This window comes from Vicia villosa, linkage group LG4 (assembly GCF_029867415.1).
Source record: "Vicia villosa cultivar HV-30 ecotype Madison, WI linkage group LG4, Vvil1.0, whole genome shotgun sequence".
NCBI classification, from domain to species: domain Eukaryota; kingdom Viridiplantae; phylum Streptophyta; class Magnoliopsida; order Fabales; family Fabaceae; genus Vicia; species Vicia villosa.
In genome coordinates, this window is record NC_081183.1 from 178,788,569 (window position 1) to 178,932,747 (window position 144,179).

The 144,179-nt window shown below is 35.0% G+C and overlaps 5 protein-coding genes and 1 long non-coding RNA gene across 19 annotated transcripts in view; 1 reads left to right on the forward strand and 5 right to left on the reverse strand.

Annotated features, from left to right (window-relative positions):
* Window positions 1-6,317: 6,317 nt before the first annotated feature.
* On the reverse strand, window positions 6,318-41,187 carry LOC131596171 (uncharacterized). 2 transcript variants are annotated; one of them, XM_058868756.1, is made up of 4 exons: window positions 41,146-41,187; window positions 7,841-7,881; window positions 7,625-7,733; window positions 6,318-7,492 (listed from the first exon to the last, which is right to left on the reverse strand). In XM_058868756.1, exons 2-4 carry the CDS (start codon window positions 7,877-7,879, stop codon window positions 6,489-6,491), a joined length of 1,152 nt encoding a protein of 383 aa, XP_058724739.1. In that variant the 5' UTR covers window positions 7,880-7,881; window positions 41,146-41,187; the 3' UTR covers window positions 6,318-6,488. The 2 variants fall into 2 exon arrangements, with proteins under 2 accessions (XP_058724739.1, XP_058724738.1); XM_058868755.1 differs by lacking the exon at window positions 41,146-41,187 and having other exon boundaries at window positions 7,841-7,958.
* Window positions 12,560-16,057, reverse strand: LOC131598405 (uncharacterized). Its single transcript, XM_058871011.1, has 3 exons — window positions 15,173-16,057; window positions 13,551-13,886; window positions 12,560-13,225 (listed from the first exon to the last, which is right to left on the reverse strand). The coding sequence occupies exons 1-3, from the start codon at window positions 16,055-16,057 to the stop codon at window positions 12,560-12,562; spliced, it is 1,887 nt and encodes a 628-aa protein (XP_058726994.1).
* LOC131596168 (uncharacterized) lies at window positions 39,340-113,010 on the reverse strand. Of its 2 annotated transcripts, XM_058868753.1 has the most exons (5): window positions 112,880-113,010; window positions 112,642-112,750; window positions 112,244-112,293; window positions 111,184-112,042; window positions 39,340-40,506 (listed from the first exon to the last, which is right to left on the reverse strand). In XM_058868753.1, exons 1-5 carry the CDS (start codon window positions 112,916-112,918, stop codon window positions 39,458-39,460), a joined length of 2,106 nt encoding a protein of 701 aa, XP_058724736.1. In that variant the 5' UTR covers window positions 112,919-113,010; the 3' UTR covers window positions 39,340-39,457. The 2 variants fall into 2 exon arrangements, with proteins under 2 accessions (XP_058724736.1, XP_058724735.1); XM_058868752.1 differs by having other exon boundaries at window positions 111,184-112,293.
* On the forward strand, window positions 57,177-58,994 carry LOC131596173 (protein ANTI-SILENCING 1-like). Its single transcript, XM_058868760.1, has 4 exons — window positions 57,177-57,358; window positions 57,436-57,773; window positions 58,584-58,752; window positions 58,868-58,994. The coding sequence occupies exons 1-4, from the start codon at window positions 57,346-57,348 to the stop codon at window positions 58,894-58,896; spliced, it is 549 nt and encodes a 182-aa protein (XP_058724743.1). The 5' UTR covers window positions 57,177-57,345; the 3' UTR covers window positions 58,897-58,994.
* Window positions 113,011-128,677: 15,667 nt separating the features above from the next.
* LOC131596169 (spermidine hydroxycinnamoyl transferase-like) lies at window positions 128,678-130,194 on the reverse strand. The gene has a single exon (XM_058868754.1). It carries the CDS (start codon window positions 130,118-130,120, stop codon window positions 128,735-128,737), a length of 1,386 nt encoding a protein of 461 aa, XP_058724737.1. The 5' UTR covers window positions 130,121-130,194; the 3' UTR covers window positions 128,678-128,734.
* Window positions 130,195-143,095: 12,901 nt separating this feature from the next.
* The window catches only part of LOC131596175 (uncharacterized), a 3,518-nt gene continuing 2,434 nt past the window's right edge, over window positions 143,096-144,179 (reverse strand). For 5 of the 12 annotated variants that reach the window (XR_009282174.1, XR_009282172.1, XR_009282170.1 and 2 more), the window contains exons 3-4: window positions 144,135-144,179; window positions 143,101-143,853 (exon numbers count right to left, since the gene is read on the reverse strand). The exon at window positions 144,135-144,179 is cut by the window's right edge and continues 554 nt beyond it. This is a non-coding gene — a long non-coding RNA (uncharacterized LOC131596175). Of the gene's footprint in view, window positions 143,854-144,134 lie in introns of all 12 variants that reach the window. The other 7 variants (XR_009282173.1, XR_009282166.1, XR_009282171.1 and 4 more) reach the window with 5 other exon arrangements.

The window sequence follows — 144,179 nt, forward strand, 5'->3', positions numbered from 1 at the left end:
TTTAAAAAATATAATTTTAATTATAAAATTATACAATAGTTGGAATGTTCCGTGCTATAACTAAGTAATTGTCCTATATAGAATTCAAGTAAGATTGAAGGGGTCTATTTGAATTCACATTACACATCTATCAAACCATTAATTATAAAGTTTGTCTTCGTTTATTCAGTTAATTAACATTCACATGGATATAAATATAATGTAATAAGCATTCTTGTTTGGATACGCTTCACAGTCTACAATTGAGATCTCATAAGTACGCTTACATGTACCTGTGAAACTATGCCTACAAAGACCTTTATATAGTAAAAGAAGCATTCGAACTTAAGAGTTATCGGATTTATGCATTCGCACTTGTTATTAGAGGTGTCAATTTATGGGGCCAATTAATTTGAGCTCCAGCCCCATAATAATGGGGCCTAAAAAAATTCAAAAATAGTAGGCCCTTAAACACATAGGGCCCGAAATTAAAAGGCCTCAAAATTTAAAAGAGGGCCATCAGGCCCCAAATCAAATAAAATAAAAAACTTAATTTAAAAAATAAAATAATAAAAAATTCAAAAAAAAAACTTTTAAATAAAAAATGTTAAAAATTATAAATAAATTAAAACTTTTTAAAAAAAATTAAAAAACTACGTTAAATAAATTCTAAAACTAAAAAATAACTTTTTAGAAAAAACTAAAAAAAGTTTTTTCAACAAAAAAAATTAAAAAACTCGGTTAAAAAAATTCAAAAAGTAAAAACAACTTTTATGGAAAAATTATGTGACTGGTTAGTATAAGATATAAATGAAAAATTGAAGTTTGAGTTTGAAAGTTCTTTTCTCAAAACTTTTTTTGAATTTTTGTTTCGGTTAATTTTTGTTTCGGTTAATGTTTTCCAGCAAAATCTAATTAAATTTTTTAAGTAAATAATGCATATTTGTAAATCTAAACCTCAATAAATAAAAGACATCTAAATCTCACAGAAAATTAGCAAAATTAAAAACTTTGAACTTCAATGAATCAATAGGCCAAACAATAAATAAAGAAAGATAGAGCAAGTTTAATCAAGGCATATATTTTTGTGACATATTCAATAAAGAGTAAAAGAAAAAGGAATGAAGTCAAAACTGAAACAGTATTAACATTAGTAAAATATAAACTAAAATGTAATACTCAAAACCATTATATTTAGGAGATGGATAATAATCTCATATAAAATGGATTTTGTTTGGAAATTGCTACAGTACATATTAAATATTTGGAACAAAATAAGGGCCCTTTATTAGGGCCCAAAAATAATAGATTTATTGAGGGGCTCAAAATTATGGGGCCTAAAAATAATCTCATTACTAGAGGGCTTAATATACTAGGACTTTAATAGGGTCAAATAATAAAGGCTTTTAAATATTGAGCCTATTTGACAGCTCTATTTAAACCATTCATTAAGAAAATATCACTTGGAAGCGGCATGCCAAAGCTAAATAACAATAGTGGGTTGTCTCTAGCATGAATTCTAAAGGGAAGAAAATATCAATATTGGCATTTAAAGTAGCTAATAGCCTAATACGATAACCAAAGGTACCATTTTACTTAACTCACTTTATGAAGAAAACACCCAGTTCCTCAAGAAGAAAGTTTTACAATCCGAAAGGCATTCAACAGTTAGTCTCAAAAGATATGAAAAAGTTAATAAGTCTTGCTGAGGTGGACAAAAGGTTCTGGCTTCTATAAAGACATGTATGCAATTTTTTGCTATGACTTTCCTTTGTGTTTCATATCTCTTATCTTCTTCTTTTTTTTTTTTTTAATAATATTCAGAGAAGAATTAAATGTCTTCTCACGGGTGAGTTTCTTAAGGTGAGTTTCCTTATACATTGTTTATTTATGACAACTAAAAAAAATGTGCTGACTTATCATGATTCAATTCATAGATGATAAAACTAACAACCTTTTCATATTAAATCTTTGTCAAAAAAAAAACAAATTATCAGATTAGACATGGATGATCTTGGGCGACAAACAAAATCCGGAAGATACCGAAAAGATAATATAAGAGTTTGACAGCCTAGTTAATTATATTGTGGTACGTTTATTGACATTTCAAATAAATTTGTGCATATTTTATAACTTCTCACTGAACTGATGGCTGAGCAAAGCCATTGTCATTCTTTTAGTTTCTTGCATGTCTCCGGCATAACTTTCTTCGACACAATCCTCTGAAAATTCTAAAACAAAATTTATGAGGTCAATCATGTAATGGTTTGGAACTATTTTTAAGCATAAAAAAAAGTCATCAAGATCTTTCTTGGAACATGGTTTGATTTAATTTGGACAACATTAGCAGCAACAGTAAGACCTTCATTATATTGACACGGCCGTCAAACACGACACCTGCTACAATCATTTTGATATTGGTAAATGTATATCAAACATGCTTAAGTATAACAGTTATAAGAGCATAATACAGTATCTTGGTAAATGTATATCAAACATGCTTAAGTATAACAGTTATGAGAGCATAATATAGTATCTGCAGGCCTCTTGTGCAAACAGTGCCACAACACTGGGCCTCAAAAATTTACGGGCCTCAGTTTTTTTATATAAAATAAAGAATATGTTTCTATATGTTAATTTAGTTCCAAGTAATGATAATTGTCACAATGTATTTAGCGCAGTGGTGGAGGAGTAGTTTTGTGAAAAAGGCTTGTGGATTCTACCTCTTAAATAAATTTTTATTTGGTTATTTTGTTCACTTTACAAAGTTGAAAACAATTGATTTTTATATGTTATGTAATGAAAACAGTTTTTCGATATATTATATATATTTTTTTCAATAAACGTGATTATTCAATTTCTCTCATAATTATGAGAAGAAATGTTTAGCTATCCACCATTCTACATCTTTGAGAGTTGTTTTTTTCTGTATTTTTTTTTTTTAAATTGTCAATAATACTTTTTGAATTATCTTTAAATATTTAAAGATATATATTAAAATTAACTCATTTATTATATATTTTTTTATAAAAATATATATTATCTTTTCTAAAAATGTATTATTGATTTTTTTTAATAATATGTTTAAAAAATTTAAAAAGTATGATTACTTTTAACTAAATCATTATAATTAAATTATTCAATTTAAATGATTTTTTGACAATCTAATTTAATCTTGTCTAACATATTACAAATTATTTATAAAGTTTTATAACATTTTTCACTAACTTATCTTTCTTTCATATTATCATATTAACTCTATGAAATTTATTATTTTTTAATGAGAAATACTAATAATAAAAATATATATCAGAAGGAGTGATTATTAAAGTATGTATATACATGTTAGATTAAATTTTTAACATAGTGTTTTAAAATTTTGAAGGTCTCATAATTATGAATCTACTTTTAAAATGTAAAATTGTAAATATAAGTATTTATCTATTAGTGTGAGCTGACACGCATTACATTAATTTGGGACAAAAAATTTATAAATAAGACAAATTCAATAAAATAAATAAATACAACAATACTATTTATACATGTTAAAGTGTAATTGAAATATTTATAAGCACATGAATCATTTGAAAACAAAAATAGAAATTATTTCACATAAGTTATAAAATTCAAGGATAATATTATACGACAATTTCAAAGTGATAATGTAGAAGCTAAAATATAGAAAATTTTAAAATTATAAATTCAATCCACTGGTGTGATGTCAAAAACACTTAAATTGAAAACAAAAAGTCAATAAAATTGTAATTATTTGCTAGGATACATTAAGATATAATATATTTAGTAGCATTACTCTTCAAATATTGGACTATTTCTTCAAAATTCATAAATTTTTACTTATTTGGTAACTGGTAAGCATTAAATTGTCATCCAGCCACTAAATTATCTATATTGTTAAATACATATAAAAAAGTTCATATAATTCGCATGGCATTGGTCAATACCATCCACTTATCTAATGTAAATGATGATCAATTTTTATAACAATTATGTGAATCCCATGATCTGCAGGTTGCAACTATAATATAACTCTACTTGAAATACATGAACTGTTTAATTAAATATCCTACTCATAAATTTAATTTCACATATCCTAATTCTATACTTTCAAACAATGTTGAAATTGTTTCCAACCATGTAGCACTGGCTTCAATTATCATCATCATCATCATCTTTCAGTGTATCACTACCACTATCTTCACCATCATCATTAGTTGTGCTTTGAGACACATTGGATTGTGACTTTTCTGTTTTGCGTGGAGTTATGTTTCCCACAGAATATTAAAGTATAATAGTAATTTAAATTAAAAAAAGAAAAAATAAATGGAATAAAAAAATTTAAAAATGCATAAAAAACGTGGTTATGCCACATCAACTATAATAAATATCAAATGAATGTGGTTGCAACAAGGCTTTAAATAGTCATTTTTATTTCTGGATTTAGAAAAGTTTTAACTTAAAATCAAAAGGGTGTACTTGGTCTTTTCAGGTACTTAGATTTTTATAAATGTACAAATGTATATAAAAGATGCACGTAATGGAGAAATAAGTCAGAGTTATCGTTATAACAAATGTATGTTAAAACAAAATGTCTCTATTATTTGGGTATTACATTTACTTATGTCTTAAATAAATGTCTTTATTCTTCCTGTTAAAATCTCATTGATGACAAAATATACGCATTACTTTATATGTTTTAATGTTGAATGTCATTTGAAATAACTTTATTTATAATTATTACAATGTAATAATATTAGAGTGTAGACCCATTTTGGTCTCTCACAAAAACTACAAAATTCAAATTAGTCTTTCACAAAAAAAGGATCCGATTTAATCCCTTACAAAATATAACCGGGTCATATTAGTCTTTCTGTAAGTATTTTTTTCAAACCGGTTTTTTCTTCTACTTTTAAACCGTGACTGGACCGCTAAGTCGTAGTTTATTTTTTATTTTTCATTTTTTAAATACTTCCCTTACAAAATATAACCGGGTCATATTAGTCTTTCTGTAAGTATTTTTTCAAACCAGTTTTTTCTTGTACTTTTAAACCGTGACTCGACCACCAAGTCGTATTTTATTTTACATTTTTTTAATACTAAATTGATTTTTATTTTTAATTTTGATTTTATTTTTAAACAATTCAGATTTTAAAATATAAAAAAAGATAAGATTTGTTCTGAGAAGGAATCAAACTCAAGACATTAAGGTCACATCCTATGCCTTTATCACTATGTCAACATACATTGATGACAAATAATTGACATGATTTATAGTAATATTAAACAATTCCGAATTTTAAACAAAAAAATAAGAACAACATTATAACAATTAAATAGTAGTCACTTTATTGTAAATATAAGAAGTAATCTAAGAGGGGTTGCATGAATTAGATTAATTGATATTAGTGAATTTTTCTCGATAATGAATGTTAACAATGTTCTGATTTTTTTTGAAACTATTATAACAATTTCAAAAAAATAAGAACAACATTGCTAACATTCATAATCGAGAAAAGTCCACTAATACCGATTAAGCTAACTGATTCACCCGCTCTTATATCACTTTTCATATTTACAGTGAAGTGACTATCATTAAATTTGAAGGGACTTGAGTTTGAGACCTCATGGGTACAAATTTTATATTTTATATTTTAAATTTAGAATTGTTTAATATTACTATAAATCATGCGAATTATTTGTCACCGGTGTACGTTGGCATAGTGGTAAAGGCATAAGATATAGATTAAATGTCTCCAGTTCGATTCCTTCTCAATTAAAAATAAAATATGACTTGGCGATCTAGTCACGGTTTAAAAGTAGAAAATCAGATTTTTTTGTGGAGGACTAATTTGAGTTATGTAAATTTTGTGCGGGATCAAAATGGATCTTCACTCATAATATTATTATCATTTTTAGACTACACACATTTATTTTTATCTAACTTTAATTCTACTAATTTTATCTAAACAATATTATTTTTAATGAAATTTACACAAAAATCTATATTATGAGACTAAAAACGATACTATGAAATTTGTTGTGGTCGTCGTTGATATTATAGATTAGAGATAGTCGTGGTCATCAGAGTAAATTTTTTTTACTTTTATCCAAAGATCATAACAAACGGTGAAGGCTTGGAGAATGGTGCACGGGCACATGGTGCCAAGGTGCTAAGACATTGTTCGTATGTGGGGAGAGTGGGCGAAGCATCACTTGCATTTCTAAGATCATTTTCTGTCGATATTGTAGAAAATTTGTATTTCTTCTTCCAAAAAAAATTTGCAAGTCATTGCTAGTTTTTTAAGGTGGAACAAGTGGGGTGATAGATAAAGACAACATTTATTTATTTATGTTGCACTGAGACATAGCATCAGAGCAACTTTATTTAACACACATGCAATACATTATAGCAAATACATCAAAGTAAAACAAATAACATACTTGTAATAATACATCACAGCAAACACAACACACCTAAAATGGTTCTAGTTCTACTTAGCAGCATGATGGTAACCGAACCCATTGGATAATTCTCCAAAATTTATACCAGGCTCATTTGCAGCATGATCGTATCTAAACACATTAGGTAATTTTTTAGAACTTACATCAGCCTTACTTGTAGCGTGAGGGTATTGAAACACATTAGAAAATTCTCTGGAATTTACACTAGGCTCACTTGCATCATGATGGTAACCAAACCCATTAGATAATTCTCCTGAATTTATACCAGGCTCATTTGCAGCATGATCGTATCTAAATACATTAGGTAATTTTTTAGAACTTACATCAGCCTTACTTGTAGCGTGAGGGTATTGGAACACATTAGAAAATTCTCTGGAATTTACACCAGGCTCACTTGCATCATGATGGTAACCAAACCCATTAGATAATTCTCCTGAATTTATACCAGGCTCATTTGCAGCATGATCGTATCTAAACACATTAGGTAATTTTTTAGAACTTACATCAGCCTTATTTGCAGCGTGAGGGTATTGGAACACATTAGAAAATTCTCTGGAATTTACACTAGGCTCACTTGCATCATGATGGTAACCAAACCCATTAGATAATTCTCCTGAATTTACAGCAGTCTCTCTTGCAGAATGATGGTAACCGAACCCATTGGGTAATTCTCCAAAATTTATACCAGGCACATTTGCAGCATGATTGTATCTAAACACATTAGGTAATTCTTTAGAACTTACATCAGCCTCACTTGCAGCATGAGGATATTGGAAAACATTAGGAAATTCTCCGGATTTTACATCAATCTCACTTGCAGCATGAGGGTATTGGAATACATTAGGTAATTCTCCGGATTTTACATCAACCTCACTTGCTTCATTAGGATATTGGAATACATTAGGTAATCCTCCGGAATTTACCTCAACCTCACTCGCAGCATGAGGATATTGGAATACATTAGCTAATCCTTCAGAATTTTCATTAGCTTTACCTCCATGAGAGTAGCTCTTTTTGACTCCAACATCTATACCTAAGAGAGGAATTAAAGTCTTAAAAGTAAATAATTTTAAACATGCGAAAGCAAATTTTTGTCTATACATTTAAGTGTAGAGAGAGTTTACAGATATTATTATATAGACAAGTTTTAGAGTTTGATACTCACTAGGGGGTAGGAGATTAGAGATGGCTTTTGGCATTGGAGTGTTAGGGAGTACGGACTTCCAGTAAAGTTGAGGTGGTAATCTTGCAGCATTAGTTGCCACTGTCACAAGCTGCATTTCAGAATATATTAACATCAGCAATCATTTATTTAAAAGCAAAAATAGAGAGATAGAATATGGCAACAAGTATTTGAAGAAATGAAAGAAATGTTAGTCACCATGAGAAAGGTAATAAAGTGAAAGAAATGAAACTCCATATTGGATCAGTGACTGTGAAATTCTATAGAAGAAAGGATGGAATGAAAAAGAAAGACACATGCAGCCTTTATATAATGTGAATGGATGGTATTATGTAATTAATTATTAAAATTGCTTTGTTTCAAGGGGTGGTGGTGCCATGCAGATTTGCAAACGTGTAACTTGGTTAGGAAACGGTGCTGAATGGCATTATCTAATTTTATTTTATCATAAGTCATTTGATTTTAAAACATAGTAGGTGTGTTTGGAGTGAGTGAGGAAAATTGGACTTGCATGTGCAATAACTATATTTGAGGAAGTGTTATTGGAATGAAGACAAAATATGATATTGTCTCTAGAGGTATTAGGATAAAACAATAATTTTCATTTTAACTAGTCAGAGACCCGTGTTTCCGCACGGGTGAATTTATTTTAATATTAATGAAATAATTTTTTTAGATATACATATAAAAAACTCATATTTATTAGAAAAATACATTGAAAAATTATAAAATCAAAATATTACAACAAAAAATATAATTATACAAAATATAATGGTAAACTTGACAAATGATGTATTTAGATACACATGTGAATTTATATTGAATCACATAATAGTAAAATAAACAATTATTATATAAATTCAATCGTATTAAATAATTTTAAAAAACTTGTGATAAAGAAAAAAATTGACATTTGAAAATAATGGTAATAATTTGATAGTTACTCGTAAGATAAAAAATTAGTTGTGTGAATGACTATGTAGTATTATTCTGTTTGATAAAATTCATTTTTAATTTTAGTGAAGTTAAAAAATAGATTAATTAGTATTTTTTTTAATAGGCAATTGATTAATAAAGCTCGCACTAGGGGTGCAACCCTTACACAAAAAGGATTAGAGAATGGTTGAATCGGATAAAGGAAGTTTAAACCAATCATAGTAATTGGATCTAAACTTAGAATATCCGCTAGATAACCATCTCCAAGAAAGAAAAATAATATTAGAACAAATTACATCAAAACTAAACACCTTCCCCTCGAAAATAATTGCATTCCTCATAATCCAAAGACACCAAATCGTAGATAACCACACAACATTGATCTTGATTTTGCGATGACAATTAGACACCTTAACTTGTAAAGCCCCTAATTCAAGAAAATCTTCGATGTTACTAACCTCTGAAATTCCAAGCCAAACGAAAATGTGACTCCAAATCTCCAACGCCCCCCGACAATGAAAGAAAAGATGATGCGTAGTTTCTATGAACGCCACAAAACACACAATCCGGATTCAAAACATTTACTACTCCTCTTTTCAATAAAAGATCTTTGGACGGTAAACGCTCTATGAAGAATCTCCATGAAAACAACTTAATCTTAGGCGGGATTTTAAGGCTCCACATGACTTTCAACAAATTGTGCACTTGAATATCCCAAGCTAAAGACTTAGAAATGTTAACCGTCCAAGAAATGTTCGCTACCGAAAACTCCCTATCTGGATTGAGATACCAACCAAAAGAATCGCTTTCAAACTCACTAGGAATGAAACCAACCACTAGATCACGAAACCGGTTCCAACACGTAGTGGCGGCCACCACCGCCCCCATGGCTGTACCTGCTGCCCCCACGGCTGTACTGCGGCCACCACCATTGGAGAAAAGCGCAAGAACATTCCACCAATGAGTACCGTCGGTCCAAACCAAACTATCCGCCACCGAACACCATTTCATGGTTGATAAGTCATACAATTCCGGGAAAAGAAGACGAAGAGGTTGATCACCTAACCATAAACTATGCCAAAAAAGAATATCCTTCCCATTCTTGCAACAACAAGTAACACATCCGGAAAAACCGCCATCTACCAAACCATCTAACAACTTGTTCTTGCACAAGTCCCTCCACCAAATCGATTCATCACGCCCGTTCAATTCTCCACTAGAATCTTGAATCTTTAATTTTTGCCTAACATATCTCACTTTGAGAAATCTACTCCAAATAGCATTATCTTCATTTAAAATTCTCCACTTCCACTTCAATAGTAAAGCCTTATTCACCTCCCTCACATCTCTAACCCCCAAACCACCTTTCTCCTTTGATCTACACACAACTTCCCACTTCACCCAATGAATGCTCCTTTTCTCTAAATTACCACTCCAAAGGAACTCACTTTGAAGCCTTCTAATCTCTTTAGCAACATTCCCCGGAACTTTAAAGAAGGAAATGGTAAAAATGGGAATTGAGTTCAAAACCGAGTTTATAAGAGTTACCCTACCTCCCATAGAGATGTTCCTTCCCTTCCACGAAGAAAGACGCCTTTTAATTTTATTAACAACTTCCACCCAAACCTTCTTTTTTCTAGGATTTTCCCCCACCATGATGCCTAAAAATTTGAACGGGATCTCACCTTTCTTGCAATCGAGAAACTTCGTAGCGGCATTAAAGTACCAATCGCCCACATTAACTCCTAAGATGTTGCTCTTTGTAAAATTGATCTTCAAACCGGACACCAACTCAAAACCTCTCAATAAGACCTTCATATTCCAAATATTATCACAAGTGGCGTCCCCAAGGAGAATGGTGTCATCCGCAAATTGAAGAATATCCACATAGTCTCCATCCCCGTACTTGAAAGGTTTAAATTTATCCAATTCTACCGATCTTTTCACAAGAGTGGTAAGACCTTCCATGGCAAGGGCAAAAAGAAACGGAGACAAAGGATCACCTTGTCTTAAACCTTTATGCACCTTGAAATCTTTAGTTGCGCTTCCATTGACCAAGACGGACATATGATTGTTGAAAATGCAAGCTTCCATCCACCTCATCCACCTATCTCCGAACCCCATCATAACCATTGTATCTCTAAGGTATTGCCAAGAAACGGAGTCATAAGCCTTTTCGAAGTCCACCTTAAGCAAAAGACAACTTCTTTTCTTTCTCTTCGCCCAATCAATAATCTCATTGACTAAAAGAACCCCATCCATCATGTTTCTATCCAGGACAAAAGCGGTTTGGTTGGAAGAAACCAAAACACCTACAACCTCTTTCAATCTAGCCGCCAACATCTTCGAAATAATCTTGTACACACTTCCCACCAAACAAATGGGTCGATACTCGCCTAAAGTTTGAGGATTGACAACTTTTGGAATTAAAGCAAGGAAGGAAGATGTGACCGATTTCACAAGAGAGCATTTACTATGAAAATCATTGCACAAATTCAAAACATCTTCGCGAATCACTACCCAAAACCGCTTATAGAACTCTAAAGAGAAACCATCCGGCCCCGCACTTTTATTACCATCACACGACCAAATAGCTTCCTTAACTTCCACCTCGGTGAACGGTCGTTCTAAGATTAAAGCCTCACTCTCAAGAAGCTTCTTCATGCCCAATCCACCAAGCCTCAGCCTAACCTCTATCTCTTCTTCGAAGAAAGACTTAAAGAAGTCATGAATATGATTTTTCACCTCAACAACATCCTCCAACAAACCGCTACTAGTAGTAAGAGAACACAACGCATTTCGCCTTCTTCTCTCTTTAAGGGAATTATGAAAAAACTGAGTGTTGCAATCGCCATCGGATAACCATAATTGTCTCGATTTCAAACGGAGTAAACCTTCCTTCTTATATAGATTGTTCCAAAAGTCTATGGCTGCCTTAGACCTTTGAACAACTATCTCCTCCGGAACATTACCTGCAAAATGAGCAAACTTGTTATCTAAAAAGTGCATCTCCTTTCCCGCTACTTCAATGTTAAAATCAATCCAACCAAAAACCTCCTTATTCCAAATACGGATCTTGCTTTTAATAGCTTTTAACTTCTCCACAAGACAAAAATTCCCTCTCCCCTTCACTTCTAATTTTTCCCACTCCTCCTCCACAAAACCAAAAAACTCCTCATGATTAAACCGAAGATTATTGAATCTAAAAGGTTTTGGAATCCATTCCCTCTTATTATCTTTGATCCAAATGGGGGCATGATCCGATACGTCTCTTTCGCCTATAGATTGGCCTTCTACATTCCAATCATCGATAAAAGAATTCGATAAAAGGAATCTATCCAATCCACTCATCGCACTACCACTATTATTGGACCACGAGAACTTCCCTCCTATAGTAGGAGGGTCCACCAAATCCATCTCTCTAATGAACTCAAGAAAATATTCTATCTCCCTCTTGTAATTCTTCTTAGAGACTCCAACCCTCTCCTCCAAAGACGAAACAATGTTGTAGTCTCCTCCAACACACTAAGAACCATCCATACTCCTTCTTTTCAAATCCACTAACATCTTCCAAGAATTCAATCTAACCATGTGATCACAAGAAGCGTAAATGTTGACAAAATACATTCTTTTATTCTCCTTTTCCACGCAAACTCCTAAGAAACCCTCACCTCGGAAACTAAATAACAAAGTGAAGAAATCTTTCCTCCACATTGTTAAAATGCCACCCAAATCACCAATAGCCTCCATATGAGACCACTACACCATATCATTACCCCATAATTCCTCGGCTAATTTGTGATGAAAAACACCCAACTTTGTTTCTTGGATAAACGCTATGTCCGCCATACCTTTTTGAATGTTGAAACCAACTCTTCTCCTCTTCACTCTCTTACCACCTCCTCTAATATTTAGAGGGTAAATAATCATATCAACCTATTTTGAGTCACCTTGAGAGCCTCCCCCTCTTTGACACCTCTCTTATCCATCACCTTGAGAGCCTCCCCCTCTTTGACACCTCTCAAAACACACAGACGAGTTTGTAATCCCCAAATTATTCATTGATTTCCACAGACCCTCAGAATTATTTCCTAAAGTTCTTTTAATAACTCTGGCAATGCAATTCATCACATCAGAATTGGTGAGTGAGTCGATTGAAATAGACCTCCCCGCCGAGCAGCCTCCATGCAAATTTCTAGACTCATTGCCAGAATTCATCAAAAAAACCAAGTCTGCCGGATAGACAAAGTTATCAACACGTTCACCTAAGTCAAAAATCTCTCGCAACTGCTTTCGAACTTTTTTAGAATTTTTCAATTTCTTGCACTGTTCATCGAAGCTCAGGGGTTTATTTTCAACTCTGTCCCCAATATCTGCATGCATGGCGCCTTCTTTTACGACCTTAATATTCTCTTTTGTCTCCTGCCTGGGTCCCACTCCTTTTTCATCTAACTTTGAATTAAAAAAATCACCATGTGGTGAAACATAGTTATCCACCGTCCATAAAGGTTTAACCGCTGAATTGTCTTTAGCGTTAACTGGGTCCACCAAAGAATTAACTTTAGGCCCAATAACGGTGGGCCCATTTGGAGATCCATCCTTATTCTCATGATAAAAAACTCCCTTCTCTTTGCCATCCGTGATTGCCTCTTAAGAAATCTCAACCATCACCTTTTCATTTAATGCTCCATTGATAGAGCACTCAACCCTAGAGAAACTTTCATTGGAAATGCTCTCTGTTCTGCTCTGCTCACCGAACTCCTATCTGTTCCTTACCCCTTTAACCGCTACCGCCGAATCGCTTTTTCCATCTTCCTTGGCTAGCTGCAAATCAACCGATTTATCCCCTGCTTTTCTGACACACCTCGAAAACCCTCCATCCTCCTCACCTAGCCGCGCGTTAACAACAGACGCAACCGCTTCACCTCTTTCGCCCTCGTTCTCTCTCCGCCGTTGATTCATCATCACCCACCTCCTCCAATGAGAACTCAGATCCGGCCCACGACTCTTCCTTGTCTCCGACCTTAACCGTCACATCTTCCTTTACCAAAATATCGTACCAAACACCCTCTATTGAAACCGCAACCTTCCGATTAATGGTATCCAACAGATTTGTGAAAATCAACAAGCTTGTAACATCCAATCTGATTTGTTTCCCCTCCATACAGTCGCCTTTTGCCACCACCCCAATGTCTGAAAGCAGTGATTCACAAAATCTTCTGTTTCTAACAAAGCATGGTATACCGTAAATCGAAACCCAAACAGATCTGTAACACTCCACATCAGTTGGTTGCCATCTTCTGACCTCCTGATAAGTGCCAAAATGTTGTTATTTTGAGTATATAATTGTGGCACTTATCGATTCTATTCATTCCGTTTTTGTAATAAAATCCCCACTTTTGTGTATATATTCACATTATTTAGTTTTCATATATTTTATATACCGTTTAATAGTTTTTCCTTTGTTTTTATAGGTATTCATGCTTATTGGAGCCTCGAGGAATAAAGTGTCGAAGGCACGGCTCCGATTGCGCGATTTTGGATCAAATAAGCAAGTTTTGTGCAGAGAGCGCCGCTGAGCGGCGTCTAAGCGCGCTTTCCAGGGGCGAACCAAATTTCCTTGGCCGCTAAGCGGTGGGTCTGGCCGCTAAGCGGAGGCCTGTTTACTGTTCTTGATATTTTGTGAATACGTGTAGCCCGCTAAGCGAGATTTGGCCGCTAAGCGGCCGTAGCAGAAATTTTCTTTATATTTCTTCATTTGTAACATTTCTAGGTTATGGTTTTGGAGAGTTTTTGGTTCCAACTCCATCATTTTCATTCTTAGAGTAGGATTAGCTTAGAAAACAACACTGGGTCATGCACTTGGAAGATCGGAGGTGGATTTCTCATCAACCGGAGCTGACAACCCGCGAGATGTTTGGTTTATCTTCTCTATTCTCTGTGTATTTCTTTGTGTTGGGTTTTGTTTGTATAGTTACTCGAATCTTATGTATATTTACCGATTATAATGTTATATTTAACTTGCTTTACGAATCTGTGTTGATATTGTTCTGGATTTTTGCTCTGTGCTGAAGATTTGAGTTGCTTTAGAGATAAACTTCTTGAATCTTTATCTAGGATGATTATCTGTTGGTTCTGAACTCTAGAGATAGATTTAGAGCTAGCATTCACCGATTGTATCTGTACTTAATGCTTTCGTGTTTGAGCGGCGCGCGAGAGATCGCCGACGCGAGAATACGGATGTTCTCGTGACTTTGCGTTAGAGATAACCTTAGTTGTGAGATGATCTCGTTTGTGCTCCAGAGATGGACGCTTATGTGAGAGATACGTGATGACATAGATGAGTATCGTAGGTTGAATATAATGGGTTGGTAAGTGTATGTTTGTGAAGAGTGAATATATTTACATTCCTGATAAGTTATTTCTCTTCTAAGAATGTGTTTATTCTTTTCTTGTCCATATCTTTGTTTACTTTTTGCTCATTCAAACCCGAGCTCGAAACCGTAGAAACTGTTGAATGGCATCTTCCATCTCTGTGGACGATAAATCCCGGATCAATATTTCCAAATCTTTCTTTTGTTGCTTGCCCTATACTGCATTCAACACCTCCTTGAACCAACGCTCCTTCCACTCCTCATCCTTTGACAAAAACGTTGCAAGATCCCCTTCTTTGTCCTCTTCCAACAGGTAGAGGTTCGGACCCAATGGTGTTGCCGCGACGGAGAAGAAACCTTCAACCAATAAGCTGTCGCTCACGCCAAAAGCCATGCCTGGATATTTCGCTACGCCCACCCATGCCTTACGGTAACGGTCTTTTTCCTCTTCATTAGGCCTAAAGAAAAACGATTTATTGATGGTCTCCTTATAGCTAACTTCCTCTGGGGCTTTGTGAATTGATTCTGATTTTGAGGCTCCCCCTTGTTTTGCAATCGTCGGAAAGTTGTTTTTCAGGGTATCTGCATAAGAGTTGAACTTCACCTTATATTCTATGTTTTGTTCCCCACCTGTTGCCTGACTCCTTCTCTGATCTCCCTTATTTACTACGCCGTTTGCTCCATCCTTAGAGCCCCTGGTGAAAGGGTGATACGTAATAGCTTTTCCAGGCCACTCCTTCCTTTTGAACTTTGACACATTTGCATTCAGTTTTCTCCCTTCAAGCCACAAATTGTTCAGCTTTGTCTCCAGCACCCTGATGTTAACGACGTTGACAAACCTCACAAAACCGTATTTTTCGCCTCTCCAATCCCTCTTAGGTGGAATAACAATTTCATCCACCACGCCCAGATCCTTGAATTCAAAAAACAGGTCTCTTGCTCTCCATTTGTGATCGAAATCCGTTATAAAGAACGAAGTAACCTCCCCTATGCTTCCTTCAGACGCATTCTTCATGATGTCCCACTTGTTACTTGAAAAGGAGTGTTTCCCTTTCCTATTCACCTGATGCCACCCTCCTTGAAAGAATCTATTTTGTGCAGCCATGAAACCCAGACAGAAAAAAAACTAGCACCTAACGCTGTATCTCTCTCTAACTTTCTCTCTCATCATTAGTATTTTTAGTGATAATAAACAAATAGAATAGATAATATATATCCTAAATACAAAAAAAATCAATATATTTGGTAAGATGATGAATAATGGTGCATCATCTAAAATATATAATCTTAAATGAATATTGGTCTTATGATAATTATAGGATTCCATTTGAAAAGAAAGCATGAATTTTTATAGGATTTCATCTAATATTATAAATATTTACGAATATTACTAATAATTATAAATATTTATAAATATTTTATTAATTAAAATAAAAAATGTATAATGGTGAAAGTGACCCGTAAACATAGTAAATTTAAGTGATTCTAATTTTCTCATTCATCAAACTTTTGTTTTAATATAAGTCAAGATAACTTTTTGTCAAATTGTTTACATGAATTTATTCTATTTGTTTCTAATATTTATTTTAATTTAAAGTGATAATAATTTTTTATTGAATTTCTTTTAAAGTCAACAATTTGTAATTTTAGGATTTTATTAAATATTCTTTTATAAATATTCTATTGTAAATTATTTTAATTCAATTAACGACAAAAATTTTGATCACAAAATTTGTACCATATAATTAAAATGTGTTTTAATTATTTTTATCATATATATTTACATGTTTACGTGAAAGCTAAAGTAAATTTACTGAAAAAATTAATTGAAATAATAGGAACATAAAAAATGAAATATTGGATATATGTAAGGTGTACTGGAATAGGTAATAGGGATGACAACGGATCGGGTGCGAGTTTCACACTACTCAAATCCGCACCCGAAATATCGAGTGACACCCGAACCAAAACCCGATTAACTCGGGTTTTCACCCGTTGTCGGGCGAGGTGGGTCCTACAGATTTGTGTCTGCTTGGTAACCCTAATAGGTACAGGTTATGGTGAATTTGAAATTTGATGGTAGGAAAAAGTGCTTTTTAATTTGGATTAATAAACGGATGACAAGTGGTGCATCTAATTAGAAAAGATGATAAAATGAAGGGTGAATTTGTTAATTACATGTCCAAAGTATAGTTTAAATTTTTTAAAGGAAAGGGTATTTTTGGAAGTTTGTTCAATCTTTTATTAAAGGGTAAAAAATAAAAAATAGAGAAGTAGAGTAGATATGAAAAATGCTATTTGTACACCAAAGTGTACACCTACACCGTATGTACGAACGACACTGTTCACTGTCCGTACATGAACAGTGAATATTATATTAATATTTTTTAAAATTTTTTTTTTATGTTTTTTTAAAAAATATTTGACAAAACCTGCGGATTTACCTACATATTTGATAATACCTGCGAATTTTACTTGCGGATTTACCTACGGATTTGACAATACCTGCGGATTTACCTACGAATTTGACAATACCTGCGGATTTACTTGCGAATTTACCTACGAATTTAGGTAAATCTGCAGGTAATGTCAAATGCAGGTAAATCCAGAAGTAAATCTGCAGGTATTGTCAAATATTTTTTTAAAAAACATAAAAAAAATTTATTTTAAAAAAATTAATATTTAAAAAAATTTAAAAAAAATAAAAAAATATTAATATAATATTACACTGTTTATGTACGGACGAATAGTACCGCCCGTACATGAATAGTGTCGTCCGTACATAGGGTGTAGGTGTACCCTTTTTGGTGTTACAAATAGCATTGCTGGAGTAGATATATAATAGATAGATTATTTTTCTTTCTCTTTCCTCATGGTTCACGATCCTCTTTTTTTATTTCTTTCTCATTCCTCGCGTTTCACGATCTTCTTTCTCATATTTTTTATCCTTCCTTTCTTTTTATAACCAACACCAACTTTTCTTTTTTTAGGCTACACATTGTTCCGAATTGATGAAACTATGTGAAATGCAAATATGGGAATGCATGACCAGTAATCATAATCGAAAATGGTTAGTAATTTTGGGTGCAAAAACTAATTTTAATTGAGTTCAATGACTGCCTACACTTCATGTTGAAGATATATGTCTAACACATTTATTTACACTAAATTATCTCAAAATATTACATAAATCGAAGTGTTATAAGTTTTGAATACATCTCAATACTCAAGTGTTTCAACTTTTTTTCATTATTTCTGATAGTTATCTATGCTGCAGAGTTTCAAAAAAGAAGTCTATCTCGTGCACATATCTCAGTATGATATTATTTTTACTGAAACTCTGAATAAAGAAACAAATCCAGAATGGATGGTATTATGTAATTATTAAAATTGGTTTGTTTCAAGCGGTGGTTCAATGCAAACGTGTAACTTGGTTAAGAAACGGTGCTGATCTGTTGTCGTCTCCATATATAATTGTCTGCCATGAATGGGGTGAATGCCATTATTTAATACTATTCATTTGGAGTGAGTATGGGAAGTTGGAGTGATTTTATCCTTCCTTTCTTTCTCTTTTCAATGTGACATAAGAAGAAGTACTAGCATGGAGCAAAATACTATTTTGGTTCTATTGAAGACAGGGATGAATGTAGTATTGTAGCAAATACTCTTTTGTGACATAAGAAGAATTATTTAATATTTTAGAAATTATTTCAAAATCTCTTGTGTAAAATATTTTTGTTTTGGATTTACAAAATAAATTGTGTTAAAAATGATTAGTGCATATTTAGTAGGTTTGTTTTGGATATTTATTGCAGTGAAAACAACATGTGACGCTCTTTTTATTTTAGGCATGTTATTACTCTGTGAATATTTGTTATGAGGTTTAGAAAAGGGGTGTTATAAATACCTCTATGTCATGTACTCGTTCTTTTCACAAAGACATGTATTAATGAAAACCTAAAGCATCAAATATAAAGGATATATATATATATATATATATATATATATATATATATATATATATATATATATATATATATATATATATATATATATATATATATATATATATATATATATATATATATATATATATATATATATATATATATATATATATATATATATATATATATATATATATATATATAATAATGTTCACGGGTCTTCAACTTATCATGAAAGTGGCCCTATAAAATCAGTAATATTTCACCATTGAAGATTTTAGATTTTTTAGTTGCCCTTTAAGTCATGCACTCCTTTAGATTTTAGATTTTAGATTTTTTAATTGCCCTTTAAGTCATTGCTTATGCCTTGTTTTTTTTAATAAATTTTATTGGCCTTAAAAAAAAAAAATCATGCACTCCTTCTTTCACCCAGACGCGTATTGATAAAAGTCCAAGATATTGAATAATAAAATTATCCTTTATGTCATGTACTCCTTCTTTTAACAAAGACACATATTAATGAAATTCTAAAGCCTCAAATATAAAGGATATTGATGAATGTTCTCGGGTCTAGAATTCATTATGAAAGTGGCCCTATAAACCCAATAATATTTCAAAATTGAAGATTTTTGATTTTAGGGTCATGCTAACGAGTGCCTCAGGAACACTCTTTAAGCATTCCATATAAAAAATATATTCCTTAAATAAATTATTTATTTCAATTTCTAATGCATTGAATACAAGTAATTTCAATAAAACAAACTATGTTATTCCTTAAAAAGTCATTTATTACCATTTCTAACACATTAAATACAAGTATTGCTTACCTTTTTAAACTCTTAACCAGTGCCCATGGGGCACTCATTAGCATTTCCCTTGATTTTATAACTATCTTATAAGTCATTTACTCATTCTTTTCATAAAGACGCATATTGATAAAAGGCCAAATCATTCTTTTCACCACTAATTCTCTTATCATCAACCACTTCCTGTTTACCTTTACTACCTTTACTAGCTGGAGCATCATAAAGCTTGCCACAGTTCTTGTCTTTCTTCTCATTAACAATTTTGTGATAAGCATTGTTACTCTCTTCATAAATTCTACAACTATCAATGAGATCAGCAACGACTCGAAGCTTTTGGTAACCAACTGCCTTCTTGATCCAAATATTTTTGTAAATGATACCTAAACAAAAATAAATTTGTATACGGGAAAAAATATATTATTGACCTAAATATTTTTATATACGAGAAATGACATTTATGATCAAATATTTTTGATCCAAAAATAGTATACGGAAAAAATATATTATTGATCTAAATGTTTTTTTATACGAAAATTTAATATTGATCCAAACATTTTTATAAATGATACATAAATAAAAATGATATTTGTATTATTATTTAAGAAAAATGTTATTTATGATCCAAATATTTTTTTATTAAAAAATCGTATCCGTAAAGAAATCTACTATTGATGTAAATATTTTTATATACAAAATTTACTATTGATTCAAATATTTTTGTAAATGATACCTAAACAAAAATGATATCTGTATACGAAAAAAAGTATATTATTGACCTAAATATTTTTATATACGAGAAATGGTATTTATGATCCAAAAATGATATACAGGAAAAAATATATTATTGATCTAAATATTTTAATATACGAAAATTTAATATCGATCCAAATATTTTTATAAATGATACCTAAACAAAAATAATATTTGAATACACAAAAAATCTATTATTTACGAAAAATGGTATTTATGATCCAAATATTTTTTATTCAAAAATTTTATACGGGAAGAAATCTACTATTGATCTAAATATTTTTATATACGAAATTTACTATTGATCCAAATATTTTTGTAAATGATACTTAAACAAAAATGAAGTTTGTATAGGGAAAAAAAATCAATTATTGATCAAAATATTTTTATATACGAAAAATATTATTTATGATCCAAATATTATTTATTCAAAAATGGAATAGGCCAAAAAATCTAATATTGTTCTAAATATTTTTATATACGAAAATTTGATATTGATTCAAATATTTTTGTAAATGACACCAAAACAAAAATAATATTTGTATATGGAAAAACATTTATTATTTACGAAAAATGGTGTTTATGATCCAAATATATTTATTCCAAAATCGTATTCGGGAAAATAATCTACTATTGATCTAAATATTTTTATATACGAAATTTTTTTTGATCCAAATATTTTTGTAAATGAAACCTAAACAAAAATGAGGTCTGTATACGGAAAAAAAATTATTATTGGTTTAAATATTTTTATAAACGAGAAATGGTATTTATGATCAAATATTTTTTATCCAAAAATGGTATACGGAAAAAAATCTATTATTGATCTAAATATATTTTTATACGACAATTTAATATTGATCCAAATACTTTTGTAAATGATACCTAAATAAAAATAATATTTATATTATTATTTACGAAAAATGTTATTTATGATCCAAATATTTTTTATTTAAAAATAGTATACAGGAAACAATCTACTATTGATGTAAATATTTTTATATACGAAATTTAATATTGATCCAAATATTTTTGTAAATGATACCTAAAAAAAAATGAAATCTGTATACGAAAAAAATATATTATTGACCTAAATATTTTTATATACGAGAAATGACATTTATGATCAAATATTTTTGATCCCAAAGTGGTATACGGGAAAAAATTTATTATTGATCTAAATATTTTAATATACAAAAATTTAATATTGATCCAAATATTTTTGTAAATGATACATAAATAATAATGATATTTGTATTATTATTTACGAAAAATGTTATTTTTGATCCAAATATTTTTTATTCAAAAATGGTATCTGTAAAGAAATCTACTATTGATGTAAATATTTTTATATACAAAATTTACTATTGATCCAAATATTTTTATAAATGATACCTAAACAAAAATGAAATCTATATACGGGAAAAAATCTATTATTGACCTAAATATTTTTATATACGAGAAATAGTATTTATGATCCAAAAGTGGTATACGGGAAAAAAATATATTATTGATCTAAATATTTAATATACGAAAATTTAATATCGATCCAAATAGTTTTATAAATGATACCTAAATAAAAATAATATTTGTATACGGAAAAAATCTATTATTTACGAAAAATGGTAGTTATGATCCAATTATTTTTTGTCAAAAATTTTATACGGGGAGAAATCTACTATTGATCTAAATATTTTTATATACGAAATTTACTATTGATCCAAATATTTTTGTAAATGATACCTAAACAAAAAAGAATTTTGTATAGGGAAAAAATCTATTATTGATCAGAATATTTTTATATACAAAAAATATTATTTATTATCCATATATTTTTTATTCAAAAATGAAATAGGCCAAAAAATCTATTATCGTTCTAAATATTTTTATATACAAAAATTTGATATTGATTCAAATATTTTTGTAAATGACACCAAAACAAAAATAATATTTGTATATGGAAAAACATTTATTATTTACGAAAAATGGTGTTTATGATCCAAATATATTTATTTCAAAATCGTATACGGGAAAATAATCTACTATTGATCTAAATATTTTTATATACGAAATTTTTTCGATCCAAATATTTTTCTAAATGAAACATAAACAACAATGAGGTCTGTATACGGGAAAAAATTTATTATTGGTCTAAATATTTTTATAAACGAAAAATGGTATTTATGATCAAATATTTTTTTATCCAAAAATGGTATACGGAAAAAAATCTATTATTGATCTAAATATTTTTTTATACGACAATTTAATATTGATCCAAATATTTTTGTAAATGATACCTAAATAAAAATAATATTTGTATTATTATTTACGAAAAATGTTATTTATATATGATCCAAATATTTTTTATTTAAAAATGGTATACGGGAAAAAATCTACTATTGATATAAATATTTTTATATACAAAATTTAATATTGATCCAAATATTTTTGTAAATGATACCTAAACAAAAATGAAATCTGTATACGGAAAAAATGTATTATTGACCTAAATATTTTTATATACGAGAAATGGTATTTATGATCAAATATTTTTGATCCAAAAGTGGTATACGGAAAAAAAATATTATTGATTTAAATATTTTAATATACGAAAATTTAATATTGATCTAAATATTTTTGTAAATGATATATAAATAAAAATAATATTTGTATAAGGAAAAAAATTCTATTATTTACAAAAAAAATGGTATTTATGACCCAAATATTTTTTTATTCAATAATGGTATACGGGAAAAAAAAGATTACTATTGATGTAAATATTTTTATATACGAAATTTACTATTTATCCAAATATTTTTGTAAATGATACCTAAACAAAAATGAAGTCTGCATACGGTAAAAAAATCTATTATTGATCTAAATATTTTTATATACAAAAAATGATATTTATGATTAAATATTTTTAATCTAAAAATGGTATACGGGAAAAAATTAATTATTGATCTAAATATTTTTATATACGAAATAATTAATTTTTTTTAATATTTTTATTTAAAATAAATGATGTATCCAATTTCGCGTAACCGAACAGATCCGTATGTATGCACGGGTTTATTACTAGTTAAGATATATGATTGCTTTTTGTTCAATATAAATTACCACTATGATTTTTCTAGAAAAATATGTCACATATGAAACAATTAAGTCCAAGAAATCCATTTAAGTCTTGAGAATATCATCATAGACCACGGTATAACTTTTTAGGCCCCTAACAATTAAAGATAAATTAAATACATTGAAGGATAAACAACCAATTTCATCATTTTGCAAAGTCGACAAGTGTATTTATTTTTTAAAATATGTATAAAAAACTATTTTTTTTGCATTTTCATCATCATTTCACAAATACTTTTATTGTCTTTATTAAAACACGTCAAAGTCTAAAAATCTACTTTATAGGTTGCAGTTCCACAATGATAACAAATTAAACCGAACTTTAGAAAATGATAAAAACAGAAATAATAGCTTAAAGATGGATATTTATTTTTTTATTCATTTGCCGATATTTATCTATGAAATATTGTTTTTAGCAAGAATAACAATTTTACTATTAGTTCATCTCTGGAAATATATATATATATATATATATATATATATATATATATATATATATATATATATATATATATATATATATATATAAAGTCAATTGTCTTTTGTTTTTCATGTAATATTCGTAATAGAAAAATAAGTCAGAATTATTGTTATACCAAATGTATGTTAATATAAAATGTCTCTATTATTTGAATACTAGCGGGATACCCATGCATGCGTTCGCACGGGTATAGGTAAGGTATACGCATTTGTTTTTAAAATGCAATAAAAGAAAGTCAAATTTATTTAACCAACAAATTGTATTAATTTTTAAAAAAGATAATAAATTGGTGCCTATATATAAAATTTTTAAATGAACAATTTATTTATTTTTAGATATAAAGATAATTTTTGTTTTGCACTATTTACAAAAATATTGTTCAAGTTATTATTAACTATTATGACTCAACGAAAAAACTTTATATTTATTAACTACATAAATAATAGACAAACACATTTATATTGTTGATAGGTAGTTGTAGTCTAATATCATATCTATTTTATTAATAATATTAATTGTGATTTATATCTCGTTATATTAAATACATTGAAAAGATTTAATTTTTTCAACAAAAGAAAGATAATGGCATAACAAATATAGATGTTAGTAGGAATATCAATTGGTAGGGTATGAATAGGGTACTATAGTATCCGTTTCCATATCTGTAGTTTAAAAAATTTACGCACTCAAGCTTATATTCTCGTGGGCACCAACGTTTGAGCCTGTTATGTGTCCTATGGATATCTAAATACCGATACCCATACCTAGGGGTGGCAAAACGGGCCGCCTGCCGTCCGCCCCGCCTTATGCCCGCCAAAAAACGAGCGGGGCGGGCATGCCCGCCAAGTAAAATGGGCATCAAAGTCATGCCCGCCCCGCCAAGATGGCGGGTTGGCGGGCGGCGGACTTACCCGCCTATTTTTATTTATATTTTTTAATAGATTAATATGCTTTTTTTTTACCATTTAATTAAACTTTTCACTTATTTTTTAAAACAATTTTTTATAAAAGTAATTTTAAAACAAATTTACTCTAAAAAATATTACATATATTTATAAATAAATGTATAAAATAAACCATCAAAAATTACAATTACTAGAATTAACTAAATAAAGAGTGAGCTTTGGAGGAGGAGTGGGTTTTGGCGAGCGGCGGGCTTTGGCGGGGGCGGCGGGTTTTGGAGGGGCGGATTTTGGAGGCGCGGACTTTTGCGAGCGGCGAGCCTAAAATCCCAACCCAACTCGCCAATTGTTGGCGGGTGCGCGGGCGGCCCGGCGGGCCCCGACACGTTTTTGCCACCCCTACCCATACCCATACTCGTGTTCCATTAAAATGTTGAATATTATTTAACTGTAACCAATCCTAAAGTTAACATGTTTATTAAGAGTATATAAAGGTGATCCATATCCTATAACAACTACCATCAAATTTTACAATGAATTTAACTTTGTCAAAACACAAAAACACAAGAAAGTAAAAACAGAATTGTTAGGAGTAAATTAATGGTAAATTCATGTGTTAATAGAAGTGATTTAGTCTCCAAACCAATGCAAAATGTGATGAATCCATAGGTTTTTATGAAGAAGTGAACTGAATAAGTTTAGTTCATGTATAAAGCAAATCGAATCACTTGTGGGTGTTATTGTTGCAGGTTTTGAGCTGAATTGGAACTTAAGAAGAACATGAGGAGGATAGAGAGCTTGAAGTCTCAAAGGCAAAGGAAAAAGTTGGTTTCTGCAAAGGTCGCGCCGCGAGAGTTCTTCCTTGCGCCGCGAAAATACCTCTGTTTGAGGGGCGCGCCGCGCCAGCCCGTTGCCGCGCCGCGGTCTCGGCGTTAAAAGCCCAAAAATTCTGTTTAAAAGCCCTAGCTTCCAAGAGAAAAAGGGGTGGTTAGAGAACTTTGGCAAGAGCGAAATTAGGAGAGCAATCTGAAGGTGCAGCCACAATCATCAATAGAAGACCAATTCTCTATCAAGCGAAGACATTCCTTTGATGAAGATGAATTCTTCCATTAATCTTTGTGTGTTCTTCATGTCTATGGAGAGCTAAATCCCTCTTGTTGAGTCTAAGGTAGTAGTTAACCTATGAATATACAATACCATTGATTAATTCCTGTGAACAATTATTTGAATTCATTATCAATAAGAAACCTTGTTTTTATTCTTAAATTATCGTTGAATCTTTGATCGAAAGAAAGGATTTAACTTTTGCCCTAGGTTACTATATTGATTCAATTGCAATTTGCAGAGATGGAATTGTAATTGGATTTTCATAATTATCGTTCTTAATTACTATTATCGTTATTGATATTTGGAGAGATCGAATCTCATACCGGTAAAAGTTATCTAATTTGATTTGCAGACATGGAATCTTATTTGAGGATAAGTGAAGATAATGATTCAAAGGATTATTCTATTGTGAATAATTAATAATTGTATAGGATTAGGTTGATGAACCCTAAAGGCTCAACATCTTTCTTTAATTGTTAACACAAAGTCCTTTACTTGCTTTTATTTTATTATTTGCTTTTGATATTAGAAGTATAAAACAAACCAAACTCAATTTTCCTAACTCAAAATAAACAACTATAGAACGGCAGTGATATTAACCAATCCCTGTGGATACGATATATTACCGAAAATATTTACCCAAAAATACTTTCAACAAATTGGCGCCGTTGCCGGGGATTGGTGTCAATATTGCACGCATTGCAATAGTTCTTATTTTGAGTTTTAAGTTTTATTTTCTCTATTTGGTTGTTTCACGTGTTTGCTAGTTTTTGCAGAAGATCGTGTATGCGCAGCAAAGTTTCTAGCGATCAACTTCTTTTTGATCCCGAGATCGAAAGGACCGCTAGGAGGTTAAATAGCAAAGCACGAAGAAGAGCAAACATAGCAAAAGCAAGAGACAACGCAACCGCGACATCGTCACAACAACTTGAAACCATTGACGAGTCGCAAGAAGGATTCTTCTTTCACGAACTATTCACGGAGGAAGAACCGGAAGTTTTTATACAACCTACTGTTGTCAACATGGCTGCTAATGGTCCATGCGCTAATAGTCCAAGACTCAATCCTCAGTTCGCTAGAACTGCCGCCAACGGGCGACCGACAGAACTGAAGACCGGTATCATACAATTGATTTGTGCAAGTCCTTTCGCCGGATTGGACCATGAAGACCCGTACACGCATCTTACTCGATTCTATGAGTTAGCAGGTACTACGGGTGTCGCTCAAGCTGATGAGGAAGCATTATTTAAGAGGTTGTTCCCACACTCTTTGCTATCTAAGGCAAAAGATTGGTATCTGGATCAACCCGAAGCAGTGATGACTAATTGGAACACATTGGAAGAAAAATTTCTGGAAAGGTTTTACTCTCAAAACCGATTCTTCGAAGCAAAAACAGCAATAGCAGTATTTTCTCAAGGTAGTAATGAATCTTTAAATGAAGCATGGGAAAGGTATAAAGCTATGTTGAGAAAGTGCAAAGGACACGGCTTTACAGACGTTGATCAAATCCATATGTTCCGTAACGGTCTCACAGCCACAAACAAGACACTTTTGGACGCCACAGCTGGTGGTTCTCTCATGTCCAAAACACCTGAAGAAGCTACTCAGATAATAGAGCGAATAGCCCTAAATGATCGTCAAGGCAACCATGATCGAACGGTAAGAGATAAGAAACCCGGAGTGTTGGAGCTGAACAACAGTGATGCTCTACTTGCCCAGAATAAATTGCTAACTTCACAGGTGGAAATTTTGACACAACAAATGTCCAAACTACCACAACAACTTAAGGAGCTGAACGGGATATCCAATTCTTATCAGGTTGCGAAGTGTGAATTATGCAAGGGCAATCATCAAACAGGATTCTGTCCACCAGTCCTAGAAGAAGAAGTAAACTACATGAACAACACTCAAGGACCAAGGCAGAATCAATACCAAAATCAGCCATATCAACAGAATTATCCTCCGAGGAATAGCAACCAAGGGTATCAACAAAGACCCAACAATCAAGGGTACCAGCAACAAACTTTTCAACCATACAATCAACCGCCGCCACAACAACAAGGAGGACAATCTAAGTTGGAAGAGACCATGAATCAATTCATGCAAATGTCAATGACAAATCAGAAGAACCAGGAAGCTGCAATTAAAAATCTGGAAACTCAAGTAGGGAAACTGGCTAAACAAATCGCAGCTACTCAGTCAAATGCAACATTCTCCGCCAACACTCAAGATAATCCTAAAGAGCATTGTAAAGCAGTGACGACTAGAACCAGTCAGAAAGGTGCTGAGAAAGAAGTTGAAATCAATGATACCGAGAAAGAGGATAATAATCAGGCTGCGGAAGATGAGGAGAATGAAATCATAGTGAGCACCATGAGCAAAGATGCTGAAAGAGAAATAGATGAGACCAAGAAAGACAGAGGGATGACAGAGAAAAGAAAAAGTTCTAAGAAAAAGAAGGTAGATCCTGTGATACCAAGCCAACATCTACCATACCCCCACGCTCCGTCAAAGTCAGACAATGCCAGGCAATATAACAGGTTTATGAGCATCTTCAAGCAACTCCATATAAACATACCATTTGCCGAAGCATTAGAGCAAATGCCCAAATATGCTAAATTTATGAAGAAAATGCTCACAAAGAAAAAGGGATGCATAGATGAAGAAACTGTGGTGCTTGATGCTCAATGTAGTGCTATAATCCAAAGAACTACTCCAAGAAAGGAATCCGATCCGGGGCGAGTAACCTTACCATTAAATATTGGAGGTAATTTCACTGGCGATGGGTTAATTGATCTGGGGTCGAGCATCAACCTAATCCCTTTATCCATTGTCAAGAAGCTAGGGAATATTGTGATGAAGCCCACTAGAATGACTTTACAATTGGCCGACAAGTCTATCACTTCACCCTATGGAGTGATTCAGGATCTGCTAATTAAAGTAGACAAATTCTTTTTCCCGGTAGACTTTGTGGTTGTTGACATGGAAGAAGATCATGAGGTACCTGTGATTCTAGGAAGGCCATTCATGAAAACCGCTCGAATGATGATTGATCTGGATGAAGGGATCATGAAAATAAGGGTGCAAGATGAAGAGGTAAAATTTAATCTGTTCAAGGCCAAGAAGCATCTTAAGAACAAGAGTGATATCTTCCAAATCGATACAACTGAGGGAACAACCAAGGAAGACAAAAATCAACCTCCGAGCTACTTCCAAGTTGGACAAGAGGTACTCCTGTGCAACTCAAAACTAAGATGTCTCTCGGGAAAAGCAACAACAAAATGGTCTGGACCACTGATAGTAAAAGATATATGCGACCACGGTGCCATTATGGTAGAGAATCCACTGACAAAAGAGAGGAGAACCGTTAATGGAAAACGGTTAAAAGATTTCTTCGGGGGAGTGGAGCAACATGCACAATTTTTAGTTCCTTGAAAGCATGAACCGTCGAGCCATGCGACGTTAAACGAAGCACTTTGTGGGAGGTAACCCACACTTCTAATGTTTTGTTTTGTTTAGCTTTTATTTCAGGAAAAAATCAGGGAACCCGTCTGGTGAAAGCTAGGAGGCAGCAATTGATATTGCGTTACTCTCTGTAAGTCACCCTCTCGGACTTGTTACGATACATTGAGGTCAATGTTTAGTTCAAGTTTGGGGGGTGGAGCTAATTATTTTTGAATTGTTCAAAGTTTCTAGTTTCTGTTTTTTTTTTAATTTTGTACTCCCAATTAGAGTAAGTAGTCCCATAACAAAACGAGAATCTCAAGCGAAGTATGAACAATGAAGCAACATGTATGAAAGTGGTAGGAAGTGAATGTTCAAAATTTTTCAGTTTCACTCTCTTTTTCAATAAGTAACAAGGCAGGTATGAATTTTCGAACTCAAGCTCTTAATGTGTGCAATGAAACTTAAGGTGTTAGTAAATACTGTCAGAAGTTCTTTATGGTACACTATTTTATTGGATCGGCTTAGCCTTAACCATTGTGAGGAAAGCTTTCCATTGTTTACTATATGCAGGAGACCATCAATTATTTTGACGTGTTTGTATCATGCTAAACCGGTTGTTGCATCGTTTGTGGAAATCTGTGAAAGTGATTTAGGCACTTGTTTGAATCTGAGAGTTCTTTGAGCCGACTCCACCGTAAAAATTATTTTCTTCTGTGAGAGTGTGATCCTTTGCTAACCATTCTTTGAGCCTGAGGTCAAGGTAAGTATCATAATATGCACCAAGAAAATAGCTGGTGAGGTTTGATCTCAATAAAAAGTTTTGTTCAGGACCATCAATCATAAAATTTGGTGATGTGTTTTCTCTTTGACCTTTTTAGAAAGTAGGGGAGCATTCATATAATCTGAATACAGGTTGATCTCCAAGTTGGGGAGAGTCACATTCAAAATAAGAGTAAGTACTTATGGTAATCGGTGAAAGATAAAAGAAGTCGTAGCTTGAAAAAAAAAAGAGAGAAGTAACAACGTTTGAATATAAAGATTGTTGAAAAAAAAAAGTGAAAAAGAAGAATCAAGCTACGAATGAATGAAAAAAAGATGGACAGGTAAAGGAAGTAGAGTTTTAGAGAAAAAGGAAATAAGCTATGAATTGGATGCTTCCCTATATTAGGAACAACCCTTGATTATCTTCTTTTCTTTGAATCTAAACCACATTACAACCATAGAAAGACCTTCTGATTCTCAGATTCCACAAGACTTGATGCGAGCAATTTGGTGAACGTATGATATGCATCTTTGTTGATTTAATTGTTTGGATGAGAGTTTAACCCCTTTTTTATTCATCATACTTTTTGATGAGAGTGTTTAGTGCTGATTCAATTACAATTGTGTAGTGTTTTGAACTTCTGGAGGTAATTTGCTTTCAACGTTTGTTTCAGGTGGATGTTCTGAGTTTGCAGGTAGAAGAGGAGTATTTGACTTAGTTACTGGATTGAACCACTTGAGAAAAACTTTTTGAAAAAACTTGTTGCTTGATTGTCGGTAAACTTTGCTGGAGGTAAGTAACTTTGTTTAGGGACAAACAAAACTCTAAGTTGGGGAGAGTTTGTTAGGAGTAAATTAATGGTAAATTCATGTGTTAATAGAAGTGATTTAGTCTCCAAACCAATGCAAAATGTAATGAATCCATAGGTTTTTATGAAGAAGTGAACTGAATAAGTTTAGTTCATGTATAAAGCAAATCGAATCACTTATGGGTGTTATTGTTGCAGGTTTTGAGCTGAATTGGAACTTAAGAAGAACATGAGGAGGATAGAGAGCTTGAAGTCTCAAAGGCAAAGGAAAAAGTTGGTTTCTGCAAAGGTCGCGCCGCGAGAGTTCTTCCTTGCGCCGCAAAAATACCTCTGTTTGAGGGGCGCGCCGCGCCAGCCCGTTGACGCGCCGCGGTCTCGGCGTTAAAAGCCCAAAAATTCTGGTTAAAAGCCCTAGCTTCCAAGAGAAAAAGGGGTGGTTAGAGAACTTTGGCAAGAGCGAAATTAGGAGAGCAATCTGAAGGTGCAGCCACAATCATCAATAGAAGACCAATTCTCTATCAAGCGAAGACATTCCTTTGATGAAGATGAATTCTTCCATTAATCTTTGTGTGTTCTTCATGTCTATGGAGAGCTAAATCCCTCTTGTTGAGTCTAAGGTAGTAGTTAACCTATGAATATACAATACCATTGATTAATTCCTGTGAACAATTATTTGAATTCATTATCAATAAGAAACCTTGTTTTTATTCTTAAATTATCGTTGAATCTTTGATCGAAAGAAAGGATTTAACTTTTGCCCTAGGTTACTATATTGATTCAATTGCAATTTGCAAAGATGGAATTGTAATTGGATTTTCATAATTATCGTTCTTAATTACTATTATCGTTATTGATATTTGGAGAGATCGAATCTCATACCGGTAAAAGTTATCTAATTTGATTTGCAGACATGGAATCTTATTTGAGGATAAGTGAAGATAATGATTCAAAGGATTGTTCTATTGTGAATAATTAATAATTGTATAGGATTAGGTTGATGAACCCTAAAGGCTCAACATCTTTCTTTAATTGTTAACACAAAGTCCTTTACTTGCTTTTATTTTATTATTTGCTTTTGATATTAGAAGTATAAAACAAACCAAACTCAATTTTCCTAACTCAAAATAAACAACTATAGAACGGCAGTGATATTAACCAATCCCTGTGGATACGATATATTACCGAAAATATTTACCCAAAAATACTTTCAACAAGCAATGTTAAACGCTTAAACTAAAACATTTATTTAATCTATTCACATGAGTGTGTGAGAGTTCCACCAACAGCTGGTTTTCTTTGAGTATCTTCTTTTCGACCGGTTCTTCAATGGAGGGAGTGTGGCACAGAGTAAGGGGGAGGAAGGTCAATGGCGGAGCAAGGCCTGTTTGGGACATTCTGAGGAAGGAATTAGAGGTGTCAAGGAAGGAGGTTACGACTATCTTCATAATAGATTTCAATGAGAATTGGTGTGCTAGGGATTTGTACTTAGAGTTCAAGGAAATGGGATTGATAGATGAGATTGTGATTCCACCTAAAAGGGATTGGCGAGGGCACAGATTTGGTTTTGTAAGGTTCATCAATGTGGCGGATGAGAAGTTGTTGGAGACAAAGATGGACAACATATGGCTTGATGGATTCAAATTGAGTGCTAACATATCAAGGATTAAAAGGAAAGATCTGCAGAATAACAACAAACCAGATAAATCAGTGTTACAGATGAATACCTCTAATCGGAACTTTTCACTTGCAAATGTTGAAAATAAATTTCCTAAAGTCACTAAGGCAGGGGGGTAGCGGGATCATCAAAAACATATGCTGATATCATCAAGGGGGTAAAGGAGAAGTTACCAGAGGGCAAGGTTGAGGCACATCAAACGCTTTTCTTTACCTCCAGTGCAGCGGATAAACTGAGATTTACCAGAGCCAAAGTAGGTGTTACAAGGAAACCAGGAGATGCTTTTGCAGTGGCTAATAGCTTGTTGGAGGAGGGTATATTCACAATTTCTGCAACACCGTTGGGTCCTAGCCTGTGCCTTTTAGAGGAGTGCACCGAAGGTGATCTTAACACTTTGATCCAAGAAGGGAGCGACTGGGTCAATTTCTGGTTCGAAACTGTTAGGGATTGGAAGGTAGACGATGCTGAATGTGCCAGAGTTGCATATGTATCCATGTATGGAGTGCCCTGTTTTGCCAGAAATGATAGATTCATGAGTATCTTATTAGCATATTTGGGGAAAATGATGAATCCACAAATTTTGATGCAAAAGAGCAGTAGATTGGATGTGATAAAGATTATAATTTACACAAACCACCTAGAATCAATTAGAAGCAGAACAAGGGCTTGTGTTGATGGAGTTTGGTTCAACATATTGATTATTGAAGATCCGATTTGGGATTCTGGAGAAGTAGAGGACTATTCATCGCGAAGCACCTCTTTGTCGGACGAGGTTGTTTCAGCCTCGTACCAAGGCTCGTACGGCGGAGACGTTGATACGGATAGGTTTGATACGGCCAGGAATGGTGTGACGCAAAGCCCCATGAAACCTGGGAATCTGAAACAAACCATTAAATGCGATAGCGACGTGGGAGAGGAGAAACTGCAAAAGCAAGGAGGCGGAAAGAAAACTTATTCAGGATCTGCAGAAAACATTAATTACAATCATCAAAAAAGGGAGGAAATTGCTTACCTTTCTGAAAGCCTTTGTACCATAGACCGGATTTCGTTGAACACGGCTAGCTTAGCGGCAGATATGAAAGTAGGAAAGGGGAGGAAGTGTTCTGTTAATAAGGATATAGAAGTGGTGGGCCCAGGAGGTCTTTTCATCACGAATAAAACATTGGAGGATACGGAAGAGGATAAGGAGAGAAGTGGGGCGCGTGGGCATGAGAGTGAAGTGGTCCCTACTTTGGAGTGTGATTCAAAATTTGTGGTTGTATATGGTCCAACGGTGACGTGGAAAGAGGCACAACTTTCTACCAATTGGGTGGGCCATGGGGAGGAAGTGGTTCTTCAGCAAGTGGGCCAAGGGGAGAGCGCTTTTCCTTTGCTAGTGGGCCAAGGTGATAAAGTTGACCGCATTGATCAAGTTGACCGCATTGAGACAAATTCATGCATGCATGGGCAGAATAATCATAATGCAAATTTTTTAAAAGCTTCTAAGAATTAAGTTGTGCCGATCAAGAAATCTATTAGGCATCTCAAGATAAAGGAAGCAAGCAACAAAGGGAAACATAGTTTATGCTTTGATGATCATTGCAAGAGGATAAAAAATTGCAAAAAGTCTAGAAAGAAAATAAGAGAGGTGTTGAACCTAGGGGAGCAAGAGCACAATTTTATTTACCCTGTTGGTATTCGCCTTCAAGATGGGAAGGAAGCTGCAATTCAAGGAGACGCTCAACATTCCAATAAGAAAAAACTTTTCTTAAAGCCGAATTATTTGTCCGGAGGATTACCTTTAACTTGTGATTCTATTTCTAGTGAAGACATCTCAAATTGCAATAGAAGAATTTCCAATGGAGTGTTGAATAAAGCGGCGGAGGGGCTGTGGAATTCTATGGTTAAGCTTGGCATCAAAAATATTTCTGACAAGTTTGATCCAGTAGCAAAACTTAAGGAGATGGAAGAGAGGGACACAAAAGGGGGAGAGGAGAAGATGGGGACCAACATACAATCTATCTAATGATTGTTCTTTCTTTGAATTTAAGAGGAGGAGGAAGTCGGGCCAAGAGGAAGAGAGTAGGTTATCACATTCAACAAGGAGATGCCGATATTTGTTTTATACAAGAGACAAAGTTAAGTGGTATAAAGTATAATGTTGTGAAAGAATTGTGGGGTGACAACCAAGTGGAGTGGTCTTTTTTGGATGCTAATGGGGCGTCGGGAGGCATCCTAACAATGTGGAAAAAGGATTTCTTCAACCTTATTTTTAGTTTTCGTGGAGAGAGCTTCTTAGGCCTTTGTGTGGAGAAGGAAGGTAAACTCATTTACTTCGTGAATGTTTATGCTTCTTATGACTTCAACACGAGGAAGAGATCATGGGAGAGGATATGTGAGTTCAAAAACAATAATGCTAAAGGCTCGTGGTGCATAGGAGGAGATTTTAATTCTATCACTTCTTTAGAAGAGAGAATAGGGTCTTCAAGTCATAGCTATAGGAGGGAGATAATGCTTTTCAAAGATTTCATAGAGGAAATGGAGTTGGAGGACCTTCCTACAATAGGAGGCAAGTTTACTTGGTTTAAAAGTAATGGTAAGTCTATGAGTAGGATTGATAGATTTCTTCTATCTGATTGCTTTGTTGAAGATTGGAAGGTGGAGGGACAATACATAGGCGAGAGGGATGTGTCCGATCATGCTCCTATTTGGTTGAAAGATAATAGGAAGAATTGGGGCCCTAAACCTTTCAAGTTCAATAATATGTGGTTCAAACATGAAGAGTTTGAAATCTTTGTGAATGAGGAATGGAAGAAGTTAGTGGTTAGAGGAAGAGGTGACTATTGCTTGGTCGAAAAGTTGAAAACTCTTAAAAACCGGTTAGCTTGGTGGAACAAGAGCGTCTATGGGTGGATTGATCTCAAAATCAATAGTGATGGGAGAGAGATGCACGCTTTAGATAACATGTTTGTTCATTTTGCAGGTAACGTTCCGGATGATGTGGTAGCAAAAAGACTTAAAGTGGCGGAGGATTTTTGGGATAAATAAGAGAGAAGGCATACTCCGCTTAAAGTTGAGACAACTTTGGCTCTCCGAAGGTGATGACAACACTCGCTATTTTCACAATTCGCTTAAAGATAGAAGAAGAAGGAACGCCATTTGCTCTATCGACTCTTCGGAGGGAAGATTAGAGGGGGTTGAAGAAATTAAAGAGTTCACCTTCAAGCACTTTGAGAAGTTCTTTAAAGAAGATTGTCTTTCAAGACCGGAGCTTAGAGGGATCAATTTTAACACTTTGTCTTTTGAAGAATCATCGGGCTTAGAGAAACCTTTTGAAGAAGATGAAGTGAAGGAAGCTATTTGTTCTTGCGATGGCAACAAGAGTCCGGGGCCGGATGGCTTCTCTTTGGAGTTCTATAAAAGGAATTGGTCCATCATTAAAGAAGATTTTATGAAGTGTTGCAATGACTTCTATCATAAAGGTACCCTTGTTAAATCCATCACATCTTCTTTCCTTGCTCTAATTCCTAAGAAGAAGAATCCGCAAGACTTGTTTGAATATCGGCCCATTTGTCTAGTGGGGAGTATTTATAAGATCATTGCAAAAATGCTAGCGGCTAGGATGAGATGTGTAGTGGATAAGTTGGTCTCTTCCAACCAAACTGCTTTCGTTCCGGGAAGAAGTATGATGGATGAGGTCCTATTGTTTAATGAAATTCTTGATTGGGCAAAGAGGAAGAAGAGGGGGTGTTTATTACTTAAAGTGGATTTCGAAAAGGCTTACGACTCAATTTCTTGGAATTATTTAAGGTGGATCTTGGTGAAAATGGGGTTTGGCAAAAGATGGATGAAATGGATGGAAGCTAGTATCTTTACCAATTACATGTCCGTGTTGGTAAATGGAAGTGCAACTAGAGAATTCAAGGTTCAAAGAGGTTTGCGACAAGGAGACCCCATGTCTCCTTTCTTGTTTGTTCTTGCAATGGAAGGATTGACCGCTTTAACCAAAAACTCCGTGGAGGTAGGTGACTTCAAACCTTTCAAGTACGGGGCAAACGACTATGTGGACATTCTCCAATTTGCGGACGACACCATCATTCTAGGAGAGCCCACTTACGACAATCTTTGGAGTTTAAAAGTGTTGTTGAGAGGCTTTGAATTGGTATCCGATTTGAAAATCAACTTCCATAAAAGTAATTTGTATGGAACGCACATTGGAGATTGGTTTTTAAACTCGGCGACTACTTTCCTTGCGTGCAAAAAAGGTTGCTTCCCGTTTAAATTTCTTGGTATTTGGGTGGGTGAAGGCGCAAATAAGAAGAAGGTGTGGCAAGAGGTGTTAGACAACTTAAAATCAAGACTTTCTAAATGGAAAGGAAGAAACATCTCCATCGGTGGGAGGGTGACTCTTATTGGTTCCGTTCTTAATGCCATTCCCATTTTTACTCTTTCGTTCTACAAAGCTCCAAGCAAAATTATTCAAGCTATAAGAAGTCTTCTTGGCAACTTTTTGTGGTGTGGGAATACTAAATCGAGATGTATACATTGGGTGAAGTGGGAGAATGTGTGCAAGCCTAAAGAGAAAGGAGGGTTAGGTATTAGAGATGTGGGAGAAATGAACAAAGCTCTACTTCTTAAATGGAAGTGGAGAATCTTAAAGGAAGATAAGGCTATTTGGAGTAGATTCTTACTTTTGAGATATCAAGACCCCAAAACTAAAGTGTTGGCTTCTAGCAAGGATCTTTTAACCGGTGACGATTCCCGTTGGTGGAGAGACATAGTTCTTAATGACTTCAAAGAGGATGAATGGGGAAAAGGATTTAATGAATGGGTTAAATGTGAGTTCAAGCAAGGAAGAAATATACTCTTTTGGTATAGTTGTTGGGTGGATGATCATCCGCTTCGCGTCACCTTCCCGCTCTTGTTTGCTAGAACAACCAACAATCTTTGCATGGTGAGTGATCTCTTCTCCTTTAATCAAGGTGAATTCACGTGGAAGTTAGAAGATATTTTTGACACGGATGTGCTAAATCCGTCGGTTCCGATTGCTTCTACCTACTCCACTTCCGCTTCGGCCTCGAATATCGGCGATGAGCTTAGGGACTTGAAGTTGATCCTCCAAGGGATGGAGCCGGACATTTTGGCTTTGGATGATTATCATTGGAAGCTAACTTCAAACGGAGCTTTCACGGTGTCTAGTGTCTCGCACTTGGACTCAAACGCAAAGGAGTTAGCTTGGCCAACTTCAACTACCAAGTTGTTAGATGTCATTTGGAAGACTAAAATTCCGGAAAAGATCAAGATTTTTGCGTGGAGATTCTTCATCAATAGGTTACCTCTAAAAGAACAACTAGCCAACAGAGGTGTGCCTAATCTCTCTTCCATTGATTGCCTTTTTTGTTCAAACAATCCGGAAACTTTGGAACATCTATTTTTCCATTGCCATGCTACAAAAGAGGTGTGGAATAGAATTCATATGTGGTTGGGGAACGAATTGGAGCTTACTTTAGAGGAGTTCAAGAATTTCGGGAGCATCCAAGAAAAGGTGAAAAACACCAACATTAAAGTTACTCTAAATTCGATTTGGATAGCCTTAATTTGGTGTACGTGGAATATGAGAAACAAATGATCTTTGATGGCGGTACCTTTAGCTTCGACGAGGTGATATCAAATATCATGTTTTTCTCATGGAGGTGGGCTAGCAATAAGGAACTTCCTAGTAGGATAAATATTTATGATTGGTATAAATTGCCATTACTTTGTAACATAAATCTCTAGTGTTTTTTCGATGTAAGGGTTGCACCCCTAATGCGATATCTTATAATCAATTGCTTATTAAAAAAAAATTGAATCTATTCACATAAATATCTATATCTATCCCCCTCGACGTCGACTGCTTGTTCAAGAATATGAGTTATTGGCAAGTATAATATATATACGCATTGAGTATTACATTGATGACAAAAATTATACGCAGTATATGTTTCAGTGTTGAATGCCGTTTGAAATAATTTTATTTATAACTTTATTTATAATTTAAAAATGTAATAATATTAGTATTATCTTTAGACTACACACATTTATTTTTCATCTTACTTTAATTCTACTAATCTTATGTAAACAATATTATTTTTAATGATATTTATACAAAAAAATTATAAAGTTAGACACGTATTACTGCAATAAAAAATTATAGACAAACAGAGACGTGAGTGCTTGTTTGAAAGCTACATTAGAAAATTAAAGTTACTAAAATAAGTTTGCACATCTATATTGTGAGACTAAAAACGATACTATGAAATTCATTGTGGCCATCCTTGATACTATAGATTACTAGAGATAGTCGTGGTCTTTAGAGTAAATTTTCCTGATTTTTTTTCAAACATCATAACAAACGGTGAATGCTTGCAAAAGGGTGCACAGGCACGTGGTGCCAAGGTGCCAAGACATTGGTCGTATGTGGGATAAATGGGCGATGCATCACATGCATTTCTAAGATCATTTTTTGTCAACAACAATTCATATTTTTTCTTTAATTTTTTTTTTTTTCAATTCATAGCAAGTTTATTAAGGTGGAACAAGTGGGGTGATAGATAATGACAACCTTTATTTATTTATTTATGTTGCATTGAGACATAGCATCAACGCAACTATATTTAGCACACATCTAATAATACATCATAGCAAACACAACACAATGTGATTCTACTTAGCAACATGATTGTATCTGAACAAATTAGGTAATTCTTTAGAACTTGCATCAGCCTTACTTGGAGCATGAGTGTATTGGAACCAATTAGGTAATTCGCCAGAATTTACATCAGGCTCACTTGCAACAGAATTATAAAGTAATATATTAGGTGATTCTCTAAAATTTACACCAGACTCTCTTGCAGCATGATGGTAACTGAATCCATTGGGTAATTCTCCAGAATTTACATTAGGCTCACTTGTAGCAGGATTGTAACTTAATATATTAGATGATTCTCTAGAATTTACACCAGACTCTCTTGCAGCATGATGGTAACTTAATCCATTGGGTAATTCTCCAGAATTTACATTAGGCTCACTTGTAGCAGGATTGTAACTTAATATATTAGGTGATTCTCTAGAATTTACACCAGACTCTCTTGCAGCATGATGGTAACTGAATCCATTAGGCAGTTCTCCAAAATTTACATCATTCCCACTTACAGCATGATCGTATCGAAACCAATTAGGTAATTCTTCAGAATTTACATCAGCCCCACTTACAGCATGATCGTATCGAAACCAATTAGGTAATTCTTCGGAATTTACATCAGTCCCACTTACAGCATGATCATATCGAAACCAATTAGGTAATTCTTCAGAACTTACACCATTCTCACTTGCACCATGATCATATTTGAAATGTAATCCTTCAGAATTGACACCATTCTCACTTACAGCATGATCATATTTGAACACATTAGAAAAATCTCTGGAATTTATATCAGTCTCACTTGCAGCATGATCATATTTGAACACATTAGATAATTTTTTGAAACTTATATCAGGCTCACTTGCAGCATGATCGTATTTGAACACATTAGGTAATTTTTTGAAACTTACATCAGGCTCTCTTGCAGCATGATCGTATTTGAACATATTAGAATTTTTTTTGAAACTTACATCAGGCTCACTTGCAGCATGATCGTATCGAAACCAATTAAGTAATTTTTCAGAATTTACATCAGCCCCACTTACAGCATGATCGTATCGAAACCAATTAGGTAATTCTTTAGAACTTACATCAGCCTCACCTACATGATGATCGTATTGAAATAAATTAAAAAATTCTCTGAAACTTACACCCGACTCCGTTACAAAATGATTATATTTGAACAAATTCAGTAATTTTTTAGAATTTACACCAGAAACACTTACAATATGATAAGAAAATATATTAGATAATTCTCCGAAATTTACATCAGAGTAACCTTGTTTGACTCAAATATTTTACACTTGTTTAATTGAGAAATTAAATTTATAAAGTAAATAATTTTAAATATGTCGAAGTAAATTTCTATCTAAAAAGTTGAGAGATTTTAAAGATATTATCATATAGACATAAATTTTAGAGCATGACACTGACTAGGAAGTAGGAGATTAGTGATGGCTTTTGGCATTGGAGAGTTGGGGATTACGGACTTCCAGTAATGTTGAGGTGGTAATCTTGCAGCATTAGTTGCCACTAGCAGAAGCTGCATGCATTTGAGAATATATATTAACATTAGTAATCATTTATTTAAAGGCAAAAATAGAGAGATAGAATATGACAACAAGTATTTGAAGAAATGAAAGTGGTGGAGTTTATGGAGTTGTTAGTCACCATGAGAAAGGTAATAATGTGGAAGAAATGAAACTCCATATTGGATCAGTGAGTGTGAGATTCTATAAAAGAAAGGATGGAATGAAAAAGAAAGACACATGCAGACTTTATATAATGTATAGAATGGATGGTATTATGTAATTAATTATTAAAATTGCTTTGTTTCAAGGGGTGGTGCCATGCAGATTTGCAAACGTGTGACTTTGTTAGGAAGCGGTGCTGATCGGTTCTCGTCTTCATATCTAGTTGTCTGTCTACCATGGATGGCATTATTACTATTTTTTACAAATAATTCATTTGATTTTAAAACAAAGGTGTGTTTGGAGTGATTGTATCCTTCCTTTCTATCTCTTGTCACTATGACATTACTAGTAATTAAATAGTTACTACAAGACACAAAAAGTGTGGCCTGTACATTTAAAAAAAAATAAATTATTTTAGAATTTGTTTCACAATCTCTTGCCTTTTAATGTAAAATAAAATAAAATAATTGATTGTAAAAATAAAATTAAAAGTATATTAATTTATTTTATGGATGTGGATGAATGTTAATGAATTTTATTTTGAATAGATGAATTAGTTTAAATTTTTTTATATAATAAATTAATGAATTGTTTTGAGGTGATTTTTAGAGGAAGGGTTCAACTAAATCTCTCATCAGTGTAGCACACCAAATTCACCAATTTTATTTTTTTAGTGCATACTATTTTATTTTAATTTTTTGATATAAAATAATTAAAATGAAATAAAATGTACGTCATGTACCTACCAGTCTGCAAGGCCATCTCAGGTTTTAGGAGGTCCTGTGTAGATTTGTCACAGTTTAATTACCATAAGAAAGTAATATGAGGCCCTGTGCGGTAGCCCGCTTTGCACACCCTCAAAGATGGCCCTTCCAGTCTGAACCATTATTAATTGTCAGATTATTTTTTCTTCAAAATTTAAAAAATAATCTTGAGAAGTAGTCCTCACCTTGCAATGTAAAAAGGCTTTGAAATTTGCGGGGTGATTTATACTTCGCAACTTTTGTGTCAGTAAAATCAGCAAAAGGTCACCTGCTACTCTGACTTCTGAGTAAATGTAACATTTTTTTTCAATAATTTTTTTAAAACATTGTTGCGAGGTGTTTAACACTCTATAAACTTTTTTTCCAAAATTTCAAACTTCCCTCTCGCAACAGCGAGAGGGAAAAACATTTATATATATTTTTTAAGAAATTTGGGTTGCGAGGTGGAACGCATCCCGCAACTGCAATATTTTACGATGTGTTTGTCACCTGGCAAATTTACCCGACTAATCGACAACTTTCTTGTAGTGACAATCCCACCTCTAGCTTTCTTTGAACCCTTTTTTTCCACGATATGCCATAGTAATATGTATCATTTTTGCAAATTAACACATGAATGATACTAATTATGGAAATTAAAACTCATTTAATTTACTAGTATTCATCATTAAATTAATTTATATTAATGTTCTTGGTTACTTTATTGACAAATTGTATCCACTGTAATGCCCTAAAAATTCCGGTGCAATATGAAAAATATATCACACACCATTCTTATTTCAATAATAAAAACTAGGTTTTTTCTTTACCCACCTCCCTATGGGGGTCACCCCCAGCGAAAACCCCAGTTTACCCCTGCTTCGGAAATGAACTTTCGAAGTATTTTTTTTTTTAAAATTTTCTCAGACTTCGGAAGTTCATCTCCGAAAACACCAAATGGGGGGTGTTTTCAGAGATGAACTTCCGAAAACACCTTTTTTCATATTTTGGGGGATTTCGGAAATGAACTTTCGAATTATGCAGAAACTGTGTTTTTTTTATGATTTTGGAAACAACCTCGTATTTTTAATTAAAGAAAGACGGCAAATAAAATAAGCGATATATAAACAGAAAATACTAATATACTAATATGATAAGAATAGTGATATATACAAACCGATCCGATCCAAATCCAAATAATAATAGTGTACGAAAGATACAATCCGAAAACAAAAAAAAATAAACCCGACCACTACTGGGTATGCCTAACCCTCTCACCCTGGGCCCTCCTCTGCCGCCTGTATGCCGCCGCACGGCCCGCATCAGTGACGATCATCTCCATCACGGCGACTGCCTCTGGACCGCCCTGATGAACGACACCTCGATCCAACGCGTCCCGCCCAAGCATCTCTATCCGCTAGCAGATCCGCAGGAGATCAATGGCGTGGTCATCCTCGGCCTGCTGGTTCTCCAGGATCTCCTCGTGTGCAGGCCTAGGAGCGCCGGGAGCGTCGGGTGTCAGCAGAGGATGTGACACCCGATAGAACCATGTGATGTACCCCTCCACACTGTGCCAGTCCTGGGTGACCCGCATGCGACGATACTCCTCCGGTACCACATGATGCTCCCAATCCTCAAACATGGCAGTGAGCTGCACTCTGGTCACTATGTCGGGAGCAGCCTCAAAGGGTGACCTGGGTATCATCTGAACAAATCCGAACTGCCGCATGCACCGCTCAGGGAGATACTGGACCATGATGGTAGTCCCGCATGTCAACCAGCCAGAATAAAGAGATATGCCGTCAAAGGGGACAATCAGAGTGTAGTCGCTGAATGGCCTCCAGGTGACGTCATCGTGCATCGTGCGGTCCAAGTACCCACGGTATGGTCCCACCGCATTGTTCCCCCTCTGGAGAACGTATCTGGCGGCCCTGGGCATGGCGTCAACGTACGCAGGATCGATGTGGAAGCCGTGGATGCGGGAGAAGTAGGAGATGATCCAGCTCTGAAACATAAATAAATACGAAACATAAGTAAATACGAAACACAAATACGAAACATAAATAAATACAGAACAATTAAAATGAAACGTACCGTGAGTAGTGTGCAGGATCCGGTCAACTGCCTCGTCCTCCAGTTGGAGGCCTCGTTCAGCTTCTGGTATAGGTATGCCAGAGTAGCTGCCCCCCAGTTCCACTGGTGAACGGTGGTCAAGTCCATGAAGTAGCGGAGGTAGGTCACGTCGACGTACCTCGCACTCTTGTCCACAAAGATCGCAGCGCCTACCACATGCATGTACCAGCACCGGAGAGCGCAGCCACGATGATAATGTGTAAATAGCTCGTCACCCGCATCCTCAGCCTCGGCCGCCGCCACCAGGTGGTACTCGAAGTAGCGGCTCAGTGTGGTGAACCGGATATGAGGCCCAGATGTCGTGGCACACTCAAAGTCAGCAACTTCGGGCTCCATACCCAAATAGAGCGTCATTCACTCAGTGGCTTTGACCCTCTGGATCCGGGAGTGGGTCAACAGTGGCCCCCTGATCGGCAGGTGGAGAAGACACTGCACATCATGCAAGGTGATCGTCATCTCCCCAACCGACAAGTGGAAAGAAGACGTCTCCTTGTGCCACCGCTCCACAAAAGCCCCTTGCATGCCGTGGCTGATTGTGGTGTACCCCGTCATGCAGAGCCCACTAAGCCCTGAACCTCTCACAGCGTCGTTAAACCACTCGGCAGTCGGTTTAAACAGACTGAAAATCTTTCGGGCATGGTTCACCATTTTCAACGGCTCTCTCTCCTGTTACAAAAAAACAAATAAAAAAGTATGTTAAATAGACGGTCAATAAAATATTGAATAAACGTCTAAATTATAAACGGTTAAATAATGTAGTCGGGCAAATTATAAAAAATACCTCTCCCTCCGAGATCCGCCGAGCGACGTGATCGCGGTAGGATATCAACACTGAAGTGTCACTGGGCCCTCCCGGGAAGCCCTCCTCCTGCTCATCCTCCTCCCCGAGTGGAGGGTCAACATCCGGTACATCCTCCGCCTCGTGGTATGATACTGCCACCTCCGGTACCTCCTCCTCCTCCTCTTGCTGGCGGGAAGAAGATACCCGAGCCAGACGACTCCTCGATCCAGATGTAGATGTGAATACAAGATTACACTCAAAGATGTTTTTGATTTATGGCAAACTCAAATGAGCATCCAAACAAAGCACAGGATGATCTACTATGCATATAGGTCGGCTCAACACAAGCTGAACAAGAAAAATGCAGAAAATCAGCAGTTAGGTCGACCTACTGTCAACCCAGGTCGACCTAAAATGAAGAAAAATACATATACTGCTGCTAGGTCGACCTACATAACAACTAGGTCGACCTAATCTAAGAAAATGTTCCCAGAACGCATCAGAAGAGGATTCTGGTCGACCTACTCCTTCAACAGGTCGACCTAACTAGGAGCAAACTTCAGCAAGCACTGCTAGGTCGACCTAACCTCTACAAGAGGTCGACCTAACTGATCAAGAAAGTCCAAAATTCAGTTATTCTTGGTTCCAACTGTTATGCAATCATATATATTGTGCAAGGGTTAATTATTCAGCAACACCAACGACTGAAAGATACACAAACGCTTCTCATCTTCGTTCTTCATCATCTCCAACACAATTACACATAATCATTCTTGCGTTGCGGGTTAGTGATGAGTTCGATAACGTCCATGGAACGGAATTGAAGATTCCTAGTGGGTGAAGGTTTGTGGGGTTTGTTGGTGAATAAAATCTGCGGGTTTTGTCCTCCACGACGGGTGGTTCTTGGGGGTTTTTATCAAGAGGCGTTCATTGAGGATTCGGCAGAGTGTAACGATTGAGGAACGGGGAGTTCAAGGAATCAAGACACTGCAGAAGGGAATCAAAGTGAAGCTCTTGGATAACCTTGATCTTGCTCAAGATTAAGGGGGAAGAAGATTCAACGGATCGACATAATTGGTTTATCGTTTATCGCTTTGTTATCTTCTTTGTATATACTACTTTCAACATTAATGAAAGATTACCCAATTTCAATTTGGAATTGGGGGCAGACGTAGTCGTAGCGAGGACGATCGACGAACTGCCTAAACAAATATCGTGTTCTTGTCGCTTTTACTTTTTCATTTACATTTTGTTCATATTTGGCTATAATAGCAAATTGATCAACGATTCGAGTGTTAAGATTGTGAATTAAGAACTTACATAAACATCACAATCCACCACACATTGAATTACCTTCAATTTGATCATTATCACCAAGTGTTTGTATATTTGTTTCTATCACTCTTACTGCATTGCAAACATTGTCCATCATACAAAAAGTTAATCTGTTTTTCAATAAGAGAAACGCTTTGATTCTGCAACATATGCTCTTATCATTTACCTCAAGTCTTTGACTGGTTTTTAAACACATATATAATCGTTTCGTTAGTGGTTCGGAATAGACGCGAGTCGATTCAGAATCACTTCCGCTGAAAAGTCGTTTAAATTCGTAAAACTGTGAACGATCTATTCACCCCCCCTCTAGATCCTAAGGCCAGCGTCTAACAGTAGAGGTACCCTCGTCCATCTCCACGGGAACCGCACACGTCGTCCCCGGCCCTGCCCCCGTCCACGTGTCGACGCCAGCTGCGCCGCCCGCTCGCGTCTAGCCGACGCAGTCTGGGTCTCTCTACCCTGTCTGATGCGTGCTAGGTTGTCTGACATGTTCCTGAAAACAATTGAAATCGATTAATATGCGAGACAACATAAAGAACTAAAAAAAATTACACTTCTGATACAATTCGGAAGTTCATTTCCGAAACTGGGAATGGAGGTGTTTTCAGAAATGAACTTCCGAAACACCCCTGCGAAGAACTTCTCTGCAACCTCCAATGGCAGACCCCAAAATCCTAAAACATAACTAATTTTATTCATTCTAAACAACCTAAATAGCAGTTTAGAGTTTGACTAATGGATCTAAACAACCTAAACAACCCTAATAGAGATATAATAATGGATCTAAAAATTGAAAAAAAAATGCACTAAACTTACCACTAATAGAGTTTGGGATGATTTTGATTGAGATTGGAAGAAGATGTTGGCAATCTCTGATACTTCACACTTGCTTTTTGCAGAAATTTTGAAGAGAGGTTGAGTTTAGAATAGGATTAGGGTTAAATGAATGGGGGAGGGGGCTGTTTTACTTAATCTGCAAAACGCCCAGTATTTCGGAAATGAACTTCCGAAATGCTGTTTTCGAAGAAATTCCGAAATAAGACAAATTTTGAAAAAAAAGGCGCTTTCGGAGATGCATCTCCGAAAACACCTTTTTCTTGCATTTCGGAAATGCATTTCCGAAGTCAGGGGTAGTTTGGATTTTTCACCAGAGGTGGGCTAGAAGGTTGGGAGGTCTATAAAGAAATTTTCTAAAAACTATATGAATGAAATTGGGAGAAACATGGTTTCAAAAAGAAATTAATACCATTCCAATAACAAAAAGGTAACATTAACATTATATATATATATATATATATATATATATATATATATATATATATATATATATATATATATATATATATATATATATATATATATATATATATATATAACAATTTTTTCTTTATGAGATTTTTTTTCTTTTCTTTCAACTGCATTAAGGCTACCCCTTTTTTAGATGCTCTTATTTTCTTTGCATTTTTTAGATTTACCCTTAAATTCTGGTGTATCCCAATAGACAAGAAGTTCCTCAAAAACTTCTTTGTCTATCCAATCGGGACAGATATTCTCACGTTTCCAACACTTTCTAGCACATCGTAGCATGTCTAAAAGTCTTCTTGATGTTCTGCCATAAAAGTGTTAAAATGTAGTTATTTGGATTCGAAGGTGTGTCCTCAAAATGCTTTACCTTTCGATTTCCAACTCAACCGAGGGAATATATAGTTTTTTCTTAAAAAAAAGTACGCATATATGGTTTACACCTCGATTTTTTGTTGGATGAGGTAAAATTTCTGTCATAAAATGTATTATTTGTAGTAGTATCAAGTTGGTGAGAACAGGTATTAGATTCACATATAGGACACACTTTATGTTCTTTGACACTATATCCAACCAAATCATGATATGCAGGAAAGTCATTAATTGTGCAAAATAACATTGCACATCTTAAACTTTTCACCAGAATATACATCACCAACGTCAACGTCTTGTTAGAACAAAATTTGTTCATACTCCTTAGATTTTTATGATAATAAAGTACTTAAATAAAAATACGGTTTACTAACATTTGCTTAAGTGTGGAGGATCATTAAGCTGGTATTTAACTAGGTTATGAACAAGTTAAATTGATTATAAAGAAGAAGCAATTCAAATTCTATTGAAGCAGTATCTGATTTTCATATAGAACCTCAACGCTAAAATTATCTCAGCCTTTGATGTTCTAATAAGACTTTAGTGCAATGTTGACTTAGTCTCTGATATTCATAATGGAGCTTCAAGCGCCTTGTTCAAAACACAGTACAAACATTTACTTGTCTGTACTTTGTGCAAAAGCAACTCCATCTTGTGAGAGCAAGGCTTCTTTCCCTAGTTTTAATGTTGTCAAAACATATAATCGTTTATTCTTTATACTTTGGATGACATCATCACATCCAAGATTGCATTCCTTATTAATGGGCTCTAAATGACGTCAGTGTCATTGTCAATGCATATATGAGCTTCTTATATAAGTTTATTGTGCACTTGACCGTAGGAGTTCTAGGGTCATATACAAATGGTACAATCCACTTAAACACTCTCAAAATAAGTGTTTTTGGAAGTTTTTCTCCTTTGCGTCGACTCATCATGCATTTAGGTAGACTCATGCAAGTGAATAAATTTTGGTCACATACGGGACTGCTCGCGTCGACCAATAGGTCAACTCATACTAGGGATATGTATTTTTTGAAATCCTTGCGTCGACTTATGCCCTGTATAGGTCTACGTATCGCTGAGTGTGTGGCTCATACCAGCACTCGTGGGTCCGCTCAGGTCGACCCTCCCTTGCTTCAGGTCGATCGCTCGCTTGCAAAATCTATTTTTTTTGGTTTGGTTAGTATCTTATTGGTTTTACTTTTTGGTCCTTCTGTTTTTTGGGTCAATATATATTCATTTGGTATTCATCATTTAAGGTAACAAGAAAAAGTGAAAGTTATACATTGCATTCCTCATCATCTTCATCCTCTTCTTGCATTCATTAACAATTACACATAACCATGCTTGTTGATCATATTGTAGAATTATGGTGATAACGTCCAAACATAGGATTGTGTGATCATGTTTGGGTTGAGAATTCAGTGGGTTTTTTTCTTGAATAAAACCATTGGGATTTTAACCTATAAGATCTTGAGGATTTATGGTTTTTTGCGCAAGTCTTTGCTTCGTAGATTCAGCCGAGTCAAAGGTTTGGAAAATAGAAGGTTTTTTCAAACAAGTAACGGTAACTGGAGGATTATGAAGAAAGATTTTGGGTCAAGCATATTGCAATCGAAACCGGTCGAGCGATAGGTTTGAAGAACGATGTGTTTGTGCAAATAAGTAGCGGTAACCAGAGGTCTGTTCGAAGTGTTTGATGCATTTGGTTCATCTTGAATCAGCGGCAGAGAGGAGAATAGTTTCAGCTTCAACAACTAGAATGAAGTGTTGGTGACTATTTCTTCTCTTGTAAAAACTTTAAAACTAAGTAATCAAAACTATCTCAATTCTATATTTAGAATTGGGGGCAGAGTACCCTACGTGAGGACAAAAAGAGGAACTGCTTAAATAAATCTTGTGTTGTTCTCTCTTTCTTTATTGCTTTAATTTGCTTTGTTATAGTTTGTGTGATATCAAGAATTGAAAATTGTTTTGCTTTAATTGTAGTGTTTAACAAGCTTATAGATAATCCATAACACTCACATTGATTTCTATTGTTCAAACACTCCACTACAATTAAGCAAAATTCAACTTGGTGTGTTGTGCACACCAAGTGTTTGATAATTTGATCACTCACAAACTATTGCTTCCTTAGTCTAGTTTTATCCTACTTTAACAAGTCATTGGGCGATTCTATTATTAAGTGATATTGTCCAAACGATCGATTGTCTAGAGTATTGATTCTTAACTCAACTTAATTATTCCATTCGGTTTTGCATACTCAATCTTACCAATAACGGATCGTTTAGACGATTGTGATCCAGGCAGCTTTCGTAATTTTAAAAAAATAAATTTTAAAAAGTGTACCAATAAAATTCAAGTGATCTATTCAACCCCCCTTCTAGATCAGTGCTATCTTCTAACACATCTTATCAAACGGCTAGAATTATAGAGAAAGTCAATTACAGATTTTATCACAAGACTTAAGGGAGCTTGCCATATATGGAACTTAATACCTTAGGTCCAACACCAAAAGAAAACCTTCTCATGTTACTGCTAACAATATATGCAAATAAGCATCATGCTGGATTAGCTACATAAAAAGGGATAATAATTGCATTTGAAGTTTTTTTGACAATATATATAAATTAGTAAAATGATGCAAGTTGGAGTATCATTAGAGGCAAAAACAGTAGTAAAAGACGAGGGAAAGAATCATGTAAAGTTTGTTTCCAAGTTGCTCACCCTTTCCCGTGACGGAAGATCACTATCACCCTTTCATCGACTAAAATAATTTTTACGTCAAAATTAAAATGAATTCACTGGTGCAGATGCACGAGTATCTTCTCTGTTGAAAACAGTATGAGAAAGGAGTGCACAATTCAATAAAATCTTTTCACCACTGGTAGATGATTTCTTTTCTGAATGAACAAAGTAGATTTTCATGTCTTTCTGAAATGTTCACATGTGAAATTATTTTAACTTAGAAACTACTTTTAATACTACTAATATCTTATTAGTAAAAAAAAAAATTGTGGATCATTAATTTAACTTATAACCTTTTTTTTTTTGGAGATTATTATTTTAACTTAGAACGTAATTTTCATATGTTGTGAAAAACGATACCAATAACAAAGTATAATAGGAAATTAGGGAAGAAAATAAGAACACAAGAATTGGTTATAACTGCTATTCTTTTACTTTCTCTTAAAACAAGATTACAAGTTTACAAGAATAACAAATAACCTCTCTCACCCTAAATTAGGATTTGCAGCTTAGCAATGATGAGAGACTAGTATGCTATTTATAATAAAACCTAACATACTAACTAATGGGCTTTTTCAGCAAGGCCCATTACACAAGCCAACTTAATAAACAAGCTAACTTAACAAATTAGGGTTTAAACACTAAAACCTAATTTAACATGCTAACAACCCTAGCATCTTCGACATCTGCATACTAGACCCATCTTCGACTACAGCATGCACACTTCGACACCAGCATGTGAACAATCCTTCGACTTCATGCTTAACTCTGTCGAACTGTCGAACCAAGAAGCTACCCTTCGACAATACTAGAGTTTGATCCAATATCTCACAAATCTCCACCTTGGACCTAACTCTACAACGTCAAGGAACAAACTAGCTTTCTTCATGCAGCTTTATCAACTGCATACAGTGGAAAAACTTGCAACTCGGCAATGTCTTGGTGATCATATCAGCAGCATTGTCTTCAGTCGAAACCTTCAGCACTTGGACTTCTCCACGCTCGATTACTCCTCTGACGAAATGCAGCCTCACATCAATGTGCTTAGTTCGCTCATGATAGGCTGAATTCTTCGACAGGTGTATTGCACTTTGACTATCACATTTAACAGTGATACCTCGACCTTGAAGTTTCAGCTCCTTCGCAAAACCTTCAAGCCACAATGCTTCTTTCACAGCTTCAGTTAGGGCAATATACTCCGCTTCAGTGGTTGATAGAGCAACAACCTTCTGAAGTGTTGCTTTCCAACTAATTGCAGTGCCAAACATAGTGAAAACATATCCATAAATAGATTTTCTGGAATCCATACAACCTGCATAATCAGAGTCGACATATCCTTCTATTACTGCTTTACTATCTTCACCCAAGGCTCCACCATAAATTAGGACTCTATTCAGAGACCCATTTATGTACCTTAAAATCCACTTCAATGCTTGCCAGTGAGCCTTTCCAGGATTCGCCATGTACCTGCTTACAAGACTTACTGCGTATGCTATGTCGGGTCTAGCACAAACCATAGCATACATCAAAGAACCAACTATATTAGCATACGGAATGCTATTCATATAGGCTCTTTCGACATCAGTACTGGGACACTGATCAATACTCAGCTTGAATTGAGGGTTTATTGGAGTCACAACTGGCTTCGAATTCGACATACCAAACTTTTCAAGAATCTTCCGTAGATATGCCTCTTGAGATAGACATAACTTCGACTTCTTTCTATCTCTTCGAATGTCAATTCCAAGAATCCTGGAAGCAGCTCCCAGATCCTTCATATCGAACTCCTTATTGAGTTCAGCCTTCACCCTCATCACATCTTCAACATTGTTGCTTGCTATGAGAATATCATCCACATAAAGCAACAAAATAACAAATGAATTACCAGGTCGAAATCTGAAGTAAACGCAGTGGTCGAACTGACTTCTAATGAAACTTATGCGTGCCATGAACTTGTCGAATCTCCTATTCCACTGTCGAGGAGATTGTTTCAGCCCATACAAAGATCTCTTTAACTTGCACACATAATCTTCCTTCCCCTTTTCGACATACCCTTCAGGTTGCCTCATCAGGATCGTTTCATCTAGATCACCATACAAGAACGCAGTCTTCACATCCATCTGTTCCAGTTCAAGATCGAACTGTGCCACCATGGCAAGCAACATTCGAATGGACCTATGCTTCACAACAGGAGAAAACACATCATTGAAGTCGACACCTTCTTTCTGAGTGAAACCCCTTGCAACTAACCTTGCCTTGTATCTTTTCGACGTCACTCCTTTAATTCCTTCCTTAACTTTGAAAATCCATTTAGAGCTGACTAACCTTGCCCCAACAGGTTTCTTGATCAGTTCCCAAGTATGATTATCATGAAGAGATTTCATCTCATCATCCATGGCCTTCAGCCATTCAGTCTTGTTTCGACTCCTCATAACTTCCTTATAGTCTCTAGGTTCTTCGTCTAGAACCTCACTTGCAGAGATTAAGGCATAAGCTATAAGATCTGCATATCCAAGTCTCTGAGGTGGCTTGATGACTCTTCTCGACCTATCTCTCGACAATAGGTAGTCATCGTCAGTTTCCTCAACTTCAGCATCTTCTGCTTCTTCTTCGACTTCATCTGAGATATGCAATTCAGCATCAACATGCTCCACCTCAACAGGAATCTCTACCTGTTCCAGCTCTTCGTCAGATGTTTCTGTACTTCGACCAACATCATCAGTTTTCTTAAAAGCCATTTCAGCTTCATTGAAAACTACATCTCGACTGGTGATACACCTCCTGTGACCTGGTTCTAGGCACCATAGCCTATAAGCTTTGACTCCTTCAGGGTATCCCATGAACATGCATTTCAGAGCTCTAGGTTCGACCTTGTCTTGCCTAATGTGAGCATAGGCTACGCAGCCAAATACTCTCAGTTTGTCGAGATCTGGTGGATGTCTCGACCAAACTTCTTCAGGTGTCTTCATATCTAACGCTGTCGAAGGACATCTGTTTATCAGATATGTTGCTGTCGAAACAGCCTCAGCCCAGAACACCTTTGTTAACCCCGCACTAGTCAACATGCATCTGACTCTCTCCAAAATAGTTCGATTAAACCTTTCAGCCAAACCATTTTGCTGTGGAGTACCTGCAGTAGTTCTATGCCTTGCAATACCAGAGGCAGCACAAAAACTGTCGAATGCCTCATTGCAAAATTCAAGGCCATTGTCGGTTCTCAACCTCTTGACCTTTCTGCCAGTCTGATTTTCAACCAGAGTCTTCCAACTTTTGAAATTCTCAAAAGTTTCATCCTTAGTCTTCTGGATGAATACCCATAATTTTCTGGAATAATCATCTACTATGGATAGAAAATACCTTGCTCCTGAATGTGATGGACACCTTGCAGGCCCCCAAAGATCAGCATGGATGTAATCAAGGGATCCATGTGTTCTTTGTTTGCCTTTGTTGAACTTCACTCTGCAAGATTTTCCAAGTACACAGGGTTCACAAAACTTCAGCTTTTCGATTTTGTCTCCACCAAGCAGATTTTGTTTCCCTAATTCGACCAGACCCCTTTCACTGACATGGCCCAATCTCATATTCCAGATTTCTGTTTTCGACAAAGGTTTCGTGGATGCAACATTTGTCGAACCACTTACAACTTCAGCCTCAAGGGTATACAAGCCTTGTTTCTTCACGCCTCTCAAGACTTCCTTCGAACCCTTCATGACTCTTAGGATACTTTTCTCTCCTTCGAAAACATATCCTTTCTTGTCGAATTCACCAAGAGAAAGCAGATTTCTCTTCAAATCAGGAACATACCTGACTTCAGTCAACAACCTTATTGACTCATCATGGAGCTTGAATCTCACAAATCCAACACCTGCAATCTTGCAAGCCTTGTTGTTTCCCAGCAATACTGATCCACCATTTTGATCACATAATTCCTCGAACAAGTCTTTGTTTGGAGTCATGTGCCAAGTGCAACCTGAATCCATAATCCACTCCTTCTTAGAGTCACTGCTTGAAACCACAAGAACATCAGATGATTCGAAATCATCTTGAACAATGGCAGCGTTGCCATTATCCTTACTCCATGATATTTCAAGCGTTCAGGGCAGACCTTTCTTGTGTGACCCTCCTTCTTACAATGGTAGCATCGAATGCCAGATGCTTCGCCACTGTAAGTCTTCGATTGGGTTTTGCCTTTCTTCTTGTCGAACTTACCATCCTTTCGTAAGAGTTTTCCTTTAACGGCCAAACCTTCGCCAACAGTCGAAGGTTTATGCTCCTTTCGTTCATTCAAGTCCTTAGAGTACAAGGCTGATTGAACTTCTTCAAACGTCAGGGACTCCCTTCCATACAAGAGAGTTTCTTTGAAGTGAGCATGTGATCGAGGCAAAGAACACAATAGTAACAACGCTTGATCTTCATCATCGATCTTCACATCAATATTTTCAAGATCAAGAATCAGCTTGTTGAACATATCCAACTGCTCAGCCAATACTTTGTCTTCAATCATCTTGAATGAATACAAAGCTTGCTTCAGGTAGAGTCGATTTAACAGCGATTTGGTCATATACAAACTTTCAAGTTTCACCCATAACCCTGATGCCGTCGTCTCCTTTGATACCTGCCGGAGAACCTTATCACCAAGGCTCAACAAAATTGCGCTGTGTGCTTTCTCGATCATATTCGTCTTCTCCGCTGCCGTCAATTCTGCATTCATGGCTGCCTCTCCCTTCAACGCTTCCAAACAACCCTGCTGAACCAGTAGGGCTTTCATCTTTAAGCGCCACAGACCGAAATCATTCACTCCGGTGAACTTTTCAATCTCATACTTTGTAGAAGGCATCTTCTCCACGCTCACCGCACCAATTTGTTGTGAAAAACGATACCAATAACAAAGTATAATAGGGAATTAGGGAAGAAAATAAGAACACAAGAATTGGTTATAACTGCTATTCTTTTACTTTCTCTTAAAACAAGATTACAAGTTTACAAGAATAACAAATAACCTCTCTCACCCTAAATTAGGATTTGCAGCTTAGCAATGATGAGAGACTAGTATGCTATTTATAATAAAACCTAACATACTAACTAATGGGCTTTTTCAGCAAGGCCCATTACACAAGCCAACTTAATAAACAAGCTAACTTAACAAATTAGGGTTTAAACACTAAAACCTAATTTAACATGCTAACAACCCTAGCATCTTCGACATCTGCATGCTAGACCCATCTTCGACTACAGCATGCACACTTCGACACCAACATGTAAACAATCCTTCGACTTCATGCTTAACTCTGTCGAACTGTTGAACCAAGAAGCTACCCTTCAACAATACTAGAGTTTGATCCAATATCTCACATCATACTACTAATATCTTATTAGTAGAAAAAAATTAAATGATCAATTTCCATTTTATAAATGTAATTTGGTCAAACTTCTTTACTTCACATTTTTCATATCGTTCATAAAATATTACACCATAAATAATGCACCCGGACGACAGCACGAGTCTCTGACTAATTATGTAGAAAATGGAAGATGTAGGTAAATTTATAAAAACTCTAGATCTAATTTTATCCCATAATTCATAAATATTTGTCTTCATGGATGCTCTTCTCTTCATTCCATCTAGACATTGATTGGTTTCTTCATATATATTTTGCCGGTTGTGTGTGCTATGTTCTTTATACTTCCTTTTTCTTTATAAAAAAACGAGAAATTATTGCGACTCAAAATCAGATTTGAAGCTTTAAAAAGAATAAGAAAGACTCAAAATGAAAATGAGCATAGTTCTATAAGTGAAACAATTAAAGTAAGGAACACACTTACATGAGGTGGAGAAGAAACAAAGTTGTTATTGAAGCTCAAATGAGAACCGAGTTTTGACTAGGGAGAGAGTGAAAATGAAGTTGTGAAAGTGGAGAAGGGGAAGAGAGAATCTTGAAACTACTTTTACCTTTGCTTTGAAAAGGTAATATTTGCAAGAGAGAAGAGAGAAAGATGATAAATGTGGGAAGAGGGAAGAGAAAGAGAGGAAGTAAATGAGCCTCTTCAAAATGTTTGAGAAAGAAAGGAATGAATGAGAAAATGAGGGGAAAACAACAATAAGGTTCCACCATTTGGAAAAATTGGTGGCTTTGATTGAACAATACAAATTGATTTAGTCAATTACTTAAAAGAGTTTTTATTGATATAAACTAAAATCGTGTTAAAAGTAATTTTGGATGAACATATATATTTTTCATTCTTAGTTAAGTAACTGATGTGAACAAACTCAAACAAAATGAAGAAGGTGATGACAAGATGTCAAATAAGATGTTCCGCGTACAAAAATAAACACTGTTAATAAAAATTACACGGAATTTTTTCATATGACATCATTTGAATAAATAAGAGATCTAATTGACCGTTTTAAAAAATAAGAGATCTTTAACCTTGAATTTATTTGAAAATTAAATAAATATATTTAAGTATAATTAAGTAGAAAAAAAAGATATTTAACCTTGAATTTATTTGAAAATTAAATAAAAAATACATGTCATTAAAACTTTAGAGGGCAATTTGAAATATAACGGAAAAACATAATTGACATGATTATAATATTGCCACATCACCTTACCTACCCTCCCGACCAAAAGACGCAACTCAAATATTTTAGAAAAGATATTCATAACAACCAAACACATTTAACCCTATTTATTCTAATCAATCCTTCTTTGCCTCTTCACCACCGGACTAAACGACGCCGACCACCGTTTTCCTCCGTTCACCGCCGTGCTTCTAGTCCTCTGCTTCCTCACTCTCTAGCGATGAAGATCGAAGGTATGATGAAACATTTTTGATATTATAATATGCCACGTATGATTTTGGTATAATTGTGAAATTCTAATCCCTCTCAGAAAAACCAAAGACGGTAGAGTTCAAATGGGGGAAAAAGCGTGGAAAAGGAGGCAAAAAGAGAGACATACAGTTCTACGAATCGTTCACCTTGAATGGTGTTGATTACTCGCTTTTTGATACTGTTTATATTAAAAATGGAGCCCAATCTGAACCTCATATTGGAAAAATCATCAAGATATGGGAAACTTCTACTAGTGAAAAGGCTAGGAAAATTAAGATTCAGCGGTTTGTTCGTCCGCGTGAGATCTCAAAGCTTTTGACTAGGGTTAAGATTTATTATAATGAATTGTTCTTGGCTTGTGGTGATTGCACTGAACTCGCCATCATCAATCCTCTGGTAATTCAGTTTTTGAATTCAATATTTTATTTTTATTTGTTTCTCATTGATTCGAGGAGTATTCATGGGAATTTCAGTCAATTATATAGTCTCCGCCACTTGGAATTTGTTAAGAAATGTGGTTGGGCCTAACTCATCCCTACAAAACTGGCTTGTAAGGTGGGGATTGCTCCCACGTATAAGCAAATGTTCAGGCCATTTATTGTCCGATGTGGGACTCTTAATAGAATTGAATGCGACTAAACAAGGAATTAAGTCATGGTTGTTTAGTGGAGTTTAGTTTGAATTCATTTGAATTTGGCTCAGTTACACTAAGAGGATGTTGCTAGCGCTCCTCCGTAAAGTAAGCAAAATTTATGTATGATCCACCATTTTGAAATGAGTGCTACTAAACAGGGAATCAAATCACCATCATTTAGTGAAATTTAGTCAGAATCTATATGAATTCAACTCAATTATACGGCGAGGAGTGTTGAAAAGATATTTTTAGATAGTTTGTTACTAGTGTTCCTTTGTAGGTTAAGTAAAATTTATGTGGGCCTCGTCACTTTGAAATTAGATCACCGTCATTAGTGGGATCTAGTTCGAATCCATGAGAATTTTACTCAATTTTACAGCGATGGTGTTGAAAAGAGATTTTTAGGAAGTTTGTTTCTAGCAGTGCTTGCCATTATGGATCTCATAAATAAGTGTTGTTTTTGTAACCAATTCTTCATTAGAGCAAGTTATTTAATTTTGCTAGGTTTTGATTGGAAAAGACCATCAGTTTGTAACCTTAATTGAATTGGTTATTTTTGTTTGACGTATCAGGAATCTATTACTGGGAAATGCAATGTTGTTTGCATTTCTAAGGACTCTAGGAATCCACAACCATCAGATGTAGCATTTCGGAAAGCTAGCTTTGTGTTCTATCGTTACTTTGATGTTGGGCAGCGTAAAATAGTGGAGGAAGTAGATGACAAGATTTCTGGAGTTGAAGGTATGCGGAACTGATCCTAGCTGACGTGTTTGAATATGTCGGATTAGTCAGTAGTCACTTCTTTTCTTTGGATTGTTGAAAATCTTATGGTTTGTTTTTTTTTCTTTTGTTGCAGTTAAAAACTTTTTTAACAAAGTGGCATAGTCAAAAGCCTGTTGCTGCTGCTGCTGTAAAACATTGTCTATAAGAGAAAGAAGTTGATGGGGAATGCCTTGAAAAGTAGTGAAGTTGCTTTTCTGAGTGTAATAAAAACAGTCAATCTGTAGTTAAATATTAGCTGGCAAGTAGGAAAAGCATTCATAGAATAATTTTTTTGGAGGTTCTGTTTTTTTTTTTTTTTTGTGATGTAGAAGAATTTTTTTGGATTGGTATAGAAATTTGTTGTTTCTGATGTTTAATAAAGAAATCAGGTGCCTTTGAATTAATGCTGGGTTATCGCCTGATGTGTTTCTTCCTAAGTTCACTTACTATCATCGTTATTATTTAAGCAGAAGTTGAGTAGTTTGGTAATTTAGAAATAGCCATTTGAACCAAGTCATAACCTCTTATATGTTGGGTTTTTAGACTTGTCTTTCTTAACTAATGTGGTCAAGCACTGTGTTGCCATTTGTTTCTCTTGAGATTATTTTCTTGTCTATTAAGTCACACGATATAACTGTATATGGCGTCTTTTCTGCAAATACATACAGGCAACTGTCTTAGCTTGTTTTAGTGAGAACTAATCTTTCTTCATGTTTTTCCATAGGATGTTTAATAGCGTAAGCACATTCCCTTTCATCTATGGATTATGAGCTTTTGATTTGCTTTCTAGTCTTCAAGGACTATCATGGATAGCATAGTGTATTTTCCTTACTTGGATTCCATGCACTTAGGCAAATCATGCAGCCAGCTGTTGTCTGTTATCAGCCGCTGGATGAAGATTGAATTTTTGTCTATAAACTCCATCAAATCGGGGTTTTAAACGTGGCCTATAATGTGAGCCATTGGTTCTTTATTCAAACGGCTGAGATCTGCAGCTGCGTTGATCTGCTATATATCTATCAGGTGTCTGTTTTATTGTGTTTCAACATATATCTATCAGGTATCTGTTTTATTGTGTTTCAACATATTTCCATTCGGGATTGATTGATGGTTTGCTTATAGGTTTTAAATTTTGTCCATTTGTGGCTGTTATTAGCTGTCGTGTTTTTAGGATGCCATGTTACGCACCTTTATAACTTTCATGTTTTGCACATCGACTTAAGTCAGATTGGCGGCATACATACTTTTATCTTCAAATTAATGATGATATGAGTTTGAATCCTTGTCAAGGAAACATGACATGATTATTTATGATATATATCAAGCTCTGAATACATTTAAATAAAAGCAAGAAGTGAAAGATACTAGTTAATATTATTAGCATATAAATTGAGTATTGTTTATTTATGTCAGATTGAATGCATACACAGAGCTTCTAGCTTATTTTTTGTCAACTTGGTAGAAAGATATTCAACAAATGATGAGTTTACCAGCCAAAAGGAAAAAGTATAAATCAGAAAAGCAAATGAAGAATGTTTATGGATTTTAGGTGAAGTGGCATATTTATTGGGAGTTCTTGTACTAGTTTAATTGTTTCTATGTGAAGTTTCACAACTTCTTCCAACCAGGAGAAGTTCCGACCTATTGGCTGTTAGAATTGTGATGGTTTGCTTCAGCTAAAGATGATTTGGCGTGTAAACCATGACCATGTTTCTCACTCTTTCTTGCTTCATCTACATGAACATCATCTTCAACTGATATAACTACTGCCTGTTGTCCAAAAGGACCAGGAACAATGGTTTCGTTGCCCTTTTTATGCTCATCAATACGAATGATATCTGAGGATGATTCGGCTGTCAAACCATGGCCGAGTTTCTCATTCTTCCTTGTTTCATCTACATGCACATCATCTTCAACTGATATAGCTACTGCTTGTTTTCCAAAAGGACCAGGAGTAACGGTTTCCTTACCCTTTTTATGCTCATCGATGTGGATGATATCGGTTTCTTGTGTCCTCTCATTCCTCTTCTGAAAGAAGCAGTATAGTGCAAAAACAAACAATGAAAGAAAGACAAGGCCTCCGGCGCAGACGACCACAATTACTATGACAATGGGAGTGCTGTTTGGTTGAGTTGAGGCCATTTGTGTTAATCAATTGATGATTTTCTAAAACTGTTGGTTTTCTGTGGAATATGCTGTGGTTTAAGTGTTTCTTTGAAATGAGGATTTATAGGAAATACTTGGCATGGAATTAAGCAGTTGTTTTATTAACTTGAATCTCATGCCAAGTTTCACAAGGATTGATTGTAGTGAAAAACACTTATCTTCATGCTTCTTGGTTTATTTTGCTTTTTGATTTGTTTTTGTTTGAAAAATTGGCAAGATCTATTGAGTAGATCGAAGTATGCAACATCATTACTTAAAACTTTCAATTTTACTATATAATATTGTTGACGAAAAAAGGACCGATGGTTTTGTTCATATAACAAGAAACAATTAATTAATTCGATCCTTGCCAAAGTAACCTACCAAAGTGTACATATATAGATGACATGGCTCTTCTCCATGTATACTCTCATTTCACCAAAATGTCTATTACAAATGGTTAAATAAAGTACTCCCTTTGTCTCAAAATATATGTCGTTTAAGATTGTTACACAGAAATTAAGAAAAGTAATGCTGAATCAATAAAGATAACAATTTTTACAAAATTATCCTTAATTACTATTGGTTGTTATAGATTGTCATGACTTGAAAAGAGAGTAAATAAGGGATAAAGTTGTTGGTAAAAGTTAGTTAATGTTGTATTGAGAAAGTAAAGAGTCTATTATTTTGAGACAATTTTTTATGACTAAAAAGACATTTATTTTAAGATTTAGGAAATATAATAGACAATAATTTATGTATAATAGACCGACTGGGAGAAATATTAGTAAAACAAAGGCCATAATGTGACAACATTCTGTCAAATTTGGAACATAGGCAAAATTCTAAATTTAGAACAAAATAGTGCTATGGACGGACTATCAAATTTGGAACATAGGCAAAATTCTAAATTTAGAACAAAATAGTGCTATGGACGGACCTTACAAGTCTTTCCTAAATGAAAGACTTTAAGAACAAAACAGACCTTACAAGCTTGTGTGACCCCTAACGTGATCAGTGCTCCCATGCCTAATCATAACAAGATTGCTAATGGTATGGATGGCTAGAAGGATGGACTTTTGGATCATTAGTTTTACTTTCATTTGCAATTTCTATTCTGTTTGTTTAAACATTTGACTTATGACAGACATTATTTGTTTTAATAATTATCATTAATGCATTGCATATGTGAAAATTCTAGTAACACACGCTCGATATCAAACTGGATGTTATGACATCCACAATTACGCAGCACATATAGTAATAACAGAAGAGCATAAAAACAATAAAGAACACACATAATTGTTTACCCAGTTCGGTTCAAACAATCTACTCTGGGGGCTACCAAGCCAGGGATGAAGTCCACTATTAGTAGTATCAATTCAAAGCTAAACTCCCCCGTTTACAACTTCTCACTTAATCACTACCCAATGACCCTTCTACCTAGGTTCTCCCTAGATATGGAATATCTCCATTCCACTCTCCCTCAACCACAACAGTGATTACACATAAACAAATAACAATTACACATAGAAGACATTCTTCAAAAACACACCTTGATCTGCTTAAAAGCTTCAATCAAGAGACACACACTCGTGCTTAAAAGCTTAGAGTGACATTAAACAAACACAAACTATTCCAACGCCATCATCAAGGACAATTGCTTGGATCACACGAGACAGCTATAAAACAACAGTTCTTCACAATACAAAATCTTTTGTCTGCGTTCCAAAATAGGATTGCAGTCCTTTTATATGCAGTCTTGGGCCTTGGGCTTTTTAAGAAACAAATTAGGGTTAACCAAGTTAACCTAATTCACACGCCATCTGTCTGTTACAAAATGTGCTGTCAGCAGAATCTTCTGGATGAAATATTCAGCACTCAATAAAAGGTTTCCTAAACTGATAATTGAGATAAATCACGAAACACATTTAATAAATAATAACAGCTCCTGCTGTCACACACGGATGTCATAAAATCAATCATGACATTCACTACAAAACCTGTATTAGCTTCACACATATGTGTAGCAACCTGCCCTAAAAAATAAGCTTTTAGAGTCGCCACCTATTCTATCAGGGCGAATAGGAGACCCTACGCAGTTAAGAGATTCAGGGTAAGTTATTATATTCGGGTCAAGGGAAGGTGTTAGGCACCCTTAACCCTTTCCTAAGGTTTGCATCTTAAGGTAAATGTTTATGGCAAAATTATTGAGGTTAATAGCTAAGGAAGTGAAGAGGGTAAAAATCAGATTTGAACGAATTGAGGTTTTGGGGAAGGGGACTCGCCTTGTTGCCAAGTGCATACGTACCTCCTTATGGAGGATCAGAGTCTACGTAGTCCGGGGCAGGGTTGTACGCCTTAGATTTGATATGGATGTTTGAAGGTATTTTGAGTTACCTTGTCGTAGTTTTGAAATGCGAAGTTCGCAAGGTATTTTGAATTACCTTATCGTAGTTTTGAAAATCGCAGTATTGAAGAGATGAGTTTTGAGTGTTTTAAATGGCGTACAACCCTAGTTTAATATGTTACCGTTAGTTGCGATGATCAATAGGTTTGATCACCATAGTTAACGGATTGAATGAAGGATTGCTAACCATTCTGATCGATAGATTCGATTATCATGAATAGCAAATGAGTGTGTTTTAAATAATTTAAATTATTAATTTTATCGTTACCCCTCACAATCAATAGATTTGATTATTACATGATAACGAATTGAATATGCTAATCATCGTAACCAATAGATTTGGTTAAAACCATTTAGCAAAATAAATGTATCTTATTATTTTATTTCTCACCAATGCGACTATTAGATATAATCGAATCGAAGAGAAAATTGATAAATTAATCAAGGATTAATATTTTTGCCAAATGGCCAGTGAGATTGGGCAAACCCTAATGCATTGATAAATTTCTAAGGTTTTTGTGATCTTTTAATGGTTTAAACCTGATTAAATAAATTAAATCGAATAATCGAAATAAATCGGGGAAATACTTCTAAACCCTAATTACTAGCCTAATCCTAATTTAATTATATTATTAATTTAATTTAACAATCAAATTATATACAATAAAAATATATTGATTTAATTATACCATTAAATAAATAAATAAAAACAATTAAGAAAACCTGGGTGTTGATCCTGTATGGTGGCTCTTGAGTGTCCATGGTGGAGCTTCACGTTGTGGAGCGTTGGATCAAGCTGCTTTGAGATCCAAAGGTTGTCGTTGAAGGTGTAAGATGAGCCCCCTAGATAGCACACGCAGGATCTGCAAGTGATTCTTAATACAGAAAATCCACAAAATAATTGCACGAGACAGGGATCGAACCGTCCCTCTCGCGCTTAAGGACTGAAGGCACATCTCCACTGAAGCGCTTTTGCTTTGTTGTCAACATAATACATGAATAGTATTATAAAAAACAATTTAATCAAAATTTAAAAAAGACAATTTTCCCCGCCCAGCTACGTCTTCTTCGTGGGTTCTTTTTCTAGAAATTCAGAACCTTTTGGCCACGCTTTTCAAATGTTGCCATAGCCCTTGTAAAATACAAATAACATCATACGCAATATAAATCAATTCCGAAACCATGGATCGGCTCCTTTGGATCCTCTAAACACTGCGGTAGCCTTGGCTTGACCTAATTCTCCCCGTAACACAAAGCCCTAATTTTGAACCTTCACAACCTAACAATGGCATTTTACTATATATGAGCCAAACATCAAATTAAAGACACCAGCAACGTTCCATGCATCATTATGAATCAGAATATGAAATCAAAACGTGTTAACCATGAGTGAATGTAAGAAAACGAAATTGGAATAAAACGTGAAAAAACCGTGACTTGGAGGATGCGATTCTGGGTGCCTCCAACCTTGCTAGCAATTGGAATAGATTCAATGACACTCCAGGAATGTGTTTAGATCTCTAATACACCCTGAAACAATCTCCAACTCTGAAAACGACCTTGGCTTTTTCCTTGAATTTTCGAATTCGGTATGAACGCTTGTCACTGCAAAACCTTGTCCAAAATCCCCCTCTGCACTGGCACGAGTTTCTTATATATATTTGAGGGAATTAGGTTAGCAAAATTGGTCCAAATCTCTTTGACTCAAGAGATTGAATCTTGATTGAAAATCACTTTAAAACTTTCTAAAATTGGCCTAATTTGCACCAATCACTTGTTCACGAAATTTGCTTGACAATATTGATTAAATGTTGATTGGAATTGGCCATTATGATTCCCCTAATCAAATATTTGATTTTCCATTGATTTATATAACTTTTAATCATTATTTAAATGAATAAAAACCATATAAAAATCAAATAAAATTCATTAATTCGTGGAAATTGGTCTTGATAACTTAGATAACTTGTGGACCAAGATTAAGGCTTAAAACGTTAGGCCCATTTGCAAGAAACTCCAATTTGAACCACTTTTATTTCACATTTTGCCTCCAAAATTGACCAACTTTGACAAGGCATATCTCCCTCAATTTTTAAGATATGGAAGAGTTATAGGAATTTTTGGAAACCTCAAGATGTCCTCTACAAGCCAGCTTGGAACATATTTTTCATTTGAAGATTTTATCTTGATGATATGGCCTTTGACAAAAAACTGCTTTTGGTTGACCTTTGAAAAGGACCTATTATCTTTTGTACCATATATCTCAAATGAAGCATTTCTGGCCTTGGCTTGTGAGGGACAAAGTTGTAGAGAGTCCAATTTCCTTCAAAATAGGCTTTGGTTGGGAAATTTTTGATACTCCATGTGAAAGTTATGACCAGTCAAAGTTGAGTTGACTTTCTCCTATTAAAAAAACCCTAATTTGAACCTTTTGAATTTGTTCATTTCTGAGTTTTTATTAATCAATCATGATCAATCTTTGATCAAATGATGGATATAACCTCAAATACTTGATGTTGACCAAAAGTCTTGAAGTTTGACTGTACTTTGACCATATTTGACTTTTAGGTCAAACTAGTCGACTGTTGATCATTTGAGCCATTGAGTGAGCAATCCTTGAAATTAAAGCTTGACTATTGACATGGAGATGCTTTGAGACATATGAGATACCTTGAGATCCATTTGAGGCCTTAGAGATTCAAACTCCTTTGATAAAATGCAAACCCTAGTTTTGGAGATCCTGGATTAGGAAGAGCTTTGTCTGCTAGAATAAACCCTTGAACCTTGAACCCTTGAAGATGAAATGAGATGGGAAAATTTTGGGGTATGAAAGCTTCCCCTGTTCAATCTTATTAAACCTGAAGAGTCAGATAGGCACGTCTGCCTATCGTGATCTAAAGGTAGAAGATGACTGAACACTGAAATGCCCTAAAATTTGCATTTTTTGGGAAAAAGTTCCATGGGAGATGGGCTTAAAGATGCCATCCAAGGTAAATACCCCTCTTTTTTTGAATGTGAAGCAACTGCTTTTTGGAAGGAACCACGTGTTTTTTATTGTAGCATGGCCTGAAAAGGCAACCTTAATTTTATGCGATGTCATGATGCATGTGATGTATGATGCAGTGAGCTTCTCAAAATAAATGAGAGCAATGTATATATATGCATTATGTATGAATGAGGTATGCAATTGAATGATGCATGACTGTTAGTTATGTTATTTGAAGTATGTCAGTAACTTCGGAAAAGAAAAATAAAACCCTTGTTTGTTATTGATGAAGTTTTGGAGAAGATCACTGCCGAGGGACTAACGTGATGAATGACCCCAATTGAGAAACCCTTTGAAAAACCCTTTGTAAAACCCTTTGTAGTCTTGAAGAAGATCACTACTGAGGGACTAACGTGATGAATAACCCAATTGAAGAACCCTTTGTAAAACTCCTTTGTAAAACCCTTTGTAATTTTGGAAGAGATCACTGCCGAGGGACTAACGTGATGAATAAACGTAGCTATCAATAGCGAGGGTTCGCCGTTTGCTGTGTAGAAGATAGTTGACTTGCTATAGTGCTAGTAAGGTTTTGCAGTTTGTAGGTAACCCACTTACTATAGTTCTAGTAAGTCGTCGCAGTTGGTATACCCACTCACTATCGTGGTTTTAGTAAGTCTTTCGTAGATGGTATGACCCACTTACTATAGCTCTAGTAAGTCTTCACAGTTGGTCCTTGAAGGATAGAAAAACACTTAGAAAGGGGGGGGATTGAATAAGTGTGACTTTAAATCTTGGACGATAAAAATAAATTGCACAATTATTTTTATCCTGGTTCGCTGTTAACGAAGCTACTCCAGTCCACCCCCGCAGAGATGATTTACCTCAACCTGAGGATTTAATCCACTAATCGCACGGATTACAATGGTTTTCCACTTAGTCCGCAACTAAGTCTTCCAGAGTCTTCTGATCACACACTGATCACTCCAGGAACAACTGCTTAGATACCCTCTAAGACTTTTCTAGAGTCTACTGATCAACACGATCACTCTAGGCTTAGTTCACTCCTAAGACTTCCCTAGAGTATTCTGATCAACACGATCACTCTAGTTACAAACTGCTCAGCCAACTGCTAAGACTTCCTAGAGTATACTGATCACACGATCACTCTAGTTCCTTACAACTTAATGTAATCTATTCAAGAGTTTACAAATGCTTCTTAAAAGCGATAATCACAACTGTGATATTTCTCTTAACGTTTAAGCTTAATCTCACTAAAATATTACAACAGCAATGTAGTGAGTTGATGAAGATTCTGAGCTTTGATTGAACAGCGTTTCAGCAAGTTTGATATAAGTTGTTTTGGTGCAGAATCGTTAACCTTGCTTCTCATCAGAACTTCATATTTATAGGCGTTGAGAAGATGACCGTTGAATGCATTTAATGCTTTGCGTGTTCCGTACAGCATTGCACTTAATGTTATACGCTTTTGTCAACTACCTCGAGCCTTGTTCACGCTGTGTCTACTGACGTAGCCTTTAGTAGCTTTTAACGTTCCTTTTGTCAGTCAGCGTAGTCTGCCACCTGTACTTCCTTCTGATCTGATGTTTGTGAATACTACGTTTGAATATCATCAGAGTCAAAACAGCTTGGTGCATAGCATCTTCTGATCTTCTGACCTTGAAGTGCTTCTGAGCGTGATACCATCTTCTGATCTTCAGTGCTTCTGATCTCATGTTCTTCTGATGCTTCCATAGACCCATGTTCTGATTCTGCTTCGACCATCTTCTGATGTCTTGCCAGACCATGTTCTGATGTTACATGCTGAACCATTTGAGATACAACTTCTGAGCGCTGAATTATGCGTACTCTTTATATATATTTCCTGAAAGGGAAATTGCATTGGATTAGAGTACCATATTATCTTAAGCAAAATTCATATTATTGTTATCATCAAAACTAAGATAATTGATAAGAACAAATCTTGTTCTAACAATCTCCCCCTTTTTGATGATGACAAAAACATATATAAATGATATGAATTTGCGATCAGAAAGAGTAGACGGCAAAAGACAAATTACACAGCTATAGCATAAGCATATGAATATGTCTCCCCCTGAGATTAACAATCTCCCCCTGAGATAAATAATCTCCCCCTGAAATAAATACTCGAAGAACTTTGATAAAAGACTTCCCTGATTATTTCGGTAGAGACGATCATATAAGCTTCTGCCTTCAGAGAATTCATAGCTTCTGACTTCTGCTTCCATTGGACAGCTTCAGAACTTGAATTTCTTTAGATCCTTAGAACACTCACAGCTTCTGATTCCTGCTTCCATCGTGGACAGCTTCAGAACTTGAATTTCTTTGATCTTCAGAACATTCACAGCTTCTGACTTCTGCTTCCATTCAGGACAGCTTCAGAACTTGAATTTTCTGGATCTTTTAGAACATTCACATCTTCTGATTTCTGCTTCCCTCGGATAGCTTCAGAACTTTGAATGTCTACCAATCATCACTTCATGCTAGATTTGTATCAGAACATTGTTGAATGTACCAGAGCATCATCAGAGCGTCTCTACATCCTGAAATGTTACAGAACAAAAACTAAACGACAAAAGTCAGCATGAACGAGTTAGAACATAAAATGTATGTTTGAACACATTATATGTATCAGAGCCATATAGGCTGAAATAATGTATCAGAGCAAATAATGTATTAGAGCCATAACATTATATGTATCAGAGCAAATAGAATTCTGTCAGAACAGGATAGACAATGATATTCAAATTCTATTATCAGTGCTTCTGATTCATTCTTCTTTCTTGCTTCTGATCTCTGAAGCTTGACAGCACTCAGCTTGCTTCAGTTTCCATGGTTTTGCTTCTTGTGTTTGCTTCTGAAGATTAACTTCACTTCTCTGTACCTGCAAAACACTTAAACCATGTAGAACTTGCAGTTCTTGTTAGTGAATGTGTGGGAGCCTTTACCCAGCAACTGATAGATTAATCAAATCATTTATCATTTATCTTCTCCCCCTTTTTGTCATAACATCAAAAAGAAAATTTAAAAAAATTCAGATGTATAAAACGACAAATAGAATCACTGGAATCAAAGAAACTTTTTCATTGATAATCAAGAGATATTACAAAACAGGAATGCAGGAAAACAGATGCAACAAGAAAGGAAACTACAAAGACCAAGTCCTAAGACCCTAGCTAAGACAAAGTCTGTGCCAACAAGCCATGAAGGAGTGAAACGCCTCATTGACTGCTTCTCGGGCTTTCAGGGAGACTTGGTTCTGATGCAGATCTTCCACCATCTTTACCAGAGACAGCATTCCCAGCAGGTGAAGATGAAGAGATTTCTTCGGAATCGATCAAGGGAGAGGAAGGGTTAGATGAAGAGGAAGCTGAGTCTTGAAGGTCGAAAGATGAGGAAGAAGACGGAGATGATGGAGGGCTTTCACCAGGAGGATGAAACACACGTCTAGAATAGTTTCCAGACAACATTGCTTCGAATGGATTCACCTTGAGAGGATCATAGGTGATTTTGATCTTTTTGGGTTTGGAAGGCGATGTTTCAACAGCTTTTCTTTTGTTGTTTTGATCATTTTCATTATTTCCTGGGCTTGATGAAGAGTTCATGATGGGTTTGTAGAAAAATGAACAGGTGGGGTTTGATATGGAAGAGAGAGAGAGAAAAACTTGATGAGGAATGCAAGGAGATAGAGAAAGATGAGAGGGAAAGAGAAGAGTTTGAAGAGTATTTAAAAAAATAAAATGAAACGAATGATGAAAAGCATTTAATGTTACGTGACGTGAGGAGAGATAATAAAGACAAATGAGGTGACTGGCACAGTTACCTATGGTCGGCGTCCCTTCAACTGCACACGCGCTTATCCATGAATAGTAACGACAGGTTTACCATCCCGAGATAAAACGTAACAGCTGTTTTGCTTTAAAAGAGGTTCTGAATCAACTTAGACAATGAAACGTTAGTAATAACCGAATCATAATTTCTAAAAGATTTCAATCAGAACTTCTGACAAAAAAAAATGTTCCGCATTCATTTCAGAAGATACTCATATATGAGAACTTCTCATCTTCTCATTCTGGGCATAAATCCATACTGATGTTCTTCAGAATGAACTTAAACCTATCTTCAGCCAAGGGTTTTGTAAAGATATCAGCCCATTGATGGTCTGTATCAACAAAGTTTAAAGATATGACACCCTTCTGAACATAGTCCCTTATGAAATGATGTTTAATCTCAATATGTTTAGCTTTTGAATGAAGAATAGGATTCTTAGATAAACATATAGCAGAAGTATTATCACAGAATATAGGAATGTTACTCTCAGATATCTGATAATCTTCTAACTGACTCTTCATCCAGAGCATCTGTGTACTACAACCAGCAGCAGCTACATATTCTGCTTCTGTCGTTGATAGAGCAATAGTTGCTTGCTTCTTGCTGTACCAGGAGATCAAATGACTTCCAAGAAATTGGCAACTTCCTGAAGTACTTTTTCTTTCAATTCTATCTCCAGCATAGTCAGCATCGCAGAATCCTACTAAGTGGTATTCTTTAGATTTTCTGTAAACTAAGCCAACATTAGTAGTACCTTTCAGATACCTTAGAATTCTCTTAACAGCAGTTAAATGAGATTCTCTAGGATCTGATTGGAATCTAGCACACAAACAAACACTGAACAGAATGTCAGGTCTAGAAGCAGTCAGATATAGAAGAGATCCAATCATACCTCTGTATAACTTCTGATCTACCTTCTTACTTACCTCATCCTTACCTAGGATGCATGTTGGATGCATAGGAGTTTTGGCTTCTTTGCAGTCCAGAAGATTAAACTTCTTTAGAAGTTCCTTCACATACTTGGTTTGGTGAACATATGTTCCTTCTGATGTTTGATTTATTTGTATTCCAAGGAAATACTTGAGTTCTCCCATCATGCTCATTTCAAACTCAGCCTGCATAGACTCAGCAAACTCCTTTCCAAGTGTAGCATTAGATGTTCCAAAAATAATATCATCTACATATATTTGACAAATTAAAATATCCTTTTCAAAGGTTTTACAAAAGAGAGTAGTGTCCACTTTTCCTCTAGTGAAACCATTATCTAGAAGGAAAGAACTTAAGCGTTCATACCAAGCTCTGGGAGCTTGCTTCAATCCATATAATGATTTCTTTAGTTTAAACACATGATTCGGAGACATAGAGTCTTCAAAACCAGGAGGTTGATGGACATAAACTTCTTCATCTATATAACCATTTAAGAAGGCACTCTTAACATCCATTTGATAGAGAGTGATGTTATGTTGAGTGGCAAAAGAAATTAATAGACGAATAGATTCTAACCTGGCCACTGGTGCAAAGGTTTCTGTATAATCAATCCCTTCTTGCTGACTATAACCCTGAGCCACCAGTCTGGCTTTGTTTCTTACCACTTCACCTTTCTCACTGAGCTTGTTTCTGAAGACCCATTTTGTACCAATTATATTGAACCCATCTGGTCTAGGAACAAGATCCCAAACATCATTCCTTGTAAACTGATTCAGTTCTTCTTGCATAGCAATTATCCAGTCTGGATCTTCTAGAGCATGATCAACAGAAGTTGGCTCGATCAAAGATACAAGACCTAATTGACAGTCTGCATTGTTCTTAAGGAATGCTCTTGTTCTGATTGGATCATCCTTCTTTCCAAGAATGACATCTTCTGAATGACCAGAGATGAGTCTGGATGATCTTCTGACAGATGGTTCTTCAGAAATACTTAGATCCTCCAGAGAAGCTGATACTTGATCTTCTGGTTCTTTGCTTCTGAGGAGCTCTGCTTCTGATGCGTTGCTTCTTGGCTCAACAACTTCTGATATATCAATATCACAATCTGCAAAATTATCAAACTGCTTTGGTTTTTCAGAACCAAGCTTATCATCAAACCTGATATTGATTGATTCTTCTACAACCAATGTTTCAGTATTGTATACTCTGTAGCCTTTTGAGCGTTCAGAATATCCAAGAAGGAAACACTTTTGAGCTTTGGAATCAAACTTACCAAGATGATCTTTAGTGTTCAGAATAAAGCATACACATCCAAAAGGATGGAAATATGAAATGTTGGGCTTTCTATTCTTCCACAATTCATAAGGAGTCTTATTTAGAATAGGTCTGATAGAGATTCTATTCTGAATATAGCATGCAGTGTTTATTGCTTCTGCCCAGAAATGCTTAGCCATATTGGTTTCATTGATCATGGTTCTGGCCATTTCTTGCAGAGTCCTATTCTTTCGCTCTACAACCCCATTTTGCTGTGGAGTTCTAGGACAAGAGAAATCATGGGCAATACCATTTTCTTTGAAGAATTCTTCAAAGGATCTGTTCTCAAATTCACCACCATGATCACTTCTGACCTTTATGATTTTACACTCTTTTTCAGATTGAATCTGAATGCAGAAATCAAAGAACACTGAATGAGTCTCATCCTTGTGTTTTAAGAATTTTACCCAAGTCCAGCGGCTATAATCATCTACGATGACTAATCCATATTTCTTTCCTCTGACAGATGCTGTTTTGACTGGTCCAAACAGATCAATGTGCAAGAGTTCTAATGGCCTTGAGGTAGAAACAACATTCTTAGACTTGAATGCAGGTTTGGAGAACTTGCCCTTCTGACATGCTTCACAAAGAGCATCTGATTTGAATTTCAGATTAGGGAGTCCTCTGACCAGATTCAGTTTGTTAATCTGAGAAATCTTTCTCAAACTAGCATGACCTAATCTTCTGTGCCAGACCCACTGCTCTTCAGAAACAGACATAAGACAGGTCACCTTCTGACTCATAAGATCTTGCAGATCTGTCTTATAAATGTTGTTCTTCCTCTTGCCTGTAAATAGGATTGAGCCATCCTTCTGATTTACAGCCTTGCAAGACTTTTGATTAAAGATTATATCATAACCATTGTCACTCAATTGACTGATAGATAAGAGGTTATGAGTTAATCCTTCTACAAGAAGTACATTAGAAATGGAAGGAGAGTTACCAGACTTTATAGTTCCAGAGCCAATTATCTTGCCCTTCTGATCTCCTCCAAACTTGACTTCTCCTCCAGACTTAAGCACCAGGTCTTGGAACATAGACCTTCTTCCTGTCATGTGTCGTGAGCATCCAGAGTCCAGGTACCATGACATGTTGTGCTTTGTCCTTCTTGCAGCCAAGGATATCTGCAATAGGAATAATCTTATCCTTAGGTACCCACATTTTCTTGGGTCCTTTCTTGTTAGATTTTCTCAAGTTCTGATTGAACTTGGGTTTGACATTATAAGCAATAGGAGGAACAGCATGATAATTTTTAATATGAGTTTCATGATATTTCCTAGGTTGTGTCACATGCTTCTTGGTGTGTGTTATGTGAAAACTTTGTGCATGTGAAGTGTGCCTAATATCATGAGAGTGGCCATACTTGAACTGATCATACAATGGCTTGTATGTGAGTTTCATTTCATCAACAGGTTCAAGTTTGTATGGGGTTTCACCCTCAAAACCAATGCCAACTCTTTTGTTTCCAGATATGGCATATATCATAGAAGCTAGCTGACTTCTGCCAATACTTCTAGATAAGAACTTCCTGAAACTTAAATCATATTCTTTCAGAATATGGTTTAGACTAGGAGTGGATTTTTCTGAATCAGAAGGAGATCCAACATTATTGGATAATTTTAAAAGTTTTTCTTTTAATTCAGAATTCTCCAACTCAAGCTTCTTTGTTTCAAATTCAAATTGCTTTTTCAGCTTTTTGTATTTGAGACTAATCTGAGACTTGAGTTCCAGAAGTTCAGTTAGACCGGAAACTAACTCATCTCTAGTAAGTTCAGAAAATACCTCTTCAGAATCTGATTCTGATGTAGATTCTGATCCGTTATCTTCTGTCGCCATCAGCGCACAGTTGGCCTGCTCATCTTCTGAATCATCTTCTGACTCATCCCAGGTTGCCATAAGACCTTTCTTCTTATGACACTTTTTCTTGGGATTTTCCTTCTGAAGATTTGGACATTCATTCTTGTAGTGTCCAGGCTCATTGCATTCATAGCACATGACCTTCTTCTTGTCAAATCTTCTTTCATCAGAAGATTCTCCACGTTCAAATTTCCTTGAACTTCTGAAGCCTCTGAACTTCCTTTGCTTGGTCTTCCAGAGTTGATTTAGCCTTCTGGAGATCAGGGATAGTTCATCATCTTCTTCAGATTCTGATTCCTCAGGATCTTCTTCTCTGGCCTGAAAAGCGTTAGTGCATTTATTGATATTTGATTTTAATGCAATAGACTTACCTTTCTTTTGAGGCTCATTTGCGTCCAGCTCTATTTCATGACTTCTCAAGGCGCTGATAAGCTCTTCCAAAGAAACTTCATTCAGATTCTTTGCAATCTTGAATGCAGTCACCATAGGACCCCATCTTCTGGGTAAGCTTCTGATGATCTTCTTTACGTGATCAGCCTTGGTGTATCCCTTGTCAAGAACTCTCAATCCAGCAGTAAGAGTTTGAAATCTTGAAAACATCTTTTCAATGTCTTCATCATCCTCCATCTTGAAGGCTTCATACTTCTGGATTAAGGCAAGAGCTTTAGTCTCCTTGACTTGAGCATTTCCTTCATGAGTCATTTTCAAGGACTCATATATGTCATAGGCCGTTTCCCTGTTAGATATCTTCTCATACTCAGCATGAGAGATAGCATTCAGCAAAACAGTTCTACATTTATGATGATTCCTGAAAAGCTTCTTTTGATCATCATTCATTTCTTGCCTCGACAGCTTCACGCCACTGGCATTTACTGGATGTTTGTAACCATCCATTAGAAGATCCCATAGATCACCATCTAGACCCAGAAAGTAACTTTCCAGTTTATCTTTCCAGTATTCAAAGTTTTCACCATCAAATACCGGCGGTCTAGTATAACCATTGTTACCGTTGTATTGCTCAGCAGAGCCAGATGTAGATGCAGGTGTAGATGTAGACTTTTCACTTTCATCAACCATCTTTTAAATGAAGCGTTTTTCTCTTCCTGAATCTTTTCTAAACACGGTTAAGTGCTTGCACCTTAGAACTGGCGCTCTGATGCCAATTGAAGGATAGAAAAACACTTAGAAAGGGGGGGGATTGAATAAGTGTGACTTTAAATCTTGGACGATAAAAATAAATTGCACAATTATTTTTATCCTGGTTCGCTGTTAACGAAGCTACTCCAGTCCACCCCCGCAGAGATGATTTACCTCAACCTGAGGATTTAATCCACTAATCGCACGGATTACAATGGTTTTCCACTTAGTCCGCAACTAAGTCTTCCAGAGTCTTCTGATCACACACTGATCACTCCAGGAACAACTGCTTAGATACCCTCTAAGACTTTTCTAGAGTCTACTGATCAACACGATCACTCTAGGCTTAGTTCACTCCTAAGACTTCCCTAGAGTATTCTGATCAACACGATCACTCTAGTTACAAACTGCTCAGCCAACTGCTAAGACTTCCTAGAGTATACTGATCACACGATCACTCTAGTTCCTTACAACTTAATGTAATCTATTCAAGAGTTTACAAATGCTTCTTAAAAGCGATAATCACAACTGTGATATTTCTCTTAACGTTTAAGCTTAATCTCACTAAAATATTACAACAGCAATGTAGTGAGTTGATGAAGATTCTGAGCTTTGATTGAACAGCGTTTCAGCAAGTTTGATATAAGTTGTTTTGGTGCAGAATCGTTAACCTTGCTTCTCATCAGAACTTCATATTTATAGGCGTTGAGAAGATGACCGTTGAATGCATTTAATGCTTTGCGTGTTCCGTACAGCATTGCACTTAATGTTATACGCTTTTGTCAACTACCTCGAGCCTTGTTCACGCTGTGTCTACTGACGTAGCCTTTAGTAGCTTTTAACGTTCCTTTTGTCAGTCAGCGTAGTCTGCCACCTGTACTTCCTTCTGATCTGATGTTTGTGAATACTACATTTGAATATCATCAGAGTCAAAACAGCTTGGTGCATAGCATCTTCTGATCTTCTGACCTTGAAGTGCTTCTGAGCGTGATACCATCTTCTGATCTTCAGTGCTTCTGATCTCATGTTCTTCTGATGCTTCCATAGACCCATGTTCTGATTCTGCTTCGACCATCTTCTGATGTCTTGCCAGACCATGTTCTGATGTTACATGCTGAACCATTTGAGATACAACTTCTGAGCGCTGAATTATGCGTACTCTTTATATATATTTCCTGAAAGGGAAATTGCATTGGATTAGAGTACCATATTATCTTAAGCAAAATTCATATTATTGTTATCATCAAAACTAAGATAATTGATAAGAACAAATCTTGTTCTAACAGTCCTACCTACTTACTATCGTAGTTTCAGTAAGTCTTTCGTAGATGGTATGACCCACTTACTATAGCTCTAGTAAGTCTTCGCAGTTGGTCTTACCTACTTACTATCGTAGTTTCAGTAAGTCTTTCGTAGATGGTATGACCCACTTACTATAGTTCTAGTAAGTCTTCGCAGTTGGTATGACCCACTTACTATAGTTCTAGTAAGTCTTCGCAATTGGTCTAACCCACTTACTATCGTAGTTTTTGTAACCCCAAAAGGATCATTTGTTATAGTTCTAGCAAGCTCACCTGCACCAATAGGAATCACTTGCTCTGGTTCGGACAAGTTTACCTGCCCCAACAGGAGTCACTTTGTAACACCCCATATTTTCTAATTTTAATTTAATCGGAAATTAAATTATTATTTATAATTATTTGGTATTTTCGTTGAACTAATTGGAAGAATTATGGAGTATTGGTCTTTGGGCCAAGTGGGGTATTTAGTAATGAAGGGGTGTTAAGTGTTGAGCCCATTACTAAATTATGTCATGTTTTAATGAAATACGGAAATAAGAGAAAATTGAGAAATAGAGAAGGAAAACCTAAGAGGGAGAGAAGGAGAGTTCATGGAGAAAAGAGATTTTTGTAATCATGGTGCAGCCCTTACAAAATGGGTCATAACTTTCTGCTCGTAACTCCAAATCAGGTAATTCTCAAAGATTCGGATTCTACACAAAATTTCCTTCGATTTGATATATTAATTCGTGTCAGGGAGGTTCTCGATGAGGGAGATAAGCGAGTTTGAAGATTGTGAATTCTTGCTGAAAGTGAAGAAAAGAGGCTTACGGGTTTGATGGAGAAGAAGGGGGAAAAGTCCAGATTCTTGGCTAAGGTAAGGGGGGACTCTTCCGATTAACATCTATTATCGGGTTATGGATAATAGGACTGATATAGATATATTATTTCATGTCAATTGAGTCGTATGATAGAGTTGTGATTTTGGGAATGTTTGTTGATAATTATCTATTTTGATGAATTCCATGAATTTGGTGTTGTATGATGTTTGATGATGCATAACATATGTTATATGTGTGTATGATATATGTTGTGTGGCTGTTTTGTGGTGTTTGATCAACTTGAATCGATTTGGTCGAGGTTGAGGAATTTGGGATTCAGGTTCGTATGCTGTCAATTGCGATTGAGATCTCTGACTTTTGCCAGTTCGCGCCGCGAAGGTAGGTGCGCGCCGCGAAGGCGTAGTTCTTTTCTCATTTCTCGCTGCAAACCTTTGTTTGCGCCACGAAGGCGTGTTTTCTATTTGTTACGCGCTGCAGACTTTGTGTGGCGCCGCGTGTTGTAGCGATAATTGTTTTCTTTGAAAAATGTAAAGAGATGTAACTTTCAAACCGTAAGTCCGTTTTAGACGCCGTTTTGGACGTTGTTCCTTAAATTGAATGCTCTACCACATTAAATAAATAAAACAACCATAACTTGATTTTATTTTGAAAAGTATCATTTTCTCCAAATGTGGTTTATTCTTGTTTTGCATAGTTAATGAGATGCAATGATTTATTGTTTGCATAATTGAATATGTGCAATAATGTGTGTTGTTATAACGTGATTGCTTCTGCTTGTTATGCAAATGGATATTGTTCATGGTAAATATGGTTATCATGTGTTTTGATGAATGATGATGTAAATGCTCTGTTGTTGTTGGGTTGAGTTGTTGTACTTGGTACACGATGGTGAGAGGTGCTATTGTTGTTGCACTGTGAGGTGAATGTTATATCTGTTATGATGTCGTGGTTGTAACTAGTGATTGGTATACATATATTGTTGATGTAAAATATATGTTTGTTTTGGTTGAGAAATAGCATAATTGGGGGTGGCTATTGATTATTGTTAGGGGTGTAAGCGGATCAAAAAAATCCAATTAAACCGACAATCCAAACCAAACCAAACCGAAATTAAACTTATTATTATTGGTTTGGTTCAAAAACCGAACCAAACCAATAAAAATCGATGTGGTTTGGTTCGGTTCTCGGTTATAGTTTTTAGGAACCGTCAATCCGATAAACCGAACCAATAGAAATAATGACGCTCTAAATATTTTATTTTACCCATTATTAAACTCAAATTTTTTATCGGTCCAACCATTATCCATCTTTGTTTACACTTCCTTCTTTTAAGAAAAACACGCATCTAGAACCAAACTCTAAAGCATAGAAAGTAGAAACCATAAGTCACAAAAAATATGCTTTCACATAACTGCTGCTCTTGTTGCCCACAACTATTGTTCCTTTCACTACCGTCATTATGATATGTTATGGTCGCCTTCTTCGTGTTCAAGTTCTCTTTGATAATTTTCATATATTTTTGTACATTTTTCTTCTTCAAAATTCATTCAGGTCTTGTTACAAAATAGTTTTGATGCGTGTTTGAGGTTTGAAACATGTTAATGAATGTGCGTTTTGTTATATTCTATATGTTAAGCTTTGAAATCTCTTTCCAACTTTCTGATGCTAAGTGTTAATTTTTATATTTGATAGTGAACTTATTTCATGATGCAATGGAAATCATGTCACTATTTCGTATGGAATAAGAACAACTTGTAATTTGTTTATAATAGTATAAAATACACCAAAAACACGATAGTGGAGAATATATGGATGAATATAATGTTTTAGAAAAACATTGTAAACCGATCAACCAAACCAAACCAAACCGAACCAAACCGATTAGTTTGGTTCGGTTCCATTTTTGAAAAATGTTGAAAACCGAACCAAACCAAACCGATGAAAACATCATTGGTTCGGACCTTTTTTTAACCAAAAACCGGTCCAAACCTATCCGATTACACCCCTAATTATTGTGTTGGTTGATGATTATGACATCTAGGGCTGTATTTGGTCCATAGGATCCGAGAATCGGATCGGAAACCGGACCGGTGGAACCGGTCCATTGGACCGACCAAATGTTATTCGGTCCGGGAATGGGTAATTTTTTTATCCGATACCAAAAATGGATACTATATTTGATATTTATTGGATACTTTTGTCGGATATCCGAAGTAACGGTCCGGTTTCGGTCCAAAAATTTGATCCATCACTGTTTCGGTCCGGTCCGGATTTACCCAATACTATTTCGGTCCGGCTCTCGGGATAGCAAATACCCGGACCAGACCGGACCGAAAACAGCCCTAATGACATCTGGTTGTTTAATGTTGATGATGAGCATGTTATGGTTGATACATGTATTTCATAATCATCATGTGGCTGATCCTTGACGATGGTGGACCAGTGGTAGCTAATTCCCATTGTGTGGAATTAGTGAGTGGGTGGCGCCGTATCCTTGACGATGGTGGACCAGTGAGATGGGTTATCCCATGTTTGGTACCACATGCATATAGTTGCATTTGCATTAGGCTACTTGTATGATTATAACATGAATGGAAGATTGTCCAATGTTATAGTATGTGCTGATGGTGTAATTGTTATGATTTGTTTGGATGAATTTTGGTGTTGTCTTTTGGTAATGTATTCTATTTGTTGTTGTGTGTTGATGAGTACTTCCTGACAATCTGAATATAATGAAATTGGATGAATAATGTGACTATGATGTGTTATTGTTTATGATTCGATAACATTTGTTAATTGTGAATGAGACTCACCCTTACTGTTGATATTTTCAGATTGAGGATAGCGGCTTTCAGCTCGGTGGGGATTAGCTCATGAGTCAGTTTGTTTAGTATATCGTCGGTGTCATGCTCTGATATTGTAACACTGGGGGAACGATAGTTTAGAGTTTACGATGATACTCTATTTTGTTGTTATCAGAGTAATTTTGTGAGATATTGCATAGATGATGTTATGCTTATCCGTTGATTAATGTTCCGCTGTGTAGAAACATGATTTTATTAAATTGATGATTTTCCCCTAAGTGAAGCATGACAATTGATTTATGATAATTTGTTTTAAATTGAATTGTGGCACCCTTGTTTTCATGTTTTACTCTGAATTATTTTTATTAATTTCCGCGGGGTTTAGAAGGGTGTTACACACTTGCCCTGGTTCAGACAAGTTTACCTGCATCAATAGGAATTATTTGCTATAGTTCTAGCTAACTTACCTGCACCAATAGGGATCACTTGCCATGGTTCTGACAAGCTTACCTGCACCAATAGGAATCACTTGCCCTGGTTCGGACAAGCTTACTTGCACCAATAGGAGTCACTTGCCCTGGTTCGGACAAGCTTACCTGCACCAATAGGAGTCACTTGCCCTGGTTCAGACAAGTTTACCTGCACCAATAGGAATCACTTTCCCTGGTTCGGACAAGCTTACCTGCACCAATAGGAGTCACTTGCCCTGGTTCGAAAAAGCTTACCTGCACCAATAGGAATTACCCGCCATGGTCCTGACAAGCGTACCTGCATAAAAAAAGGGATTATTTGCTATAGTTCTAGCAAACTTACCTGCACCAAAGGGATCACTTGTCATGGTTCTGACAAGCTTACCTACACCCAAGGAATTACCTGTCATGGTTATGACAAGCGTACCTGCATAAAAGGGATCTGGCATTGTTTAGAAATATGAGAGCCAGAGACCAGGCATTGTTTATGGCTTTATGTTGTCTGTACCAAGTTAGCGTGCGAAGCATAGTGTTTAAAGCGTAGTGTGCGAAGCGTAGTGTGTAATGCGTAGCGTGTACATGCCTATGATTCTGGCGTTTGTGCCCTGTAGATGCCTTATGATGTTGACTCGAACGCTTATGGTGATGCATATGTATATATGCTAATGCTGATGCAAATGTATGTATGCTGATACAATCCCCAGATTTTATCTCCTTAAACCCATTGAACTTTGTTTAAATCATATTTGCACCTATACCACGTCTATGCTTATGTCGGCTTGGTAATGTGGATAATGCTTATGCTTATGCATAGGCGTAGTTTGTTTATGAGTGAAATGAACAGCAAGGTCGCTATCATCGGTAAGGTTACCGGGATACATCAATCATGTGATTGAGGTGGATATCTCCGTAAGGTTGCTATCATCGGTAAGGTTACCGGGATACATCAATCATGTGATTGGGAATAAACCAACAGCAAGGTTACTGTCATCGGTACGGTTACCGGGATACGTCAATCATGCGATTGGAAATAAACCAACAGTAAGGTTACTGTCATCGGTAAGGTTACCGGGATACGTCAATCAGGAGATTGGAAATAAACCAACAGTAAGGTTATTGTCATCGGTAAGGTTACCGGGATACGTCAATCAGGCGATTGGAAATAAACCAACAGTAAGGTTACTTTCATCGGTAAGGTTACCGGGATACGTCAATCAGGTGATTGGAAATAAACAAACAGTAAGGTTTAGCACCAGAGTGATGACTTGGATGTTGTAATGTATTAACCAATGTATGTAATGCATGACTTATGTATATTCGCATGATGCTCCAATGCTAGGTTGTTGGTAACCAAAAGCGTATATAGCTTGCTAAAGTTGTAAGGTTGTTGGATGCTAGCGCGACTTCCCAATACCTGCCTTTGAACTTGAAGATCGTAGTTAGGAGAAAGATTTGTTCGAGGTTGTAAAATGTGAGGGTGCCTTTTCCTTATGATGTGCGTCTTGCCCCGGTTCGACCCTTTGAATTACTCCACGCCTTTGAATTTTCGAAGTCCTCCATGTCTTTCACCTTTTGCAATTCGCACCTTTAACCTTTTTCGAGGTTCTCCACACCTTTAACCTTTCGAGGTTCTCCACACCTTTAAGCTTTCGAAGTTCTCCACACCTTTAACCTTTTGAATTGTTTACCTTATGGATTTGATATCCAATGCCCCAATGTTTAATGGAAAAAGATGCCTATGATCTCCAAACCATGAAGGAAGTGGCCCGAGAAATAACCTTGTCATATGCTTCGACGTTTAGATTGAAGGGTATGCCCTTGATCTCCAGGATATGGAGGGCTATCCATAGTGTTCTATCCTTTTGAATTTGAATTCTTCCCATGTTTGACATGCCCCTATTTGTTATTGCTTCGAGATGTGCCCCCGTTTAGGAAAACCCTCTGGACGTGGTTTCCTCATTCAAGAATTTTTTAACTGAAGTGATTGCCCTTGATTAACCAATTTCGAGATCTCCTTGATGCTAAGTGTATATTCGTAGATGACGTTGTACCCTTTGAGAAATAACTCCAATGCAATGCGTATGCAAGTTTTGAAATCGAAGTCCGTTATGAATTAGGACTGGATGATTAGAAATGAATGTTTGAAGAAGCGTAGTAGTTAGAAATAGTTTTAACAAACCTAGGAGTCAGTATAACAAAATCCTGCTTAATATGCTTTCGTGGTTAACCTTGCCTCAATTAGGACTTTTGAATTTTGTAACTTGGCCTGGTTCATGGTTTTAAGAAACAACGGATATAAGGCTCAAAATTTATTTAACCCACCCCTTTCTCTTTGATGTTCTCCAAATCCTAAAATTCGCCTAATCCAATGAATATGCTTTGTTTGTAAGAGAATCGTTTCAGTTTTGATGTTGAGCAGAAGACTTAGTAGAGATCCAAGCACCGATGAGAAATGTTGTAGAGATCCAAGCATTGATGGGAAGCTTCGATGATTTAGCAGTCACAAGATTATCCTTCGTATTTTGCTTTTGTTTTTCTATCTCTCATTTTTGCATGAGCCAATTCCTTTGAATTTGATCCATCGGGATGCCCTAATTTTTGCCTAAGTCTTTTTTGTTTTCTTTTATGGAATTTTCCATTTTGACTTAGCGGGAGCTTTCCTCCTTTTTCTTTTGAATGCTCCTTTTGATATTTGATCCTTGTATTTTGAATGTTGTAACTGCCATATTGACTTTGATTTGTAAGCTTCGACTTTGGTACGTCCTTGATCTTGAATGATGTATTGAGGAAGAAAATGTTGTGAATGTTATCTCCATTGCTTCCTCAATCTTGGATGAATGCGAGGAAGAAGATATGCTTGAACCTTTGCTTTGCTTGATCCTTATGCTTGAGCCTTTGCTTGACCCTTTGCTTGAATCCTTGCTTGGATTGACTGATTCTCTTGACAACCAAAATACACCATTGAATTAATCGAAATCTACCCTGCCCCTGGTTGAAATCAAGGTTTATTTGAAAAGTAGAAACAAACTCCAACTCCTGGCTCGAGGGGGTGACGAGGGATTAACATCCTTATATCTCCACAGTTTAGGAATTGAAATAATGCTTGTACATCGTCGGCTCGGTCTTACCTTGAAAGTATACGTTTAGCGAGATTTAGTTATTTGCATTCGTCATTCTCCCTTAAGTTTGTTAGTAATTGAGAATTGAACTTGAAAATAGAAGTGTGCGAGTGGAAAGTCGTAGTAATGAGCGAATGAAGCGAATGAATTGAATCCAAAACCTTATTGATCCTAGGGACAATCTCCTTTGTAAATCCGTTGACCTTGTTTTACTCCTTAGTTCCTAGACTTGTAGAAGTAAAGGGTAACCTCGAATTCTCCTTGGGCACGTCAACCCTGCCGGGAATAAATTTGGTTAGCGGTAGGTTTTCGTCGTATCGGAACTTCATGAGTTTCCTTTGACTGAACCTCTTTTGCTTTTCCTAAGGATAGTATCACACCGTTTGCAACCTTCAGCGTTTGTAAATTGACAAAGAACACCTATGACCCTTTTTTTCCTTGGTGTGGGGTTAACACATGTCACCTTCCCTCCATCGTAGTTATACATCTTTGTTTAGGATATTGCCCCAATTGGACTGACCCTTGCACCCTAAGTTATCGCAAAGCGTCTTTGTAAGTTTTGCTATGTTCTAAGATGAACCCCTTTATGACTAGATACCCCTTGAGTGTATCTATGAGAGAACTCTTTTGTTGAACTAATCCTTGCTCGACGATAACCTTTGTTGTATTTAGGGTTAATAGGCATTTACGCCCCTGTAATGTTAGCGAATTTTGCTTTTCCCCCCTCCGTTGCCAAATGCTGGTTTTGGCAACGGTTTTTTCAAAAAAATCGTTGCCAAAACCTGCCTTTGGCAACGGAGGGGGGAAAAGCAAAATTCGCTAACATTACAGGGGTGTAAATGCCTATTAACCCTTGTATTTATAATCCTGTTGCGACAAGGCATGGACATGCGTCTGGCATGGTGAAAGACATCCTTTTTTTTCCAAACTCATTCCCAATGATTTATCCTCCTTTCTCCATAGTTTACGATCCTTTGGATTTTTCTTTGCGAGTCTTAGGAAAACGGCTAGCACGGCAAGTAAGGATGCGGGCGAAGATAGATATGCAAATGTAAATGTATGAATGAAAATGCAAATGCATGCGTATGCAAAGGACTCCTTTATTTTTGTATTATAACTCCTTATATGCGACGCAGACGTGCGACATATATAATCCTAAGGATAGCCTATGCGGCTTTTGAGGTGGCATTAGACCCTAGCGAAATCCTTGCAAGCTAGATGTTATGACATGCCAATAGAAATCCCTTAGATTAGGGAGTACGCAGAAGGTAGCACTTGGTGACCGTTCAAGACAGTCACCAAATCTCATGGCCATCGAGAGGTCGTTCGGAGTGTACCAATGGAGTTGTCCCTCGTGGGAAGGTTCTCTATGCGGAACACAACCTATCTAAGGACGATATCGGACTGTCATACCCCAAAATTTGCCCACACTTTTCAAAAATTCAAAACTATTTGAAACATTGGGTTTTATAAAAATCTTGGGTTCATTTACACTGACATCCTGAATTTTATAAATATTCGATTTAAAGTCTATTTTAAAATATAGTAGTTTACTAAATTTAGAAAAATGTTGGCTGATGCTTCATACACTTTCAATTGGCTTTTTATTTCAAAAATTTAACATAGCATAATTGGTGTAAGAAGGAAAGGCTCGCATATAGAAGGTCACAGGTACGAATCCCGTTGGGTGCATTTTATCAGTTTTTTTAACTATTTTTAATTTTTTTTTGCACCTGGACGAACCTGGACACAAGTACGTCCTAGTCTATAAATAAGAGGCTTACCATTCTCTTTTTTCATCAACAATCACCAACACATTTTTCTAACCCTTATCCCCACAGTTTCATTCACGCATTTTTGCTAACATTTTTACGCTTTTTATCAACAATTTCGGCCGATGATTTTATATGAGGCCCGTCACTTTTTTTAACCAAATGATGAACGTCTTATGGTTCTTTTTTTTTTCTCTACGATTTTTAACTATTAACTTTTTTTTATTTTCTATGATCTTCATCAAAATCCACCATTCAAAATCTCTTTTTTTTTGTTAAAATACAAACTATAATCTTCTTCACATATTAATCTAAAAATTTCAATATCAAAAAATGATAACATACACTAATTCTAACTTTACAACAATAGTGTTCTGTTTCTCTTATTTTGCAGAAATTTCTCATCAACAGTGGACAAAACAGAGGTGAAAACAATCAAATTGGACTTTTTCCAAAAAAAACAATCAAATTGGAAAGCTACCGTTAATACCACAAATCACAATCAGAATAGCCTTGACAACCACCTCAGAGCGGCCACCACATCCACATCGACGAGCGTCGTTTAACATCACCTCACACGCACATCTCAGCCAAGCCCACCACTACCCACGCTGCAACCGGGAGCTTTCCGATTCAGAATATAATCGAACGGAATGGATCCGCATCTCTGTCAAATCGGACCAGCCGAAGCTCCAACAAAATTAACTTGCAGCCAGCGCTCAACCATCACCGGATTCGGACACGACACACACCCTCCGCTCTTACGACCACTACCGCTGTCGGATAACGCCTTGGGTAATCTTCTTTCTTGTTACTTTTCTACTGTTTGCTTTAGTTGATTCATAGATGTTTGTTGTTTGTTTAAATTTGAGAGATTTGGTTGTTTGCTTTGTATGAGATTTGATCTTCTTTTTTCTAAATATGTTGTTTGAAAGAAATGTGTGCAGAGAGAGCCACTGCCGTTTTGTTCTTCGAGAGAGATGAAAGAGGTTTATTAGGGATTGAATTGTTTTCTTTTCTTTTTATCTCTATTTTGTAGTTTTATTTTTGTTCACTGGTTTGTGTTGATTTCTTTATCATTACTTGGTCTCTATATTGGCAAATGTTAAACTATTTAATTTTTATCTCATGTATATATTTTTGGCATAATTAGTCCCCCAGTCCCATAATATAATTTTGAGTTACGAAACAGTCCCACAATTAAAAAAAGTAACATTAAAGTCCCTTAGTTATTGCTCCGTTAACAAATTGGATCCCATTCTGTGAGTCCAAGGTTACGCCGTCTGTTATTGCCACCGTGGCATGGCACCTGTTGCCATGAGTCAGCACACGATGTATCTTTATTATTTCTAGGGTATCAAATATATGTTGTTTTTCTTAGAGCGATTTCTTCTTCTCCTTTCTGTATTCATCTTCTTCTTTCAACTTCTTCTTGTTTAATACTTGTTTCATACTTGTTTCTAATGTCAAGCTGTGATTCTAATACAACGTCCGTCATTCGCAGAAACAAGAGGAAGGAATGTTTTTGCCAAGATGAATGTGTGCTGCGTACTGTGGGCGACATGAACAGTGTGAATTTTGGGAAAAAGTTTTGGGGGTGCCGAAATTTCCGAAACCATGTTAATAAGGGCTGCAATTTCTTCAAATGGTTCGAGGACGACATTATTGATGAAAGGGATTTGAAGATCCAGAGGCAAAAGAAGAAAATTCTGAAATTGAAGAAAGAGATCAACAACACTAGGGGATGGTTGAAAGTGACTATAATTCTTGGAATAATTAGCTTAATGTGTAATGTTATCTTTGTAACAATTTTCTTTTAGATTGGTTAACTGTACGAGCTTAATGTGTATTGTTGTGTTGGGGCTAGGTTTTCTTTTAGATTGGTTAACTGTACGAGCTTAATGTGTATTGTTGTGTTGGGGTTAGGTTTTCTTTTAGGCTGGTTAACTGTATGAGCTTATTGTGTAATGTTTTGGTGTTATGAGAAAAATTGGAATGAGTTGGTTTGGTATCAGTTTACAACAGACCCAATGTATCAGTTTCAGCTTTATGTTTTATGAGAAATATTGCTCTGAATTGTTTTGTTTTGGTATCAATTTTATGTGTTATAAGATGTATCAGTTTTAGATGTTATGACATCTATAAATAGAGAATACTGGATATAGCACTATATATAGATTTCATACAATTAAAATACCAACATATATATGTGAAGATTGTGTAAAATGTTAGCAAGTTAGGTGCAGTTTTGATAAATTTGTAGGAAGCAAGATCAATTGCATAATTGGTATCAATTTTCAACAGAATTGTGCAAAAGTAAGTTACATTGAAGGTGGCATTTATAAGCCATAGTCATTGTACACAAAAGGTGGCATTTATAAGCCATAGTCATTGTAGACAAAATGTGGCATTTATAAGCCATAGTCATTGTACACAAAATGTGGCATTTATAAGCCATAACAATAGTACACAAAAGGTGGCATTATAAGCCAATGTCAACACAGCACTTACAAAGACAGTTAATTCAAAGTACACAAAAGTAGAATTAATTCACAGCATAAAAGTGACAGTTATAACTTAGGGCTGACTTGCAACTTGCTTTTTGGGACCCTTTTGAAGTCTCTTTTTCTTTTTGGGTGGTTGTTGAGATGAACTTGTTGTTGGTGTAGCAGAAGAAACATTTGTAGTTGGTGTAGCAGTGGTAGCAGCTGGTTGGCTTGATGGAGCAGTGGTTGCAGCTGGTTGGCTTGGTGGAGTAGTTGTCTCAGTTTGTTGGCTTGATGGAGTAGTAGTCACAGTTGGTGGCAACTTGCAAGTGGCCTTGTTGTGGCCATCCTTATTGCACCTACTACACTTGATGCCAAACTTTGCCCTTTTAAGTTGTGTTGCACTTCTTACTTGTTCCCCAGCCTCTTTGTTCCTTTTCTTTTTGGGTCTACCAGGTTGTCTTTTTATAGGAGGTGGTTGTAGGTCAACATCATCTGTCTTGGTCCAAAGAGTAGCTCCATTGGCCGGATATATCACAGGAGTATAGCATGCTTCATAGCACTCCTTTTTGTAATAATCAGGAACAAAATCATCTACTTCTAATCGTTGATCCTTCAAACATTCATATGCATGACAGCATGGTAGCCCAGTCAGCATCCATATTCTACATGAACATTCATGCTTTGACAGATTCACAGAATACTTTTCTTCTATGATTGTTATGTGCCTAACCTCATATTCTACCTCACCTGCACGCCTGTTACAAATAAAGGAATACAATACATAAGAGTTACTTCATGCATCAGGTCACAATTAATCTACTTCATGTATCAGGTCAGAGTTAAGAAAGAAAATTACCTAACCATCCAATAGTTAGTCAGCTGAGATTGTTTTGCCAACTGCTTTCTGATATTGGGCAGAATAGTATCATTATATTTTGCAATCCTTTTCCTGTTAGACTCCCATATCATCATCAGATACACCCTAATCTCTTCAAGCATAGTCACAACGGGCTTGGCTCTTGCAGTTACAAAGACAGAGTTAAATGCTTCAGACATATTATTCACCAAAGTGTCACATTTTGGACCACTCTTAAACATTGATTTACTCCAAAACCTAGGTGGGATCTTCCAAATGTGATTAAAGGCATCTGGATTCTCATCTTTAATCTGTCTCATAATTTTCTCCCAAGCATTTGGATGACTTGCATAGGCAGCCTTCCACATCAACTCCTTTAATTTGACACCAGGAAACTTCTTCTTGAAATTGCTATATAAGTGCCTACTCAACCAAATATATTTGTACACAAACAGAATAACTACACAATCAGAATAACTACACAATCAGAATAACTACCTAACACAATGATCACTTATAAATGTGTATGTCTTGCATATTCTGACACCTCCCAAATCAGTTGTTAATAATTCCAAAAACCAGCTCCAAGATTCTTTGGTTTCTCCCTCAACTACAGCATATGCTACGGGCAGCATTTGGTCATTAGGATCCCTCCCAATTGCTGCAAGGATTTGTCCCCCATAGTAGCCTTTCAAAAAACATCCATCCAAACCTATAATAGGTCTACACTTGAAGAAATTGTCTTTGCAAGCTTTGAAGCAGATATACATCCTTTGGAAGTGTGGATTCAAAGGCCTATCAATATTCTCAGTGTTGTCCTCTCCACCTTGACTTGGTTGGCAAGGTTGACTACTAATAACCACAGTTGAACCAGGGTTGGACCTTAAAAGCTCATGTCCATAATCATGGAGTCTTGTATATTGATCCCTAAAAGAACCATCTACAATGTCAACTGCAATTGACTTAGCTCTGTATGCAAGTGTCTTATTGATCCCTATATTCCACTTTTGTTTTGTTTTCTCCATGATATCCCTGAGCTTCAATATGACTCCCATGGACATCCTTGCTTACATATGACTCTCATTCTCTTCCTATCATTTTTCTTAAATTGGAGATTTCTACCTGAGTGTATGGCATAAGTTCTAATTCCTTCTTTAAAGTCTTCACTAGAAGCAAAATAAGTCCCTAATTCCCATTTGTAATCATCCATTTTTTTGGGAAGTTTGAAAGTTGGAAAATCATCTCTTATAACCTCATCATCTTCACTATCATAGTCAAGTGGTAACTCATCAGTATCACACTCCTCATAATCACTCAAACCTCTAAAGTTCTGTTTATTAACCTCAGCTTCACAATCATCATCAAATAAACCATTACCTTCAACTTCCTCTTCCACCACCTTTTGTTTTCTTGGTCTTCCAACCTTGGGTTTCTTGGCACCTTTGCCCTTCTCCTCAGATTCCTTGTTACTATTTAGTCCTTCTGTATCATTGTGGTTACCAACTAGTCCCTCAGCTATTTGGTCAAATTCAACAGCCTCAGTGGTCCCATCTAAAGTGATATCCACTATAGCATCAACAGACACAATGCCCCCCTCAAAGTTAACATTCTCATTTGAGTTCCCAGTGGTCCCATCCTTATTAAATTCCCCAAAAGGATCTTCTTGGTTGGCTGATTCTTCTACACCAGTGGGCCCTCCTTCATCAACATTGTCACCTAGGTTATTCAAGTCTTCAATGGTCCCTAACTCATCAAAAGTTCCTACTATAGCAGCATTATTAAATTCATCCACATCCTCATTAATTACTTCAGCTTCTGCTTCAACCGGATGCATGACATATAGATGCACATTCCCATTAATCAATGCAATAACTTTCATTCTAGTTGTTCCTGTGTCGTCATTCAACATCACTAACTCATTGTCATCCATTGCATCGTAATACCACAAACTATCTACTTTTGGGTACCCTAGTTCTTTTAAACTATCCATAACCTCGAAATAACTCCAATAATCCGGGTCAACCACCCAAATCTCCTCTAACCCATCATAACCTAACCTATTGAACTCAGTAAACACACCCCCATGATGTACGACACACTCAAACCGATCACTCATGACCTAATCACAACGAATAAGGAATACGTGAGACTATGGAGAAGACAACAAGCTAATAACGACAAGGATGAAAACGAAATGAAGAGGGATATCCACGTACCTTAGCCTGCAAATGAGTAACTGGAAACAAACTTCGTCTTCAGCCTGAGGGTTTCTTTGCATCTGCTAGGGTTTCTGAGACAAACTATGGAAATGAGGAGAATGAGAAAATGAAGTTCTTGAAACGAAAAGCTTGAGGAAATGAGGTTACTATTTGTGACACATCAGTATATGCATAATTGACACATCATATTACTAAATGCCACATAATCTGTTTTTAACGTTTGTTCACAGAATGGATTTAACTGACTAACGGAGATTGTTTGAAGGAGGCTAATGAAACGTTTTAAATTTGTGGGACTTAACTGAAACAATAAATTAAGTTACGGGACTAAAAGAGTAATTAAGCCTATATTTTTCAACGTTACAGCATCATCATGTACTCAAATTTTCTTTTGCTTACTTAACAATTATTATCATTAGTAATATTATCACCATTCATTCAAACCCATTTTAACACCATACTTTTGTCACTTAGTTAATCTAATTTCTTAACCATGGTATTTTGTTTTAATTAAATTTGGTTTTAGTCCATTTTATTTAATACAAAAAATGTTAGTTTAATTGCTCATATTAAAAATACAAAAATATGTTACTTTAATTTCTCATATTAAAAATATCAAAAATATAGTTTATTTTGATTTTATTTTTCTTTCAGATTTTAATATGTTTATTTTTAGATTTTTCTTTAGTCAATCTTCTTGATTAATGTTTGTTAATGTTAATATTTTTGTCATTTATTCATGCATCATTCATTATATATATATATATATATATATATATATATATATATATATATATATATATATATATATATATATATATATATATATCTGTCGCTAACGTTTTCTTGGATTTCATGGACACTTACCATTGGCAATTTTAATTAATTTCGTACATATCATTTCTTTTATTTTCACTTTGGGTTTGTAATAGCTGATTAGGATTCTACCTTTCTGCACTTTATTTTTCCGCAGGGTTTTTATTGTAATAGCGTAGGATTTCATTTTCCGCCCTTTACTTTCCGCACCCATATAGCTGCTATAACTGTTAGATGTATGCTTAATAAGATTGTATGGCAAGATAATAACTGGACATAGCTCACTAACTCAGGATTAAATAACTAAATTAACACACTCTTTTTTCACACACTCACCTCTAGGGTACGCCCCTCTTGGTTGCCTTCGATTATATGGTCGTGTCCCTCGAATATAGAGGTATCCATTAGCAAATTGTCCCTCGATTAAAAATCATCAAAGATCATGGTCCCTCGATGACCCTCGACTGTTGCCTACAAATACATGATCTAGTCTCTCGAATGGTTGCCTACGAAAGATGATTGTCCCTTCGAATTTGCTAAGGGTACCTCTACTTGTTGCCTTCAACGACCTCCGATAACCCTTCGATAGTCCCGTGCATCCAATCAATAGGACTACCTACCCCAAATGGTAAGGATAACCCTATCTCTCTTAGAAGAGTAAAAAGCATAGAAAAAGACTAACTTAGGGTAGTGTTCTTAATATGCTTAGCTCAATTAAAAAAAAAGCTTTTCGCACATCTCTTTTCAAAGACTAAGGCTAAGCTTTTAAGCTAAAGTCCTTAAACTTCTTTTCAAAACAAACAAACATGAGCTAAGCAAATTGAGAGCCCGTAGACAACTACGGATGAAAAGGGTGCTTACACCTTCCCTTTTCATAATCTATCCCCCGAGCCCGTTTTTCTTAAAAAGGTCTTTTTTTGTTCTTTTTGCCCTTCCGAGTTATTGGATAAAATAAAAGTCCGTGGCGACTCATGCTCACCGCAACATTTTGTTTGCGAAATAAAGAAAAGTCTGTTCTCCCACCGAGTTACAGAACTGGCGACTCTGCTGGGGATGAATAAAAAGAGGGGTTACCTTAGAGCTTAGTTCACTTTAATACTTGCTTGTTTGTTTTGATTGCTTTACCTTTCAAAGTTGTTTTGGGAATTTGAATGGAAGATGAATCCTATACCCGGATTCGAGTGCACCATAAGATAGGAAGTGACATAGTCATGGCGACCTCCCTTGTGTATGCTTGGGATTGGTCAATATGAGAGTTCACGCTTAAGTTAGGCCTCTATGGTGTTTGCATGCTTCTCTTGTATGAGGGAGGTTCGTGTGGATATCTGTGGGTGAGTCAGAGCTTAAGGACCTTTAGTTACCTTTAACCCATCTTGGCCTTTAGGAACGTAGTGGGGGGACTACTCTTGATGTATGTTGAGGGCATAGTCGCTACCCGATACTACAACTCAGATAGGTTCTTTCTCAGAGCATCATTGCATGATATGTATGTATCATGTTCGAGGGTGCTTTAGAAGGACTGACCATTCTGAGTAACTTTTTAGAACCTGGTTACTAAATTTCATCTTATCCTTATAAGTACCTATTGGGGAAGGGTAGTTATCTGGTTAGACTTCATGCAAGCTTTTAAACCTAAGGATTCTTGTGTGACTTGTTTGTTATCTAACCACTTGATTTCCTTGCAGGTTTTATTTGTAGGACTTACTTGTTCATACTACCTTATGTTTTTACATAACCTGTTGACTAACCTTTTTCAAGGATCTTAGGGATTTAGGATGCATAATTTCCAAGTAATATTATGGAAGGACTATCAAGAGCCTAAGTTCCTATCAAGGGGCAAGAGGATTTATTTTCCTCTAGCCAGATGTCTTCAAACTCGAAGGTACAATTCCTATCAAGGGGCGAGAGGATTTATTTTCCTCTAGCCATATGCCTTCAAAATCAAAGGTACAATTCCTATAAAGGGGAAAGAGGATTTATTTTCCTCTAGCCATATGCCTTCAAAATCAAAGGTACAATTCCTATCAAGGGGCAAGAGGATTTATTTTCCTCTAGCCATATGCCTTCAAACTCAAAGGTACAGTTCCTATCAAGGGGCAAGAGGATTTATTTTCCTCTAGTCATATGCCTTTAAACTCAAAAGTATCGTACCCCGAATCAGAGGCTATGACCCACTGGATATGGTGAGCTTGATTCTTATAGAAGGACGTTCGAAGACGAAAGTCCAAGGTCTTCAGGCAAAGCTGCAACCAAATTCAGTTCTAATGTTGCGAACTAGACAACGATTTTCTCATCTTTTTCCTAAAATCCCTAAAGCTGGATATTTACAACTCTGGCGTGACTTCGTCAGAATCTTATTCATAGAAGTAATCTAAAGTGTCCTGCAGGTTCAGACACTAACGCTCGGTTTGTTTTCCACTCTGGGGATGAAAGATGTGTAAATGAAAATCCAAAACCCCACAAGTTAGGGGGTGCGCGGAAGCAAGCATGGGGTGACCGTTCAAGACAGTCACTAGATCTCATGGCCATCGAGAGGCCAATCAACGTATGCTAACTAAGTTTCTCCTCGTACGAAGAATGTGACCTTGGAAGTAGAATCCCTACCGGCTAGGGATTGCATAGAAGTAGGCACAGGGTGACTGTTCAAGACAGTCACTAGGTCTCGTGGCCATCGAGAGGCCAATCGACGTGCATTAATAAAGATGTCCTTCGTGGGAAGGACATGATTTTAAAAATAGAATCCCTACCGGCTAGGGAGTGCGTAGATGTAGGCACAGGGTGACTGTTCAATTGACGTGCATAAATGGGAATGTCCTTCGTGGGAAGGACATGATCTTGGAATTAGAGTCCCTACAGGCTAGGGAACATATGTGAAGACCTGCAAAAAATAAAGACGCAAATATCTGCAGTATATAAATCGCAAACATATAATAAACACCTAAGCACAAAAGTCCTAAGTTCATAGGTTCGGCATGACGGCTTAGGGGGTCTACCCTTCCCATGGGTATGTTCTAGAAGTTCTCATGGGGTTGTTCGTAGCTGACGAAACTTTTTGTCTCTTTGGATTTTAGAACAGCTCATTTATCCATGAGAGATAAGCTAAATACCAAGTCTTGCCCTCAACAAAGTCAAGCCTCGTATCAGACATTTCCGGATATTTAACCCACTCTGAGTGGAATTATAATAAGACTCGTAGGCGATGTAATTCCCCTCTGGTCTTAAATATAACTCCCACGCTTAGGTTTAACAACAATTTATATATCCCAAAAAATGCAATAAAACAAACAAATATTCAAATACACAAACATTGTTGTAAATAAACGAAATTGTAAATAAATATATAAATAAAAATTTAAATATTTAAATATAAAAACCTAAATCCTAGAAATTACAAATAAATATATAAATACAAAATTTAAATATTTAAATATAAAAAGAAAAGAAAAAACCTAAATCCTAGAAATCGTAAATAAATATATAAATAAATATTTAAATATTTAAATATAAAAAAGAAGAGAAATAAAACCTAAATCCTAATCCACAACCCTAATTTTGGCAAATTAGCCAAACCCTAATAGTTAACCACAAACCTAAATAATTTGCCAAAACTTAAACCCTGCCAAAACCTAGGAGCATAATATTCACCATTAAGTTATCCCCAGCAGAGTCACCAGCTATAGCAGCCTGCCCTAAAAAATAAGCTTTTAGAGTCGCCACTTATTCTACAAGGGCGAATAGGAAACCCTACGAAGTTAAGAGATTCAGGGTAAGTTATTATATTCGGGTCAAAGGAAGGTGTTAGGCACCCTTAACCCTTTCCTAAGGTTTGCATCTTAAGGTAAAGGTTTATGGAAAAATTATTGAGGTTAATAGCTAAGGAAGTGAAGAGGGTAAAAATGAGATTTGAACGAATTGAGGTTTTGGGGAAAGGGACTCGCCTTGTTGCTAAGTGCCTACGTACCTCCTTATGGAGGATCAGAGTCTACGTAGTTCGGGGCAGGGTTGTACGCCTTAGATTTGATATGGATGTTTGAAGGTATTTTGAGTTACCTTATCGTAGTTTTGAAATGCGAAGTTCGCAAGGTATTTTGAATTACCTTATCGTAGTTTTGAAAATTGCAGTATTGAAGAGATTAGTTTTGAGTGTTTTAAATGGCGTACAACCCTGGTTTAATATGTTACCGTTAGTTGCGATGATCAATAGGTTTGATCACCATAGTTAACGGATTGAATGAAGGATTGCTAACTATTCTGATCGATAGATTCGATTATCACGAATAGCAAATGAGTGTGTTTTAAATAATTTAAATTATTAATTTTATCGTTACCCCTCACAATCAATAGATTTGATTATTACATGATAACGAATTGAATATGCTAATCATCGTAACCAATAGATTTGGTTAAAACCATTTAGCAAAATAAATGTATAATATTATTTTATTTCTCACCAATGCGACTATTAGATATAATCGAATCGAAGAGAAAATTGATAAATTAATCAAGGATTAATATTTTTGCCAAATGGCCAGTGGGATTGGGCAAACCCTAATGCATTGATAAATTTCTAGGGTTTTTGTGATCTTTTAATGGTTTAAACCTGATTAAATAAATTAAATCGAATAATCGAAATAAATCAGGGAAATACTTATAAACCCTAATTACTAGCCTAATCCTAATCTAATTATATTATTAATTTAATTTAACTATCAAATTATATACAATAAAAATATATTGATTTAATTATACCATTAAACAAAAAAATTAATAAAAACAATTAAGAAAACCTGGGTGTTGATCCTGTATGGTGGCTCTTGAGTGTCCATGGTGGAGTTTCACGCTGTGGAGCGTTGGATCAAGCTGCTTTGAGATCCAAAGGTTGTCGTTGAAGGTGTACGATGAGCCCCCTAGATAGCACACGCAGGATCTGCAAGTGATTCTTAATACAGAAAATCCATAAAATAAATTGCACGAGATAGGGATCAAACCGCTCCTCTCGCGCTTAAGGACTGAAGGCGCATCTCCACTGAAGCGCTTTTGCTTTGTTGTCAACATAGTACATGAATAATATTATCAAAAAACAATTTAATCAAAATTTAAAAAAGACAATTTTCCCCGCCCAGCTACGTCTTCTTCGTGGGTTCTTTTTCCAAAAATTTAGAACCTTTTGGCCACGCTTTTCAAACGTTTCCATAGCCCCTGTAAAATACAAATAACATCATACGCAATATAAATCAATTCCGAAACCATGGATCGGCTCCTTTGGATCCTCTGAACACTGCGGTGGCCTTGGCTTGACCTAATTCTCCCTGTAACACAAAGCCCTAATTTTGAACCTTCACAACCTAACAATGGAGTTTTACTATATATGGGCCAAACATCAAATTAAAGACACCAGCAACGTTCCATGCATCATTATGAATCAGAATATGAAATCAAAACGTGTTAACCATGAGTGAATGTAAGATAACGAAATTGGAATAAAACGTGAAAAAACCATGACTTGGAGGATGCGATTCTGGGTGCCTCCAACCTTGCTAGCAATTGGAATAGATTCAATGACACTCCAGGAATGTGTTTAGATCTCCAAGACACCCTGAAAGAATCTCCAACTCTGAAAACGACCTTGACTTTTTCCTTGAATTTTCGGATTTGGTATGAACGCCTCTCACTGCAAAACCTTGTCCAAAACCCCCCTCTGCACTGGCACGAGTTGCTTAGATATATTTGAGGGAATTAGGTTAGCAAAATTGGTCCAAATCTCTTTGACTCAAGAGATTGAATCTTGATTGAAAATCACTTTTAAACTTTCTAAAATTGGCCTAATTTGCACCAATCTTGTACCAATCACTTGTTCACGAAATTTGCTTGACAATATTGATTAAATGTTGACTGTAATTGGCCATTATGATTCCCCTAATCAAATATTTGATTTTCCATTGATTTATATAACTTTTAATCATTATTTAAATGAATAAAAAACTATATAAAAATCAAATAAAATTCATTAATTCGTGGAAATTGCTCTTGATAACTTAGATAACTTGTGGACCAAGATTAAGGCTTAAAACGTTAGGCCCATTTGCAATAAACTCCAATTTGAACCACTTTTATTTCACATTTTGCCTCCAAAATTGACCACCTTTGACAAGGCATATCTCCCTCAATTTTTAAGATATGGAAGAGTTCTATGACTTTTTGGAAACTTCAATATGTCCTCTACAAGCCACTGTGGAACATATTTTTCATTTGGAGATTTTATCTTGATGATATGACCTTTGACAAAAAACTGCTTTTGGTTGATCTTTGAAAAGGACCTATAATCTTTTGTACTATATCTCTCAAATGAAGCATTTCTAGCCTTGGCTTGTGAGGAACAAAGTTGTAGAAAATCCAATTTCCTTCAAAATAGGCTTTGGTTGGGAAATTTTTGATACTCCATATGAATGTTATGACCAGTCAAAGTTGAGTTGACTTTCTCCTATTAAAAAAACCCTAATTTGAACCTTTTGAATTTGTTCATTTCTGAGTTTTTATTAATGAATCATGATCAATCTTTGATCAAATTATGAATATCACCTCAAATACTTGATGTTGACCAAAAGTCTTGAAGTTTGATTGTACTTTGACCATAGTTGACTTTTAGGTCAAACTAGTCGACTGTTGATCATTTGAGCCATTGAGTGAGCATTCCTTGGAATTAAAGCTTGAATTTTGACATGGAGATGCTTTGAGACATATGAGATACCTTGAGATCCATTTGAGGCCTTAGAGATTCAAACTCCTTTGATAAAATGCAAACCCTAATTTTGGAGATCCTGGATTAGGAAAAGCTTTGTCTGCTAGAATAAACCCTTGAACCTTGAACCCTTGAAGATGAAATGAGATGGGCAATTTTTGGGGTATGACAATATGCAACCTGCATAATACAATATCAACCAGGTATGTTTTACCATTATAGCAGCCAACATGAAAACACCTTCAATCTTCCCCTTTGGCAATTTTTTGGCTAAAACAACTTGTCACACTGTAATACGGTGAACTGAATGTTAAAGAAATGTCGCGGTAAGCAAGAGTCGCCACCGACTTTTATTTTATCCAATAAGAAAGGCTAAAAGAACAGAAAAAACCTTTTAAAGATTTTGAGTTCGGGGGGTAAGTTATACAAAGGGAAAGTGTAAGGCACCCTTTGTATCCATGGTTATACATGGGCTCTTAATTGCTTAGCTCACTTAGTTTTCAAAATGTTTGATTTGTTTGAAAAGTAGGGTGTGAATAGAAATTTGAATAATAACTTTAGCTTGTAAATAAGTGTAGTCTTTTTGAAAAGATTCTTTGAAAAGAAGTGGGAAAAGATTTTGAATTTTTGAATTTTGAAAAAGAGCAAGCAATTAATAGCAACTACCCTTACATTAAAAAAATGTTCTTTTAGACTTTAATGGGAAAGGGCTATCCCTACCATAAAGAGGGCAGGTAGTTCTTTCATTGGATTTGAAAAGGGTCATCGAAATTATCGTTCGCCGTAAGACTGACCCTGCCATGAAGAGGGTAAGTAGTCTAAGGGAAGGATAGAATAGTCATTAATTTTTTTAGGCATCATGCGAGTGATACCTTAGCAATGGGAACAATCATTCTTTATAAGGCAACCTCGAGGGAGTTTCAATAACTTTAAAGGCAACATTTGCTTTAGGTATCCTCGGAATCGAGGGACTTGACTATTTTAAGGCATTATCAATAAGGCAACAAGGCAGCAAAAGAGGTTACCTTAAAGGTGTGTGTGTGGCACAATCAAGTGGTTAATTCAGTTATTTATATTGTAATTAGTGATGCTAATTCAGTTCAAGGCTTGCACTCCCTAAGATTACTAACCACGCAGTTTAAAATAAGCAAAAATTAAAGGCAGGAATTAAAAGTCCTACGCTATTACAATAAACACCTGTAGGGAAGGGGGGAATAAAGACAGAAAATAAGAGGGAACAATAATTAGTATAAACATCTTTGAATGCCTTGATCTCCCTCGAACCCTCGATTGACTCTGAAAATTAAAAGGAAAATAATAGGGGTGAGTACATTACAAATTCATTGGCGATTGGAACAAACCCTATTTTAATAAAAATTAAAATGATATTTAAACAAAAAAATAGTTAGAAACTTAGCTTTTTGATCTTAACGCGCGTGGCTGAAGGATCTTGGTTAATCCTGAAAATTAGCCACAAAGAAGAAAAATGTCAGTGCATTAAAGACCTCAACAATTATAACGTGACAGATCAAAAACTAAAACGGTAATAATTTAGGCAAACAAAAAAGGTAAGGCAAAAGGAAAAACGGTAATAATCTTGTTTCTTTCTTTAGTCTTTTTGTATTTATGTTTGGATTTGTGTTTTTGTAGAAATAGGCATCACAAGTCTCGATTAGGGAAGGAAATCTATTGAATTTATCGATTCTAGAGACAGGGTTGGAGCTAACAATCGCGTTTGTATCGAAGCTTAATGCTTCTGTGTTTGAATTTCACGCGAGACATGACCGACGTGAGAATACGAATGTTCTAGCAATTTTGCTTTAGACATAACATTGGTTGTGATACATCTCGTTGGTGTTGCAAAAATGGATACTAATGTGATATATACGCGATGATTTTGATGTGTATTGTAGATATGTTTTAGTTTGTGACGAGTAGTGTATATTCATGCCTGATAAGTTATTCTCTCTGAAGAATATATTTATTTTCCTTTTTATACGTTTTACTTTTATTTCAGTTAAACCCAAGCTTAAAAAAGAAGAAATCATTGAGTAGCATTCTTTACCTCCATCATTCTCTGTGGACACGATAAATCCCGGAATACTTCTAAGCTTTTACTTGCCGCTTAACTATGTCAACAAGAACCCGACATGAGAATTTTTGAGTTCACTTATTTACACTGTCATGCCGAACACCGGAATCAATATAGGCACAATTAATTTCCACATGTTTAATGTGTAATATGATTATACTATTGACCATCTTGCAGAGTTGCTACATTTTCCTTGCGGAGAGGGTATTGTGTGTGAATCCTCGTTAGATATAGAGTGGGAAAATGAGGCTTGTACATTTTGGAAGGAAATAACAAGCTCTACTACTTACCCCTTTGAGGGTATCTTGGCTCATGACATTCATAACCCGATTATCCGTGTTTTCCGTCAAATGTTGGCCGACACCATTTTTGGCTGGGAAAACTCTAATAAATTGAATGCGATATATTTTCTTTACTTGCAGGAAGCATTTATACAAAAATCGTTAAATTCAGAACCTTTCATGATTTGCCAAATGTTCGTCGTTCTGAAAAAGAAAGGAACGATATCTTTTGGAGGGTTGATTACATCCATCGCACGTGCCTCGGGCTCGAAACTGAGCTTGCTACTTTAGAACCTCTACCACCCCGCACCATTGACGTTAACCTTCTGAGACATATGAGACTTTGTAGGGTGAAAAGAGAAGGAGACTACAACCTAATGGTTAAAAAATGTAGCTATTAAAAGTATTATTTTCTGTTGTGCAGATTGTCCCGATGTATGAAATAAAAGAAACTCGACCTATGATTTAAATGCTCCACCTGTTATTGGCCTGGTTCCACAAAAGTTTACTGGTGGTGATGGTACTGACGATGAGTTTGAGTGGAGGAACATGTTCCTCATTCATAACTCTCCACCACCTAATTCTTCTAACCCTTTTGTAGGTACCTCTTTTGGTTTTTATTAGACTGAAGCAATGCTACGAGAACAACAAGCTCATGAAGAGGAGCGAGATGGATTGTTGTATAACATGTATGAGCAGCAACGAGACATGATGGATTTTGTACGGGCATCTCAGAGCCAAACAACAAGATCTTTCCAATTAGTATTAGAAGCCCAAGCCACCTTGGCAGCCCAACAACAACGTCAACAAGCTTATTTGACATGAGACTTAGTTCCAGTACATTCTAGTCAGGCAGAGATACTAGGGAACCTCCGAAGGTTACAGTAATCCAACGCCTCAATATCAGACCAAGTTTGGAAACTTAAGATATCACATAGTTCCGGCCATCAGAGCAGGAGTCATTGCCCAAGACATCCAGACCAGGGAGGAGAGGGAACTATTGGCCCGCATTAGCGCATAACTAGGTTTTAATTCCTTTTCACATTTTATCAAAGCACTAAGGACAATATTCGGTTTAAGTGTGGGAGAGGAACTCTACAGTTTTATTTTACTGCTTTCTAGGTAAATTTATTATTTTCTAGTTAGGATTTTATATTCATGTTTAGTCAATCGAGTCTTTTGCATGTGCTGTCGAGTCTTTATGTGTAGTTTTTCTATTGTTTATTAATTCTTTCCATTTCTTGAGCCATAACAAAATTTTCGATAAAAGAAAATAATGTTTATTTTGAATTTCTAAGCTACCTAAAGAAAGGTTGTGGAGACTTGGGAAAATTTCTAAAATATCGGTATCATCTTAACACCGTAAGTCTCTAAATTATGGAAATTGATCTGGATACTTATTGTATATTGGCCTTAAAGTCTCGCCCTAAAAAATTCTCTAAGTAGTTTATCTTAGCAGTTAACACCATCTTAAGCATAATCTACGTACGGACAATGCAAAAATAGAGATCCTGCAAGAATAGAAATAATTAAAAATAGATCCCTAATGTTTTAAATGATCCTAGTTTTAAATGAAATAATTAAAAATAGAGAATGCACCTTCTAAGTTAGGTAACCTTCACTCGGTCACTTAACCTAATGGTTGTAGAACCTGCAAAAATAGAATAAAATAACTCGTTATTCTATTTTTGCAGTCCATGGGATTTTAAACATTTGCCCTAATTCCTTTTTAATCAACACGCTAAGGACTGCACAAAATCTGCAGAGCCATCTTTTTGAATCTTGAAACAAATCTTCAAAATTTCTAAATTGTTCAATCAACCAAAATTAGAAACTTTAATTCTGAATTGATTTGATTTTATAGTTCAAGATTAAATCTTCTTGACTTGTGAATATTATTGAGATATATCGGAAAGAAATATCACAAAAGCAAATAAAATTAGTTAAGATTTAAGACAACCTGTACAGATGTCCTGGTTCAGAATGTCATGACATCTAGTAGAACATCTGTCTTAAATATAAGCTCAAGCTTTACTGTATCAATATTGTCAAGATGTTACGACATCTTGCTCAACATTTGTCAAGAACTATGTTTTAGGAAAAATGTTGCCAACCCCAAAACCATGGAACTAACAGTACCCATCGACACAACCAAGATAAATGCAAAGGTTTATAGCCTGGAATAGTTATTTGAACACCGTTGTTTTTCTTGAGGACAAGCAAAGATTCTAGTTTGGGAGAGTTTGATTACATATAACTGCATCACATATTTTACTCATATTACATATGATTTATCATTATTTTGTCTTTATTTCTATTGTTATGCTAATGTTTTATCTTCTTTTCAGGTATTTGACCATATGAGAGGCCTACACAAAGAAATAAAACAAATTGGATAGAAAACAGAGAAAAAAGGAAGAAATTACACTTAAGGCGTTCAACATGGCGTTTGTTATAGAGAAAGCCATAAGAAGAATGACGTGTCCCACTCATTAACGGTCAAAAGACTAAGTCTTCCCTATTTTAGGAAGGTGGCGTTCACCATCCGTTTATTTTTTAGGATCCAGTTATTTGAGCAAAAGCCTGGAACCCTTTTAAGTTATTTCCATCCAAAACTAATTTTCAACTAAGTGAAGAATCTAATTTCTTGAAATAGATTTTGTTACTTTAACGCATAAAGCGTCTAGCATACGAAAGCGGGTGGTATAGTTTAGAGAGTAAAACTCAGTTATGAATACGCGGAAGCGACAACTCCTGTTCAATTAATTCTTTTTAAGGTAAAAAATATTGCACACTTAGTAATCTTATTTAGAAATAATAAGAGTAAAGTTGATCGATGAGAATCACATTCTAGCATTATTATTCTGAATTTATTCCAAGCTTATTATTTTATTTTGTTATGCTTATTACAAACCTTCTAACGACCGCATTAGATAAACACCATAGCAATAGTAAATGTAAATCTTTTATATTATTCTGATACACTCCATATACTTGCGAAATTACCCAACCATTACACCAGGCCCACTTGCAGCATGATCATATTTCAACAGATTAGGAAATTCTCTAGAACTTACATCAGGCTCACTTGCAGCATGATTGTATGTGAACAGATAAGTAGATTCTCTGGAACTTACACCAGGCTCACTTACAGCATGATCGTATTTGAAAAAATTAAGAATTTCTTAGGAACTTACATCAGGCTCACTTGCAGCATGATTGTGTAAGTATAAGAGTGTGCCTAAGAGGGGGGTGAATTAGGACTTTGAAGATTTATATGGTTTTAGAAACAAGTTGTTCTTATTTTTCTGGTTTGGTGCAAGAGTTTAGAAATGTGTTACTTTCTTTTTTGATTATGATTTATGAAAGCGGTAAATACGAAAAAGTAAAGAACACAATGATGTATACTGGTTTCTCTCACAGTCCGAGAGTAATTCAGTCCCCTTTCAACATGAAAGAGATTTTACTATTGTTTGTGACTTACACAAGACAAACCAACACCAAGAACAATCCTCTTGGATTTTCACTAAGAGAACAATCCTCCCTTAATGACTCACTTGTTTCCAACAATCCTAGACAACAAGATTCTAACCATCAAGAACAATCCTCTTGGATTTACTAACTTGATTATGAGAACAAGCCTCTCACTAATTAAAAACCGTTGCTTCCAACAATCCTGGATAGCAAGCCAATAATAACAAAATATATTTGAGTAGAAATGTTGATGAACATATATCAATCACTAGGATTGATCTTCTCTTTAAAACAAGCAATTTATGATGAAAATATAGTGCTCAAGTGTTTATGAGAATGATATGAATTTTCTAGAATGTTACGAACATACATGTAGAAAATTCTTTATGAAATATTAAGAACAAAAACACTTGTTCGAAAATTTGAGTGAAAAATATGATGTTAAATTGCAATGGAAGAGGTGATTTTTAATTTGAAATTTCATGTATTTATAAGTGCATAACACCTCTATTAAACATGGTATTTTTTGAGACATTTTCATGAAGGTTTGTAATAGTTTAGAATAACAATGGTTCATGAAAAAACATAATTTTAAATTCTGCACAGTACTTCTTAAGTCAGTTAAAACGGTCACTTGACTTAACAAGTTCGTAACATTTTTCAAATTTCAAATATAAAAATACTAGTTCAGAACGTTGTAAATTGCGGCGGTTTTTGTGCTGTTACGGTCGCTAAAAACGCCATAATTTACCAAAAACTGCATGTTTGAAAAAATTAAAAAATTTAAATAATTGTCTAAATATTGGAACCAACCTAAGGCAACATCTATTGATTTATTCAAGTCAATATATTATATTTGAAAGTGATTTAACATGGTTCAAACATAATAAAAAATTATATTTAAAAGTGATTTAACATGGTTCAAATATGATTAAAAAGATTAAGTGATTTTAAACACAAATGACCAATGCATGCAAGTGATTTTTTGGAGAATAATTTGAGCACTAAAATTATCAATATAATTGCATGCTTGTACCTCTATTAATCAAGATCCATGCTTAGTCTTCAACTTTAATCTTGAATAATTTGGTGCTAGCTTTTGCTCATGATAAGACTTGGAGACTTGAATTGATACATTGTTCTTGAAGCTTTTTCCATACTTTTTGATATGATTATTTGAAATTCATTTTGTCTTCATCAAAACACATTAAATTGAGAGTCTTGACTTCACAGATTGTGTGTGAACAGATTAGTAAATTCTTTGGAACTTACATCAGGCTCACTTGTAGCATGATCGTATTTGAACAAATTAAGAAATTTTCTGGAACTTACATCAGTCTCACTTGCAGCATGATCGTATTTGAACATATTAGGAATTTCTTTGGAACTCACATTATGCTCACTTGCAGCTTAATCGTATTTGAACAAATTAGGAAATTCTTTGGAACTTACACCAGGCTCACTTCCAACATGGTGGTATTGGAACAAATTAGGAAATTCTTTGGAACTTACATCAGATTCACTTGCAACATGAGCATATTGTTAGAACAAGATTTGTTCTGATTAATATTCTATGTTTTGATGATAACATTACATATGAATTTTGTATAAGACAATGTGGTACTCTAATCCTTTACATTTTCCATTTCAGGAAATATAAAGAGTATGCACAAATCAGCGCTCAGAAGCACTGACTCAGAAGGTTCTGGATGGCTACATCAGAACATGCTCTGGCAAGACATCAGAAGATGGTTAATCAGAATCAGAACATGAACTATGAAGCATCATAAGAACATGAAGTCAGAAGCAGAAGCACTGAAGTTCTAAATGGTATCACGCTCAAGCTCTTCAAAGTCAGAAGGCAAGAAGATGCTCTGCACCAAGCTGATTAAATATGATAATTCAAACTTTGTTATCTACAAATCTGAGTTCAGAAGCAAGTACAAGATGACAGACTATTAAGTCTAATCTCTGACTGACAAAAGGAACGTTAGAAGCTACAAAAGGCAAAGTCAGTAAAAGCAGCAAAAGCATGGCTCGAGGTAGTTGACAAAAGTGTGAAACATTAAATGCAGCGTTGTACTATTCACGCAAAGCATTAAATGCAACCCAACGTTCATCTTCTCTCAACGCCTATATATAGAAGTTCTGATCAGAAGCAGCATAGAGAACACTTGCGCAAAAATACCAAAACACTGTCAAAATCAAAGCTCACGAACTTCATCTTCAACCTCACAAACTCTTGTAATATTTAGTGAGTGTTAAGCTTAGAACTTAAGATAAATATCACTGTTGTGATTATAGCTTTATAAGAAGTAATATTACTCTTGTAAACATTATTTTACGTTGTTTGTAAAAGGTTCCTAGAGTGATCAAGTTGTGATCTGTAGACTCTAGAAGACTTAGAAGTTTTCTAAGTGGTGAATTCCTGGAGTGATCAAGTTGTGATCTGTATACTCTAGAAGACTTAGAAGTTTTCTAAGTGGATAACCATTGTAATCAGTTGGATTAGTGGATTAAATCCTCAGTTGAGGTAAATCACTCTAAGGGGGTGGACTGGAGTAGTTTCGTTAACAACGAACCAGGATAAAAATAAGTGTGTTCATTGTTTTTATCTTATAAGTTTTTAAAGTCACACTTATTCAAACCCCCCCTTTCTAAGTGTTTTTCTATCCTTCAATTGGCATCAGAGCGCCGGTTCTAGGTGCAAGCACTTAACCGTGTTAGACAAAAGATACAGGGAGAAAAACACAAAGTCTATATGGGTGATACAACAGCTACATCTGTTCCTACTGAACAAAACAACAATGGTAATGGAAGCAATGGTTTCAATGGCTACACTAGACCACCCGTTTTTGATGGTGAAAACTTTGAGTACTGGAAAGATAGACTCAAAAGTTACTTTCTTTGTCAAGATGATGACTTATGGGATCTAGTCTTGGATGGTTACAGATATCCTCTAAATGCTCGTGGAGTAAAGATGTCAAGACAAGAAATGAGTGATGATCAAAAGAAACAATTCAAAAATCATCACAAGTCAGAGACTATTCTGCTGAATGCTATTTCTCATGCTGAATATGAGAAAATAACAAACAGAGAAACTGCCTATGACATCTTTGAATCCTTGAAGATGACTCATGAAGGTAATGCCCAAGTCAAGGAAGAAGATTCTGAAGAGTCAGAATCAGAAGAAGAAGAAGAAGAAGATGAACTTTCCATGATCTCCAGAAGAGTAAATTAACTCTAGAAGAGTAAGCAAAGAAAGTTCAAGAACTTCAGAAGTTCCAAAAGGCCTGAAAGAGGAGAATCTTCTGGACATAGAAGATCTGACAAAAAGAAGGTGACGTGCTATGAATGCAAGGAACCAGGACATTACAAGAATGAGTGTCCAAAGCTTCAGAGGGAAAAGCCCAAGAAGAAGTTTGAAAAGAAGAAAGGCTTGATGGCTACTTGGGATGAATCAGATTCTTCTGACCAAGAATCAGACTCTGAAGATGAGCAAGCAAACATAGCGCTGATGGCCACTGTTGATGATGAATCACAATCTACATCAGACTTAGATTCTGAAGAGGTATTTTCAGAACTTTCTAGAGAAGAGTTAGTTTCTAGTCTAACTGAAATTTTGGAAATCAAGACTCAACTTAGTATCAAATACACTTATTCAAACCCCCCCTTTCTAAGTGTTTTTCTATCCTTCACATATTTGAACACATTAGGAAAATCTGTTGAACAAACTTCTCAACTCTATTGGTGGTTGTATTCCCAAGGTGTCGGACCTTATCAGTCCACGCACAAACAAACTTCTCCTTCACTTTGTCTAGAATGATGCTTCAATGTATTTTAATAAATGAGGATGTTTTTCACATATATTCCGAAATTGCAATACGACATCGGCATACAATTCTTTTGTCGACGAACTTGCAATATGCACCCATGCATCCATTAGTTTGTCAACAATCACTCCGGGCTTCACCGTTTTCCCACCTTCGGTCGCTACTTGTTTCGTCCCCACAACGGGTTTAACCTTACTTCTCACATTATATGATATGTGATATCGACAAAGTAATGCATCAGAAGAAGGAAATACCTTTGCAACCACATTTATCAAAACGGGGTTGCGGTCCGTAATAATCGCCTTAGGCATCTCGACTTTTTTTTCAAAAGTGTGCGACACCCCTTCAATGCCCACCTAAAAATATCCTTTTTTTCACACTCCAAAAAAGCAAAACCAATGGAAAATGTCTTCTCGGTGGATGTAACACCGACCATCTCGAATAATGGGAGTCGATACTTGTTGGTCTTGTAGGTAGAATCGAGAAGGAGCATTGTCGAGAAAGTGTTGAACAACTTTATGGAATCCAGATGAGTCCAAAAAATATCTTGGACCATAACCTCATCATCGCAATTTCTGTACCGCACCACGTATTTTTTATCATCCAACATTTTCAACAATTGTTGAATCTTGCTCCTATCTCCCCTACTCCCCTTTTTATTGCGGTACCGTTTATTATACACGTGCCTTATATTTGATATGTTGTCGGGTTCCTTCCTTTTCAATATGGCAAGTAAATTTTTCGGTTGGACAAAATTCAAGGACATGTCTTTAATAGATGTCTTCTCAACCGGATTGAGCCGACATGCCACTGAATGGCCTTGTAATTTTGCGTAAGGCGATTATTAAATGGAAACTCGTGCTAGCCAACATGTAACAACAAATTTTAAATGGACACTCGCATTTTCTAGTACCCGTGTCGTCTCTTTTAAAATTCTTTAGAGGAGGATGGTATTTCCCGCTTCTTTCGCACAATATTGTTACAAACGGGTTTCTTCTTGCCGTACCATTATCCAATCTTCCTATCACTACACTAAAACATAGGTTAGTTGCATTCCTACGAATCCATGTTAGCATGCTTTCACGATCGTCAAAATCTTGCTTGCTACTAAAGTCACCTCCGACATCTACCACATTTGCGACTACCCCGTCAATACTCGTACAAACATCGACTAAAGTAGCTGATTCTCTTGAAATATTATCGGGGTACACCATACCTATTTTGTCAAAATAACACATAATTATAAAATGCTGGAAAAAAAACTACAGGACTATTTCGTAGATGCATCTACAGAAGTGTTCATCTTCAACACGTTCCGTAGATGGATCTACGGAAGCTACGTTACTTTTTTACAGCAAATAACATTGATAATGTGAACAATGTAGTGGTTGAAAGTGATTATTTACCTTAAATTCAGTATCTTCTTGCTCCCTTTGATTTATTGCACCAAAAAGTTTGAGTGTTGGAGTGAAATCGGGTATTGATGATGTAAGGTTTTTAGTGTGTGGAAAATGAATAGTTTGAAGAAATGAAACAATGGGGAGAGTGATCATGCTGGTTCAAACTATATCAGACACTTCCGTAGATGCATCTACAGAACAACGTGGCTCTAAGAGATTCCGTAGATGCACCTACGAAAACATCCCTTAACTGATTTTATGTGTATTTTTTCCTCATATACACTAGTTTATTACGCTTCTGTGGGTGGATCTACGGAAGGAATCAAATTTTTTTCAAAATTTGGGGTGCTTCCGGATGTGCATCTACGAAAGCTGGAGCAAAAATGGAATTTTGCGTGGTGTATACGATATTCATGTGTTAGTTGAGAAATGGTCTTTTGAAATTGGTGTTAAATAATTATTTTTTAAATTGAGCTTAACTATGAAAGTAATTTGTAGTAAAATTTTGGTAGCTTTATTTTCTTATTGTGATTAGAGTAAATTTTCTTGACTTTTTTCCAAACATCATAACAAATGGTGAATGCTTGCAGAAGGGTGCACGGACACATGGTGCCAAGACATTGGTCGTATGTGAGAAGAGTGGGCGAAGCATCACATGCATTTCTAAGATCATTTTCTGTCAATATTGTAGAAAACAAAACATATTTCTTTAAAAAAAATTGCAAGTTACTGCTAGTATTTTAAGGTGGCACAAGTGGGGTGATAGATAGAGACAACATTTATTTATGTTGCATTGAGACATAGCATCAAAGCAACTTTATTTAGCACATTATTAGCACACATGTAATACATCTTAGCAAACACAACACACCTAAATGTGGTTCTATTTGGCAGCATGATGGTAACCGAATCCATTAGGTAATTCTTCAGAATTTATATCAGGCTTACTTCCAGTAGGGTGGTATTGAAACAAATTAGGTAATTCTTTAGAACTTACATCAGCCTCACTTGCAGCATGAGGGTATTGAAACACATTAGGAAATTCTCTGGAACTTTCACCAGACTCACTTCTAGCAGGGTGGTATTGGAACAAATTAGGAAATTCTCTGAAACTTAGATCAAACTCACTTGCAGCATGATCGTATTTGAACACATTAGGTAATTTACTGAAACTTACATCAGGCTCAGTTGCAACATGATCATATTTGAATACGTTAGTTAATTCTCCAGAATTTACATCAGACCCACTTGCAAGTTGATCGTATTTGAACACATTAGGTAATTTTCTAAAACTTACATCAGGCTCAGTTGCAACATGATCATATTTGAACACGTTAGGTAATTCTCCAGAATTTACATCAGACCCACTTGCAGGTTGATCATATTTGAACACATTAGGTAATTTTCTGAAACTTACATCAGGCTTAGTTGCAACATGATCATATTTGAACACGTTAGGTAATTCTTCAGAACTTACATCAGCCCCACTTACAGCATGATCGTATCGAAACCAATTAGGTAATTTTCTAAAACTTACATCAGGCTCGGTTGCAACATGATCATATTTGAACACGTTAGGTAATTCTCTAGAATTTACATCAGACCCACTTGCAGGTTGATCGTATTTGAACACATTAGGTAATTTTCTAAAACTTACATCAGGCTCAGTTGCAACATGATCATATTTGAACACGTTAGGTAATTCTCCAGAATTTACATCAGACCCACTTGCAGGTTGATCGTATTTGAACACATTAGGTAATTTTCTGAAACTTACATCAGGCTCAGTTGCAACATGATCATATTTGAACACGTTAGGTAATTCTCCAGAATTTACATCAGACCCACTTGCAGGTTGATCGTATTTGAACACATTAGGTAATTTTCTGAAACTTACATCAGGCTCAGTTGCAACATGATCATATTTGAACACGTTAGGTAATTCTTCAGAACTTACATCAGCCTCACTTACAGCATGATCGTATCGAAACCAATTAGGTAATTTTTCAGAGCTTACATCAGGCTCAGTTGCAACATGATCATATTTGAACACGTTAGGTAATTCTTCAGAACTTACATCAGCCTCACTTACAGCATGATCGTATCGAAACCAATTAGGTAATTTTTCAGAACTTACATCAGGCTCAGTTGCAACATGATCATATTTGAACACGTTAGGTAATTCTCCAGAATTTACATCAGACCCACTTGCAGGTTGATCGTATTTGAACACATTAGGTAATTTTCTGAAACTTACATCAGGCTCAGTTGCAACATGATCATATTTGAACACGTTAAGTAATTCTTCAGAACTTACATCAGCCCCACTTACAGCATGATCGTATCGAAACCAATTATGTAATTTTTCAGAACTTACATCAGTCTCACCTGCAGGATGATGTATTGAAATAAATTAAAAAATTCTCTGAAACTTACACCTGACTCAGTTACAACATGATTATATTTGAACACATTTAGTAATTTCTTAGAATTTACACTTGACTCACTTACAGTATGATAAGAAAATATATTAGGTAATTCTTCAAAAAATTTACATCAATTTTACTTCCATCGGAGTAACCTTGTTTGACTCAAACATTTTACACTTGTTTAATTGAGAAATTAAATTTAAAAAGTAAATAATTTTAAATATGTCGAAGTAAATTTCTATCTAAAAAGTTGAGAGATTTTAAAGATATTATCATATAGACATAAATTTTAGAGCATGACACTGACTAGGAAGTAGGAGATTAGTGATGGCTTTTGGCATTGGAGAGTTGGGGATTACGGACTTCCAGTAATGTTGAGGTGGTAATCTTGCAGCATTAGTTGCCACTAGCAGAAGCTGCATGCATTTGAGAATATATATTAACATTAGTAATCCATTTATTTAAAAGCAAAAATAGAGAGATAGAATATGATAACAAGTATTTGAAGAAATGAAAGTGGTGGAGTTTATGGAGTTGTAACTCACCACGAGAAAGGTAATAAAGTGAAAGAAATGAAACTCCATATTGGATCAGTGAGTGTGAAATTCTATAGAAGAAAGGATGGAATGAAAAAGAAAGACACATGCAGCCTTTATATAATGTAGAGAATGGATGGTATTATGTAATTAATTATTAAAATTGCTTTGTTTCAAGGGGTGGTGGTGCCATGCAGATTTGCAAACGTGTAACTTGGTTAGGAAACGGTGCTGATCGGTTGTCCTCTTCATAGCTAGTTGTCTACCATGGATGCAATGAGTGGCATTATTTAATACTTTTGTTTACAATAATTAATTTGATTTTATAACAAAGGTGTGTTTGGAGTGAGCATGAGAAGTTGGAGTGATTGCATCCTTCCTTTCTCTCTTCTCACCGTGACATTAGAATTTACTACAAAGCAATTAAATAGTTACTACAAAGACACAAAAGTGTGCCCTGTCTCATTCAGTGTGCATATAAAGCTCCCTCGATCCCCTAGTATTCTAAAAACGGCAAACTTTCCTAATAGTTCTTCTAGCTACTCTCTGAGGTTGATCTACTTCAATTGTTTTCATAGGTGTGAAACAAGTACTGGTTCTCTAAGTTTCAGAATGTCTCAGCAATCGAGTGATGAATCTCCCATTTCAGACTCAGCAACACCGGAAGAGTCCTCTAACCCTAATAGGGTTCTTAAGGTTGTCCCTTTAAGGAAGATTAGCAGTGACGAAGTAAAGGCCATAAAGCCTAAAACGACTCATGCAAAACGGCCCAAGGAGGGTATTCACAACAAGGGTACCAAATCCTCAGTATCTGCTACCATGGAGGAACTTACTAAAGAAGGATCCAAATATGTCGATAGAGCAATTACCAGGATTGTTACTCGTATTCTAAAGGAGAATCATCAAGTGCCAGGAATATTTATTTCTCTTTTAACCATATTGGATAATCCCCTCAATAACACCAGTAAGGCTGAGCCTGTTAACACCGTTGATATTGACCTAGAAATCAACAAGGATGAACAAGGGTTTACTAAGAATACCAATGTCACCGAAGATGTCAATGACATTGACAATAATGAGCACCCTAAGGCAAATACTGAAACTAATACTAATGTGGTTGACTTAGATGAGTACTCTGACAACGAATTACTTACCTCCTTGAATCCTAGTGTAGCCAACAGGCTAATGACAAGAACAAAAGGCAAAGTTGTTGTCCAAGGATCTCCTAAAAGGAGCACTCAAGTGAGTAACCCTGCCAAAGACACTGTCAGGAAGAAGAGTACTTCTGCAGGACTGTTGAAAGTATTTGTGGGTAAATATTTTCGGTAATATATCGTATCCACAGGGATTGGTTTAATATCACTGCCGTTCTATTGTTTATTATTTTGAGTGAGAAAAAGTAATTGGATTTGTTTTATGATTATAATGCTATCAAATCTAAACAATAATTTAAATGAAAATACTGAAAGTTTGTTAACGATTAAGGAAATATGTTGAGCTTCAGGGTTCATCAACCTATTCCTATACAATGTATTGATCAAATCACAAGTGAACAATCATTTGAAATATTATCTTCACTTATCCCCAAATATGATTCCATGTCTGCAAATCAAATTAGATAAACTTCTACCGGTATGAGATTCGATCTCTCCAAACATCAATATCGATAATAGTAATGAAGAACGATAATTATGAAAACTCAATCACAATTCCATCTCTGCAAATTGAGATTGAATCAATATAGTAACCTAGGGCAAAAGTTAGAACCTTTTCTTTCGATCAAAGATTCCACGATAATTTAATATAAAAGCAAGGTTTCTTATTGATAATAAATTCAAACAATTGTTCATAGGAAAGAATCAATGGTATTGTATATTCATAGGTTAACTACTACCTTAAACTCAACAAGGGGAATTTAGCTCTCCATAGACATGAAGAACACACAAGAATGAATAGAGGGATTCATCTTCATCAACGAGATATCTTCAATTGGTAAAGATTTGGCCTTCGATTGTTGTTCTCGGCTTCAAAATCAGAATGCTCTCCTAATTTCGCTCACAAAAGATCTGCCCAAGTCTTGGAAGCTAGGGCTTTTATTTATAAGCTTTGGACCTGAAACGTCGCGGCCGCGGCGCGGCAACGGATGAGCGTGGCGTGGTCAGAAACAGAGACTTTTTCGCGGCGTCGACTAGAACTCCCGCGGCGCGCCCTGGTTAAACTTCTTCTTTTTGCTTTGCCTTTGAGACTTCTAGCTTTCTTCCCTCTTCTTGTTCTTATAAAGCTCCTCTTCAGCTCCAAACCTGCATCAATAGTACCCACAAGTGATTTGATTTGCTTTACACATGAACTAAACTTATTCAGTTCAATTCTTACTAAAAACCTATGGATCTATCACAATTTGCATTAATTTAGAGAAGAAATTACTTATTTTAACACATGAATTTACCATTAATTCACTCCTAACAAACTCTCTCCAACTTAGAGTTTTGTTTATCCCTAAACAAAATTACTTACCTCTAACAAACATACCGACAGTCATGCAACAAGTTTTTCAAACAGTTTTTTTTTTCAAGTGGTTCAATTCAGTAACCAAGTCAAATATCCCCCTCTTCCTGCAAACTCAGAACATACACATGAAACAAATTTTGAAAGCAAATTACCTCCAGAAGTTCAAAACATTACACAATTGTAATTGAATCAGCACTAATCACTCTCATCAAAAAGTATGATGAACAACAGAGGGGTTCAACACTCATCCAAACAATTAAATCAACAAGGATCCATATCATACGTTCACCAAATTGTTAGCATCAAGTCCTGTGGAATCTGAGAATCAGAAGGTCTTTCTAGGGTTGTAATGTGGTTTAGATTCAAAGAAAAGAAGATAAACAAGGGTTGTTCCTAATCTAGGGAAGCATCCGAATCATAACTCATTCCTCATTCTCTATAACTTTCGCTTTCTCACCTGGTCATCTTTTCTCATTCGTATCTCGGTTTTTCTTTTTCTCTTTTTTCAACAACTGTTAGATTCAAACGTTGTTCTTCTTTTTTTCTCATATATATATATATATATATATATATATATATATATATATATATATATATATATATATTTATTTTTTTTCGAGCTACGAATTTCTGTTGTCCTTCACCGATTACCACTTGTACTTACTTTTCTTTGGATTGTGATTCTCCCCAACTTGGAGATCAACCTGTACTTAGATTATGTGAATGCTCCCCTACTTTCTAAGAAAGGTCAAAGAGAAAACACATCACCAAATTTTATGGTTGATGGTTCGAAACAAAACTTTTTATTGAGATCAAAAATCACCAGGTATTTTCCTTGGTGCATATTATGATGCTTATCTTGACCTAAGGCTCAAAGGATGGTTAAAAAGGATCACACTCTCACAGAAGAAAATAAGTTTTACGTTGGAATTGGCTTAAAGAAACTCTCAGATTCAAACAAGTGCCTAAATCACTTTCACAGATTTCCACAAACGATGCGACAAACGGTTTAGCATGATACAAACAAGTCAAAATAATTGATGGTCTCCTGCATACAATAAACAATGGAAAGCTTTCCTCACAATGGTTAAGACTAAGCCGATCCAATCAAAAATTGAGTACCATAAAGAACTTCTGTTAAGTATTTACTAACAACCTAAATTTCATGCACACATTAGGAGTTTGAGTTCAAAAATTCATACCTGCTTTGTCACTTTATTGAAAAAGAAAGTGAACTAAAAAAAATTTCAAAAAATTACTTCACTTACTACCGCTTTCACGCATGTTGCTCCATTGTTGGTACTTTGCTTGAGATTTTCATTATGCCGTGGAACTACTCACTCTAAACTGGGGATAAAACAAACTAAGATAAACCTGAAAATTAAAAAAATGCAAAAGAGTAAATCCACCCCCAAACTTGAACTAAACGTTGACCTCAATGTTTCAGAACAAGCCCGAGAGGGTTGACTCACAAAGGGTATTGCCATATAAATTGCTTCTTCCTAGCTTTCACCGGAAAGGTCCCCTTATTATTTCCTGAAATAAAAATAAGCAAAACAAAATAAAACATTAGAAGTGTAGGTTACATCCCACGAAGTGCCTCGTTTAACGTCACATAGCTTGACGGTTCATGGTTGAATCACCAACCATTATCTCGTTTCCTTGGTACTTTTCTTACTAGTGTGAAACCCCAAAAGTATTTAATGTTTGCTTGTTTGGTTTCTTCATCCTTAATTCTTACCATTTCAACTCGCGATCTCTCTTCCTTCATTTGTTTTGTCCTCTCCTCAAGAGAGATAACCTCCTTATCCGTTAGTTTCTTCATCGGTGAGAACCTATTCTTGATGAATTTGACAAATTTTGGCTTTAACTCTAAATCTTCTAAGAATGGGATGGTGATTTGTAAACGGCTACACATTTCCATTGGCCGAAAGTAATGACTCTTATTCCCTTCTTTATTAGGAACTTGTAGAGGAAGTAATTCTAATGAGAGTTTATGCTCCTTTGCATTACTACTCTTCTTCAACTCTAAGTCCATCATATTCTCTTTTGAAAAAGTTTCAACTTTTGAAGTTTCTAACTCATTCACGACTCTTTTGATTATCTCCTCTTTTTTTGTTCCTTCGACTAACACATCATCCACTTTTTTAGGAGGTTTTGGATAAGGTAGCTTCATTGAGAGCTCATACTTAACTTCTATATTTTCCTTGATGTTTACATACTCTATATTATCCTTTTCAACAATATTTTCCTTGTCATCAATTTCCTCCTCCACTTTCTTATTTCCAACATCATTGTTTTCAGCTTCCTCATCAACCACTTTTACACTCCTTATAGAAGTAACATTGTAGGTTTCTACACAAGTCATAGGATTTTGAAAAGTTGAGGCCTGACTTACTTTTTGCTCGGTGAAGAATTTGGTAAGTTGAACATCTTGCGTTTCCCGATTTTGTTGAATGGCTAAAGAGAATTGCATGAATTGATTCACGGTTTCCTCTAACTCAGTGGGTCCTCTTTGATAACCTTGATTATAATGTGAAAACCCTTGTTGTTGGTATTCATGGTTAGCCATATGATACCCCATCGCATCTTCCGGTGTGCACCATCCGATATCATGAAACTCATTAACTTGAGGTGTGAACTGTGACACACTTTGAAGGAGATACTCCATTTGTTGAATTAGGATCTCGTTTTGAGCATGAATCGCAACATTTATATTTGGGTCAAACATTCCGACAAACACAAATCTACACAACTAGCAAATGAGTGAAATAACAAGATAAAAAATTATAATAATAATAAAAAAAGACTATTGCAATAACAAAATCTAAAATTAAGTAACTAACTAAAAATATAAAATAAAGGAACTAAACTAAAAATCTAAAATTAAGTAACTAAACAAAAAATCTAAAAATAAGTAACTAAACAAAAAATCTAAAAAATAAGTAAATAACTAAAAATAATATAACTAAAAACAAGGAAATAACTCAAAATAAAAAACTATTGCAATGCGTGCAATATTGACACCAATCCCTGGCAACGACGCCAATTTGTTGAAAGTATTTGTGGGTAAATATTCGGTAATATATCGTATCCACAGGGATTGGTTTAATATCACTACCGTTCTATAGTTGATTATTTTGAGTGAGAAAAAGTAATTGGATTTGTTTTATGATTATAATGCTATCAAATCTAAACAATAATTTAAATGCAAATACTGAAAGTTTGTTAACGATTAAGGAAATATGTTGAGCTTCAGGGTTCATCAACCTATTCCTATACAATGTATTGATCAAATCACAAGTGAACAATCATTTGAAATATTATCTTCACTTATCCCCAAATATGATTCCATGTCTGCAAATCAAATTAGATAAACTTCTACCGGTATGAGATTCGATCTCTCCAAACATCAATATCGATAATAGTAATGAAGAATGATAATTATGAAAACTCAATCACAATTCCATCTCTGCAAATTGAGATTGAATCAATATAGTAACCTAGGGCAAAAGTTAGAACCTTTTCTTTCGATCAAAGATTCCACGATAATTTAATATAAAAGCAAGGTTTCTTATTGATAATAAATTCAAACAATTGTTCATAGGAAAGAATCAATGGTATTGTATATTCATAGGTTAACTACTACCTTAAACTCAACAAGGGGAATTTAGCTCTCCATAGACATGAAGAACACACAAGAATGAATAGAGGGATTCATCTTCATCAACGGAATGTCTTCGATTGGTAAAGATTTGGCCTTCGATTGTTGTTTTCGGCTTCAAACTCAGAATGCTCTCCTAATTTCGCTCACAAAAGATCTGCCCAAGTCTTGGAAGCTAGGGCTTTTATTTATAAGTTTTGGGTCTGAAACGTCGCGGCCGCGTCGCGGCAACGGATGAGTGCGGCGCGGTCAGAAACAGAGACTTTTTCGCGGCGCCGACTAGAACTCCCGCGGCGCGCCCTTGTTAAACTTCTTCTTTTTGCTTTGCCTTTGAGACTTTTTCTTCCCTCTTCTTGTTCTTATAAAGCTCCTCTTCAGCTCCAAACCTGCATCAATAGTACCCACAAGTGATTCGATTTGCTTTACACATGAACTAAACTTATTCAGTTCAATTCTTACTAAAAACCTATGGATCTATCACAATTTGCATTAATTTAGAGAAGAAATTACTTATTTTAACACATGAATTTACCATTAATTCACTCCTAACAAGGACCTGTCAAGAGCATAGCGGTAACCAAGAGTAAAGGGGTTGGTCCATCAAAATCTGGGAGCAGGGTCATTCCAAAGAAAAGAAAAGAGTGGGAAATTATTGAACCTTAATTTGATGTTGAAGTGAACGTCCCTGAAATTCCATCGAAGAAGAAGCCTACAACCAGTAAGCTTGCTGCTAGTATTCCTGATGTTCCCATTGATAATGTGTCTTTCCACTATGCCTCTAGTGCCAGCAGATGGAAGTATGTTATCCAAAAGAGATTGGTTGTTGAAAGGGAATTGGCTCTAAATGCTCTTGAAAACAAGGAGGTCTTAGAGTTGATTCAAGAAGCTGGACTGCTAAAAACTGTGTGCAATCTTCCCAAATGTTATGAGAAGCTGGTCAAAGAATTTGTGGTAAACCTATCTGAAGATTATGGCAACAGTAGGAGTGCAGACTACAGAAAGGTGTTTGTAAGAGGTAAGTGTGTATCGTTCTCTTCTTCTGTGATTAATAAATTCTTGGAAAGAACAGATGAAGCTCAAACCGAGCTGGAAGTAACAGACAACCAAGTCTGTCAAGTGATCACAGCCAAGCAAGTAAAAAGCTGGCCCATGAAAGGGAAATTAACTGCAAGTAAGCTGAGCATCAAGTATGCAATGCTTCACAAGATAGGAGCAGCTAATTGGGTTCCAACAAATCACAAGTCCAGTATCTCAACTGTGCTTGGTAGATTTCTGTATGCTGTAGGAACAAAGGCAAAGTTTGATTATGAAGCATATATTTTTTACCAAACCATGAAGCATACTGGAAGCTTCAGTATTAAGGGTTCAATTGCCTTTCCATCCCTCTTGTGTGGTATAATTCTGGATCAGTATTCAAACATTCTCAATGAACATGATGTAGTGTGCAAAAGAGAAAGTCCCTTGGCCTTCCATTACAAACTGATTCAGGGTAAGCATGTTCCAGACATTGTCATGACATCAGGTGAAACGTCCAAATCTGGAGCATCAGTCAGCAAAGCAGAAGTCGTAGCAATGCTAAAAGAGACTTGCAAAGAACTGGAATCAAGAAAAATATCTTTTGGAAAAATGATACTTACTCTGGAAATGAATGAGAATGAGGAGTTTGCAGATACTGAAGAGATGGAAGACAAAGATGAACAAGAAGGGGAAGAAGAAAGTGCTAGTCCGGCTGATGACTCTGAGAAAGAATGTTTTTTAGACACCTCAAGTGGGTCTGAATCTGGGCAGTTATTGCAACTGGGATCCTGTTTGTTTTTTTTTTGTTTTGTTTTTGTTTGATGTGTTCTTTTGCTTTTAGTTCTGTCTGTTTTATGTAATTTCGGTCAGTTTAAATTTTTGGACTTATTTAAACTTGGAGGTGGAGAAGTTTTTTTTTTTTAAGGCTTTGGCAACATTTGTGGCCAAACAGGGGGAGAAGTAATATCTGTCACCCCAGAACAACAAGAATGGTGGTTGTGTGTGATCTACAATTCTAATTTGCTTATTTTTGTGTTGATCTGTTTGTGCTTGTGCTACTCTTGTGGTTGTCTGTCTGTTTTTGTCTGAGCACTGTGTGCATACTGGTGATGTATGCTGTTTGTTTGTATTAGCTTGTTTTATTGTGTTTTGGTTATCCGCTGCAAGTTTTTCTCTGGTATGGTGTGACAGGTTGTTTTAGCCAAAAATTTGCCAAAGGGGGAGATTGAAGGTGTTTTTATGTTGGTTGCATTATTGGTAAAACATACCTGGTTGATTTTGTATATGCAAGTTGCATATATGTGTGAAGCTAATATATGTTTTGTAGTGAATGTCATGATCGATGTCATGACATCCGTGTGTGACAGCAGGACCTGTTATTGTTTATTAGTTGTGTTTCCTGATTTATCCTAATTATCAGTTTAGGAAACTTTTTATTGAGTGCTGCATATTTTGTCCAGAAGATCCTACTGACAGCACATTGTGTAACAGACAGTTGGCGTGTGAATTAGGTTAACTTTGTTAACCCTAATGTCTTTCCTAAAAATCCCAAGGCCGAAGACAGCATATAAAAAGGACTACAATCTTAATTTGGAATGCACACAGAAGATTGTATTTTATGAAGAACGACTGTTCTATAACTGTCTCGTGTGATCCACGCTATTGTCTTTGATGATTGCGTTGGAATTAGTTTGTGTTTTTGTAATGTCACTCTAAGCTTTTAAGAACGAGTGTGTGTCTCTTGATTAAAGCTTTTAAGCAGATCAAGGTGTGTTTTTGAAGAGTGTCTTCTATCTGTAATTGTTTATTGTTTATGTGTAATCACTGCTGTGATTGAGGGGGAGTGGAATGGAGATATTCCATATCTAGGTAGAACCTAGGTAGAAGGGTCATTGGGTAGTGATTAAGTGAGAAGTTGTAAACGGGGGAGTTTAGCTTTGAATTGATACTACTGATAGTGGACTTCATCCCTGGCTTGGTAGCCCCCAGAGTAGGTTGTTTGAACCGAACTGGGTGAACAATTATGTGTGTTTTTTATTGTTTTTATGCTGTTTTGTTATTACTGTATGTGCTGCATAATTGTGGATGTCATAATATTCAGTTTGACATCGAGCGTGTGTTACTAGAATTTTCATAAACAATAACAAAATAATTAAAATTATAACTATAAAATACACTACTATAAAGCCTTGGTGTAAGTGGAAAAAAGGAGAGCCGAGTGAACCATTAAAAAGAGTTCACTGGCCAAAAGCAACAGGGCACGCAACGCGCCCTCAAGGCCATGGGACGTGCGCTTAGTTCTGCCAAACCAAGCTCTTTAGCTCCAAGACCGCGCGACACCCCCTCTTTGCACGCAACACGCGCTACACCAGAAAAACCAAACTAGTTCAGACAACAAGAATTTCTAGTGTGTCACCACTTAACACCTACACTATTCATTTACAAAAAATTAAAACAGAAAAATATACAACCGTTGGGGTGCCTCCCAACAAGCGCTCGTTTTACGTCGTAAGCTCGACGCCTTTATTATGCACGGTAGTAACTTCCTCCACAACACACCAATGCTTTCGCCTCAACGCAACCTAAAGAAAATGTCTTAACCACACACGAACAAACATTACGAAACAAGAGAATATACAATAATAGGTAAACCACATGTATTAACAAACACATAACGATAAGAAAAAACACGATTTTTTACAAAAGTTTGTTGAAATTAACTAAAAAAGTTGAAAAGTGGAGATTTGAAATTAAAGATTTGTGATGTCTATTTCTATAACAACACAAATCCAAAGCATTTAAGCAAAAAGATCAAGGAAACACCGATTAAGATTTGTAAAGCAAACTTTATATAACTAGTAGAAAGAGTAACAAACATACATAGGTTTAGAGTAAACTTACAAACAAACCCAACAAAAGTGGTTACAAAGAGAAGAGGAGTAGAAGAAAACTTAATTTCTCGAAGTGTCAAACACGATCAATCGAGCTCCCGACCAAGAATCATCCGATTACAAGCCACAAATGTTGTTTTCTAAGCTCTCTAGACCAAAAAATGAAGGTTGATGAGTTGGGGTTCAAAAATACCCAAAACATAACCTGAAAAAAAAATGTGTTTTTCCCCTAATTATGCAATTTTGGATCTAGTGTAGCGCGCGTCGCGCGCAGGAGGGCGCTACGCGCGCTGACTGCTGTCTTGAAAAAATCAGCTTTAGTGTTTTGACCATAACTTGAGAACCGTAACTCCGATTTGAGCCTTATTCGTTGACGAGTTGGTTCTGTTGCTCAAAACCGTACGTTTTAAGCCGTGTCTTCGACACATTATTGCTCATGCTCCAAATACGCAAGAATACCTACAAAAAGATACAAAAAAACTATCAAACTGTATAAAATTATATGAAAATACAACTATTCACAAAGTATACATATTTATACACAAAACGGGGAATTATTCAACGAATATCAACAAAAGTCACGATAAGTGCCACAAAACATATATACAAAATAAGTACATTTTGGCACTTAACAAACAACACTGATACAACCACACAAGCAACGCAGATGCAACATAAACATAAACAACACTACATCGACAACACAAACATTAAATAACATAATTAGGGTTAACGACAGAGAGAAAAATCAGAGAGAAAATCGACGAACGGAACTGAAAACTGTATGCAAAATGAAAGGGAATGAGGTATTTTTTTTCCAAAAATAACACTAACGCATAGGAGCCATATCAAATGGCTCATATGTGTAAACCCTAGTACATAGGCGCCATTTCAAATGGCTACCCTGATTAGGGTTGTACATTGGCACCTTTTGAAATGGCGCATACACCCATTTTTTACTGTTGGCGCCATTTGGTTTGGCGCATACTCCATTGTGTGCTGACAAACCTAGACACTTTGGTAAGTTTTCCCAAAATGTGGTTTTTTTGGTAGTTTTTTTTTTTTTTAAAACTTGGTTATTTAAAAAACATTTTCCCTTTTGGGCACAAGTGAAAAAAAAGGAAATAGAGTATATGTAATAATTAGAAGGAAAAGAATTTTATTCAAGGATTCAGAGTTGCATCTCTCATTCTCACACATAAATCTATACACAATAGCATATGTATGGATGGGGGCTTAGAATTACTTAAAATATGCAATCTTGTTCCTCGTGTGTTTTCTCATCATAGATAAAAATAAATAAATAAAAATCAAATATGTTCTACTCTCTTAATATTGTTCCTCGTGTGCATTTTTGAAGTGTGAAAAAAAGAAGATAATTTTACATGGGCATTAGAGGTGTGTCGGTCACTTTTGTAGGAACAAGTTGAGACGTCTAAGGAGATTATTAGGACCGTGATACCGCATTGATGAATGTGGTGGCAAAGGTATTTTCTTCTTCTAATGCATTACTTTGTTAATATCACATAACATGTAAAGTGAGAAGTAAGGTTAAACCCACGGTAGGGACGAAACAAGTAGAGTCTGAAGGTGGAAAATTGGTGAAGCCCTGTGTGATTGTTGAACAAATAATGGATACATGGAATTGTATTGTAAATTCTTTGACAAAACAATTATATGTCGATACCGTCATTTAATTTTGCAACGTGTGTAAAAAGTATCCTGATTTATTGAAATATGTTGAAAACACCATTCTTGATAAGGTGAAGGAGAAGTTTGTCTATGAATGGACTGATAATGTCTGACACCTTGGGAATACAACCAGCAACAGAGTTGAGTCAGCACATGCTAGTTTGAAAAATTGGTTGAGTGATAACAAGGGTGACTTGTGTCGATATTGGGACTCCGTAAATCTCATGATTTAAAACCAACATAATGAGTTACAAACCATATTTGTTCGGAGCATTACGATGTTGGAACATTGATTTAAGGACAACATTATTTATTCTCAATTGACCGACAATATGTTTCGGCCCAGGATGAACTATATTTTTCACAAGATGAAACTGTAGGTTCTGATAGCGCAAAATGTGGTTACACTATTTCTAAAACATATGGCCTCCTGTGTGCTTGTGTTATTGCTAAAAAGATGAAACTAGGTGAGCCAATAAGAATGAAAGAAGTTATCCCTCATTGGAAAAGACTTAGTTTTTATGATGATGGTTGCATGGAAGAAGGTAAACCTAATATATATATTTCTACCAAATTGGAAGCAATACAAGAGAAGTTTTCGAAGGCTGGTGACAACATGAAACTCCACATCAAAGAAAAATTGAGGAAGATTGGACATCCCGAAACAACTGACATGAAACCGCCTACTCAACCGGTAAAGATAAAGGGTTCTCCAAAGAAAATGAAGCTTACACCGAATAACAACTCGACTACACGGTCTCCTTTCCCGATTTACAGACTCCTAAATCTCAAAAATCTTTAAAAAGTTCCATCAAAGGAGCTCTCATAAGCAAACCACCTCCGACATTGATTCCATCGAAAATTCCATTAATCGACGAGATACCGATTTTTATGCACAAATACATCGAGCGGATCGTCAATATTGAGGGGGACGGTAATTGCGATTACCGGGCCATTTCGGCTTTGCTTGGTAAGGGAGAGGATAGCCATACGCTTGTCCGTCATCAACTTATCCATGATTTGAAGACGCATAAAGACTCGTACACGCGGTTATACAGAGAGAAAGTTAAATTTGAAGCGATCTACAGATCTCTTATACCTTGGTTGAACGGTTACGCAACTGGTCAAAATGGATGAGATTCCCGGAAATGGGGCAACTTATTGCATGTGCATATGATAGGGTGTGCATTGACGCGATACGAGATTTTAGAAACCTTTTTTTCACTCTGCACCGCACCACCTAGAAATCCAAATGACCGCATCATGTGTATTTGATGGCTATCAAAATCAAGTCATTTTGTACAAGTTTACTTGAAACCGTGATGCCCCATACCACCTACTTCACCAGAACGGGCAACTCATTTTATCGCAAATGCCGAGACGTGGCCGGATTTTTTTGTTGATAGGATGCACGAATTCGAAAGATTGAACAACATTGAAAAGGAATTGAATGCGGAAAATTCAAAGATGAAACCACCAATAGATTTAGCCGGCGACATTTGTTTTGATTCGTTTTGAATTTTTAAAGTGTAATATAGTCACTATTTAACATTGCAATATAATCAATTTTTATCATTTCAATATGCTAATGTTCCGTATTATTCTATTCTGTTGAAATAAATGTAACAGCAAAAGTTTGGTAGATGCACTACGGAAGATTCTTAATTTGCAGTCTCTGGATATTTTTCGTAGATATACCTACAGAATAAAAATATTTGGGTTCTTTCCGAGATATAGCTTCGAAAAGTTCCGTGACAGAAAATGGGTGGTCCATATTCACCTAGATTTCTATAAATTTGGGGTTTCTTATGTTGTCTTTCACACAAACACAAAAATGTCTCAATATGATATCAACATTTGTTGGTATGTCGTAAGTGTTTCCTACTCCACCGGAAAAACACTCGGGCGGATGTTCAAACTTAACGATTACACCTCGCTCGATGATATCATCGATAAAATATACTATCGTCTACCTTACGCAGACAAACGAAAGGTTGTGAAGCTCGAGTATCGTTCACCTTCTATTGACAATGAAGGGAACGTCGTTTACAGTAACTTTGATCTCAAGAACCGAGAGGATGTTTCAGCAATGTGGCGAACGTATTTCGATTTCAAAGAGAAAATTCTGATCGAGTTGGTAGCGACGGTACGAAGAACTGCCGAGCAAATAGAGATGTGCAAGTGTCCACCGAGTTAGTGAAATGTAATATTTAATTTTATGTTGAAATAATCAATGTAATGCCGATTTTAATGTATGAATGTTGTTTTTATCGTTGCAACGTTGATTTTCTGATTTTCTGTTTTTAGGTTTATTCCGTAAATATACATACGGACAAATTCCGTAAATGCATCTACAAAACATTTTCAAGCTGAGTAAAAAAAAAAGTGCGTTCGGAGATACATCTCCAGAAACAAAGGAGTAATTTTGGAAAGGCACGTGGTGCCTAAGAATCCCAAGAGGTGGGGTAAGAGTCTACTATCTAACATATATTAAAAGATTAACCAAACTCCCTAAATTGCCCTTTCCTCAAAATAAATTTACACTACAAAATGGACATTTTGGTAACTAACAAAATAATCCTTCACCTTTTTATCTTTTGCACCAAGTGTTCCTCTCTTATTGGTCCACCAACTTTCTACAACATAATACACTACCTCATTTTCTCTCTCATTATAAAGTACAATTTCAATTGAAAATATAATATAGTTGCATATATATGATTATTATTCATTTATAATTGAATCATTCATTTTAAATTTACATATTTTAAAATATATTTTATACAATATTAAATAAATTTTTACATAATATTATAGTTTACGGGTCACTATCAAAATAATACATATTTTATTTATTTTTTCAAATGTTAAATTTTTTTTATTCTTTTTCCGTCTCATGGATCAATTTTTTTCTTTGCTTAATTATTTAATAATCAAGTAATTCATTTTAAATTTATTTGTATAATGTATTTTTTTAATTTTAAAAACATAATACACTACCTCATTCTCTTTCTCTTTATAAAGTACAATTTCAATTGAAAATATAATATAGTTGCATATTTATGATTATTATTCATTTAAAATTGAATCATTCATTTTAAATTTACATGTTTTTAAATATATATGATACAATATTAAATAAATTTACATGATATTATGTTGTAGTTTACGGGTCACTATCAACATAATACATATTTTATTTATTTTTTCAAATGTTAAAATTCTTTTTATTCTTTTTCTGTCTCATGGATCAATTTTTTCTTTGTATAATTATTTATTAATTAAGTAATTCATTTTAGATTTATTTGTATAATGTATTTTTTTAATTTAATTAGCATGATGAAAAATGTATTTATCTCACGGGTCACTAACAAGACAATATTTACTTTAGTTAATCAATCATTATTTTAATTCAAGAGACAAAATCTTTATTTTTAAATATTAATTTTGTCTCCATCTCACACTACAAGAAAAAAAAAAGTTTTGCGACATATAGGTTGCGACATAATTTTTTAAAAATATGAAACATTTTACGACGGTTGTAGGCCCAACTGCCCTTAAAAGAAATTTGCGACAATTCAACAACGGTCGCCCCCAAATATATTCATAATTATTATTTGAAGATTCTAAATTACTACATATTTTTTTAGTTATTTACACAATATCATAATTAAATTACCCTTCCTCAAAATATATATTGTTGAAATTGCAAAACGTTGTGAAATTGACTATGAAAATCTTATTAATAAATTTTTTTCTAATGGTTAATTTCCATTTTATATATACAATTTGGTCAAACTTCTTATTTCATATTTTTTTCATATCATTCAAAAAATACTACATCATAAATAATTCACCCGTGCGACAGCACGGGTCTCTGACTAGTTTCTCTTAAAATAATGTCAATACATAACAAATGCTTCCCTTAATACCATTCAAGAACTTGCTAAAAGAGTTATCTGTCATGAAATACAAATATATAATTGAGAATTTAAGAGGGCTCTTAAAATAATTAAATATTACAGAGACTACTGGTATTTTAAACACATAATCATAAGAACAAAGGATAAAAAGAAAAGAAATACATTTGTTTTACAACTTTGAGAGAGAGTCCAACTCAACAACACCTTCATTAAAGTGTCTTTTAAAGGCATTCATATAGATCTCTTGCAAACAAATCAAAAGCACCAAAGATCCATCAACTTGAGAACTAGGAAGAATGAATGTTTCTCCTTCACGTATAATATGTATTCCCGGAATCACATAAAGCTCCTTCCCCCATCCAAAATCAAAGTTGGCAAATGAAAACATCATCAAACTAACTGCTCCTAAATTGGGATTCCGATAAAATGGCGGCACAGTGTCATAACGTATCTTAGTCCGATCATAGTCTTTCTTAATGTACTCAGTCAACGTCAATCTCACATATTCATCATTCACCTTCTCAATTGCTTCCTTTATCCTACTCGAAGCATATCCTAATGGCTTAGACATCAAATCACCTGCAAGACTAGTAGCCACCACATTCACTATCGCATTTCCGAAATACGTTTTTGGTAAACTAGGTTTCACACGACTTTTGAAATTAACAACGATACCAAACACAGTTGGTTGGTCAATTTTAAGCCCTCTAGCTTTACATGCACTCCTCCAAATATGACCAGTTATCGTTTCATAAATTGTATAACTTCGTTCATTACTGGATTTATTCCAACTCTCATTAGATATTTTTCTCAACCTTTCGATTTGTGCTTTGCTTAGTTGGATTATAGCAACCGTTGTTTTTTTCTTTCTTTCGTCAAGATTACTTTCTGAATTTTCCAACAAAAGCGGAGGTTTAGCAAACTTCCACTCATTTACACCATTGCATGGTTCCTTATTACGTAAGATGTTTCTATCTAGAAACGGAACCCTTTTTAAAGATTCTCCGCGTGCTACTCGAGCCCACTCATCAATGAAATGTGTCGCACTTTGTCCATCAGTAATCACATGTGACAATAACAAACTAATGCTAATGTCACCACATTTGAAATGCGTGAGTTGGACTATTAGCAAAGGACGGTCTGGTATTGGGAGAGTGTAGTCAACTTGCGGGAAAAGATAACTACAATAATTGTTTGAACAAGAAAAGTCACCAAGATCGGATAATGCTGAAGAGGTCGATTCTGCTGCTTCAATGAACTGAACACCCTTTGCATTGCATTCTAATTCAAAACGGTTATTATCTGTTGATCGTAAACGACCTGCAAATGGATAAAAATGTATCAAGACTCTGCTTAGTGATTCTTTCAAAGTGGCGGCAATTTTAGTAGGGGGAGTAAGCCAATTTCGTGGTGGGCGGTAATAGAAAAGAAGTGGAGCGTATGATGTGATATCAATTTGATCAAATTCGGTTAATGGTAAATAACCATTCCATGTTGGTTCCATTGGTGTCACAGTGTAACAACCTTTCACTGTTATTGATGATGAGGATGACATGTTTAATTTAGTGGTTATATCACAGTGGGTTTGTGATTTTACAAGTTTAGATATAAAGTTTCTTATATATGAGTTTGGAGAGCTTCATATTTTGAAAAGATAGAGAAAAATTCTAAAAAGATTAAAATAGAAAATGAAAAACAAAAGACAAACACTGCCGCCATAGATATAAAAGACAAATTATATATGACTGCCAATAAATATTTCCAATGCACTCACATGCGATACTATGTTCCAATGCATCACATGTGATACTAGTTTCAAACAAAAAAAAATTTACAAGATAAATGCTAACATTTCACTTTCCTCCACTGTCTAGCAAGCGGTCGGAGTATGTCCTATATGGCAGCTTGTTTGTCTGTTTCAAGAAGAGCAGTACGTGCTGTCACAAGGTAAATAATATGTATATTTTCTCCATGTAATTTCAATGGTTGGCCAATAAATTACTCTAAAAAAACCGTGAGAGAGAATTAAACTTAATTTTTAGTTTGTTTTGATTTATGTGTATAATAGATAGTATTAAAAAAATTTAAACACTCTAGTATTCTTGAATTTAGTTGGATACCAGTACCTTCGTTTAATCAAATATTAGTATTCAATGACATATTATTTTTTACAATTATTTTATTTTAAAATAAATTTAAATTTTAAATCAATTTGCACTCAAGGTACCAGTATCCACTTACTTATCATGGGTACCTAAGAATTTGTATAAAAAAATATATAATTGTTGAGTAAAGTGAATATTTAATTTTTCTTTTGTAATATCTATGAATTAATAGGATGGTATTATTTACTAATTTAAAGTATATCAAATTAATAAAAGAAAGTAAAATGATTTTTTAAGATATTTTTAAAGAAATTTTTATATGAATTAAAAGCATATTTATACTACTAAAATTATGATTATTATATAAATATAATAATTTATTATGGACAAAGATAACTTTATGATTCAACTGAGTCGAAGTGTATGTTTTAGTTAAAGACTGTTCAATTACACAGTTGTGCATGCTGTAGTTGGAGTCAAGTATGTTGTTGTGCATGTTGTAGTCGAAGCCAGTTCATGCATGCAATAGTCTAAGCTATTGTATTATGTTATGTAGTAGCTATGTATGTCATGTATGAGTGTTTTCATCTTGCATAACATACTTCTTCTTCCCTCTTCTCTCTCTTCGTGAATTGTACATTTCTTGTGTTTGATCTAGAATCTCATTCTCGTTCCTCACAATTTTACTTCGTTCTAGACATTGATTATTACAACAAACTAGTGCGGAGAGCGTGAATCAAAATGCCATCAACAAAGTATGAGATTGAAAAATTCAGTGATGTGAACAATTTTAGATTACGCCGCTTGAAGATGCAAGCTCTTCTTGTTCAACAGAGTTTGTTAGAAGCGCTGAAGGGATTAGTAAAGATGGATGTTTCCCTAACAATAAGAAGGAGAAGATGACGATGATCGAGAAATTCCACAGTAAAGGTGCGAGAAACACAAGAAATAGGAGTTTGATTTGGGTTGCACCAAATATATTTTTTTCGCAACTTAAAACACAAGCTTAACAAATGAATAAAAATAAATGACATAGTTACTTTTATGTTGGCTCACTATTAACGAAGTTACCCCTTCCACCCACCAAGGTGATTTCGTCTTATCAACAAAGACTTAATCCACTATAATCCAACGATTACAGACAACCCAAATAAGCTAATGATCAACCTTGCTGACAATCCAAAAAAGTTCAGCTGATCCTTATCGTGAAACCACTATGACTACAACCAAAGTCTTCTTGAGAACTCTGACTAACACTTAGTCCCCCAAGGCATCTATCAACCAAAATTGATTACAAGTGTGTGTATAGAGATGTTTCTAATAAGAAGATTACACAATATTTAAGTACAACAAGTTGAAAGCAAGATATGAACAAAATCTCCTTGCTAAAATATAAAACTATACAAAAAAATTCAACAAAATTTGTGCAGCTCTTTGGTGTAGTTTTGTAGAACTGATTCGTTGACTGCAAAATCTTCCAATGACTTCCTTTATAGAGAAGGATAAATCTATTGGAGGGTAAAATAGAAAATGAAAAGTACATATATAAATTCCCCAACGGTCTTGGTGCAATGGTAGATAACAAGTATAAATAGGATTGTCCTTACACCATCCTAGAATAGTAGAGGTCACAGTTTACGTTAGAACTTTTATGTTCACCATCACACGCAAGTCGTTCTTGATCTTCTAAGTCTTTAGAGGCTTCTGATGTAAGTTGATTGAAACATGTTGTAGATGATTAGAACTTGATTTTCTTTGCCTATGTCATTGAGTCCTCATAACTTGTTCAGCAGAACCTTGTTTTCAGAGTCTTCAACTCTTGGTCTTCAGAAGAGATGTCTTCAGAAGAGATGTCTTCAGATCTTTAGAACTTGTTTAACAGAACCTCATCTTTAGCATCTTCAGAATATGGGACACGAAAGCAAAGCTTTATAAGGCCTCAAAAGCTTTCTTGAAAAGTCACAATCAAGATCTCTTGGACTAACGTTCCTTAGAACCATTGCAGAAGTAGCATTCCAGAATCTTGACTTTCATTGTAACACATCACTAGTATTCTTCCAGACTGTTGAGTTCAGAACCTGATGGTGTAACACGCCTTCTTACTAGAGTCAAAACCTAAAAGGAAATATCCACACACTAGAAAGAAACTGTGAGTTTATACAATTGTTATTTAAGATAACATATAAAGTTATCATCAAAACTTAAGGCCTGATGCACAACCAATATTGTTCTAATAATCTCCCCCTTTTTGATGATGACAAAACCATAAATTTTGATAGAATAATTTATATCGGGTAATCACTATAAAATTCAAATTCAGAAAAGTTAACGAGCCCCCCTGAATCTATTAATACTTTAAAATTAATTTATGCTTGTTCAGAGTCCCCCTAAGCCCTAGACTCACAAAATAAATTTTGAAGTACATAAAAATTATAAATAAGAAATGATTCCCCATTGACGTCTTATCAGAGTCGGACTAGAGCTTCCTGGTCTTCATCTCAGAACCTGACGTACTATCAGAACACTATGAGTATCAAAAACTGTTTTAAAAACAATCTTGATGCTTCACATCAAACATCATAACTATAACACTGGTTATTCAAAAGCTTGATCACACACCTGGACCAATTCTTGACATACCATGTCTTTTGACCATGTCTTATACCATGTCTTCTGACAGTGTCTTGGACCATGTCGTAGATCATGTCTTCTGACTATATCTTAGACCATGTCTTAGAATATGTCTTCTAACCATGTCTTCTGACCATGTTTTAGAACATGTTTTACACCATATTTTTAAAACACGTCTTTTGAACATGTCTTCCGAAGGTTCAGAGCCTATGAATCAATAACAGAAAGAGAGCAGACTTACTACACTTTCAGAAATTTCTCAACTTCTAAAGTATCAGAATTTGGTCCTTTAGAACCTTGGTTACAATAACGTTCAGACAATCCATGAATTATGAACAGCTTCGTACATAAAAAACGTTGCCAGAGCACACGTTAACATTCTTTCAAATAGTTCTGAATTTCTGAACAAAATTATTAGTCATAGATTACCCTTGATCTGCTTCGCGAAAGTTCCTAACTTCTGAAGTGTTAGAGTCAAATCACGATACTTTCAGAAAGTTCACAACTTCTAAACAATAGGTGTTATCAACACATGATTACCTTACTTTCATACAGTTCACAACTTTTGAACAGTGAAAGGTATCTGAGATTGATTTTACCATATTTTCAGACAGCTCACAACTTATGATACATACTTTATAATAGAGCACACATGTATTGAATCACAGTGAGCGTGCGGAATAGTAGAGCCTAGGTTAACAATATATTTTCTCATAGAGCTTATAAATTCTGAACACATCACAGTGTCAAAGTATAAATAACTTCTTTGAAGAAAAGTAGAATATAAGAGTTTATAAACTTGTTCTAACAAGATTTGTTTTAGAAATTTCACAACTTCTAACAAATGAATACTTTTCATCCAGATGCTTTAACTCATCAGAGCTTCTTCTATGCATCTTGATCTTGCTCACGTCTCCTGACGCCTATATCTTGATCTCGTCTTCTGACGCCAATTTCTTGGATCATCTGATGCCAGATGGCCTTATACCAGATTATGATCTTCTGATAGCTTGCCAAATAACACGTCTACGAAAACTAGTGAACTTTTGCAAAGTTTCTGAATCAAACATCAAACAATGGTTAGTAGCCAAATCATTTTATATCATGTTTGGCATTGAGATTCTGAGAATAGATACTATCAAAATCATTCTTTTTCTCCCGTTTTTCAGAAATAAAAAAGACTTAATAACAAAATATTTCATTTAAATGTAGGAGTTAAGATACTTATGTTTTAAAAATAACATCACGGTTCAATCTGATAGGTGCAAAAGTTGCTTTAAATGTTTGAGATTGTTTCTGGAAATAATTATTTGTGATATTTAGCATATTTGTTCCATAACAATAAAACACTAAAATAATAAAATAATGAAATAACAAGCTGTGAAGCAAATAAACATTTCATTAATTCATTTTGGAGGAAATAAAAGAGAGGACGCAAAGAATCACTAACAACAACAACAAAACACCTCATTCATCCACAAAACACATAAGACCTATTCCCCTATACATCCTTTGGTTCAAGGAATTTATAGTGTTCACACATGAAGATCCCTACCGAACCAAGCCTTCTAATGAGTCCAATCATCTCATCCATGTAGAAGAGCTCACTTAGAATTATTCCATAAGGGATGAAGCACTCATGCTGAGTCCTGGAGACAACAATAGAGTCCTTCAGATAATTGAAAATGGATAGGGGTAAGTTGACTATGACATTATGTAACATGAAATAGATGAATAGTCAATCATCATAAGTCAAAATATTTTTTGGCCCATGCTCTTGGATGAAAGTTGGTCACCAGAAGATTAAACCAAACTTTTGCATTAGGAATGAGGTTTTCAGGATGCGATGGTACACAACCAGATCAGGAGGTGTCATGAATCTATTTAAGCGATTCGACAAAGATATACGTGTTGTGATACTGTTCAACAGTACATCCCGTTATAGGACAACCAATAGCTTTGGAGATATGGAATATGAAGTAATGATGAGGGGAATACCATAAACACTAGACTCAATGGAGCAACCATCATTAACAACAAATGTATATTTCCATAACTCTTTAACAGGTTTTGAATAGATGGTCCATGGAAGACTTCAAAGTATCTAGACCTACCTTGCATTTGCATGTCAAAGGTAGGTTAAAGCTTTCTTGCTTCAGACGAGTGAAGTTGGGTTTTTGTTCGCAAATGACTTCAAGGAAAGTTTTTATTTTTTAAAAAGAAAAGAAAAAAGGGTGATGCACTGACACTGTTATTAAATCATTTTTTTATTTAAAAAAATTTAAATGACATGAAAGATTGATGATATTGTGTTATTAAATAATTTTTTTATTTAAAAAAATTTAAATGACATGAAAGATTGATGATATTTTATTATATGGCAGTATAAAACTATTTTACACTGTGAATGCATATCCATTAAATTCATAATTTAATTTATATTTGTTAGTTGAGTTAAATCACCTTGAATTATAGATTTTAGTATTTAATTTCCATAATAATATTTACTTTTATTTATGTAGATATAAATTTTTCAAACATAAATATTTTTTTAATATTAATAAGTAATTTATATTTGTTAGTTGAGTTAAATCACCTTGAATTATAGATTTTAGTATTCAATTTCCATAATAATATTTACTTTTATTTATGTAGATATAAATTTTTCAAACATAAATATTTTTTTAATATTAATAAGTCAAACATAAATATTTTTTTAAGTGTTAAACTTTACTCCCTCCGTCCCACAATAACTGATCTATTTGAAATAAAATGGTGTCCCAAAATGAATGACACATTTCAATTTCCAATACATTTTTCCCAATTCTACCTTCTAATTATTAAAAAATTCACCATTTTCAATATATAATAAGGGTACTATAATAAAAATAATATTATCTCTCTTACTTTTTTACACTTTTCTTAATCTGTATAAAATGGCGTACTGAGTCATTTATTGTGGGGTGGAGGAAGTATAGAATAACTCCATCCTAGATACCCTAAACGTGTTCCCTTTTGAGCACAAGTAATAAAAAGGTAATAGAGTATATGTAATAACGAGAAGAAAAATAATTTTTTATAGGATTCGGTGTTGCATCTCTCAGTCTCACACATAAACTATACACAATAGCATATGTATGGATGGTGGCTCAGAATCACCTAAACGATGCAATCTTGTTTCTCGTGTTTCTTTTAATCATAGATAAAAATAAATAAATAAAAATCAAATATGTACTACTCTCTCAATATTGTTTTTAACTGATATTGTTGCCTTTATAATGTGAAAATATTTAAATTAATGTCAATACATAACAAATGCTTACTACAAAATATCATTCAAGAACTTGCTATAAGAGTTAAATTCAACTAAATTTATGATGGCTCTTATAATAACTAATAATACAAAGACTACTAGTTATATTCTAAACACATACAATAACAAGAAGAAAAGGGAAAATAAAGCAAATAAATACATTTGGTTTACAACTTTGAGAGAGTTTTCAACTCAAAACCTTCATAAAAATGTCTTTTAAAGGCATCCATATAGACCTCTTGCAAACAAATATAATACACCAAAGACATAAAAATGTCTTTTAAAGGCATCCATATAGACCTCTTGCTAACAAATATAATACACCAAAGACCCATCAACATGAGAACTAGGAATAATGCATATTTCTCCTTCAAGCATAGTATGTATTCTCGGCATCACATAAAGCTCATTTCCCCATTTAAAATCGAAGTTCGCAAATGAAAACATCATCCAACTAACTGCTCCTAAATTAGGATTCCGATAAAATGGTACGGTGTAACCGCGCATCATAGTCTCTCTTAAGATAATCAGTTAACGTCAATCTCACATACTCATCATTCACCTTGTCAATTGCTTCCTTTATCCTACTCGAAGCATATCCTGTTAGAAATATCGGAAATATCAAAAGGATCCAGGTTGAATCGTGAATGGAGTCACTTTTCTTATAAGTATTTCAAGCACTCTCAATATGTCTGTTGGAACGTAGGAATACCCAGGATAATTCAGCCTTTTATCGAGTTTGCGTAAGACCGACGAAAAACTCGAACGCAAGGAAGAGTGTCTGAAAGAGGATTTATAATTTTTGTGTTGTTTCATTTTAGATTCATAAATGTGTATTTATAGGCCATGCATGTGTTGTTTCATAAGTTTGCAACTCTTAATGAAACAACACTTTTTCACCATATATTGCAATGGTTCATCAATAATGACACAAGGCACCCCTTCATGAAATATTGTAAATTTGAATTCAAATTTATGCAACAACCAAAAATCTATTCCCATTTTGTCACATTAGAACACACTATGGTAATTATTATTTTATAATTTCCAACAATCCCCCACTTGTTCTAATAATGAAAAAAACTCATTCCAAAAATAAAAATATAAAGAGTGTTAATATAGTTAGGTATCTTTTGATTTAAAACTTAACCTTAGTGAGAATAACGCAAAGTTTAATCGGAATATTAGGTAGCAATGCTTTTAAACCATTAATCCATGTGATTAGACTGGCGTTACCTTACACACACTCTTTAAAGGTTCTTCCTCTACATATCTTGCTTAACACTTATTTATGGCCATATGCTATCCTGTTTCATGAATTTTTCATGAGAGAAACTCCAACTCTCACTTTGAGACGGCACCATCTCGAAATTCACATAGGTGAAGTTCATGTTGTGTCCTTTTCCACGAGACACGTACCCTCAGTATTGAACTTCATTAAGAGTTTTAAAATAAAACTCAACCCTCGTTTTAAGGTCAACAGTATCATGAAATGTTCGACAATTATCCAAATCAACGACTTTTTGTTACCCATTGAAAATCTTGAGGTTAATGTTCTGTTAACGTAAGATTGGGTTGCCGCCGCTGTCGGAACTCTTACTCAAGGAATTTCAACCCCATACCTCTCGAGGTTGGTTTTACTAAGTCTCTGGCCAGTGGCTTAGTAAATGAACTTCCCAAATTATAGATCGATCGTATATATGCGAGTAAATGATTACATCTTTAATCAATTTTCTCACGAATGTCTAAGGCCTATGTGCCTAGACTTTCCATTTTACACTTATCGAAATTCTCTGGCTGAATTGGCTTGACTATAGCTAACACATTGTGTTAACACCTTTGAAACACTGTATTTAGCCAATGGAACTTCCGACAGAAGGTCCCTCAACCATTTAACTTCTTTGACCAGTGGAAGAGAGATCCGCACACCATGGCTCCATGGTCAAGAGAGTGATGCATGTTTGTTTCCTGCTCTTCCAAGAAATCGCACCTCCAATTAGTGAATATCCACTCAGTTGTAAATTTATGATCTCCAACACTCGATATACAACTCATATTGGTATATCCTTCTAACATGGTAGGAAACCTACCAAAACGAATATCAAGATTTTGGTTTTAAAAGATAATAAAAATCCTTGAGGTGGTCTTCCAATGCTCACCATTTGGATTGCTAGTAAATCTACTCATTTACTAAGTACAAATAATATGTCAGGTCTAGTACATTACATTAGAGAACCAATTGCACTTGCAAATTCTAATATAGCCACAACTCTTCCATCATCATTTTGACACTAAGATCGAATTGAATATTCAGTTTCTTGAAACATGGCAGTTTGAACTTATCAAGAGCTTTCTCAACAAAGTGTATTTGACTAAGTTCATAATCCCCACTATTTTTGCTTTACTTTGATCCAAAATGGTGTCTATCATTTCAAGATATTTTCATCTTGAATTTCGAATCTAAAAACCTCTTTGTTTCTAAAGTTTCATTTAACTCGTTGATAATGATTAGCATATAATCAACATGGAGACAAGAAAGTCATAATATTCTCACACAACTTTGTGTATAAAACACTTGTCATAAGAATTAGATGAAGAAATATTTTTTAGATAATCATGTATGATGATGCAAGAAGGTTTTTAGATGAAGTGAGAGATGAAATTATGAGCAATTCAAAATAGTATAGTATGAATTGCAATTAATACCTTAGTTATATTCACTTCTCTCAAATTTCACTTGAACTTTTATGTTCAACCTTCTTGGTCAACTTCATCACTGATGTGAATGATACTTTTGATTCTTTTCTTCTTTGATAACCTTTGTCTTCATCATCAAAACTATATATAAGATATATTCTTCATAATCTCCCCCTTTTTGATGATGACAAACTCTTTGAATTCTTGTTTTGATAAGATTGAAAATTCTCCCCCTAAGTTGTGTGTCTCCCTTTTAATTTGTGAATCTTGCAATGATAGAATCAAACATTTGATGTCATTGTTTTGGTGCTTGTTTCAATCTATACAAAGATTTGATAAGCTTACACACCTTTTGTTCATTACCAAGAAGCACATAACCTTCTGGTTTTTTTGTGTAAATCTCCTCATTGAGATCTCCACTTAGGAATGTCGTTTTGACATCCTTTTTAGTGGCGCATATGTGTTGAAGTACGTTCCTTTTTTCTAAAACCCTTGTTTACTAATTTATCCTTATAGGTTTTTAGTATACCATCACTATGATATTTCCTTCTAAACAAACACTTGTATCCAATGGGTCATGACTTAACATACTCAAATCTATTTCGTCTTGGATAACATCATGCCAAAAGAATGAGCCCTTTGAAGTTATTCCTTGTAACTCTTAGTACCATCTTCCACTTAAAGAGTAATGGGAATCTTACGAACAAATCTCTCACTATTTCCTTATACACAAGAGAAATAAGTCGAAAAGCAATTTTGTTCGCTTCTAGATCCTTAGCATTTTGGACTCTCTAACTTATCCTAAATTCGAGTTGTTTTTTAACAATCATTGACGAACTTTCTGGACTCATAATAATGATTAACCTTGTGTACAAAATGTGTCCGCAGCACAACAATTCATCCTTTGATGCTTGAAACAGAAGCCTCTTGTCATTAAAGAAAAATAATTATAAGATTGTTATAGAAATATCAGAAAGATCAAAAAAATCCAGGCTGAATCGTGAATAGATTCACTTTCCTTATAAGTATTTCAAGCACTCTCAATATGTCTTAGAGTTGGAACGCAGGAATATCCCATATAATTCAGCCTTTTGTCGAGTTTGCATAAGACTGACGAAAAACTCGAATGCAAGGAAGAGTGTCTGAAAGAGGATTTATAATTTTTGTGCTGTTTCATTTTGGATTCATAAATGTATATTTATAGGTCATGCATGTGTTGTTTCATAAGTTTGCAACTCTTGATGAAGCAACACCTTTTCACCATATATTGCAATGGTTCACCTATAATGACACAAGGCACCCCTTCATGAAATGTTGTAAATTTGAATTCAAAAAACAAATTTATGCAACAACCAAAAATCTATTCCCATTTTTTGTCACATTAGAACACACTATGGTAATTATTATTTTATAATTTCCAACATATCCTAATGGCTTGGACATCAAATCACCTGTAAGACTAGTAGCCACTACATTCACTGTCGCATTTCCGAAATACTTTTTAGGTAAACTAGGTTTCACACAACTTTTGAAATCAACAACGACACCAAACGCGGTTGGTTGTTCAAATTTAATTCCTCTAGCTTTACATGCACTCTTTCAAATAGAAAATTTCTTTACCCACCTCCTAACCTTCTTACCCACCTCTGGCGAATTTACCAAAATACCCCTTATTTCAGAAATACATTTCCGAAAACGTACTTTTATTGAAAAAAAAAGTGTTTTCGGAAATGTACTTCCGAAACCACGAAAAAAAGGTGTTTTCGGAGATGCATTTCCGAAAACACCCCCTTTTTTGAGTTTTCGGAGATGCATTTCCGAAAACACCCCCTTTTTGGGAGAGGGGGTGTTTTCGAAGATGCATATCCGAAATATTCCAAGACCAAATTGGTCTTCGAATGTTTCGGATATACACTTCCGAAATAATTCAATAATTATTAAAAAATTAAAATCAATGTGAATCAATACAATGAATAGGTATAAAATGAAAGTGAATCAATAAAATGAAGGTAAATCAATAAAATTAAGGCGAATTAAAATTTTCTAAAGTTAAAAATTATTTTACTAACTTATATAAATCAAAAACATCTTAATTTCATAAGTAAATTTTGAATTATATAAAATTAAGTATAAAATTTATTCATTAAATAAAATTAAGACAAAATCTTTTTTTTAATTTTTTTAAACTAAATAAAAAATTATAACTCATTTTTAATTATGAATCAGAATAGAAATATATAAATATATAATCATAATTATTAACTTTCTAAGTGAAATATATAAATATATAATATATAAATATATAATAATTATTATAATATATATATATATATATAAAATAATTATTATAAATTAAAACACTCATTTTTTTAATTTTTATAATTATTATATAAATATATAAATATATATTATATAATAAATTTTATAAATATATAATAATTATTATAATTATTATATAAATATATAAATTAAAACACTCATTTTTTTATTTTTTTTATAAATATATAACAATTATTATAAATATATAAATAAAAAGTTATAACTTATTTTGTAAGTGAAATTATTTTAATTTTTTAATTAAAATTATTTTAAATTTTAAAATATGAATCAGGATAGAAATATATAATAACTATTATTCATAACTCATAAATTATATCAAAATATATAATTATTATTATTCATTACTCATAAATTATATCAAATTTATGATATGTGAATTAATTAATATCCTAAAATTAATTTTTGGGATTTTTTTAGATATTTTTTGTTGTTTCGGAGATGCATCTCCGAATTAGTCAAAATTTCAAATTTTGGAATTTTTTTCGGAAATTCACTTCCGAAGTCTAGAAAACTTTTGAAAAAAAAAATATTTCGAAAATGTATTTTCGAAGCGGGGTAAAATGGGCTTTTCGCTGAGGGTGACCCCATAGGAAGGTGGGTAAAGAAAAATTTTTCAAATATGACTAGTTATTGTTACATATCTTGTGTAACTTTGTTCATTATTGGATTTATTCCAACTCTAATTCGCTATTTTTCTCAACCTTTCAATTTGTGCTTTACTTACTTGGATTATAGCAACCGTTGTTTTTTCTTTCTTTCTTCATCATTACTATCTGAATTTTCTAACAAAAGTGGAAGTTTATCAAACTTCCACTCACTAACACCATTGCATGGTTCCTTATCATGTAAGATGTTTCTATCAAGAAACAGAACCCTTTTTAAATGCTCTCCCCGTGCTAGCTGAGGCCACTCAGCAATGAAATGTCACTACTAGAAATACTCTGTTTTCCTGCGGATTTACTTGCGGATTTTAGCTAAATTTCCGCAGGAAACACGTTTCCTGCGGATTTACCTGCGGTTTCTTGTCCCCAGCTAAAACCTTCGTGGGTAATATTTTCGGCAGGAAGTTCCGCAGGTAATTCCGCAGCTAAATCCGCAGGAAATTTTCCGCAGGTAAATCCGCAGGAAAAACCCGCAGGTAAATCCGCAGGTACTTTCTATCAAATTAAAAAAAATAATTTATTAAAATTTTGAAACATTACTATAAATGACTCATAAAACCAAGCTCTTGGGTCTTTGCATCATTGATTTCTGGCGTGAATATTAATACAATCTGAAGCAATATTTAACAATAAATATCCATTTTAATCAGCAAAACTATCTATCTACTATTATATGCAATGTATTACATTATCATACAAAATCAAGATACAAAGCTTCTCAAGTTACACTTTCAATTAATTATCGGATTTCTAAACAGAAACTTCTTAGTTTGAATCCCATACACTATAATTAATATTTTCCTAATCATTATAATTAATATTTTCCTATTTCTAGTTATAGCAAAATCTTAAGGATCAAGAATTTTACAATCCTCAATCATCAGCTACACACAAAGAATGAAAAAATAAATTCTATATTCAAAATTAGAATGTACAAACATTTGAAGCTCTTTTCAAAATTGATTTTACAATAATCAGCTACTAATTAGAACCTAAACAAGCAATCATTCATCAAATTATTCAGTAAAAATAATTCCTATGCCCTAAAAGCTAGAACAACGTTGAACTTAAAGCAAATAACAAAGCAAAAAAATAAATAAAAAATAAACTAAACAGAAAGGATTGAAGTGGCAGAGTTTATACCTCAAAAACAATTGTAGCGAATCGAAGCTTAAAACGAAATCTAAACAAGCATGCATGAACTAAAGTGAACAACGAACTCCATGAAACGATCGAATGTCCTCTTCAATATATACAATTCAAACAAACATACAACATAAATAATAAAGACCATCACCACACCAAAAAAAAATCACAAATTATAATTATTAAATCAAGCCATGGCCCCAATAAAGACCACCACCACCATAACATGCAAAACTCATCTTACTGTTACAACTTTGATTCAATGATGGATCTGCCTTTTGAATACCAAAAGACTCATGGATGGTTCAGAGCAAGTAATACCTCAATTTTCTTCACTTTTATCATGTCTTTAATTGATTGACCATGGGCCATTCTTTAACATTGCTTTCAACATCTGTAAAATTATAAGGTGTAAAGTAGTTAATATCAAATAAAATTAAAGCCTTTACATTATCCAACTTAACAATTGAGCAAATGAAATGGGATTACATTAGCATCAACCCAACAATATGAATTAATAATAAACCCCAAATAAAGAAAACCCCCAAAAAAAAGCACAAATTTTGAGAGATGAATTACTGATTCATGTTACAAATTTTGATAACATCAAAATACAAAGAGTTATAGGTTTGAGGATATCAGATCGATGAAGAAGAGATGGATGGAAGGGATTACCTTTAGTTGAGAGATGCAAAGTTTAAGGTAGCAGTAGAGAGAAAC

What these genes read in the sequence shown, in the direction of transcription:
- LOC131596171 (XM_058868756.1), bottom strand. Translation starts at nt 7,879, where the DNA reads ATGGAGTTTCATTTCTTTCACTTTATTACCTTTCTCATG. An exon ending in ACTTTATTACCTTTCTCATG is followed by an intron (nt 7,734 to 7,840) that starts GTGACTAACATT and finishes TCTGAAATGCAG; the next exon opens with CTTGTGACAGTGGCAACTAA. An exon ending in CTCTAATCTCCTACCCCCTA is followed by an intron (nt 7,493 to 7,624) that starts GTGAGTATCAAA and finishes TTCCTCTCTTAG; the next exon opens with GTATAGATGTTGGAGTCAAA.
- LOC131598405 (XM_058871011.1), bottom strand. Translation starts at nt 16,057, where the DNA reads ATGGCTGCACAAAATAGATTCTTTCAAGGAGGGTGGCATCAGGTGAAT. An exon ending in TCAAGGAGGTGTTGAATGCA is followed by an intron (nt 13,887 to 15,172) that starts GTATAGGGCAAG and finishes GGCACTTATCAG; the next exon opens with GAGGTCAGAAGATGGCAACC. An exon ending in CTGAGTTCTCATTGGAGGAG is followed by an intron (nt 13,226 to 13,550) that starts GTGGGTGATGAT and finishes ATTTCTTAAGAG; the next exon opens with GCAATCACGGATGGCAAAGA.
- LOC131596173 (XM_058868760.1), top strand. An exon ending in TCGCCATCATCAATCCTCTG is followed by an intron (nt 57,774 to 58,583) that starts GTAATTCAGTTT and finishes TTGACGTATCAG; the next exon opens with GAATCTATTACTGGGAAATG. An exon ending in CAAGATTTCTGGAGTTGAAG is followed by an intron (nt 58,753 to 58,867) that starts GTATGCGGAACT and finishes CTTTTGTTGCAG; the next exon opens with TTAAAAACTTTTTTAACAAA.
- LOC131596168 (XM_058868752.1), bottom strand. Translation starts at nt 112,918, where the DNA reads ATGGAGTTTCATTTCTTTCACTTTATTACCTTTCTCGTG. An exon ending in ACTTTATTACCTTTCTCGTG is followed by an intron (nt 112,751 to 112,879) that starts GTGAGTTACAAC and finishes AAATGCATGCAG; the next exon opens with CTTCTGCTAGTGGCAACTAA. An exon ending in CACTAATCTCCTACTTCCTA is followed by an intron (nt 112,294 to 112,641) that starts GTCAGTGTCATG and finishes ATCATCCTGCAG; the next exon opens with GTGAGACTGATGTAAGTTCT.
- LOC131596169 (XM_058868754.1), bottom strand. Translation starts at nt 130,120, where the DNA reads ATGTCATCCTCATCATCAATAACAGTGAAAGGTTGTTACACTGTGACA.